The following is a 127,564-nucleotide window of genomic DNA, read 5'->3' as shown; positions in this document are numbered from 1 at the left end:
CAAACATAAAGATATAAAACTGTATTTTTTTGTGAAGAATCAACAACAAGTGGGCCACAATCATGAAGTGGAACGACATTTATTGGATATTTCAAACTTTTTTAACAAATCAAAAACTGAAAAATTGGGCGTGCAAAATTATTCAGCCCCTTTACTTTCAGTGCAGCAAACTCTCTCCAGAAGTTCAGTGAGGATCTCTGAATGATCCAATGTTGACCTAAATGACTAATGATGATAAATACAATCCACCTGTGTGTAATCAAGTCTCCGTATAAATGCACCTGCACTGTGATAGTCTCAGAGGTCCATTAAAAGCGCAGAGAGCATCATGAAGAACAAGGAATACACCAGGCAGGTCCGAGATACTGTTGTGAAGAAGTTTAAAGCCGGATTTGGATACAAAAATATTTCCCAAGCTTTAAACATCTCAAGGAGCACTGTGCAAGCGATAATATTGAAATGGAAGGAGTATCAGACCACTGCAAATCTACCAAGACCTGGCCGTCCCTCTAAACTTTCAGCTCATACAAGGAGAAGACTGATCAGAGATGCAGCCAAGAGGCCCATGATCACTCTGGATGAACTGCAGAGATCTACAGCTGAGGTGGGAGACTCTGTCCATAGGACAACAATCAGTGTTATATTGCACAAATCTGGCCTTTATGAAAGAGTGGCAAGAAGAAAGCCATTTCTTAAAGATATCCATAAAAAGTGTTGTTTAAAGTTTGCCACAAGCCACCTGGGAGACACACCAAACATGTGGAAGAAGGTGCTCTGGTCAGATGAAACCAAAATTGAACTTTTTGGCAACAATGCAAAACGTTATGTTTGGCGAAAAAGCAACACAGCTGAACACACCATCCCCACTGTCAAACATGGTGGTGGCAGCATCATGGTTTGGGCCTGCTTTTCTTCAGCAGGGACAGGGAAGATGGTTAAAATTGATGGGAAGATGGATGGAGCCAAATACAGGACCATTCTGGAAGAAAACCTGATGGAGTCTGCAAAAGACCTGAGACTGGGACGGAGATTTGTCTTCCAACAAGACAATGATCCAAAACATAAAGCAAAATCTACAATGGAATGGTTCAATAATAAACATATCCAGGTGTTAGAATGGCCAAGTCAAATTCCAGACCTGAATCCAATCGAGAATCTGTGGAAAGAACTGAAAACTGCTGTTCACAAATGCTCTCCATCCAACCTCACTGAGATCGAGCTGTTTTGCAAGGAGGAATGGGAAAAAATGTCAGTCTCTCGATGTGCAAAACTGATAGAGACATACCCCAAGCGACTTACAGCTGTAATCGCAGCAAAAGGTGGCGCTACAAAGTATTAACTTAAGGGGGCTGAATAATTTTGCACGCCCAATTTTTCAGTTTTTGATTTTTTTAAAAAAGTTTGAAATATCCAATAAATGTCGTTCCACTTCATGATTGTGTCCCACTTGTTGTTGATTCTTCACAAAAAAATACAGTTTTATATCTTTATGTTTGAAGCCTGAAATGTGGCAAAAGGTCGCAAAGTTCAAGGGGGCCGAATACTTTCGCAAGGCACTGTACATCTGACATGGATCATTTTGACCCCAGAGACATATCTTTTATCATAGCCAAAATATGGTTTGTTCAATTCTTCCAATTTTTCATTACTTTGTCAATCAACTTGTTATTAATATATCTAAATCATGGTTTAGTGTTTCTGTATCAATATGGACTTTTAACAAATTCAAATCCTATGGAGTCATTTTGACCCCAGCCAAAAACACCTTTGTTAAATAGGATGTTTTTTTGTTTTTAAATCAAAACAACATTTTATTGGTCACGTCCACATGTTTAGCAGATGTTATTGCGGGTGTTGTGAAATGCTTGTGGTTTTAGCTCCGACAGTGCAGTAGTATCTAACAAGTAATATCTAACAATTTCACAACATATACCCAATACACACAAATCTAAGTATTCAAATCTAGGTTTCTCTGTAGACATGATCCATCCCACCAGAGGGTGGAGGGGCTCCTGTATCAGTGGTTTTGACCAGATAGACACCTGCAGACACACAGTATAGTGCCTCCCATGTACTCTCCTAAGATTGGGTAGCGGTAGAAAACTCTACCAGGAGTATACAGTGCATTAGATGCTATAAGGTAGGGTGTTAGTATTAGCTATAGGGTGTAGGGTATTAGTATTAGTATTAGCTATAAGGTGTTTGGTATTAGTATTAGTATTATCTATAGGGTGTAGGGTATTAGTATTAGTATTAGCTATAAGGTGTTTGGTATTAGTATTAGTATTAGCTATAGGGGGTATTAGTATTAGCTATAGGGTTTAGGGTATTAGTATTAGCTATTGGGTGTAGGCTATTAGTATTAGTATTAGCTATAAGGTGTTTGGTATTAGTATTAGTATTAGCTATAGGGGGTATTAGTATTAGCTATAGGGTGTAGGGTATTAGTATTAGCTATAGGGTGTAGGGTATTAGTATTAGTATTAGTATTAGCTATAGGGGGTATTAGTATTAGCTATAGGGTGTAGGGTATTAGTATTAGCTATAAGGTGTAGGGTATTAGTATTAGCTATAGGGTGTAGGGTATTAGTATTAGCTATAAGGTGTAGGGTATTAGTATTAGTATTAGCTATAGGGTGTAGGGTATTAGTATTAGTATTAGCTATTGGGTGTAGGGTATTAGTATTAGCTATAGGGTGTAGGGTATTAGTATTAGCTATAAGGTGTAGGGTATTAGTATTAGTATTAGCTATAGGGTGCAGGGTATTAGTATTAGTATCAGCTATAGGGTATTAGTATTAGCTATAGGGTGTAGGCTATTAGGTATTAGTATTAGCTATAGGGTGTAGGGTATTAATATTAGCTATAGGGTGTAGGGTATTGGTATTAGTATTAGGTGTAGGGTATTAGTATTAGCTATAAGGTGTAGGGTATAAGTATTAGCTATAGGGTGTAGGGTATAAGTATTAGCTATAGGGTGTAGGCTATTAGGTATTAGTATTAGCTATAGGGTGTAGGGTATTAGTATTAGTATTAGTTATTGGGTGTAGGGTATTAGTATTAGCTATAAGGTGTAGGGCATTAGTATTAGTATTAGCTATAGGGTGCAGGGTATTAGTATTAGTATCAGCTATAGGGTATTAGTATTAGCTATAGGGTGTAGGGTATTAGTATTGGTATTAGCTATAAGGTGTAGGGTATTAGTATTAGTATTAGCTATAGGGTGTAGGGTATTAGTATTAGTATTAGCTATTGGGTGTAGGGTATTAGTATTAGCTATAAGGTGTAGGGTATTAGTATTAGTATTAGCTATAGGGTGCAGGGTATTAGTATTAGTATCAGCTATAGGGTATTAGTATTAGCTATAGGGTATAGGCTATTAGGTATTAGTATTAGCTATAGGGTGTAGGGTATTAATATTAGCTATAGGGTGTAGGGTATTGGTATTAGTATTAGGTGTAGGGTATTAGTATTAGCTATAAGGTGTAGGGTATAAGTATTAGCTATAGGGTGTAGGCTATTAGGTATTAGTATTAGCTATAGGGTGTAGGGTATTAGTATTAGTATTAGTTATTGGGTGTAGGGTTTTAGGTATTAGTATTAGCTACAGGGTGGGGGGTATTAGTATTAGTATTAGCTATAGGATGTAGGCTATTAGTATTAGCTATAGGGTGTATGGTATTAATATTGGTATTAGCTATAGGATGTAGGGTATTAGTATTAGTATTAGCTATAGGATGTAGGGTATTAGTATTAGTATTAGCTATAGGATGTAGGCTATTAGTATTAGCTATAGGGTGTATGGTATTAATATTGGTATTAGCTATAGGATGTAGGGTATTAGTATTAGTATTAGCTATAGGATGTAGGGTATTAGTATTAGTATTAGCTATAGGGTGTAGGGTATTAGTATTAGCTATAGGGTGTAGGGTATTAGTATTAGCTATAGGGTGTAGGGTATTAGTATTAGTATTAGCTATAGGGTGTAGGGTATTAGTATTAGTATTAGCTATAGGGTGTAGGGTATTAGCTATAGGGTGTAGGGTATTAGTATTAGCTATAGGGTGTAGGGTATTAGTATTAGTATTAGTATTAGCTATGGGGTGTAGGGTATTAGCTATAGGGTGTAGGGTATTAGTATTAGCTATAGGGTGTAGGGTATTAGTATTAGTATTAGCTATAAGGTGTATTGTATTAGTATTGGTATTAGCTATAGGGTGTAGGGTATTAGCTATAGGGTGTAGGGTATTAGTATTAGCTATAGGGTGTAGGGTATTAGTATTAGCTATAGGGTGTAGGGTATTAGTATTAGCTATAGGGTGTAGGGTATTAGTATTAGTATTAGCTATAGGGTGTAGGGTATTAGTATTAGTATTAGCTATAGGGTGTAGGGTATTAGCTATAGGGTGTAGGGTATTAGTATTAGCTATAGGGTGTAGGGTATTAGTATTAGTATTAGTATTAGCTATGGGGTGTAGGGTATTAGCTATAGGGTGTAGGGTATTAGTATTAGCTATAGGGTGTAGGGTATTAGTATTAGTATTAGCTATAGGTGTAGGGTATTAGTATTGGTATTAGCTATAGGGTGTAGGGTATTAGTATTGGTATTAGCTATAGGGTGTAGGGTATTAGTATTAGTATGAGCTATAGGATGTAGGGTATTAGTATTAGTATTAGCTATAGGGTGTAGGGTATTAGTATTAGCTATATGGTGTAGGGTATTAGTATTAGTATTAGCTATAGGGTGTAGGGTGTAGGGTATTAGCTATTGGGTGTAGGGTATTAGCTATAGGGTGTAGGGTATTAGTGTTAGTATTAGCTATAAGGTGTTGGGTATTAGTATTAGCTATAAGGTGTAGGGTATTAGTATTAGCTATAGGGTGTAGGGTATTAGGCATTAGTATTAGCTATCGGGTGTAGGGTATTAGCATTAGCTGTAGGGTGTAGGCTATTAGGTATTAATATTAGTTATAGGGTGTAGGGTATTAGGTATTAGTATTAGCTATAGGGTGTATGCTATTAGGTGTTAGTATTAGCTATAGGGTGTAGGCTATTAGGTATTAGTATTAGCTATAGGGTGTGTGGTATTAGCTATAGGGTGTGGGGTATTATATATTAGTATTAGCTATATGATAGTGCATTCATAATGTATTCAGACCCCTTCACTTTTTCCACATTTTGTTACATTACAGCCTTATCCTAAAATGGAAGATTTTTTTTACCCCTCATCAATCTACACACAATACCCCATAATGACACCACAATACCCCATAATGACAAACCCAAAAGTTTTTTTACATTGATTAACTTAAGTATTCAGACCCTTTTCAGAGTGAAAGAGGAGGAGGATGTTACAGTAAAAGAAGAGGAGGATGCAGTTTTTGGAGTGAAGAAGGAAGGGGAGAAGGGGATATTACTGTCACATTGGAAGAGGTAGAGGTGGAGATAGGGGATCTGATTAACACCAGTAAGTTCAGCATTAAATGTCTTTTTAACTTTGGATATTCGGAGTTGGCTCGTCAATACCTCTTCAACGGAGGGCCCTAGGATGATGACTGATATGTCTAGAATCAGACGACGTAGAGAGCAAGCTACCCCTTGTTTTCTCTGTTCCGTTTCCAAAAAGTGACTTAACATATATATTTGAGAAGGGTCTATCTGCTGACCGTAGACTGGGGGGCACGGCATGTTGTATGTCACGTGTCCACATAACAACTTAAGCATTACGAAACTTCTGTTGGATCAAGTAAACCTCACGTAGCAAATATGCCATTAATTTTGTTGTTGACCAAATTCAACATTTTCCACATTGGGTTGATCATTGTTTCCACTTGGATACAACCTACTGTAACCTACTGGCATGGCCTAGAGAGTTACAACCTACTGTAACCTACTGGCATGACCTAGAGAGATACAACCTACTGTAACCTACTGGCATGCCCTAGAGAGATACAACCTACTGTAACCTACTGGCATGACCTAGAGAGATACAACCACTGGTATGCAAGCATTTCAAAACTTTTTTTCTCACTTTTATGGGGTATTGTGATGTCATTATGAGGTATTGTCTGTAGATTGATCATTAATAAATGTATGTATATGTAATTAATCATCCATTTCAGAATAGAATGTAACGTAACAAAATGTGTCAAAAGGAAGGGGTCTGAATGCATTGTTTGTTCTAGGGTGTCCCAGATAACAAAAACATACTGTTCTCTTTCTACCAATTGATTGGTTGAAATGTTATGACATGTATTTTTCCATATAGACACACCCCCTGTGTTGAATCAAATCAACTGTATGTGTTTAATCAAATCCTCTGTATGTGTTTAATTAAATCATCTGTATGTGTTGAATCAAATCAACTGTATGTGTTGCATCAAATCAACTGTTTGTGCCGAACTTGAACTGAACTGAAGCATCAAGCGTTTGATTAAATAATTAACACAAATGACTTGAGGAAGCCAGAGATCAATTTAACCAGAAGAAAATAACCAACCGACCTGCTGCTGGCCTTCCTAAATTCTGACGTTATGCTCATGAAGTTTCCGGTAAAATCTGCAAACTATTTCCATTTAGAGAGCCAATTTATCTGATCATTTCTACCGATCTACGTGCCAGTTATGAACGAGTTACAACACCTGTTTGGCCCCGCCACTTCCTGGGTCGGTGAAGAGCGGTATTACATTTAAGGAATAAACCCGAGCCTCACGCTCATCACCTGTGGAAGGCAGGGCTTCCAGGGAGGCATGGATTTAATAGTATGTTGTACCTAATTTCCCTCCTTCAGGGAACAGTAGTTATAGTCATAACGTTACGCTTGTCATATGATGAACCTCAACTTAAATACTAGATCTTGCTGTCAGACAGTTTTTTTGTATTCAGATCTCTGAAATGCTCTCTAACTACGTAACATTTAGTGTCTCCTTATGTTGCGCTGGGAAAACAGTTTTCATGGACACAGAAATCCTAAATAATTTCAGAGTTTGCTAAATCCAATGGTTGTAACCGAGAGTCACCTTAACTTTATTGACAACACCCAAATGTATCCTTCCTGTTTGGCCCTGTCCGGGGGTGTCCTCGGAATGGGCCACAGTGTCTCTTGACCCCTCCTGTCTCAGCCTCCAGTATTTATGCTGCAGTAGTAGTTTATGTGTCGGGGGCTAGGGTCAGTTTGTTATATCTGGAGTACTTCTCCTGTCCTATTCGGTGTCCTGTGTGAATCTAGGTGTGCGTTCTCTAATTCTCTCCTTCTCTCTTTCTCTCTCTCGGAGGACCTGAGCCCTAGGACCATGCCCCAGGACTACCTGACATGATGACTCCTTGCTGTCCCCAGTCCACCTGGCTGTGCTGCTGCTCCAGTTTCAACTGTTCTGCCTTAATATTATTTGACCATGCTGGTCATTTATGAACATTTGAACATCTTGGCCATGTTCTGTTATAATCTCCACCCGGCACAGCCAGAAGAGGACTGGCCACCCCACATAGCCTGGTTCCTCTCTAGGTTTCTTCCTAGGTTTTGGCCTTTCTAGGGAGTTTTTCCTAGCCACCGTGCTTCTACACCTGCATTGCTTGCTGTTTGGGGTTTTAGGCTGGGTTTCTGTACAGCACTTTGAGATATCAGCTGATGTATGAAGGGCTATATAAATAAATTTGATTTGAAATGGATACTGTCATTAACGCGATTTTTCAATAATTACACATAATTCTTAATAGTGTAGCTGTTTTGTTACAGTCACATGTTTAACTATCATCAGCTGATCCAGGAAATCATTTTCTGAATGCCAGTCACATGACAAACATCACGACATGCAACAACAACCAAAGTGCTTCTTCATTCATTACTCTGGTAAAGACAGTTATGCTGTGCGCCACGTTGGATCCAACATGCTTAACACATTGATGTTTATAATGTTATTAACTGCTTTATTTACAGTAGGGTCTCGTTAGTCTGTTTGGAAATGGAGATACTTTGCTCATAATGTGTAGAGAACGGTTCCTTGATGGGTAGGCTATTGTACAACACACAGAGCTATTTTCCTCTATTCAGGACATTTAGAATGACAACCCCTTACGGAGTAGCCTACTGCGATTATTCACAAAATGATCAGGTTATGAAATGTCATGACAGACATTTTAGTTTCCATGTTTCACCTGAAATATTAAATGATTTATAATCCTAGGTCTATGTTATTGTTAGGTGACGTTATGGCTGATGTTAAAGCTAGCCAAAGAGCATTTTACTGGTTAAGTGTTTTTTAAGTATATAGCAGTTGATTTGCGACAAAAACACTAACATATTAGCCAGGACATTCAAGCGAGCCTTACAATTATAATCCAAACGTAGTGTGAAATGTACGAATTTTCAACCTGTAAATGGAGGCTATTTTCGCTGTCAGTCTATGAGAACTCCCCTGAGTTTTCCCCCACGGTGGTGAATAAGTGAATAGACACAGAGCTTAATGTGAGTTTCCTTGAGTAGCACTCCTGATCTTGTGCTGTAAGATTCAGAATACTTTGTGAAAAACTAAAATCTTTGCTCACCATTTTTGCTCCAGGCAGATATACAACATCCATAACTATCGGTTTCCTCATTAGCAGGGAGGTGTTTCTGCATTAAAATTGTTTGTGCATTGCCCTCGTGCTGCAATTTTAGCAAACACAGACAAGGGCCTACATTGGAGACCAATAGTCGTCTGGCACACTGCTTAGGATTTCAAAAACTTGAATAACTTATTTATAGTTACCAGTAATGTGAAAACAAGACGAAATATGACTTGTTGCTAACTTGACTGTCTTAATTGTCAAATAATTTAACAGACGTCAATTGTTGTACAACTCATGGGTATGCTCTGGGTATCATCTTTTACCTCAAATAAACAGTGGATTTCTGCTGTTGTGGGCCTTTAACCATCTGTCTGACTTTGTCATTCACACAGGAGAGAGACGGAACTAGCGTGGATCCTCTGAGGAGCCTCAACAACATCATGATGCTGACAAGACAGAGAAGAGTCTTTCCAGATCAGATCAACTCAAGAAACACCAGCAGATATCCACAGGGAAGAGAACTCACTGCTGCTCTGACTGTGGGGAAAAAAATCAACTCTTCATCAGACCTTAAAATACATCAAAGAATTCCCACTGGAGAGAAACCTTATGGCTTTGATCAATGTGGGAAGAGTTTTACTGAGTCAAACTTTCTCGCTATACATCAGAGAATACACAAAGGAGAGAAACCATATAGTTGTGATCAATGTGGAAAGGGTTTCGGTTCATCTGGCTGTCTGACAAAATAGAGAACACACACAGGAGAGAAACGTTATAGCTGTGATCAATGTGGGAAGAGTTTACTACATCTAGCTATCTAACTATACAACAGAGAACACACACAGGAGAGAAACCATGTAGCTGTGATCAATGTGGAAAGGGTTTTGGTACATCTGGCAACACACCAGAGAACACACACAGGAGAGAAATCATATAACTAATCAATGTGGGAAGAGTTTTACTACATCTAGCTATGTAACTATACACCAGAGAACACACACAGGAGAGAAATCATATAACTAATCAATGTGGGAAGAGTTTTGCTTCATCTGCCCTTCTGACTGTACGCCAGATAATACACACAGGAGAGAAATATTATTGCTGTGATCAATGTGGGAGAAGTTTTACTCAGCTCAGCAGCCTGGTATCTCACCAGAGAACACACACAGGAGAGAAACCATGTAGCTGTAATCAATGTGGGAAGAGATACTCTGATAAAAGATCTCTGATTAAACATCAGCAAATACATACATGAAGGAGTTGTTTCATGATATCAATGAAATAATGTCACAATGTAGAATGTTTTAACATTGTAGTAGCAGTATTTGAATGAATGTCAGAATGTTGAACCCTAAACGTTTGTCCCCTGTTCAGTTGATATTAGCCTCAGCGGAAAAATCCAGGCTCTGAATTGAAAGAGTACTATTTGTGTGATTTAACAAAAAGTGACAAAAAAAAACGTTCGTGACCCACTTGAATTAAAACGCAACACTTCAACATGTTTAGGTTTTCAATATATCGCAAACTTTTTCTGCATTTTGGTTATTGATTTGGACACGTTAAAACTGTGTTTTGACATTGCACTATTCCCATTTAGCAAAATGTAATTCCAAAGATGTTGAAAATAAGACTATGCCCGACGTCCAATATATGTTCGGTTGTAGCTGAAAGTGAAAGTTGAAAAGATGTATTTTCGGGTTGTTTTTTCAATTACTTGAAAACAACTTAATTTCAAGGTACTTACAACCTATACACCTTGTCGCAGTATAATGAATTGAGTCTATAATCAATTTTATTAACAATCCAACATCACTCCAGTATTTCTTTACATCATTCAAATGCTAATTGTCTTTATTCCATTACTGAAGAAGCATGACTCAAATCACCTCATATTTCAAACATTCAGCCTGACAAAAGATACATGTTTTATTATTCCATGCCTCACCATTCAGTTAATTATTGCCAATACATATTAACAAAGGGGTGTGTACATTTGGTTTTGATATTTCATATTTACAATTATGTAACATTTAGTAATAATTATTTATGCAACCAACTGACAATTTTTGGGTACAATTATATTGACATTGTTGCCCTGCTTTTAGAATATCAGGGTTCATTCTCAGATGTGCCAACCCAAATGTACTAGAGCACGACACTGGGGACTGGGCCCCGATCCAACAACAGGCCTATCGAGTGAACCCTGAAAAGAGAGAGAAGCTCCGCAGTGAGGTGGAAAGTTACTACTGATATCGCAGGAGTTTCCTCTTGATATCAGACATGTCTTTGGTAAGGACAACTTGGTCGCTGATTGTCTCCATTGTCGTGGCAGTCAAAAAGATTTGTGTTTTGCATTTAGCCCGTGTGTTATCATGGGTCACAATTTATTTTGACACGTTTTTCCGTGTTGGAGATTAGTTTTTTATTTTATTTTATGTATTTTTTTGAAACTGCACTGTTGGTTAGGGGCTCGTAAGTCAACATTTCACTGTTAGGTCTACACCTGTTGTATTCAGCATTTCACTGTTAGGTCTGTCTACCTGTTGTATTCGGCGCATGATTTGAGTTTTGTTCGTTCCAAGGGGACGAGAGTTCTAGAAGCTAGTGAGTTTTAGGATTCTATAAAAAGAAAAAAAGAATAATATGATTGTATATTATTATTTAGAAATGTGTTTTTTCTTGTTTTTAATTGTTGACAGCAAGTTGTTTTCTGTTCGTGGTAAGAAAACTTGTCCAACAAAAATATAGGATATATTTGTTGTCTTAAGCTGTTACAGGCTTTGGTTTTTCCATTTATGTTTTGAGGTTGGACTTTAGCACGTCGAACTCACTGACTGGTGTCACCTCGTTAGTCAGTATGTGTTACACCTGTGCTGGCTTGTCCATCTCGTTAGTGGGAACGTGTTTCACCTGAGCTGGTCCAGGTTCTATTTAACAGTGTCTGGCCCAATGCTCCAGTTGTCCTGATAGATGTGGAGAGTCAACACCTTTAGTTGCTCCATGATTGTAATGAATTATTTTAACCACCTTTTTGGTTTGCTTCCTGTCTAAGTTTGGTGTGGGTTTTTCTTTTGTTTTCCTCTTCTTGGGCAGATTTAGTGGGTCTCATGGTGGGTGTCTTTTAGGTCCCAGTTATTGTTACAAGTCAACTTTCAGTGGACACCCCCATAGTGTCTTTCAGAACCCAACCTAGAAAACAAGCTTATATTTTGGGTTGGATGTTGCATCCAATTTATAATGTAATCAATGGCATTTCCATAAATGCTCATTAGTCTTCTGTTTTTTATCCTCTTATGTTGTGTACTAAATATTTCTGTTTATTTTCATTGTTTTTTCCTGTGAAGCCATTGTGTTGCATCCATGTCTGAAATGCGCTGTATAAATAAAGCATGATTTGATTTCAACAAATGAACCCAATGACTGACCAATCATCAGACTATTGGTCCCTCTTAGTATGAAAATCAGTATCAATCCCATGTCAAAGAATTCAATTTCTGACAATTGAAACAAACAGATCAATCCCACTTTTCCAGCCTGCTGAAGGAGTGGTAAACACCACCCCCGGCTCTACCACAGCTCTGTTTATGTCATGTTCTGTGGCCTTGTCGTTCCATTTCTTGACTGCCCCTGCAACACAGAAATAAACACATTTAGTCATATTATATAAAACACTCAAAGTAATGATATGGAGCATCTATGGCCTCAGTTACACCTGGCACCTAAATTTGACTTCTGTCATTGATCACTCCAAGCTGCATTAGGTTCTGATCTACCAGGATGGGCCTTTGACATTGTCTGGATGCAGTCAGGCCACTGAATATAAATAAGCAATGTAAAGAGATCATAATAACAAAGAACAAATTAATGTGCCTGAGGGGAAATGAACTTTCATACAGCCAAAAGGGGTGAGAAATTACACCAATATCAGTGGACAATTTGCAATAATGTAAATAAACATAGATGGAACATATTCCCTTTTGCTTATGTAATGAACTGCTATGGGGACATACATATTTACCATCTAATTCATGTGTGACCTCTCACCTCTGGCTGTAGAAGTATTCTTCCTAACCAGTCCATCAACAGCTCTCTGACTAAGCTCCATCCTCACTGGTTCTTCAGAGGAGAGGAAGGCTGAGGAGGGATGGAAGGATGAATGGCTCAGTCAGTCAATAAAGTGTGGAGCTGCTGTCTGACAAAATCACTATTTTAGTAGTTAAAGGAAATAAGGCTTTATGACTGCTGAATACCAACTATCAATCACTTAGATCATGTATTTTCAGGTAGAGATACATCATTGGGATGTCCCTAGCCCATTTTAGTTGACATTTAACAGGGTTAAGGTTAGGGTAGGGATGTCACAAGGATCCCGGATAGAATTGACCATTGTGCATTCTTCTGTCTCTTTTACATAGCCGGTGATGGGATCTGACTTCTGACCTTGAAAATATTAAATATCTTTATTATGTGAAATCTAATGAAACTATAATGTATGTTGATGCTAATATGATGTACAATATTCCATGATGTTTCTATATGATAACAACAGCGTAATATATTTAATGTGCCATATACTATTTTTTAACAGTTTCACTAATTAACTTAATCATTATGATTCAACATCAGTTCACGTCTCACCTCATACTGTATTGGAACAGCAGCAGCTGACTGCCCAGTTCAACGTCTCACCTCATACTGTATTGGAGCAGCAGCAGCTGACTGCCCGATTCAACATCAGTTCACCGTCTCACCTCATACGGTTCAACATCAGTTCACCGTCTCACCTCATACTGTATTCACCGTCTCACCTCATACGGTTCAACATCAGTTCACCGTCTCACCTCATACTGTATTGGAGCAGCAGCAGCTGACTGCCCAGTTCAACGTCAGTTCACCGTCTCACCTCATACTGTATTGGAGCAGCAGCAGCTGACTGCCCAGTTCAACGTCAGTTCACCGTCTCACCTCATACTGTATTGGAGCAGCAGCAGCTGACTTGATCGATGATGCTAATCATCATGTTTTGAATCTGAGAGTAAATAGAGCCAACTACAACTCTGAAAATGAAGGGTTCAACTTGAGTTGTTCTCAGATCCCCTAAGAACCGTAGGGTTCTTGGTCAATGAAAAACAGCCCCAAAAGGTTCTTCACAGAACTTGTTAGAAGGTGGGTTCATCGAGGAACCTCCGTTGTTGCTGGACTTCTTCCGGAAACTTCCCAATTACAACTGAAAACGATGGTGACAAGTTTGGATGCGACAACAAGTAAAAAAAGGTTACGTTGGGTTGATGTTTGGCTCTGAATATGTATCGACATAATTTCTTATAATAATATAAGATACTAATGATGAATAACGAAGACAATTAATGTTTTCTGTGAATATCTTCCATAACGTTACTATAGTTAATTACCGTAAATATTAGAAATCCGGGTTTGACCGTTATCTAGCTAGATAACATTATGTCCTAACTAGGCAGAACTAGGTTTGGATTATTTCCCTGAACTATATTTTTTCCCATATATTGTATATTGTTTCCATAAAGCCAACATGGCTTTACACTCATTAACGTAAGTTTCCAATCTAGAGAAGTTCTCACTTTTATGATAATGAACTAACTAACGTAAACCGACTAACTAACTAACTAACTAACTAAGGACGGTGACCTGTCCAGACGAGATGTTACAACGAACTGAATCGTCAATGGAGGTCTTCCTCTTTATATAGCCTGCTACAGCATGCAATACTATTAAAGTGGAAATCTGCAATTGCTACATTCATATTGTAAATTGTAAATTATTTATTTTTGCCATTGATTCTTGAAGAATATAACACATACTTCATGAGCTTAGTTCTGTTGTACCGCATCAGAACCACAAATACGCTTATTTTACTCTGTTTAGAAACAATGTAAATCAACACTATAGCCTCAACATGGTTAAAACATGGTTAAAACTATAATGTTGATATCATGGATGGTCAGTCCTTGCATCCATAGGTCTGTCTGTCTGTAGTTACATTTCTCCAACCCCATAATCCTTTTATTACCAAAACACTGGAGGAATGACTGATTTGTTATTGTTTGAACTGCAGATTGCTGGGTTGTGTGGTTTTTTTAAACAGCAACCAAATATATAGTATATTCTAGAATTCATCCATGATGTCATAATGATAGTTTAACCAGGTTTCTAGGATATATAGTATATTCTAGAATTCATCCATGATGTCATAATGATAGTTTAACCAGGTTTCGAGGCAATATAGTATATTCTATAATTACCCGTGTAGATTTCCTGCGGAGGCAAATTTAGAGCTGTTGATAAGTCTTGTATAATATTCATTCAATTTATTTTCATGCCATTACTATAAAGGCAATACATAGATTCAATTACATTCATGAATTGGTTTGAAACCTTTGTTTTAAACCCTTCTCAAAGTTGGTGCCTTGACGTATTTGTAAAAAATGGTTTGTCACGAAACACTATTTTTTAAATGTATTTAAATGTAAGCTTTATTTAACTAGGCAAGTCAGTTAAGAACAAATTCTTATTTACAATGACTGCCTACACCGGACGACGCTGGGCCAATTGTGCGCTGCCCCATGGGACTCCCAATCACGGCCGGTTATGATACAGCCTGGATTTGATCTAGGGTGTCTGTAGTGGTGCCTTAAGCACTGAGATACAGTGTCTGCTGCGCCACCTGGGAGCCCAAAAATCATGTTCTAGTGCTGTCCCCAACTAAAATACATCTTGGTAAACCAAGAGTCATCTGTTCTTTCTATCAATCGCCCCATGTGTTTTTATAAAATCAAATACACGTACTGAACTTGTCTGATGCTTTAACCTGTCTGGCACCAGTGGAACGGTAGCGTCCCACCTCGACCAAAGCAAGTGAAATTGCAGGGCTCCAAATTCAAAACAACAGAAATCACATAATTAAAATTCCTTAAACATACAAGTATTATACACCATTTTAAAGATCAACTTTTTGTAAATCCAACCACAGTGGCCGATTTCAAAAAGGCTTTACGACGAAAGCACACCCTGCGATTATGTTAGGTCAGCGCCGAGCCACAGAAAACCATACAGCCATTTTCCAACCAAGTCGAGGTGTCACAAAAGTCAGAAATAGCGTTAAAATTAGTCACTTACCTTTGATGATCTTCATCTGGTGGCACCCCCAGGTCTTCATGTTAGACAATAAATGTTTGTTTTGTTCGATAATGTCCCTCTTTATGTCCAAAAACTCAGTTTTGTTGGTGCGTTTAGTTCAGTAATCAAAAGGCACAATGCGCGCTCTCAACATCAGATGAAAAGTCTAAAAAAGTACAATAAAAGTTTGTAGAAACATGTCAAACAATGTTTAAAATCAATCCTCAAGTTGTTTATGTCATAAATAATCAATAATATTTCAACCGGACAAAAGCTTCTTCAATAGAAAAGGTAAACAAGAAATACGCGTTCCTGATCACGCGCTGGGCTCATGGCTGGAAATTTCCACTGTCCACTGAAAGTGGTGTATCTCCCCCATTTTTCAGAGTAAAAGCCTGAAACAATGCCTAAAGACTGGCCACATGTAGAAGAAGCCATAGTGGTAGGAATTTTATGAATAATGACTAAACAATATCTACATTTAAATAGAACTATAACTAATTAAACTCTACCCTGTTTTATTATATCTGATTAATAAAGTTTGTTAATATTGAAGGGATTATGTAGCATGAACAAGGAGTAATTAAACATAATAAACACCATTCCAACTAGGTTGGGAGGAATGGTTTGTGGGTTTTTAAGTAAGCAAAAAGGATTGTTAACCTATGGTTGAGCCGACTCAACTTAGCTCTGGGATGTTTAGATAAGGCAGTGCGTGCCTCCCTAGGTTTTCCATTATCTGGAGCTGTCTGCTAAATAGTGATAGATGGTGGTGAGACTTCAGAAGTTAATCTTGATGTGTGTGTGCGCTAGGAGGTTGGAATAAACCTGCTTTGTCCTGGTCGATAGGAGAAAGGACATTTTATAAACTATGATGTCATATTTTGTATATACAGTATATCACAAAAGTGAGTACACCCCTCACATTTTTGTCAATATTTGAGTATATATTTTCATGTGACAACACTGAAGAAATGACACTTTGCTAAAATGTAAAGTAGTGAGTGTACAGCTTGTATAACAGTGTAAATTTGATGTCCCCTCAAAATAACTCAACACACACTCATTAATGTCTAAACCGCTGGCAACAAAAGTGAGTACACCCCTAAGTAAAAATGTCCAAATTGAGCCCAATTAGCCATTTCCCTCCCCGGTGTCATGTGACTCGTTAGTGTTACAAGGTCTCAGGTGTGAATGGGGAGCAGGTGTGTTAAATTTGGTGTCATCACTCTCACACTCCCTCATACTGACTGGTCACTAGAAGTTCAACATGGCACCTCATGGCAAAGAACTCTCTGAGGATCTGAAAAAAATAATTGTTGCTCTACATAAAGATGGCCTGGGCTATAAGAAGATTGCCAAGACCCTGAAACTGAGCTGCAGCACGGTGGCCAAGACCATACAGGGGTTTAACTGGACAGGTTCCGCTCAGAACAGGCCTCGCCATGGTCGACCAAAGAAGTTGAGTGCATCATATCCAGAGGTTGTCTTTGGGAAATAGACATATGAGTGCTGCCAGCATTGCTGCAGAGGTTGAAGGGGTGGGGGGTCAGCCAGTCAGTGCTCAGACCATACGCCGTACACTGCATCAAATTGGTCTGCATGGCTGTCGTCCCAGAAGGAAGCCTCTTCTAATGATGATGCACAAGAAAGCCCACAAACTGTTTGCTGAAGACAAGCAGACTAAGGACATTGATTACTGGAACCATGTCCTGTGGTCTGATGAGACCAAGATAAACTTATTTGGTTCAGATGGTGTCAAGCGTGTGTGGCGGCAACCAGGTGAGGAGTACAAAGACAAGTGTGTCTTGCCTACAGTCAAGCATGGTGGTGGGAGTGTCATGGTCTGGGGCTGCATGAGTGCTACCGGCACTGGGGAGCTACAGTTCATTGAGGGAACCATGAATGCCAACATGTACTGTGACATACTGAAGCAGAGCATGATCCCCTCCCTTCGGAGACTGGGCCGCAGGGCAGTATTCCAACATGATAACGACCCATAACACCTCCAAGACAACCACTGCCTTGCTAAAGAAGCTGAGGGTAAAGGTGATGGACTGGCCAAGCATGTCTCCAGACCTAAACCCTATTGAGCATCTGTGGGGCATCCTCAAACGGGTTGAGGAGTGCAAGGTCTCTAACATCCACCAGCTCTGTGATGTCGTCATGGAGGAGTGGAAGAGTACTCCAGTGGCAACCTGTGAAGCTCTGGTGAACTCCATGCCCAAGAGGGTTAAGGCAGTGCTGGAAAATGATGGAGGCCACACAAAATATTGACACTTTGGGCCCAATTTGGACATTTTCACTTAGGTGTGTACTCACTTTTGTTGCCAGCAGTTTAGACATTAATGGCTGTGTGTTGAGAAATAATTTTGAGGGGACAGCAAATTTACACAGTTATACAAGCTGTACACTCTCTACTGTTGTCACATGAAAAGATATACTCAAATATTTACAAAAATGTGAGGGGTGTACTCACTTTTGTGATATACTGTAAACTGTTGTTTGTGGTTCCATGGGAGCGCGCTCCGAGAATAAATACTATTATCTAATTTTGATAAGACTGGTCTCTGTCTATTTTATGCAAATAAGAATCTTACACATTCTTATAAAATAGACTGAGTGAATTTAATTAATGAACACATATAGGAATTATGAAATTCCGATGACACATAGAGATCCTGAACTGGGTCCTAAGTCTTTGTATGGTGGATAGGCTTTCAATGGAAAAACAGCCTTTCAAAATAATAGTACTTCCTGGATGGATTTTCCTCAGGTTTTTGCCTGCAACATTAGATCTGTTATACTTACAGACATTATTTTAACAGTTTTGGAAACCTCGGAGTGTTTTCTATCCAAATCTACTAATTATATGGACATCCTAGCTTCTCGGCCTGAGTAGCAGGCCGTTTAATTTGGGCATGGTTTTCATCCAAAATTCCCGAATGCTGCCCCCTGCACTAGTGAAGTTAAGCATTCTGTTTGATTAAATGATTAAGACACACAAATGACTCAAAGTCATAACTTCGGAGCCGGTCGTCACTATGACCCGACCAGAGGGAGCCGGTCGTCACTATGACCCGACCAGAGGGAGCCGGTCGTCAACATAACCCGACCAGAGGGAGCTGGTCGTCAACATAACCCGATCAGAGGGAGCCGGTCGTCAACATAACCCGATCAGAGGGAGCCGGTCGTCAACATAACCCGACCAGAGGGAGCCGGTCGTCAACATAACCCGATCAGAGGGAGCCGGTCGTCAACATAACCTAACCAGAGGGAGCCGGCCATCCGCTGCTGAAGTTTTCAGTAATAGACTACAGATAGATAGAGTAATAGACTAGTAATAGAATACACCAGCAGTCGGCAACCTTTTCCATTTGGAGTGCCAATTTATCTGACCATTTCTACCAATCTGTGTGCCAGTTATGATTTTCATATGCACATTTTTGTGGAACAGTTTCATTTAATTTATAATAGTATCTCAATCATTGTCTGTGATTAATCTACATTATATCTAAATGAAAATGATACAAATCTAAAAGTAACTTTTATTGCAATTACCAACATAAAGCCAACAAATAAAAACATTGCATTCTGCAGGTAGAAAATATCCTGATAAAAATAAATATCCTAGAAATTACATTGGCTGCACATGGCCGGTCTACAACAAACTTGAAACATTGTACCAACTATCAACTGTGTCAGGAAACTCGGATAGCAAGCTTGCAACATTGTATAAAATATTTGAGGCCCTCAGGTTCCTGCTCCAGTGAGTTCTGGGCAGACACAGCTGTAGGCTATTTGTTCAAAGGATAAGAAGTAATCAGGTATTTTATGACATTTCCACTTAATCAGAGCATTCCATTTTTCCCTTTTATGCTGAGTGGTTATCGAAAGGGTGAGAGCTGGAAATATTTTATGAAAATACTTTTTGTCAGCATTCGCAGCACTTTTTGTCATTCGCAATTGATTTTGATTGGACTTTGTTTACTTGCTGTTTGTAGGTGAAGAAAAAAATACTTTGAGAAGCTCCACAACTCATTAGTGGTGCAACGTTAAGAAAATCAGAAATACTATCAGACATCCCCAAATGGGCACATTTATAGGCCTACATTTGTTTGCAGGCCAGGTAGATTAATCCTACTTCTATATGGGTAATCAGGTGGGCGTCCTTACTCAACATTGACAGGAGTGTTTCAAACAAAAGACAATGAATAAATTGATAAAACTGACGCATCTTGTAGGGTCAGGTCTGGGAGGTCTGCCAGGGGCCGTTTCATTTAGTATCCATTGGGGAATGATTTTATTTCCCCATAGTATGTTGTACCGAAGTTGACTTACTGAAAGGGAGTGTAACTTTGATTATAATTACACTTCCCTGAAGGAGAGAAACGAGGTACAACGCCTGTTTGTTCCCGCCCTTTCCTGGGTGGGTGAAGAGCTGTATTAAATTTAAGGAATAAATCCAAGCCTCACGCACATCACCTGTGGAAGGCGGGTCTTCCAGCGAGGCGTGGATTTGATAGTATGTTGTACCTAGTTTCCCTCCTTCAGGGAACAGTAGTTATAGTCATAACATTACGCTTGTCATATGATGAACTTCAACTTAAATACGGGATTTTGCTTTCAGACAGTTTTTTTGTATTCTGAAATGCACTCGAACTATGTGTCATTTAGTGGCTCCTTATGTTACGCTGGGAAAACAGTTTTAATGGGCACAGAAATACTAAATAATTTCAGAGTTTGCTAAATCCAATGGTTTTAAACAGAGTCATCTTGTAATCCAAGATGGCGTAGCAGTAAGACGTGTTTGTTGTTGTAAATGTAATGTTTTTTTCATCTTTTTTTGTATATATTGCAATATATTTCAAACTTTTTCAATTTTTAAATGAAATATACCTTCCGGCAACCCCCCTCACCCAATGTGATACGGATCTGCTATTTTTTTTTAGACCTTATAGCTTGAACCTCCATCAGAAGCTAGCCATAGCTACTAGCTATTTAGTCATTGTTAGCCACTGCTAGTGGCCTTTACCTTTTTAGCTCAGACACCAGCCGCTTTTAGCCTGGATAATACCTGCCAGTCTGCACAGCGTGATATCAACCCTGAGCATATCGGAGCGTGATATCAACCCTGAGCATATTGGACTGTTTTTCTCCACTACATCACCGTATTCCTGCCGTAAGCTCTGGACCATTACACCAGATAATCGCAGCTAGCTAGCTGCCACCATGTGGCCCAGCCCCGAAGCTAGCCTTGAGCCAGGCCCATCTCCCGGCCTGCTTAGTGGACCCTATGATCACTCGGCTACACAGCTGATGCCTCCCAGACTCTTCACTACGACGACTACAAGACACTACATCACCGGATTCCTGCCGTAAGCTCTGGACCTTTGCACCGAATTGGCTATAGTGGCTAACGCCCTTGTCCCAAAGCTAGCACCAGTTAGCCTCGAGCCAAGTGCATCTCCCGGCTAGCAAACAAAATTACTCCAGCTACAATACCTCTTTTGCCAATTGGCCTGGACCCTTTGTCGACACAGAGCCCTGCCGATCCATCACAACTGGTCTGCCGACGCAATTCCGGCAGATTTGCTCTCAACCAGCCTTTGCCAGATCACGGTTCTTCATTTTGTTTATTTTGTTTATCTGTCGGCCCCAGCCTCAAACTCAGGCCCTGTGTGTAGTTAACTGACCCTCTCTGCCCATTCATAGCCATTTTACCTGTTGTTGTTGTCTTACCCATTGTTGTCTTAGCTAGCTCTCCCAATCAATAACTGTGATTGCTTTATGCCTCGCTTTATGTCTCTGTCTAATGTCAATATGCCTTGTATACTGTTGTTTAGGGTAGTTATCATTGTTTTTGTTTTACTGCGGAGCCCCTAGTCCCACTCAACATGCCTCAGAGAACTCTTTTGTCCCACCTCCCACACATGCAGTGACCTCACCTAGCATAACTGGTGCCTCCAGAGATGCAACCTCTCTTATCGTCACTCAATGCCTAGGTTTACCTCCACTGTACCCGCACCCTACCATACACCTGTCTGTACATTATGCTTTGAATCTATCCTACCACGCCCAGAAATCTGCTCCTTTTATTCTCTGTTCCCAACGCACTAGACGCCCAGTTATGATAGCCTTTAGACATACCCTCATCTTACTCCTCTGTTCCTTGGGTGATGTAGAGGTTAACCCAGGCCCTGTGTGTCCCCAGGCACTCTCATTTGTTGACTTCTGTAATCGAAAAAGCCTTGGTTTCATGCATGTTAACATCAGAAGCCTTCTCCCTAAGTTTGTTTTACTCACTGCTTTAGCACACTCCGCCAACCTTAATGTCCTTGCCATGTCTGAATCCTGGCTTAGGAAGGCAACCAAACATTCTGAAATGTCCATCCTCAACCACAACATTTTCCGTCAAGATAGAACTGTCAAAAAGAGAGAAGGTGCAATCTACTGCAGATATGGCCTGCAAAGTTCTGTCATACTTTCCAGGTCCATGCCCAAACAGTTCGAGCTTCTAATTAAAAAAATGAATCTCTCCAGAAATAAGTCTCTCACTGTTGCCGCCAGTTATTGACTTCAGCTCCCAGCTGTGCCCTGGACACCATATGTGAATTGATTGCCCCATATCTATCTTCAGAGTTCGTTCTATTAAGTGACCTAACCTGGGATATGCGTAACACCCTGGCCGTCCTACAATCCAAGCTAGATGCCCTCAATCTCACACAAATTATCAAGGAACCCACCAGGTACAACCCTAAATCCGTAAACATGGGCACCCTCATAGATATTATCCTGACCAACTTGCCCTCCAAATAAACCTCTGCTGTTTTCAGTCAGGATCTCAGCGATCACTGCCTCATTGCCTGCATCCGTTATGGGTCCGCGGTCAAACGACCACCCCTCATCACTGTCAAACGCTCCCAAAATCACTTCTGCAAGCAGGTGTTGGAGGAAATTATAGTTGAAATGATTAATTATGTATACATTTAGCTTAGAACCATTTATTTTAATACTATTATGTTATGGTATGAAATGTATGGGTTCTTGGTTAAGCTGTTACTGAACATGTAAGTAAAACAAATTAATTGTCTGGACCTTGGGTTTAAGGGAGAGGGATGGCATATCTCTTTAGACAGATTGGAATGTTTGTTTTATGAGGGGAGTAGAAGACAGTCTCCAGACCTGAAGACACTGCGCTACTGTGTGGATTGGAGAGAGTGTGAGAAACTGATGACTTCATTTTCAGTTTATAACCTGTGGAAAAATGTGTATGTAACCAGTACTCTCTTGAATTAAACGCTATAACCTGACCTTTAAGACTGGTCTCGATCTATTTCATGCATAATTAATGAATTTACAACTCATTAATGAAATAGAGAGAGTGCGAATTTGGTTTTGGCTACAAAACATATAGGAATTTAGAATTCCACTAACAGCAGGCCTTTCTAATCGACCTGGCCTGGGTATCCTGGAAGGATATTGACCTCATCCCATCAGTAGAGGATGCCTGGTTGTTCTTTAAAAGTAATTTCCTCACCACCTTAAATAAGCATGCCCCTTTCAGGAAATGTAGAACTAAGAACAGATATAGCCCTTGGTTCACTCCAGACCTGACTGCCCTCGACCAGCACAAAAACATCCTGTGGCGTACTACACTAACAGATCCTCACCCCACGCAGCTACTTGCCCAAGCCTCCCCAGCTTCTCCTTCACCCAAATCCAGATAGCTGATGTTCTGAACGAGTTGCAAAACCTGGACCAGTACAAATCAGCTGGGCTAGACATTCTGGACCCTCTCTTTGTAAAATTATCCGCCGCCATTGTGGCATCCCCTATTACTAGTCTGTTCAACCTTTCTTTCGTATCGTCCGAGATTCCTAAAGATTGGAACGATTCCTCGGTCATCCCCCTCTTCAAAGGGGGGATCTACTATTACAGACCTCTACTATTACAGACCTATATCCATCTCTAGACCCAAACTATTACAGACCTATATCCATCCTGCCCTGCCGTTCTAAAGTCTTTGAATGTCCCCAGTCCACCTGGCCGTGCTGCTGCTCCAGTTTCAACTGTTCTGCCTTATTATTATTGGACCATGCTGGTCATTTATGAACATTTGAACATCTTGGCCATGTTCTGTTATAATCTCCACCCGGCACAGACAGAAGAGGACTGGCCACCCCACATAGCCTGGTTCCTCTCTAGGTTTCTTCCTAGGTTTTGGCCTTTCTAGGGAGTTTTTCCTAGCCACCGTGCTTCTACACCTGCATTGCTTGCTGTTTGGGGTTTTAGGCTGGGTTTCTGTACAGCACTTTGAGATATCAGCTAATGTACGAAGGGCTATATAAATCAATTTGATTTGAAGTTAACAAACAGATCATTGACCATTTTGAATCCCACCTTACCTTCTCCGCTGTGCAATCCAGTTTCCGAGCTGGTCACGGGTGCACCTCAGCCACGCTCAAGGTACTAACGATATCATAACAGCCATCGATAAAAGACAGTACTGTGCAGCCATCTTCATCAACCTGGCCAAGGCTTTCGACTTTGTCAATCACCGTATTCTTATCGGCAGACTCAACAGCCTTCGTTTCTCAAATGACTGACTCGCCTAGTTCACCAACTACTTCTCAGACAGAGTTCAGTGTGCTAATCGGAGGACCTGTTGTCCTGACCTCTGGCGGTCTCTATGGAGGTACCAAAGGGTTCGATTCTCGGACCGACTCTTTTCTCTGTATATACCAACGATGTGGCTCTTGCTGCGGGTGATTCCTTGATCCACCTCTACGCAGACGACACCATTCTGTATACATCTGGCCCTTCTTTGGACACTGTGTTAACAAACCTCCAAACGCGCTTCAATGCCATACAACACTGGCCTCCAACTGCTCTTAAACACTAGCAAAACTAAATGTATGCTCTTCAACCGATCGCTTCCCGTACCCGCCTGTCCAGCATCACTACTCAGGACGGTTCCAACTATAAATACCTAGGTGTCTGGCTAGACTATAGACTCTCCTTCCAGACTAATATTAAGTATTTCCAATCCAAAATTAAATCTAGAATCGGCTTCCTATTTCGCATCAAAGCTCGTAAAACTGACTATCCTACCGATCCTTGACTTTGACGATGTCATTTTCAAAATAGCCTCCAACACTCTACTCAGCAAACCGGATGCAGTCTATCACAGTGCCATCCGTTTTGTTACCAAAGCCCCATATACCACCCACCACTAGGACCTGTATGCTCTCGTCGGCTGGCCCTCGCTACATATTCGTCGCCAAACCAACTGGCTCCAGGTCATCTATAAGGTCTTTGCTAGGCCGCCTTCACTCGGCTCACTGGTCACCATAGCAACACTCACCCATAGCACACGCTCCAGGAGGTATATCTCACTGGTCATCCCCAAAGCCAACACCTACTTTGGCCGCATATCCTTCCAGTTCTCTGCTGCCAGTGACTGGAACGAATTGCAAAAATTGCTGAAGTTGGAGACATATCTCCCTCACTAACTTTAAGCATCAGCTATCTGAGCAGCTTCCCGATCGCTGCAGCTGTACACAGCCCATCTGTAAATAGCCCATCCAACTGCCTACCTCATCCCCATATTTTTATTTACTTTTTTTGCTCTTTTGCACACCAGTATTTCTACTTGTACATCAACTTTATTGCCTTTCCTCCTTACTCCATTTGCACACACTGTATATAGATTTTTCTATTGTGTTATTGACTGTACTTCTGTTTATCCCACATGTAACTCTGTGTTGTTTTTGTCGCACTGCTTTGCTTTATCTTGGCCAGGTCGCAGTTGTAAATGAGAACTTGTTCTCGACTGGCCTACCTGGTTAAATAAAGGTGAAATAAAAAATAAAATCTTAACTTTATTGACAACACCCAAATGGATACTGTCATTAACGCGGTTCTTCAAAAATTACACATAATTCATACTGTAGCAAACATTATATTAAACAGGACATTCAAACGAGCCTTACAATTATAATCCAAAGTAGTGTGAAATGCACTCATAAGCAACCTGGAAATGGAGGTTACTCCCCTGAGTTTTCCCCCATTCACATTCAGAATACATTGTGAAAAACTAAAATCTTTGCTCACCATTTTTGCTCCAGGCAGATATAGTACATCCATAACTATCGGCTTCCTCATTAGCAGGTAGGAGTTTCTGTAATCAAATTGTCCTCGTGCCGCAATTTTATCAAACACAGAAGGGGGCCTTGGAGACCAAAGTTGTCTGGCACGCTGTTTAGAGTTTCAACAACATGAATATCCTATTTCTAGCCGACAATCATCGATGTTACTACTAATGTGAAAAAAAGACAAAATATGACTTTTCTTGCTCATTTTAAGACAATTGTCAAATAATGTTAACATTGATTACAGACGTCAATTGCTGTACAACTTCATGGCTACGCTGTTTGCATCACCTTTTACAATGGATTACCTCTGTTGTGGGCCTTTAGTCATCTGTCTGACTTTGTTGTTCACACAGGAGAGATACGGGACTATTGTGGGGAGCCTCAACAACCACATGATGCTGAAGAGGCAGAGAAGAGTCTCTCCAGATCAGAACACCTCAAACACCTGCAGAGATACACAGGGAAGAGAACTCACTGCTGCTCTGACTGTGGGAAGAGATTCACCTCATCAGGCATTACAATTCACCAGAGAACACACACAGGAGAGAAACCTTATAGCTGTGATCAGTACATGAAGGAGTTATTTCGTGATATCAATGAATTAGTGTCACAATGTAGAATGTTTTAACATTGAAGTAGGAGTATTTTAAGTAATTTCACAATGTAGAACCCTAAAGGTTTTCCCCATTCAATTGATTTCAGCGTGACATAAGCCTCAGGGGGAAAATCCAGGCTCTGAATTGAAAGAGTACTATTTATGAGATTTAGCAAAAAGTGACTAACACAAATAGAGTTGTGTTACACTTACCATGTTGGTGACCCACTTGAATCAAAATGCAACACTTCTAAATGTAGCTAGCTGTTTTCTTCAAGTTGTTCTCTAAACACCTAAAACTCTTTCCACAGTGGGAGCAGTGATAAGGCTTCTCTCCTGTGTGTGTTCTCTCATGCCCAACCAGGGCCCCAAACTGAGTAAAATTCTTTCCACAGTGGGAACAGTGGTAGGGCTTTTCTCCTGTATGTATTCTCTCGTGAATTTTCAGGCTCCCTAACCACCTAAAACTCTTTCCACAGTGGGACCAATGGTGTTGGTTAGGCGTCTCCGGGTCTGTTTCCTCTGAGGAACTCTTCCCGCTGTCAGAGTCTGGTCTCTCTCCTGCCAAAGACAAACATATTATTTAGTTAAACAGAGAGACCTGAATGAAACCAACATTAAATAAAATTGCCTTCCTATGAGGTTTAATCTAAACTAGATCCCTCAATAACCGGAGGTCAGTTTTCACAACATTACATCATTAAAAATACACTTGGTGACGGTGAGATTTAAAAACAAATGACGTAGAGCTCCAAATCTAATTTCTCAGGGAATATCTTGATGTCATAATAAGAGCTCTATAATACTAGATAATGTCATCTTTACAGGCTGAGCAGAGCTCTATAATAATAGATAATGTCATGTTTACAGACTGAGCAGAGCTCTATTATAATAGATAATGTCATGTTTATAGGCTGAGCAGAGCTCTATAATAACAGATAATGTCATGTTTATAGGCTGAGCAGAGCTCTAAAATAATAGATAATGTCTTGTTTTTAGGCTGAACAGAGCTCTATAATAATAGATAATGTCATGTTTATAGGCTGAGCTCTATCTGTCTATAGCTTGACAACATTCAGCTGTTTTCTTTAAATGTATTATCTAACACTTACAATTTATTTCCTTTTTGGTTACTAACCAGTTATATCAACTAAGTTAAACTAGCAACATTAGCAAACTTGTTAGCTATATTTCAGGGGTTAAAAATTCAATTAAATGTGTTACACAGTCAAATTTGACAATAAACAGAATGTCCCACAAAATGTGTACATATTACTTTTTTGAAATCTCTCATAACCTAACTTATATAAAACTTAACTTACATGAATTGCAATAAAAATCAGTGGTCAGCTAGCTAGAAGGGTGTATGTAGTCGTAGTTAATAGTTTTTTTGTTTCTTGTTGTCTATTTTAATTGAAATCATCCACAGTACGGTAGTTATGTTGGATAAATAAAATACATAAGAAGTATCTTACATTAAAGGGCCAACAGCAGCCGTTTTTAATCTCAACATCAAATCCTTTCTGGGTAACGATGAAGTTTCTTCCTGGTTTTGTTTTCGAAGATGTCCACTGTCTGGGTGTTCACTCCCCCCACAGGTTACTATAGCAACACACATCACCCCCCACGGGTTACTATAGCAACACGCATCATCCACCACGGGTTACTATAGCAACACACATCACCCACCACGGGTTACTATAGCAACACGCATCACCCCACACGGGTTACTATAGTAACACACATCCCCTGTCATTTCTATCTTGTTTGTCAATTCTGAGTGACATTAAAGTTGTGAATTTGCTAATCCATTGTTAAGATTTTGTTGGTGACACACTCTTTGGTGGTATTACACATCTTACAGTGTAGTTATCAATTCCTACATTAAATAATAACACATTCAAGCATAAACATTCAGTAGAATGCTGCTTTAAAACCATGCACCAGTTCAACAATAGTTTGTGCTCCTGTTTTTAAGACAGTACTTACTGGTCTTAATCAGATCGCATGTCTCCTCCTCCTGTTCTTGTTCTTCCTTCTCCTCCTTCAATGTGACAGTTATCTCCTTCACTCCAAAAACGGCATCCTCCTCCCTCTCTTCCTCATCTTCTTTTACTGTAACATCCTCCTCCTCTTTCACTCTGAACGAGTCTTCTTCTTCTGTCTCTCTGTAACAGCCTCACCCTCTACTTCTTCGTTTACTGTAACATCCTCCCCTTCATTCTCCTCTTTCACGACAATGTTCAGCCAAATACCTTCTTTCTCCGTCCAGCAGATCTCCTCTTCTTCAGCAGGAGAGTAGCTTGGTGAACTCATGGTCAATGATGTTAGCCTGCTAACCTAGCTAGTTAGCGACTAGCCTAGTGAAAGGCTAATTTATCAAGCCACCCTGACTAAACGGAAATATGACATTAAACGGGGAAACTAGTTATAATACATAATTATGTTTCAAATACAGAGGCAAATATACACCGAAGCAGTCTGAACAGCTTGAATGTTTCGGCTTGGATGCTACCGAGGTGTCTGACTAGCTGTTGTTGTTGAAGTAGCGTCCCGTCCACTAGATTATACGTCACACTGGCAGCGTCGCCGGAACCTAAAAGACGCACATCGCCATCTGTTGACTGGAGTGGGCAACGCAGATAAATTTGTATTATATTTCCAGACAAAAAAGTGCATTTTTACATTTATTTTATTAAATAATAATATAATAGTCAGACAACTGGAGATTTGTAATAAGTATGAATTTAAAACCTACTTCTACATTCTACCAACCCAACAGATGTTTCTACTACAGTGCATATTAACCAATGAGGTGGGTCTTTCCACATTCTACCAACCCAACAGATGTTTCTACTATGAAGCAACGCTTTCAGGTTAATTAAAGTTTAATTCCCAAATAGCCGATACAGGTTTGGTCATTATCAGGTATTGGAGCGTTGAAAGATGATGCACAACAACGGTTTCTTCCAGGAAACCACGACTCCAACAACCACCGCGGTCGAAATAACTGTAAAGTACCGTCGCCATCAAAACGACTACCGCTACAATCGACCTGTTCGCAATACATGGGTATTGGGATCTGACCTCATTGATCTGTCAGTAAGCTATATCTACATGGGAATTGGGATCTGACCTCATTGTTCTACCAGTAAGCTATGTCTACATGGGTATTTGGGATCTAACCTCATTGATCAGTCAGTAAGCTATGTCTACATGGGTATTGGGATCTCAGCTATAGTATAATCCATCAAAGCAGTCCTACCAGCTGCAGCGTAATGAACCTTTTCTGATAGCCAATCAACCGTGTCCTGAGCCTGTCGCCTGCAGTCCGTGAACAAAAGTTTTAAAAAATTATCGTAAAGTTACACTGGGTACATGGGCCACATAAATAATTACCGTCCAGCACATTGTCTAGAAAGGTACTGTTCCTAGGCGTCATTGCAAATAAGAGTTTGTTCTTAACTGACTTGTCAATTTAAATAAAGGAAGAAAAAAAAGGGAATATGTTCCATCAGCCATTGGTATAATTGAACTACAATGACCATAATGCATTGCACGCCTACTTGTCTTGTCTGTTTATTTTACACCTGCTATGTAAAAGTGGAAGAAGAATGCATGATGGTCAATGCAATCTGGGATCTGGGATCCTGCAATCTGGGATCCTTGACACCTTAACCATTTTAAATGTCAACTTCAACGGGCTAGGGACATCCCAAGGATGTATCTCTACCTGAAAATACATGATCTAAGTGATTTATAGTTGGTATTCTGCAGTCATAAAGCCCAATTTACTTTAACGAACTACTAAAATTGTGATTTTGTCAGACAGCAGCTCTACACTTTATTGACTGACTGATCCTTCCATCCCTCATCAGCCTTCCTCTCCTCTGAAGACCCAGTGAGGGTGGAGCTCAGTCAGAGAGCTGTTGAGGGACTGGTTAAGAAGAACACTTCTACAGCCAGAGACGTGAGGTCACACATGGTTTAGATAGTAAATATTTATGTCTCCTTAGCGGTTCATCACGTAAGCAAAAGGTAATATGATCCATCATCCATGTTAATTTACATTAGTGCAAATTGTCCACTGATATTGGTGTAATTTCTCACCCCTTTTGGCTGTATGAAAGTTAATTTCCTCTCAGGCACACACATTTGATATTATGAAGGTCATTTGTGTAAAATGTACTTTGCCCTACTCATTCACCCCATCTCTTTACATTGCTGATGCATATTCAGTGGCCTGACTTCATCCAGACTATGTCAAAAGCCCATCCTGGTAGATCTGAACCTAATGCAGCTTGGAGTGATCGGATGACAGATGTCACATTTAGGTGCCAGGTGTAACTGAAGTCATAGATGCTCCATATCCATTAGTTTGAATGTTTAATATGTGTTTCTGTGTTGCCGGGCAGTCAAGAAAAGCAGAGCTGTGCGAGACCACCTCAATCCCCTGGTAGAGCCGGGTAGTGGTGTTTGGTGTTTACCACTCCACCACACCTTCAGCAGGCTGGAAAAGTGGGATTGATACTGTTCTTCATACTAAGAGGGACCAAGAGTCTGTTGATTGGTCAGTCGTTGGGTTTATTTGTTGAAATCAAATCAAGCTTTATTTATACAGCACATTTCAGACATGGATGCAACACAATGGCTTCACAGGAAAAAAACTAAATGAAAATAAACAAAAATATTTAGTACACAACAGAAGATTAACAACTGAAAGACTAATGAACATTAAGGAAATTCCATTGATTAAAATATTAATTGGATGCAATATCCAACCCAAAATATTAGCTTGTTTTTTAGGAGGGGTGTCCACTGGGAGTTGACTAGTAACAACAACTGGGACCTAAAAGACACCCACCATGAGACCCACAAAATCTGCCCAAGAAGAGGGAAACAAAAGAAAAACCCACACCAAACTTAAAGACAGGAAGTAAATCAAAAAGGTGGTTAAAATAATTTATTACAATCAATACCATTCATACTATTACAAAATCATAATTCTCATTCATTCTTAATTAATTATATTTACAAAAACATCAAACAAAAACAAACCTCAGGGGAGCATCGTCCCTCCCCGTCATACCTAACCAATACCTAACCCTTTCCCTATCTCCCCTTCCCTAATCTATCCCCTTACCAAACTCACTCTAACACTCCCAGCCCTAAACCCCCTTTCCACCTCTCCCGTGCCGCATGCTTCCCCCACTTCCTCTCCTCCCTCTTCATCTTCCCCCTCAAATCACCTTCCACCCTTCTCACTATCCTTTCCACCCCCCAATCTCTCCCTGTCTTGACTAAATTCTGCCTGGCTTCCCACAGTCCCTTTTTAAAGAGACTCATGAGAAGCCACAGCAGAAACCTGTCCCTATCCGTTCCCTTTGCTCTCCCTACGCCTCTCTCTAGCCTAGCCCATGTCAAAACAAAATCACTCCTAACCACACCTAGCATTACCCGTGCCCTAGCCCAGACTAGTCCGGCAAAGGCACAGTCCCAGAAGGCATGGCGCACAGTCTCCTCCCTGCCACAAGAGGATCTTGGACAGGTGGGGGATTGCACCAAACTATACCGGTACAAGATGGCAAGTACCGGCAAGCACTTATGGAGGCCCAACCAATTCAGGTCCATGAGCCTGTTGTCCAGGCCCCGCGCCTGCACTCCCTCCCAGACCACCGACGAGATGCCCGCTACAGGCGCAGGACTCCCTGCCTGCCTGACCTCCTCGTACAGGTGCCTGTGGTCTAAACCTACTCGGGCAACTTCAACCTCGGGGTGCGCACGCAGCCGCATGGCCAAAATGCCACGGCAGCTGTTCCGCCCGAGGACCCGCGTTAGACCACACCATTACGCTTCTCGCCTTATACGAGAAGAACACCCGCAGGAGGTAACCGGACGGGTGTATAACCGGACGAGCAAGCTCCGTCAACAAGAAAGAAACAAAAATGGCGTCCAGCTTGAGGGGGAAATGTGGTACCCCCCTACCTCCCTCCCCGATGGGACAGATCATGCGTGCCCTGGCGACCCACTCGCACCTGCCACTCCACATAAACTGAAACACAAGCCTCACTAGAGGCCTCCTCAGACAAGCCGGCAATGGGTAGATGTATGCCACATACAAAAGAGACGGCAACACATCCACCTTTAGGACCAGGACTTTGCCCATAAAAGACAAATACCTAGCCTTCCACATTGCTAGCTTCCTCTGTACCACTGCGATACGCATGTTCCAGTTTAGCGTCGCTGAGCCGGAGGTCTCAAAATGAACCCCGAGAATCCTCAGGGCCCCTTCACAGAGAGATAGCCCCCCAGGCACATCCGTTCTACCGCGCAATCTTCCGAAAAACTTGACGGAAGACTTTGCATGGTTCAGAACCGCTCCCGACGCTCGGGTGAAATCCCCAAAGATGGCAAGAGACCTTGTCAGGCACGAGTCCTTGCACAACAGCAAGGAAGTGTCGTCGGCGTACTGCGTCATCTTAACACGCAGCCCACCGCTTCCAGGGATCAACAAGCCTTCCACCCCTGTGTCTGCCCTAATGGCAGCCCCCAGAGGCTCCATGTACAGAACGAAGAGGAGAGCCGAGAGTGGGCATCCCTGCCTGACCCCAGACGAGAGGTCAAAAACGTCACCTAAGTGACTATTTACACTAACTCGACACCCCGCTCCGACATATAAAGTACGGATCCATCCTATAAACTTCTCCCCAAATCCTAATCTACCTAACACCCTGAATAGAAAAGATCTATTCACGCGATCAAAAGCTTTCGCCTGATCTAGCGCTGCTACCATTAAAGGCAGCCCTCTATCTTCAACCCAAGCGATGGAATCCCTGATCAACTGTAGGTTCCATCTTATAGAGCGGCTCTCTACCCCGCACGTCTGATCCTCGTGGACGACGTAGGGAAGGGCTGTGCGCAACCGGTCTGCTAAAACCTTTGCAAGAATCTTGTAATCTACGCACAGCATGGTCAATGGCCGCCAGTTGCCAAGGTCAGTTGCTTCCCCCTTCTTATAAAGAAGTGACAGCACACCAACAGCCATTGATCCCCCCGGGACCCCCGTCTCAAGGATGGCCTTCAAGACTTCGAGAACCACTGGTCCAAGTATACCCCAAAACTTCAGGTAAAACTCAGCCGGCAGCCCATCCATCCCAGGCACCTTCCCTTTTCCCATCCTCCTAAGAGCGCTCTCAACCTCTTCTAGTGAGATCTGGGCCTCCATCACGTCTCTAATGTCCTCTGGCAACCGCCGGGACAAGTGTTCTAAAAACACGTTTCCCTGCTCTACATCTATTTCCCTTTCCTTAAATAAACCTTGGAAATGATCAGTTGTCACCCTGACCATTTCCTCTGGTTTACTTACTATACTACCATTTTCTTCCCTAACTCCCTGCATTACCTTCCTACTCTGTCTGGCCCTAACCGACTTAAAGAACATAGCGGAACAAGTCTCATTATGTTCTAGAAAGCCACTATGCGCACGCTCCAGGAAAGCTCGAGCCTTCTGCTCCTGCAGCTCCCTTAGCTGCGCCTTTAGGGCTGCGAATCTCTCCCAGTCAATCGACCCGCCGAGGTTGCCTGCCTCGTACTCGAGTTCAATTAACCTTTGGATACGATCCACCTCCCTCCTTTCCTCCCTTTTTTTCCTTCTACAATATCCTATTATAAAAGCCCTTATCCTCCCCTTGACTAAATCCCACCACTCTAACACCCCCTCGCACATGGACCGGAGGCCGTCAAGCCTCCGAAAGAAACAAAAAAATGCATCAACGAAAGCCTGCTCCTCCAGTATATCCCGATCTAACTTCCAGTACCCCCTACCGAAGAGGCAGACTGGCGACCCCACCTGCAGGAACACCCCGTCGTGATCCGTGAAGAAAACAGGCAACAGCCGCCCAGACAACTGACCCAAAGACCTGGATACAAAAATGTAGTCGAGCCTCCGCGCAACCCCCCTGGAGTTGCGCCATGTAGGACCGACCATTGCCGGAGTAGTGTGCAGGCCCCCATCAACCAGACCATGGCAAGCCATTAGCCCAGAGATGGCACCTGCACTGCTATCACCGCCTACCCCTAAATCTATATTAAAGTCTCCTCCTATCACCACGTGCCTGTTTGTAACACACAGGGGCGCCAGACAGTCCACCATCTCCCTCCTGTCTGCCGCCAACTGTGGCCCATACACCCCAATTAACCTATATCTAGCTTCTCTAAACTTAACATCTATCCCCAAAACTCTACCCTGCATTATTACAAAAGTGTTCTCCATTTTAACCTCTCTATGCCCACACAAAATCCCTACTCCTGTTGAGTGCACCCCTCCTATGCCCCAAAAAGATTCCCCCTTATCCCACTCCCTCTTAAATCTACACACATCCTCACCATCCCTCAGGTGAACCTCCTGTAAAAAACAGAAATCAAACCCCACACCCTCTAAATAACAAAAAGCCGCCCTCCTTTTAACATTATCCCTTAACCCCCTAACATTTAGACTAAAAAAAGAAACAGAACTATTCATTTAATTATTTACAACAAATAAAAAACCCAAAACCCAAAGAAAAACCAGGAGACTCACCCGATGCTCCCCTGGTCCATCTCCACCGGCGGGGACGTCCTCTCCTCTCCTGACGCCCCCCCGTCCTCCATCCCAACCCATGATCCAGGCAGTGTGTTGGGTCCTCCCTCCCCACCCACCATCCCCCCCTCCCTGTTTGCCTCGGGGCTGCATGTAGGGGACCCCATCTCCCCAAACAGGAGTTGGGATCCCTCTAGCAAACAACCCACCGACCCCTCACTGGAGTCATCCACTAAAATGCAAGGGGCTGAGGCAAACCGGGAGGACAAATTACCCTCCCCCGCCACTCTCTTAAACCCCCCCCCCCCCCTCCCCCTCCCTTCCTGCCAAGCTCCCCCTCTTTATCCCTTTCTTCTTTGGTGAAGGAGGTAGCGGGGAGACAACGTCCCATCCCCGCTAACTCCTCCACCAAATCCCTCATTTCGACCTCGAGGAAGCCTGGCAGGCTGTCCCCCCACTCCTTCCCCTCCCACCCCCTCCCCTCCCACCTCCACTCCTCCCTCCTTCTCCGTCACTGTCCCCGTTCCCTCTTCCACTCCTTCTCGTACCACTGTCCCCTTCTCCCTCTTCTCAGCTCCTCCACCTTCTTCCGTCCCCTTTTTCTTCTCTCCTTCTGTTCCATTATTTTCTTCTCCTCGCCTCTTTCTTCCCACCTCCTCCTTTTTTTGTTTGTCAATTTTTGTTAAATCACATAAACAGTACTCCTCCATTCCAGTGCCTGGATTTTTCCCCTGAGGCTAATATCCATATCATGTTGAAATCAATTCATAAGGGGGGGGGGGGGGCAAAGTTTAGGGTTCTACATTGTGACATCATTATAATACTCCAACTACAATGTTAAAACATTCTACATTGTGACATTAATTCATTGAAATCATGAAACAACTCCTTTATGTGTGTATTTTCTAATATTTGATCAGAGATCTTTTATAAGACTATCTCTGGTCACAGCTATAAGATTTATCTCCTGTGTGTTTTCTCTGGTGTACTGTCAGAGAGCTAGATGTAGTAAAACTCCTCCCACATTGAGCACAGCTATAAGGTTTCACTCCTGTGTGTGTTCTCTGGTGTAAGGTCAGCTGGTTAGATGTAACAAAACTCTTCCCACATTGATCACAGCTATAAGGTTTCTCTCCTGTGTGTTTTCTCTGGTGTACTGTCAGAGAGCTAGATGTCGTAAAACTCCTCCTACATTGAGCACAGCTATAAGGTTTCTCTCCTGTGTGTGTTCTCTGGTGTAAAGTCAGCTGGTCAGATCGAACAAAACTCTTCCCACATTGACCACAGATATAGGATTTCTCTCCTGTGTGTGTTCTCTGGTGTAACGTCAGCTGGTTAGATGTAACAAAGCTCTTCCCACATTGATCACAGCTATAAGGTTTCTCTCCTGTGTGTGTTCTCAGGTGTTGAGTCAGATGGCAAGATTGAACATAACTCTTCCCACATTGATCGCAGCTATAAGGTTTCTCTCCTGTGTGTGTTCTCTGGTGTAGAGTCAGATAGCCAGATGCAGCAAATCTCTTCCCACATTGATCACAGCTATAAGGTTTCTCTCCTGTGTGAATTCTCTGGTGTAGAGTCAGAGAGCCAGATGCAGCAAATCTCTTCCCACATTGATCACAGCTACAAGATTTATTTCCTGTGTGTATTCTCTGGTGCACTGTCAGATCTCCAGATTGACTAAAACTCTTCCCACATTGATCACAGCTATAAGGTTTCTCTCCTGTGTGTGTTCTATGGTGTATAGTCAGCGAGCCAGATGTAGCAAATCTCTTCCCACATTGACCACAGCTATAAGGTTTCTCTCCTGTGTGTGTTCTATGGTGTATAGTCAGAGAGCCAGATGCAGCAAATCTCTTCCCACATTGAGCACAGATATAAGGTTTCTCTCCTGTGTGAATTCTCTGGTGCAGAGTCAGATGGCTAGATTGAACATAACTCTTCCCACATTGACCACAGCTATAAGGTTTCTCTCCTGTGTGTATTCTCTGGTGCACTGTCAGATCTCCAGATTGACTAAAACTCTTCCCACATTGATCACAGCTATAAGGTTTCTCTCCTGTGTGTGTTCTATGGTGTATAGTCAGTGAGCCAGATGAAGCATATCTCTTCCCACATTGACCACAGCTATAAGATTTCTCTCCTGTGTGTGTTCTCTGGTGAATTTTAATGCACGATGAGGTGTATTTCTTCCCATAGTCAGAGCAGCAGTGAATTCCCTTCCCTGTGGATCTCTGCAGGTGTTTCTTGAGGTGTTCTGATCTGGAGAGACTCTTCTCTGCCTCTTCAGCATCATGTGGTTGTTGAGGCTCCCCAGAGGATCCACAATAGTCCCGTATCTCTCCTGTGTGAACAACAAAGTCAGACAGATGACTAAAGGCCCACAACAGAGGTAATCCATTGTAAAAGGTGATGCAAACAGCGTAGCCATGAAGTTGTACAATAACTGACGTCTGTAATCAATGTTAAAATTATTTGACATTTGTCTTAAAATGAGCAACAATAGTCGAATTTTGTCTTGTTTTCACATTAGTAGTAACATCGATGATTGTAGGCTAGAAATAAGTTATTTATGTTGTTGAAACTCTAAGCATTGTGCCAGACGACTTTTGGTCTCCAATATAGGCCCCTTTCTGTGTTTAGTAAAATTGCGGCATGAGGGCAATGCACATACAATTTGATTGCAGAAACTCCTCCCTGCTAATGAGGAAACCACTAGTTACGGAGTATGTAGTATATCTGCCTGGAGCAAAAATGGTGAGCAAAGATTTGAGTTTTTCACAGTGTATTCTGAATGTGAATATGGGAAAACTCAGGAGAGTAACCTCCATGTCCAGGTTGCTTATGAGTGCATTTCACAAGACTTTGGATTATAATTGTAAGGCTCGTTTGAATGTCCTGCTTAATATAATGTTTGTGTCATCGCAAATCAACCGCTTTGTATTTATAAAACACTTCAACCAGTAAAATGCTCTTTGTCTAGCTTTTCCATCAACCTGACAATGAGGGTTTGTACACTGTTAGCCAAATTGGCCAATAACTTCACCTAACAACAAGTATACCTATGTAATGAACGAAGAAGCACTTTGGTTGTTGTTGCATGACATACATAGTGTACTCTAGGACACATAACAACAACATAGACCTACTGTAGGACCCATAACAACAACACAGACCTACTGTAGGACCCATAACATCAACTAACAACAACATAGACCTACTGTAGGACCCATAACTTCACTTAACAACAACACAGACCTACTGTAGGACCCATAACTTCACCTAACAACAACATAGACCTACTGTAGGACCCATAACATCACCTAACATAGACCTACTGTAGGACCAATAACTTCACCGAACAACAAATATAGGAAAATAGCTCTGTGTGTTGTATAATAGCGTATCCATCAATGGATGTGCTGATGATGATGTGCAAGTAGAAATACTGGTGTGCAAAAGAGTAAAAAAAAAGTAAAAACATGGGATGAGGTAGGCAGTTGGATGGGCTATTTACAGATGGGCTGTGTACAGCTGCAGCGATCGGTAAGCTGCTCAGATAGCTAATGCTTAAAGTTAGTGAGGGAGATATAAGTCTCCAACTTCAGCTATTTTTGCAATTCGTTCCAGGCATTGGCAGCAGAGAACTGGAAGGAAAGGCAGCCAAAGTAGGTGTTGGCTTTGGGGATGACCAGTGAGATATACCTCCTGGAGCACATGCTATGGGTGAGTGTTGCTATGGTGACCAGTGAGCTGAGTTAAGGCAGCCTAGCAAAGACTTATAGATGACCTGGGGACAGTGGGTTTGGCGACGAATATGTAGCGAGGGCCAGCTGACGAGAGCATACAGGTCGCAGTGGTGGGTGGTATATGGGGCTTTGGTGACAAAACGGATGGCACTGTGATAGACTGCATCCGGTTTGCTGAGTAGAGTGTTGGAGGCTATTTTGAAAATGACATTACCGAAGTCAAGGATTGGTAGGATAGTCAGTTTTACGAGGGTATGTTTGGCAGCGTGAGTGAAGGAGGCTTCGCTGCGAAATAGAAAGCCGATTCTAGATTTAATTTTGGATTGGAGATGCTTAATGTGAGTCTGGAAGGAGAATGTACAGTCTAGCCAGACACCTAGGTATTTATAGTTGTCCACATATTTTAAGTCAGAACCATCCAGAGTAGTGGTGCTGGACGGGCGGGTGCGGGCAGCGATAGGTTGAAGAGCACACATGTAGTTTTACTAGCGTTTAAGAGCAGTTGGAGGTCACGGAAGGAGTGTTGTATGGCATTGAAGCTCGTTTGGGGGTTTGTTAACTTTTGGATAAATAGCGTGCCCAATTTCAACTTCCTGCTACTCATGCCAAGAATATAAGATATGCATATCATTAGTAGATTTGGATAGAAAACATGTCTGTGAGTATAACAGAATTGATGTAGCAGAACCCTGAGGACTAACCGTTCAGATTTTTTGGGAGGTCTCTGTCTGTTCAGTGAGTTGTCAATGGGAAACAATATTTCTTAGGAACTTGTTTTCAGTTCCTACCGCTTCCACTGGATGTCACCAGACTTTGGCATTTGGTTGAGGTTATTCCTTTGTGCAATGAAGAAGTACAGCCATCTTGGAATTGGGTAACACTGTTGAGAGTTGCGCAAGACTTGAAAAGTGGCATTGGTTTGTTGTCTTCCTGTATTGAACACAGACAGACCCGTCTTCAATTTCAAATAAATTGACATTTTGGATAAATATGGATGGAATTAATCGAAGAAAAGGACAAATTGTGATGTTTATGGGACATATTGGAGTGCCAACAAAAGAAGCTTGTCAAAGGTAAGGCATGTTTTATATTTTATTTATGCGTTTTTGTGTAGCGCCTGCAGGGTTGAAATATGCTACTCACTTTGTTTACTGTTGTGCTATCATCAGATAATAGCTTCTTATGCTTTCGCCGAAAAGCCTTTTTAAAATCTGACATGTTGGCTGGATTCACAATGAGTGTAGTTTTAATTGAGTATCTTACATGTGTGATTTAATGAAAGTTTGTTTTTTATTTATTTTATTTGAATTTGCCGCACTGCATTTCCCCTAACTTTTGGCCAAGTGGGACGCAAGCGTCCCCTATCCTACAAGAAGTTAACTTGGCTTCCGAAGACTTTTGAAAGACAGGGCAGGATGATTATAGGTCTGTAACAGTTTGGGTCTAGAGTGTCACCCCCTTTGAAGAGGGGGATGACCGCGGAAGCGTTCCAATCTTTAGGAATCTCGGACGATACGAAAGAGAGGTTGAACAGACTAGTAATGAGCGTTGCCACAATGGCGGCGGACAATTTAAGAAAGAGAGGGTCCAGATTGTCTAGCCCACCTGATTTGTAAAGGTCCAGGTTTTGCAACTCTTTCAGAACACCAGCTATCTGGATTTGTGTGAAGGAGACCTTTGTCATTGCCAACAAAGGGTACATAACAAAGTATTGAGATAAACTTTTGTTATTAACCAAATACTTATTTTCCACCATAATTTGCAAATAAATTCATAAAAAATCCTACAATGTGATTTTCTGATTTTTTTTTCTTCATTTTGTCTGTCATAGTTGAAGTACCTATGAAAATTACAGGCCTCTCTCATCTTTTTAAGTCGGAGAACTTGCACAATTGGTGGCTGACTAAATACTTATTTTTGCCCCACTGTATGTTTGAGGAATTTGAATTATGGGATTTCTGTTGTTTTGAATTTGGCGCCCTGCAATTTCACTTGCTGTTGTCGAGGTGGGACGCTACCGTCCCACTGGTGCCAGACAGGTTAAAGCCCCAGACAAGTTCAGTACGGATATTTGATTTTATAAAAACACACATGGGGCTATTGGTAGAAAGAACAGATTACTTTTGGTTGACCAAGATGTATTTTAGTTGGGGACAGCACTAGAACATGATTTTGGGGTCCCCAGGTGGTGCAGCGGACACTGCATCTCAGTACTTGAGGCATCAAATCCAGGCTGTTTCACAACCGGCCGTGATTGGGAGTCCCGTGGGGTGGCGCACAATTGGCCCAGCGCCGTCCGGGGTAGGCAGTCACTGTAAATAAGAATGTGTTCTTAACTGACTTGCCTAGTTAAATAAAGGTTACATTTAAATAAAATTTTAAAAAATGTGTTTCATGACAAACCATTTTTTACAAATCCGTCAAGGCACCAACTTTGAGAAGGGTTTAAAGCAAAGGTTTCAAACCAATTCATGACTGTAATTAAATCTAAGTATGTCTTGCCTTTAATGTAATTGCATGAACAAAAATTGGCTGAATATTATACAATGACTTATCAACAGCTCTAATAATTTGCCCCCACAGGAAATCTTCACTGGCAATTATAGAATATACTATACAGCCTCAAAATCAGTTTAAAACGATAATTTTTACCTCATGGATGGCCAGTCCTTGTATTCATAGTGTAGTGAATTCAGGGGGTAGCCCTGAGCTGCTCAAACCTGGGTCCAGCGACTGTCAAGTCAACACCTTATAACTGTTACGCCAAGATTTCTGAACTTCTTGACGAGGTGTTGGGTTACGGTTGCTACAATAGCTTTCTCTATGAATTTGAGTGGTTAAAAGCTTATTTGGGGTTCTAATGGGGTACAACAGTTGAAATAAGCTCATGAGGCATGTGTTATATTCTTCCAAGAATCAATGGCTATAAATAAATAATTTAAAAGTCACAATATGGATGTATCAATTGCAGATTTCCCCTTTAACACCAAACATCAGTTCAACAACTGCAGAGGTTGTGCCTCTGTTTGTAAGACAGTACTTACTAGTGTTAATCAGGGAACGGTTTCTCAAAACCATCTTATGGCTAAATGCATCTTTAGAACCATTGGATGCCTTAAGATGCGTTTGGGAAACCGGGACCAGATTCCCAGGTTCCTCCTCTTCTTCCTCCTCCTTTTTCGATGTAACAGTTATCTCTCCCTCTTCTTTCACTCCATAAACTGCATTCTCCTCTCCTTTTACTGTAACATCCTCCTCCTCTTTCACTCTGAACTCGTCTTCCTCTTCTTTCACAGTAACGGCCTCACCCTCTACTTCTTGTTTTACTGTGATATCCTCCTCTCCTTTAGCAGGGGAGTGGCTTAGTGACCGCATGGTCGGGGATGTTAGCTAGGCTAATGCTAACAACCAGCCCGCTAGCTGACTAATAACAACACCGTAAATATTAAATTAAATCGGTTAACTAACTAGACGATAGAAGTGGGTTTAAAACACAATGGCTAATATACACTAAAGCGTCTAAAGAGCTATATTGGTTCGGCTATTTTGTCTAGCAAGCTACGGAGGTGTCTGACTATCTGTTGTTGCTGCTGTTGAAAGAAGCGTTCCGTCCACTAGATTATACGTCACACTACCAGCATAACCTTAAATTCCCAGACCGTCATCTGCTGACTGGAAAGGGTAACGCAGTTGAGTAAAATGTATATTTTATCTTCAGACAACAAGTTAAAGTGTAGGGAGCATGAGTTTTTACTCACCAGTGTAACAATACAGTCTGGTTAAAGACTTAGTAAGCTAGTTGTAGTCGCGATATGGTTACCTATGAGTACAAACAGTTATGTTTTTGCGTTATTACATATTTTTTAACTGATTTCGGGAAATCTTATAAACTACCCACAATGCACTATTTCCGAAGGTCATATGGATGATCTACTCTGTGCTGCTGAGTTTGAATGCCAGTGTAACGGTGTAATGAAGCTACATGTTTTAAATATATTTAACCTTTATTTAACTAGGCAAGTCAGTTAAGAACAAATTCTTATTTACATTGACGCCCGACCCCGGCCAAACCCTAACCCAGACGATGCTGAGCCAATTGTGCCGTGCCCTATGGGACTCCCAATCACGGCCTGTTATGATACAGCCTGGATTTGAACCAGGGTCTGTAGCACCGAGATTCCATACTTTAGACCGCTGCGCTGCTCGTGTGTTTACATTACACTCGGTGTAATAGACTCAGCGATAAAGGTATGGGATTCTGGGTGATCCACAGCAGATTTTTGGAGAATTTGAAAATTGAGTGGTCCTGGGATAGAAATGTATAAAGTTGACATTACATCATAAAATCCACGTTTTAAATCATACATTAGCAATTTATGTTTTAGGAACTACTGTTGTTGGTTTGGTGTCAAGTAAAGCCTCTGTTATTTGCCAAATCTCAGTTTTCCATGTGGGTTTTATGCTAAATATCCCTCTTTCAAATTGGTATCTAACTGGAAAATGCATCTTCTTTAGCAGTGCTATTTTTACCCTGTTCACTACTGATCGTTCATCCACACTGTGTGTCTCATCAATGCAGGTCATTTCTGACAAATGTATAAAGTATATGTTTTATAAACTCATGAACACCAGCCAGTTTATCAGCCCGGTGTTGTAAGTTTTAGGTGTATTATACTTTTTCGCCACCAGAGGGGGGACATTGAGTAATTTTCCATGTTAATTTGATATATTTTGATACTTAAATGGATCACAGTTTATTCTGATGTCGTGAATATGAGACACATGGAAACAAGGAATTGTTAAATCCACTATACGATCACAATGACTTTGATAGACATTTCAATGGTTTTTTTGTTAGTATATTATAGGGCAGATTTATGTAGAATTGCCGTGGGAGTGCTATTTATATCCCGTCACTACTGATCATTCAGCCATACTGTGTGTGTCCCATCATTGCAGCTTTGGAAATAAATGAACTATCCATCCATTGCTCTGTGTTGACTCGCTGACTTGAGGGAAGGGACTAGGTACTTGCTCGATATCTAGGAAGGTCATGCAAGGTTGATATCTAGCTCAAGCTTCACCTCATGCTTTTCATGAACTGTGTGATTGTGTTATCTAGTGGGAGCCCGTTAGCACGGTAGGCTCTGGTGCCTTCTTGCTGTGGGCTCAAATCAAAAGGGAAAATCAACCTGCTTGCTCATTTTTGTTGCGTCAACTTTTCGATATGTTACGTTTGATACCGGAGCTACGAGACATGCGTCCAAATCACTAAACAATCATTCAAAGCAGTGTGCTGATGCCTGTATCACTTTATCAGCAGCACGTCATCAATGATGTCTGGAGCTTCATTTCGTCGAACAACCACCTGATTGGTTTGGTATTGGGCTTGTTCGACACTGCAGGCGACTGCCAACTGACTGATCGACAAATCACTACACATCATAAATAACTACTCATTATTATTTATAAATCAATCAGCCAGTCAATTTACCCACAATGCAGCATGGACTTGATGCAATCGATCAAGGCCAGTGGTTTAGTAGAAGACGTGAAGGCTACGGTGTGGGACGTCATCTATAATAATTTGGCTGTTCTAAATTCTGTGTCGCTCAAAGCCTTGAGTAATGAACCTATTTTTACACAATTGGATGGAAAGAGCCAATGCTTCAGGAAGCTTTGTTTCCCCATCACTACTTTTCAGCATGTTCTCTGTGAAGTAGACTATGGGTGTTTTGTAACTTTTACAACCTTGGCCTACTGCTAGCGCGCTAGCTGACTGACACCTGTAATCTTTATATTTTGGGGATTTTCCCAGCCATCATTCTGTTTGCCTCTTTTGATCTGCAGTTATGTTTTAGTTGGGTTTTGTTAGTTGGGTTCTAACTGGTCTACGGTATTTGGGCTCTAGCTCGCTGACCATAGCTAGTTGACTAATTAGCTACCGTTAGCTGGCTGGCTAAGATAACGCATATAGCTAACATTCTTTGATATTTGGTCAGATGGCGTTATGTATTTCCAAAACGTTGGTTTACTTTAATAACTCAAGTCATGAGTGGAAACGATTAGTTTAATATGAAGTTATACATTTGAAGTTATTTCTGTTGTAGTTTACATCATAGGGAATAGGCTGGTCCTCCATATTACTTCACACCTGACTTTGGCATTCTTTTGAATTCTGATTGGTTTGCATTGGGACTTCAAACATATATTTCATTTGATATTTTATAAACATACACATACAAATTACAACCTCATCTCCATTAACTACATCACACCTTCCCAGACCCACTAGAACACACCCCCATCGCCATTAACTACATCACACCTACCCAGACCCACTAGAACACACCTCCATCTCCATTAACTACATCACACCTGCCCAGACCCACTAGAACACACCCCCATCGCCATTAACTACATCACACCTACCCAGACCCACTAGAACACACCTCCATCTCCATTAACTACATCACACCTGCCCAGACCCACTAGAACACACCTCCATCTCCATTAACTACATCACACCTGCCCAGACCCACTAGAACACACCTCCATCTCCATTAACTACATCACACCTGCTCAGACCCACTAGAACACACCCCCATCACCATTAACTACATCACACCTGCCCAGACCCGCATCAGCACCATTTTATTTCTCTCTGTCACTTTAAACTTTTAGATAATAAAGCATTTGACCGTTCTATTGAATTAACAACAGAGGATTGGTTGATTTCCAGGTTTTAATTAAGTATAATATTTAAGATGATTGATGAGAAAAGTATCGTCCAGCTCTGGGGAATCTCACTGCACCCTCATATGCCATGTTTTGAAATATACAGATTAAAAGTAATGTTACATTGTATAATTGTACTTCTGACAGCCAACTTTCTAACGCCGCCCATAACTTTATGACGTCATAACATTCCCAGAAGGATTATTGAGTCATTGTTAGTTTTACACTTAAGACATGACTCTGTGGTTGTGCTGTAAAATCCATGAATTTTGTCTCTTGTATAATAAGGGACTATCATTTGTCCCAACATCACAGGCCACAGACTTTGATAAAGACTTCCAAAAGTTTTTCCGCAGTTTTGGATCGACTGAGTTAAAAAAAAAGAAGGGGTTTCTCCCTGTGCACCTGCCAATGTAAATCCATTGCTAATGCTCTCCCATTGATAACCTGAATGACAATTAACTTGTTGGCGGTGGTGGTGATGACGGCCTATTGGATGACGTCGTCCATCGGGATTCCCCCCGAAAAGAAGACGCTCTGGATTGATCACTGGAGTATGATGTGAAGGAGGAGGTTGATCATCAGGAGTCAGATGTGAAAGAGGAGGTTGATCATCAGGAGTCAGATGTGAAGGAGGAGGTTGAAAATCATGAGTCAGATGTGAAGGAGGAGGTTGATCATCAGTGAACCTCTAGGATTGTGGCTGGGCTGGCATTTCCACTTCATGAAGTGATGTCACAAAGTACTGCCTCTATATATACAGGGCAGTTGTGACAAGGTATGGGTGGCTCTCATGAGGATTGCCACAGGAAAGAAAGACCCAGAGTTACCTCTGCTACAGAAGATATGTTAATTAGAGTTAACTGCACCTCAGATTGCAGCCCAAATAAATGCTTCACAGGGTTCAAGTAACAGACACATGTCAACATCAACTGTTCAGAGGTGACTGTGTGAATAAGGCCTTCATGGTTGAATTGCTGCATGCAAAAACACTGTTTACAAAAGCTTTGTTAAAGAACAAGAAGGTCCACACACTGTTTACAAAAAAATAGCTTATTTTTTTTTAGGACATTTCTAAGTGACCCCAAACTTTTGAACGGTAGTGTATATCTATCTACATTATGTATTCTTACCATGTAGGATCAATATAGACCTAGTCTGTTCATTATATACATCAACATGATGTATTGTTACACCATGTAGGAGCAGTATAGACCTACAGTAGCTAGCTACCGTTCGCTTCCCACACCCGTTTTCGGTTTCGGTATTTCACATTACGTTTATTGTTTTTATATGTGTTTAAATAAACAACCATGGACACTTACCACGCCGCATATTGGTCCTCCGATCCTTCTCGCCTCTCCTCTTCAGACAAAGAGGAGGAAAGCCATTACAGAATCACCCACCAAGCAAGGACCAACAGCGGCCGAAGACACAAGACTCCTGGACGTGGGAGGAAATCCTTGACGGGAGAGGACCCTGGGCAAAACCAGGGGAGTGTCGCCGTCCCAAGGTGCAGCAGGAGAAGCAACAGCAGCAGCAGCAAAAGCAGCAGCAGGAGAAGCAACAGAAACAGCAGAGGAAGCGGCAGCAGCAGCAAAAGCAGCAGCAGGAGAAGCAACAGAAGCAGCAGAAGAAGCAACAGCAGCAGCAGAAATGTTAGGATTCCTGGACATGGGATGATGTGTTGGATGGCAAGGGTTGCTACACATGGGAGGAGGTCCAGGCTGGTAGGGATCGCCTACCATGGGAACAGGTGGAGGCATTGAGGAGAGCAGAGGCAGCCGGAGAGAGGAGCCATCGATACGAGGGAATGCGACTGGCAAGGAAGCCCGAGAGGCAGCCCCAAAAATGTATTGGGAGGGGCACTTGGAGCTGTCGGCGAAGCTGAGGGTTGAGTCTGAGAGGGTCGAGGAGTTATTGGACAGAATGGAGGAGAGTGAACGGATGGGAGATGAGGAGACACTCGAGGAGTTGTTAATGCAATTGGAGGAGAGTGAAGAGAGAGAGCTGTTGATTTGGCGTAGTATGCAAGGCATTCGCCCTGAGGTGCGCGTTCCCAGCCCGGTACCACCAGTGCCGGCACCCCGCACCAGGCTGTCTCTCCGTCCTATCAATACAGGTGCTCCCGCCTGTCCGGCGCTACCAGAGTTTCCGCCCCTCATTCCAGAGGCGCCAGAGCCCCTCATTCCAGAGGCGCCAGAGCCCCTCAGTCCAGAGGCGCCAGAGCCCCTCAGTTCAGAGGCGCCAGAGCTCCTCTGTCCAGCGCGGCCAGAGCCTTCCTCCTCTCCAGCGCTGCCGGAGTCTCCCGCTTGTCCAGCGCTGCCAGAGCCTTGCTCCTCTCCAGCGCCGCCGGAGTCTCCAGTCTGTCCAGAGCTACTGGAGTCTCCCGTCTGTCCAGAGCTGCTGGAGTCTCCCGTCTGTCCAGAGCTACTAGAGTCTCCCGTCTGTCCAGAGCTGCTAGAGTCTCCCATCTGTCCAGAGCTGCTAGAGTCTCCCGCCTGTCATGAGCCGCCAGAGCCGCCAGTCAGCATGGAGCCGCCAGAGCCGTCAGTCAGCGTGGAGCCGCCAGAGCCGGCAGTCAGCGTGGAGCCGCCAGAGCCGGCAGTCAGCGTGGAGCCGCCAGAGCCGCCCGTCAGCGTGGAGCCGCCAGTCAGCGTGGAGCCACCAGAGCCGCCAGTCAGCGTGGAGCTGCCAAAGCTGACCGGGCAGCGTGGAGCCGCCAGAGCCGCCAGTCTGCAAGGAGCCGCCAGTCTGCAAGGATCCGCCAGAGCCGCCAGTCTGCCAAGATCCGCCAGAGCCGCCAGTCAGCCAGGATCCGCCAGAGCCGCCATTCAGGCCAATTGCATTAACAACTCAGCATTGAAGGTCCCCAAGAACAAAGTGGCCTCCATAATTCTTAATTGGAAGAAGTTTGGAACCACCAAGACTCTTCCAAGAGCTGCCCACCCGAACTAACTGAGAAATCGGGGGAGAAGGGCCTTCATCAGGGAAGGGAACAAGAACCCGATGGTCACTCTGACAGAGCTACAGATTTCCTCTGTGGAGATGGGAGAACCTTCCGGAAGGACAACCATCTCGGCAGCACTCCACCATCAGGTCTTTATGGATGAGTGGGCAGACGGAATCCACTCCACAGTAAAAGGCACATGACAGCCAGGTTGTAGGTTGCCAAAAGGCATTCAGGCCAAAGAGTTCAATCTTGGTTTCATCAGACCAGAGAATCTTGTTTCTCAAGGTCTGAGAGTCTTCGGGTGCCTTTTGGCAAACTCTAAGTGGGCTGTAATGTGCCTTTTTACTGAGGAGTGGCCTCCTTCTGGCCACTCTACCACAAAGGCCTGAATGGTGGAGTGCTGCAGAGATGGTTGTCCTTCTGGAAGGTTCTCCTATCCCCACAGAGTAACTCTAAAGCTCTGTCAGAGTGACCATGGTTCTTGGTCACCTCCCTGACAAAGGCCCTTCTCCCCCGATTGCACAGTTTGGCCGGGTGGCCAGCTCTAGGAAGAGTCTTCCAAACGTCTTCCATTAAAAAAATGATGGTGGCCACTATGTTCTTGAGGACCAATGCTACAGACATTTTTTGGTACCATTCCCCAGATCTGTGCCTTGACACAATCCTGTCCCGGAGCTCTAAGGACAATTTATTCGACCTCATTGCTTGGTGTTTGATCTGACATGCATTGTCAACTGTGGGACCTTATATAGATAGGTGTAATCATACACAATATGATTTCATGTGGCCTAAACAAAAACACAAATTCTCAGTCAAACATAAGTCGGAATACAGCCTTTCTATTCTCTCATTTGATTTCAGGTTGTCTGAATGTCCTTCCACTCAGAGAGAGAGCAGTGGTTGGAATTGTATTGTGTTCAGCCTCTTATGCTCCTTCAGGCTACTTGACCAGGTAAAACCCTTTACAGACTGGGAGCATTGGAAAGGGTTTTCTCTTCTGTATCCTCTCATGAGCTTTAAGGTCTGCCATTCGTGAAAATCTATTTTTACCCTGGGAGCAGAAAATGCTTTTCTCCTGTGTGTATTCTCTCATGAGCTTTCAGGTGCCCTATCTGAGTAAAACTCTTTCCACACTGGGAACAGTGATAAGGCTTTTCTCCTGTGTGTGTATTCTCTCATGCCTTTTCAGGTTAGCTAACACTGCAAAACTCTTTCCACACTGGGAGCATTGGTAAGGCTTTTCTCCTGTGTGTAGTCTCGCATGCTTTTTTAGGTTTCCTATCCGAGTAAAACTCTTTTCCACAATGGGAACATTGGAAAGTCTTTTCTCCTTTGTGTATTCTCTCATGTTCTTTTAATTGCCCTATCTTAGTAAAACTCTTTCCACACTGGGAACATTGGAAAGGTTTTTCTCCTGTGTGTTTCCTCTTATGAGCTTTTAGGTCCCCATCCTGATTAAAACTCATTCCACATTGGGAACAGTGATAAGGCATTTCTCCTGTGTGTATTCTCTCGTGCCTTTTCAGGTTAGCTAACACAGCAAAACTCTTTCCACACTGGTAGCATTGGAAAGGCTTTTCTCCTGTGTATGTCCTCTCATGCAGTTTTAGGTTCCCGAACCAGCAAAAACTATTTTCACAGTGGGAGCAGTGGTGTTATCTTACTGGTTGAAGCATCTCTGGGTCTGGTTCCCCTGAAGGACTCTTCCCGCTGTCAGAGTGAGAGTCTAGTTTCTCTCCTGCCAAAGACAAACAGAGTTAAACAGAAACCTGAATGAAACCTTCACATGATAAAACTGTCTTCCTATGAGGTTTAATCTAGACTAGATCCCTCAATAAAAGAGCAGAACTGGTCATCACAGAGAGGCTGTAGTGCTTTGTAGGCTGGAAATCCATTTGAATGCAATACATTTTTGACAGCGTCCCTTTTGATAAAAAAAAAAGCTTTCCTTACATGTTTGACTATGGAAGAAGTGGTAAGAAAGTTACTTTTTGTAACTGAATGTAAAAACATTCATGAGATATACAGTACCAGTCAAAAGTTGACACACCTACTCATTCCAGGGGTTTTCTTTATATTTACTATTTTTTACATTGTAGAATAATAGTGAAAACATCAAAACTATGAAATAACACACATGGAATCATGTAGTAACCAAAAAAGTTGTAAACAAATCAAAATATATTTTAGATTCTTCAAAGTAGCCACCCTTTGCCTTCATGGCAGCTTTGCACACGCTTGGCATTCTCTCAACCAGCTTCACCTGGAATGCTTTTACAACAGTCTTGAAGGAGTTCCCACATATGCTGAGCAATTGTTGGCTGCTTTAACTTCACTCTGCGGTCCAACTCATCCCAAACCATCTCAATTGGGTTGAGGTCGGGTGATTGTGGTGGCCAGGTCATCTGATGCAGCACTCCATCACTCTCCTTCTTGGTCAAATAGCCCTTACACAGCCTGGAGGTGTGTTGGAACATTGTCCTGCTGAGAAACAAATGATAGTCCCACTAAGCGCAAAACAGATGGGAAAGTGTATCACTTCAGAATGCTGTGGTAGCCAGACAGGTGTGTGCCTTTCCAAATCATGTCCAATCAATTGAATTGAGCACAGGTGGACTCCAATCAAGTTGTAGAAACATCTCAACGATGATCAATGGAAACAGTATGCACCTGAGCTCAATTTAGAGTCTCATAGTAAAAGGTTTGAATACTTATGTACATAATAATATTAAATAATTAAATAATAAATCATGTTTTTTCTTATAATAAATGTAGCATTTTTTCTAAAAACCTATTTACGCTTTTTCATTATGGGGTATTGTGTGTAGATTGATGAGGATTTTTATTTATTGTAGAATAAGGCTGTAACATAACAAAATGTGGAAAGACTTTAGTGACATAAATAAGGGATTAAAGACATCCCCAAAAATTGTTTTATATATATAAATATATATATATATATATATATATATATATATATATATATATATATATATATATATATATATTTGTTATTATATCTCTCAGATACAGACACCTTTAAATTGTTACTATGGTTATTGTTGTTCCATGTTGTGAATGTTATCCAATGTGTTACTATGGTTACTTTTGTTCCATGTTGTGAATGTTATCCAATGTGTTACTATGGTTACTGTTGTTCCATGTTGTGAATGTTGTCGAATGTGTTACAGCAGTATGGACAAATAATGTTTTGACAAAATAATTTACAAATATTTTTTGTTGATAGTTCAAGGCGTCTTACAATTCAAAATTAAATAGCAAAATTATCCTTGGTATAACCTTAAAACATTTCTCATTCCGTTGTCGTTGGAGTGAGGCCTAGCCTACTGGTGAGGCCTAGCCTACTCATTCATATTGGGAAATTATTTGGCAATCCCTTTTTTGGGGTAATTATATCATTTGGGCAAATTTATTTCAGTTTATTTACCTGTCGTACCCACCACTATGTCATTTATCTCCTGTTCTATTAGATCCACCACTATGTAATTTCTCTCCTGTTCTATTAGATCCACCACTATGTCATTTCTCTCCTGTTCCATTAGATCCACCACTATGTCATTTATCTCCTGTTCTATTAGACCCAGCACTATGTAATTTCTCTCCTGTGCTATTAGATCCACCACTATGTAATTTCTCTCCTGTTCTATTAGACCCACCACTATGTCATTTCTCTCCTGTTCTATTGGATCCACCACTATGTCATTTCTCTCCTGTTCCATTAGACCCACCACTATGTAATTTCTCTCCTGTTCAATTGGATCCACCACTATGTCATTTATCTCCTGTTATATTGGACCCACCACTATGTCATTTCTCTCCTGTTCTTTTAGACCCACCACTATGTCATTTCCCTCCTATTCTATTAGACTCACCACTATGTCATTTATCTCCTGTTCTATTAGACTCACCACTATGTCATTTATCTCCTGTTCTATTAGATCCACCACTATGCCATTTCTCTCCTGTTCTATTAGACTCACCACTATGTCATTTATCTCCTGTTCTATTAGACCCACCACTATGTCATTTCTCTCCTGTTCTATTGGATCCACCACTATGCCATTTCTCTCCTGTTCTATTAGACCCACCACTATGTCATTTCTCTCCTGTTCTATTAGACTCACCACTATGCCATTTCTCTCCTGTTCTATTAGACCCACCACTGTCATTTCTCTCCTGTTCTGTTAGACTCACCACTATGTCATTTCTCTCCTGTTCTATTAGACTCACCACTATGCCATTTCTCTCCTGTTCTATTAATTTTCATATCAACATTATTTCGATCTCCAGAAGCCAAAAGGCACAATCCTAGTTGTTGCAGCTTTAGACACCCCCTCTTTCTAAGTTTATAAGAGAGATTTTCATCTCTGTCAGATAGGGCGCTGTACTGCAGCACCAGCTGTGCCATCAGAGTCCCTGGGTTCGCGCCCAGCCTCTGTCGTTACCGGCCGCGACCGAGAGGTCCGTGGGGCGACGCACAATTGGCCTAGCGTCGTCCGGGTTAGGGAGGGATTGGTCGGTAGGGATCTCCTTGTCTCATCGCGCACCAGCGACTCCTGTGGCGGCCAAGGTTGCCAGGTGCACGGTGTAGCCTCCGACACATTGATGCGGCTGGCTTCCGGGTTGGATGAGCGCTGTGTTAAGAAGCAGTATGGCTGGTTGGGTTGTGTATCAGAGGACGTATGACATTCAACCTTCGTCTCTCCCGAGCCCGTACGGGAGTTGTAGCAATGAGACAAGATAGTAGCTACTACAACAATTGGATACCACGAAATTGGGGAGAAAAAGAGGTAAAAAAAAATAAATAAAAAATAAATAAAAAAAGATATGTGGACTGTATAGAACGGTGTGTTCTAATAAAACACTATAGGAGTTGTCTTCAGATTGCTATGCATATTCATGCTAGTAGCTTAGCATATCTCTCCATTGAATACAGGCGGTTGAGGACAACAACCCTCACAGAATATAAACAATAGATTACAATAATAAGAAGTATCCACCAATCCAAAGAAAGGATAGGCGGGAGCTAGACAACTTGCAGTGCCGCTTTGTGGACAACGACTCCCCTTGTCAGGGCAGAGCTTGTTCTCTACGTCGTCTGAGTCTAGACATATCAGTCATCATCCCAGGGCCCTCCATTGAAGAGGTATTGACGAGCCAACTCCGAATATCCAAAGTTAAAAATAAATTTAAGGCGGAACTTACTGGTGTTAATCAGATCTCCTCCTTCCTCCTCTTCATCTTTCAATGTGACAGTAATCTCTCCTTCCTTATTCACTCCAAACACTACATCCTCCTCTTTCTCTTCCTCCTCTTCTTTTACTGTAACACCCTCTTCCTCTTTCACTCTATTCTTTCACTGTAACTTATTTCTCTTCTTCTTCCACTGTAACAGCCTCACCCTCTACTTCTTGTTTTACTGTAACATCCTCCTCTTCCTTCTCCTCTTTCACAACAATGCTCTGCCACAGACCCTCTTTCTCCGTCCAGCAGACCTCCTCTTCTTTAACAGGAGGGGAGTCGTTTAGGGAGCTCATGGTCGGGCATGTTGTTATGGGTGGAAGATGGCACAGTGATGCCATCTGTTGGTAAACGTTCATTACTGCAACTCTTGGGTTTTACCGGGGTGCTTGAGATACCCGGATGTGTTGTGATGTACTGAACAAGACTGGTTACTCGCATCAATGCCTCTGTCTCGTCATTTAGCATTCAAACATGGTGTCAGAAGTGGGACACTCCTAAGCAAGTACCATGATGTCTTCAACGCACCGGTCGAGTCAGTTCCTGGGGAAGTCCACTTTGAGTTGGACGCAGAAATCCAGCCTGTCCAGTGTGCACCCCGCAATGTACCAGTGGCCATGAAAGCAGCTACGAAGGCTCAGCTTGACAAATACGAAGCAGATGGCCACATCATATCCGTCACCGAGCCTACGGACTGGATAAGTAATATGGTTATCGTCAAGAAACCAGACAAGCTACGGATATGCATTGATCCTAAACACCTCAACCGGGCTCTGCGACGTTCACATTACATTATGCCCACGTTGGAGGATGTTCTTTACAAGCTCCCAAAGGCCAGAGTCTTCACGCTCGTGGATGCCAGAGATGCCTTTCTGCAGTGCAAGCTCGACGAGCCCAGCAGCTACATGACCACCTTTTGGACACCCTGGGGCAGGAAGAGGTGGTTGAAGCTTCCGTTTGGTGTCTCCGTGGCTCCAGAGGTGTATCAGCGGAAACAGCATGAGCTGTTGATGGGACTTAGTGGCGTGGAACCCATAGCAGATGACATTCTCGTAGTGGGCTGTGGGGACAGTGATGAGGAGGCAGAATGTGACCATGACGCCAAGCTGCTGGCCCTGATGGTCAGATGCAGACAGGTCAAGCTAAGGCTAAGCATAAAAAAGCTTCAGTTTAAAGTGCCAGAGGTCCGCTTTCATGGGCACATCTTGTCCTCCACCGGATTGAAGGCGGATCCTGAAAAAGTGAAGGCTGTCTTGGAAATGCCCCACCCATCTGACGTGAAGGGAGTGCAGCGCTTCGTCGGATTCGTCACCTACCTGGCCAAATTCCTACCGCGGCTCTCTGAAGTGTGTGAGCCACTGAGGAGGCTCATGGACAAGGACACCATCTGGCATTGGCTCCCAAAACATGACGCAGCGGTGAGGGAAATAAAACAACTGGTCACCCAGACACCTGTACTGCGATACTACAATGTGTCAAAACCTGTCACGACTCAGAGTGACTCAAGCCAGTATGGACTTGGCTGTTGCCTCATGCAGGAGGGCCAGCCTGTGGCATTCGCCTCCAGGGCACTCACCCCAACAGAGCAGAACTATGCCCAGATAGAGAAGGAGTGCCTCAGCATTGTGTTTGCATGCCAACGCTTCCACCACTACCTGTACGGGCGCGACAATATTACCGCAGAGACCGATCACAAGCCCCTTATTGCTATATTCAGCAAGCCTCTCCTGAATGCCCCAAAACGACTGCAGAGCATGCTACTGGCCCTACAAAACTACAACCTCAAGGTGGTGTATAAGCCAGGGCCAGAGATGTATGTGAGTGACACGCTCAGCAGGGCTACTGCATCAGGCACTCACACACGCTCCATGCATGAACAACACGCAGTGTGCAGCTTACAAACAGAGCAAGTGGATGTTGAACACATCAACCAGGCTGACTACCTTAATGTTACGGACCAGCGCCTTATACAAATCAGACAGCACACAGACAGGGACGGGCAACTCCAGGCATTGAGGTCTGTGATTCTGATGGGCTGGCCCGACTGCAGGGAAGAAACTGCTTTAGCCGTCAGAGAATATTGGCCAATCAAAGAGGAGCTCAGTGTTCAAAACGGAGTGATATTCAAGAGTCAGAGAGTCGTTATTCCCCGGTCTCTGCGCCCTGAGATGTTGGCACGTGTGCACTCAAGTCACATAGGAGGTGAGGCCTGTTACAGACAAGCACGTGACACACTGTATTGGCCAGGAATGCAGAGTGAAATTAAAGACTATGTCAGTAAATGCACAATCTGCAATGAATATGCCATTGAGCAACAGAGAGAGACGATGATGTCCCACGAGCTACCGATGCGCCCCTGGCAGATAGTAAGTCTAGATCTCTTCCAGCACAGTGGCAAAGACTTTCTGCTGGTAGTCGATCATTACTCAGACTTTTGGGAGATCGACCTCCTCCCCGACCTCTCAGCAGAGACAACGATCAAACGCTGCAAGGCTCAGTTTGCCCGCTATGGCCAGCCAGATAGGGTAATTTCAGACAATGGACCCCAATTCTCCGGAGTTGAGTTCCGAAAATTTGCTGCAGGATGGGAATTCGAGCACGTCACTTCATCACCACGACACCCAAAAGCTAATGGGAAGGCAGAGTCCGCAGTAAAAATCGCAAAGAACCTCTGCAAAAAGGCTCTGCGAGAGGGCAAAGATGCCTGGAAAGCAATCCTGCAGTGGCGCAATACCCCGACAGAAGGCATGGACAGCAGCCCGGCACAGCGCCTCATGGCACGGCGCTTAAAAGCAGCTCTGCCAGTAGCCAGCACTCTCCTGGAGCCATGTGTGGTGACAGACGTGCTGGTGAAGCTACGTCACAGAAGACAGGTCTCCAAGTTCATCTACGACAAATCAGCAAAAGACTTACCTGAGCTCAGGGTGGGTGAAACGGTGCGAATGAAGCCACTACCAGGGGACCGGACAGGCCTCTGGAGACTCGGATCCTGTGTACAGAAAGTGGCACCACGCTCCTACTTGGTCGAAGTGAATGGATCACTGTACCGTCGTAACAGGGTTGACCTTCGGATTGCTGAGCCAGCACCTACTCAGAACCCTGATGGTCAAAGGGGTCGCATGACAAAACCCCAGCAAGTCACATGGGGCCTGAGGCACTGGGCGAAGAGCCAGGGGATCACAGGTCGGCCGCTCCCTCGCCCATCAATTCTCCCCTTAGACATTCAGGTGACACGCCTGTGCGGGACCCGCAGTCCTCGCAGACAAGCCCCCTGTTTTTTCACGATGCGGGCGTCTGTCCCAGCCACCAAAAATACTTAATCTGTAGGTTTCCCATCAGGGATTGTTGACAGAGATAAAAGTGAAGAGAATATCAAAATGTGTTGTTGTTCTGGAAAAAAAAAAAAAAATACTAAACTGTTCATGTTGGAAATTGTTACTAGGTTTGTTTTGTTAGTGAATTGACACCTCCTGTCCTATTTTATTAAAGGGAAGATGTTATGGGTGGAAGATGGCACAGTTATGCCATCTGTTGGTAAATGTTCATTACTGCAACTCTTGGGTTTTACCGGGTTGCTTGAGATACCCGGATGTGTTGTGATGTACTGAACAAGACTGGTTACTCGCATCAATGCCTCTGTCTCGTCATTTAGCATTCAAACACATGTTAGCTAGCCAGCTATCATTAGCGACTAGGCTAGTGCTAACTTAACCGGCCAGCTACTATAGTTGACTAATACAAAATAACTTAACATTAAATTAAATAGGTTAACAAGTAGATACAACAGAAGTGTGTCTAAAAAACAGTAGCTAATATACACCGAAAGCGTATAAATAGCTTGAATCTGTCGGCTATGTTGGCTAGCAAGCTACCGAGGTGGTTGACGAGCTGTTTCTGAAGAACCGTCCACGCTGGCAGCGTCGCCTGAAAGACGCACATCGCCATCTGCTGACTGGAGGGGAAACGCAGTTGAAACGCAGTTGAGGATCATATTTTATTATCAGACAAAGATTATTTTAAATGGATTTAATTAAATAATACTATTATATTGAGACATACAAAGACAGAAATGTGTTGATTGATTAGTGCAAATTAAAAATGTTTACCACAGCATATTTAAGGCAGTTTCATTAAGTCATACTAAATCTAAATTAGCAGCTAGCTACTGTAGGTCTATACTGCTCCTACATGGTGTAACAATACATCATGTAGATGTATATAATGAACAGACTAGGTCTGTACTGCTCCTACATGGTGTAACAATACATCATGTAGATGTATATAATGAACAGACTAGGTCTGTACTGCTCCTACATGGTGTAACAATACATCATGTAGATGTATATAATGAACAGACTAGGTCTGTACTGCTCCTACATGGTGTAACAATACATCATGTAGATGTATATAATGAACAGACTAGGTCTGTACTGCTCCTACATGGTGTAACAATACATCATGTAGATGTATATAATGAACAGACTAGGTCCATACTGCTCCTAAATGGGGTAACAATACATCATGTAGATGTATATAATGAACAGACTAGGTCCATACTGCTCCTAAATGGGGTAACAATACATCATGTAGATGTATATAATGAACAGACTAGGTCCATACTGCTCCTAAATGGGGTAACAATACATCATGTAGATGTATATAATGAACAGACTAGGTCTGTACTGCTCCTACATGGTGTAACAATACATCATGTAGATGTAGATAATGAACAGACTAGGTCTATACTGCTCCTACATGGTGTAACAATACATAATGTAGATGTATATAATGAACAGACTAGGTCTATACTGCTCCTACATGGTGTAACAATACATCATGTAGATCAAAAATTCAAACATTTGGGGGTCACTTAGAAATGTCCTTGTTTTTGAAAGAAAATCATATTTTTTAATTTATCATTTATAAAAACCTGTTTTTGCTTTTTCATTATGGGATTTGTGATGTCATTATGGGGTATTGTGATGTCATTATGTGGTATTGTGATGTCATTTTGGGGTATTGTCATGTCATTATTGGGTATTATGTGTAAATTGATGAGGGGGGAAAAATTATTTAATCCATGTCAGAATAAGGCTGTAACGTAACAAAATGTAGAAAAAGTGAAGGGGTCTGAATACTTTCCGAATGCACTGTATATATAGGGGCAGTACTAAGTGACATCACTTCATGAAACCGGAGGTACAAATATATAACATAGGTTAAAAATATCAACATTCAATGTTTCAAAATATATGACCAAGCTGGAAGTGGAAACGCCAGCCCAGCCACAATCCTAGAGGTTCACTGATGATCAACCTCCTCCTTCACATCTGACTCCTGATGATCAACCTCCTCTTTCACATCTGACTCCTGATGATCAACCTCCTCCTTCACATCTGACTCCTGATGATCAACCTCCTCCTTCACATCTGACTCAAGTGATCAATCCAGAGCGTTCTCTTTATTGGGGGGAATCCCGATGGACGACGTCATCCAATAGGCCGTCATCACGACCACCGCCCACAAGTTAATTGTCGTTCAGTCATCTTAAATATTATACTTAAAACCCGGAAATCAACCAATCCTCTGTTGTTAATTCAATAGAATGGTAAAATGCTTTATTATCTAAAAGTTGAAAGTGAGTGGGCGGAGAGAAATAAAATGGTGCTGATGCGGGCGCTGGAGATGGAGGTGTGTTCTAGTGGGTCTTGGCAGGTTTGATGTAGTTAATGGAGATGGGGGTGTGGTCTAGTGGGTCTGGGCAGGTTTGATGTAGTTAATGGAGATGGGGGTGTGGTCTAGTGGGTCTGGGCAGGTGTGATGTAGTTAATGGAGATGGGGGTGTGTTCTAGTGGGTCTGGGCAGGTGTGATGTAGTTAATGGAAATTGAGGTGTGTTCTCGTGGGTCTGGGCAGATGTGATGTAATTAATGGAGATGGAGGTGTGTTCTCGTGGTTCTGGGCAGGTGTGATGAAGTTAATGGAGATGGAGGTGTGTTTAACTTTTGCAAGCTTGAGCTAGATATCGACCTAGTGTGACCTTCCTGGTCCCGTCTCTCAAGTCATTGAGTCAACACAGGAAGGTGCAATGAATGGATAGTTCATTTATTTCCAAAGCTGCAATGATTGGACACACACAGTATGGCTGAATGATCAGTAGTGACGGGATATAAATATCACTCCCACAGCAATTGTACATAAATCTGCTCTATACTATACTTACAAAAAAAAACAGTTGAAATGTCTATCAAAGTTATTGTGATCGTATTGTGGATTTAACAATTCCTATTAATTCCTAATTTACTATAATAAAAATAAATACATTATTTCCATGTGTCTCATATTCACTACATCAGAATAAACTGTCATCCATTTTAGTTTAAAAAATTATCAAATTAACCTGAAAGATTACTCAATGTCCCCCTCTGGTGGCGAATACCATCAGCTAAACTCTCAAAACCGGACTAATAAACTCGCTGGTGTTCATGAGTTTCTAAAACATGTACTTTATACATTTGTCATAAATTGCCTGCATTGATGAGACACACAGTGTGGATGAATGATCAATAGACGACAGGATAAAAATAGCAAACCTAAAGAAGATGCAATTTTCAGTTTGCTACCAATTTGAAAGTGGCAACTTTAGCATAAAACCCACATGGAAAACTGAGATTCGGCAAATAACATACAAAGAGAGGCTTATTTGACGCCAAACCAACAACAGTAGTTACTAAAACATAAATTGCTAATGTATGATTTAAAAGGTGGATTTTATGATGAAATGTCAACTTTATACATTTCTATCCCAGGACCACTCAATTTTCAAATTATCCAAAAATCTCCTGTGGATTACCCAGAATCCCATACCTGTATCACTGAGTGTATTACGCGGAGTGTAATGTAAACACACGAGCAGCGCAGCGGTCTAAGGTACAGCATCACAGTGCTAGGGGCGTCACTACAGCCCCTTGTTCAAAACCAGGCTGTATCATAACAAGCCGTGATTTAGAGTCGCATAGGGCAGCGCAAAATTGGCCCAGCATCGTCTGGGTTACGGTTTGACCATTGTCGGCCGTCAATGTAAATGACAATTTCTTCTTAACTGACTTGCCTAGTTAAATAAAGGTTAAATATATTTAAAACATGTAACTTCATTACACCGTTACACTGGCTCAGTAGCACAGAGTTGATCATCCATATGACGTTGAGAAATACTGCATTGTGGGTAGTTTGGGGGAGTTCACAAAATATGTTAATAAATATGTAAAAACATAAATTTGTACTTATAGGTAACCATATCGTGACTACAACTAGCTTACTATGTCTTTAACCACATGGTATTGTTACACTGGTGAGTAAAAACTCATGCTTCCTGCATTTAGATTTTACTCAACTGCGTTACCCACTCCAGTCAGCAGATGGCGGGAATTTAAGGCAATGCTGTTGGTGTGACGTATAATCTAGTGGACGGAACGCTTCTTTCAACAGCAGCAACAGTCAGTCAGACACCTCGGTAGCTTGCTAGACAAAATAGCCGAACCAATAAAGCTCTTTTGACGCTTTCATGTATATTTGCCACTGCGTTTTAAACCCTCTTCGGTCGTCTAGTTAGTTATCCGATTCAATTTCATATTTACGGTGTTGTTGTTATTATTTTGCCACCAAAGCCCCATACACTACTCACCACTGCGACCTGTACGCTCTCGTTGGCTGGCCCTCGCTTCATACTCGTCGCCAAACCCACTGGCTACAGGTTATCTACAAGTCTCTGCTAGGTAAAGCCCCGCCCTATCTCAGCTCGCTGGTCACCATAGCAGCACCCACTCGTAGCACGCGCTCCAGCAGTTATATCTCACTGGTCACCCCCAAAGCCAATTCCTCCTTTGGTCGCCTTTCCTTCCAGTTCTCTGCTGCCACTGACTGGAACAAACAGCAAAAATCACTGAAGCCGTCAACAAAACTAAGGAGATGATTGTGGACTTCAGGAAACAGCAGAGGGAACACCCCCCTATCCACATCGATGGAACAGTAGTGGAGAGGGTAGTAAGTTTTAAGTTCCTCGGCGTACACATCACAGACAAACTGAATTGGTCCACCCACACAGACAGCATCGTGAAGAAGGCGCAGCAGCGCCTCTTCAACCTCAGGAGGCTGAAGAAATTCGGCTTGTCACCAAAAGCACTCACAAACTTCTACAGATGCACAATCGAGAGCATCCTGTCGGGCTGTATCACCGCCTGGTACGGCAACTGCTCCGCCCACAACCGTAAGGCTCTCCAGAGGGTAGTGAGGTCTGCACAACGCATCACCGGGGGCAAACTACCTTCCCTCCAGGACACCTACACCACCCGATGTCACAGGAAGGCCATAAAGATCATCAAGGACAACAACCACCCGAGCCACTGCCTGTTCACCCCGCTATCATCCAGAAGGCGAGGTCAGTACAGGTGCATCAAAGCTGGGACCGAGAGACTGAAAAACAGCTTCTATCAAGGCCATCAGACTGTTAAACAGTCACCACTAACATTGAGTGGCTGCTGCCAACACACTGACTCAACTCCAGCCACTTTAATAATGGGAATTGATGGGAAATTATGTAAAATATACCACTAGCCACTTTAAACAATGCTACCTAATATAATGTTTACATACCCTACATTATTAATCTCATATGTATATGTATATACTGTACTCTATATCATCTACTGCATCTTTATGTAATACATGTATCACTAGCCACTTTAACTATGCCAGTTTGTTTACATACTCATCTCATATGTATATACTGTATACAGCCCATCTATCTACCTCCTCCCCATACTGTACTTATTTATTTATTTTGATCCTTTTGCACCACAGTATCTCTACTTGCACATCCATCTTTTGCACATCTACCATTCCAGTTTTTAATTGCCATATTGTAATTACTTCGCCACCATGGCCTATTTATTGCCTTAACTCCCTTATTTGACCTAATTTGCACTAACTGTATGTAGACTTTGTTTTCTTTTTATCTACTGTATTATTGATTGTATGTTTTGTTCATTCCATGTGTAACTCTGTGTTGTTGTATGTGTCGAACTGCTATGCTTTATCTTGGCCAGGTCGCAGTTCCAAATGAGAACTTGTTCTCAACTAGCCTACCTGGTTAAATAAAGGTGAACATTTAAAAAAAATAATAATAATAATTCAGCTAGCGGTCTGGTTAAGTTAGCATTAGCATAGCTAGCTAACATCCCCAACCATGAGTTCACTAAGCTACTCTCCTCCTGTTAAAGAAAAGGAGGTCTGCTGGACAGAGAAAGAAGCTCTGGTGAAAGAGGAGGAGGAAGAGAAGGATGTTACAATACAAAAACAAGTAGAGGGTGAGGCTGTTTTACCGTGAAAGAAGAAGAGAAAGATGTTTCAGTTAAAGAAGAGAAAGACCTGTTCAGAGTGAAAGAGGAGGAGGATGTTACAGTAAAAGAAGAGGAACAGAAAGAGGAGGATGTTACAGTAAAAGGAGAGGAGGATGCAGTTTTTGGAGTGAAAGAAGAGGGGGAGATGACTGTCACATCGAAGAGGAAACTGGATATCTGGGCCCGGTTTCCCAAATGCATCATAAGGCATCCAATGGTTCTAATGATGAACGTGCCCTGGTTAACACTAGTAAGTATTGTCTTAAAAACAGAGGCACAAACTCGACAGTTGTTGAACTGATGTGTGGTGTTAAAGGGGAAATATGCAATTGTTACATCCTTATATGGACTTTTAAATAATTTATTTATAGCCATTGATTCTTGAAGAATATAAAACATGCCTCATGAGCTTAGTTCAACTGTTGTACCCCATCAGAACCTCAAATAAGATTTTTTTGCTCCAATGTTTAGAAAATGTAAACCAACACTGTATAGCCTCAACATGGTTAAAACTATAATGTTGATATCATGGATGGTCAGTCCTTGCATACATAGGTCTGTCTATGAATTTGAGAGTAGTTACATTTCTCCATTTCTCTTATTAGCAAAACAGTGGAGGCATTACAACTTTGTTATTGTTTCAACTGCAAGTTGGTTGATTGATTTATGTGGCTTATTTAAAGGGACGACCTAGGTTTTAAATGGAAACAAAATATCTGCCCATAAACTTGGTTTGGTAAACAGCTGAGAGATGGGGGCTGGAGAAATGTAACCACTCTCATTACGAGTGGATTTCATTAAGACTTGCTGTTTGAGTTGAAGAAGAAAAAATACTTTGAGAAACTCCAGAACTCATTAGTGGTTCAGTGTTAAGACAATCAGAAATACTATCAGACATCCCCAAATGGGCACATTTATAGGCCTACATTTGCACACAGGCCAGGTAGACTAATCTTACTTCTATATGTGTAATTAGGTGTGCATCCTTACTCAACATTGACAGGAGTGTTTCAAACAAAAGACAATGAATAAATTGATAAAACTGACGCACCTTGTGGGGTCAGGTCTGGGTGGTCTGCCAGGGGCCGTTTCATTTAGTATCCCTCCTTCAGGGAACAGTAGTTATAGTCATAACGTTAAGCTCATCACATGATGAACTTAAATACTGGATCTTGCTGTCAGACAATTTTTTGGACAGTCAAATGACAAACATCACAACATGCAACAACAACCAAAGTGCTTATTCATTCATTACTCTGGTAAAGACAGTTATGCCGTGCTCCACGTTGGATCCAACATCCCTAACAAATTGGTGTTTATAATGTGCTATTGTCTGCTTGATTTACAGTAGGTTCTCGTTAGTCTGTTTGGACACAGAGATACTTTACTCATAATGTGTAGAGAACGGTTCCTTGATGGATAGGCTATTGTTCAACACACAGAGCTATTTTCCTTTATTCAGGACATTTAGACACATTACAGAGTAGCATAGTGGGATTATTCACAAAATTATCTGGTGATCAGGTTAGGAAATGTAATGACAAAGACATTTTAGTTTCCATGTTTCACCTGAAATATTAACTGATTTATAGTCCTCGGTATATATTGTTGTTAGGTGAATTTAGTAGGTCTATGTTATTCTTAGGTGAAGTTATGGGTCCTACAGTAGGTCTATGGTATTGTTAGGTGAAGTTATTCATCCTACAGTAGGTCTATGGTATTGTTAGGTAAAGTTATGGGTCCTACAGTAGGTCTATGTTATTGTTAGGTGAAGTTATGGGCCAATTTGACATACACTTAGTGTATAACCTCATTGTCAGTCTGATGTTAAAGCCAGAGCATTTTATTGGTTGACGTGTTTTTTAAGTATAAAGCAGTTGATTTGCGACAGTAACACAAACAGGAGATTCAAGCGAGCCTTACAATTATAATCTAAAAGTGGTGTGAAATGCAGTCAAAAGCAACCTGTAAATGGAGGTTATTTTTGCTGGCAGCCTATGAGAACCCCCCTGAGTTGTCCCCACGGTGGTCAATTAGTGAATAGACACAGAGCTTTAATGTGAGTTTCCTTGAGTAGCACTCCTGATCTTGCGCTGATAGTAATATTCAGAATAGATTGTTAAAAACTAAAATCTTTGCTCACCATTTTTGTTCCAGGCATACAGTGGGGCAAAAAAAGTATTTAGTCAGCCACCAATTGTGCAAGTTCTCCCACTTAAAAAGATGAGAGGTCTGTAATTTTCATCATAGGTACACTTCAACTATGACAGACAAAATGAGAAAAAAAATCCAGAAAATCACATTGTAGGATTTTTAATGAATTTATTTGCAAATTATGGTGGAAAATACCAGCAGGTTGCTGGCGTACTTCCTGGCCTCACGACGGTCAGTGAAGCCCTCCATGTGATGATAGAGCCAGTCCACCACATCCGATCCTGGGACGGAGACAGGCAGATGGAGAGGGTGAGAGAGACCTTAACAAGAGTCCCTATGAAAGCGAGACAATACAGACAGAGGAGAGAGTGAAGAGAGAAAGAATACCTATGAAGGCGGAGGGGATTGTGATCTTGAGCCTCATCCTGTATCTCACCTCCAGGCCAGACTCTGGATTGGCCATCACTTTGGCGATTGTTGCCATGTCGCTGTGAATGGATAGATGAAAGTCATCAAACCCTGGGAGGGAAAGAAGGAAAGAGAGCAACAGTCTGATAGCTGCAGTAGTGAAACAACCTAGCAGGCAAAAGTGAGCAAAACTGGTTGAAATTACATCATAACAACATTATTTCAACCAGTTTCGTCCACTGGAAAACACAAAGGGAGCCTTTCATTCATTCAGCAGCAGAAGCAAGCGGGAATTGAGGTAAGCAGAAGTGGCGATCGTGCAACAACCCAGCAGGTATTTATTTTATCATGTCATCATGGACAGGTTATACTGACTGGAATAGGACACGTTTCTCTACATGTCTTTTTAGAGACCAGAAAAATACATCTTGCCTGATTGTAATCTTGACGTTGCTTCGACCAAAAATCTATCAAAATGTGTTTTTTTTCCACCAGGGGTCGATGTCGTTGTGAAAATTACATTTTTAGCTGGTTGTAATCTGGTTATCTGACGTCACAACCACATTCCAACCACAACCTTTTGTCATTAGGTTGTCCCATGCCAACTTTTGCCCACTGGGGAGGGTGGAGAGGGAAAGGGAGGGGTGACTTACGCTCAGTCTCAGGGATGGAGCTTGTGATGGAGGAGCTGGTGGAGGTGATGGTGCTCATAGAAGGACTCATACTGTACACTGGGTACGCCCCTGTCATTGCTGCAGTGTGGGACACCCAGGCAGCAGGGTCTATGGGACGGATCGGCTCACCTACACAGAGAAAGGGGTGTATAGCCTCTGTGGAACATGATCTATCTTGAAGACTAAGTAATGCTGAAACACATTTACATCAATTTCCTCCCCAATGAAAGCAAATTAAAGAATGTCAAATCTTAGAGGTGACATTTGATCTTCCCAAGAGGAAAATATATCCATATATAATATACTCACTTCTCGGCAGTGTGAAGCATCCTCGAGGGTTAGGATCCCAGCACTTAGCCACAGTCAGAGTTATAGGACTGTCAACAATTACACACAGCAAACACAGTTTATAACACACACACAAACATACCAGAAGCAATGTATGATCCTCAGCACGTATCAGCATGTAGGTTTCAGTGTGTGAGAGACTGCTCCTTACCCTGGCTTATGCACAATCTCCCTCAGTACTCTTACTGCATCATCATTGCTCATGTTCTCAAAGTTGATGTCATTCACATGGAGAAGAGAGGGAATGAGAGATGGGGGATGTAGAAAAGGGAGGGAAAGAAAGCAGGCAATCCTACCAACCAAGTCCAATTAACCTCTTACAGCCACTGAGACGCCAGCGTCTCACCTAGCCAACAGGAAATGGAAGTGCGCAACGCCAAATGCTAATAGTACTCGATAAAACTCAAACTTTCATTAAAACACACATGCAGGGTACTGAATTAAAGCTACACTCGTTGTGAATCTAGCCAACATGTCAGATTTTTTAAATGTTTTTCGGCGAAAGCATGAGAAGCTATTATCTGATAGCATGCAACACCCCGAAATACCTGAAGGGGACGTAAACAAAATAATTAGCGTAGCCGGCGCTACACAAAACGCAGAAATAAAATATAAAACATTCATTACCTTTGACGAGCTTCTTTGTTGGCACTCCTATATGTCCCATAAACATCACAATTGGGTATTTTTTCCGATTAAATCCGTCCATGTATACCCAAAATGTCCATTTATATAGCCCGTCTGATCCAGGAAAAAGCATCTTTCGAAAACGCAACGTAATTTTTTAAATACATTTTTTAATAAAAATAAAAAAATGTATCCCTTTTTCTCCCCAATTTCGTGGTATCCAATTGTTGTAGTAGCTACTATCTTGTCTCATTGCTACAACTCCCGTACGGGCTCGGGAGAGACGAAGGCTGAATGTCATGCGTCCTCCGATACACAACCCAACCAGCCATACTGCTTCTTAACACAGCGCGCATCCAACCCGGAAGCCAGCCGCACCACTGTCGAAGGCTACACCGTGCACCTGGCAACCTTGGCTAGCGCGCACTGCGCCCGGCCCGCCACAGGAGTCGCTGGTGCGCGATGAGACAAGGAGATCCCTACCGACCAATCCCTCCCTAACCCGGACGACGCTAGGCCAATTGTGCGTCGCCCCACGGACCTCCCGGTCGCGGCCGGTTACGACAGAGCCCGGGCGCGAACCCAGGGACTCTGATGGCACAGCTGACGCTGCAGTACAGCGCCCTTAACCACTGCGCCACCCGGGAGGCCGCAACGTAATTTTTTTAAATTACAAAAAGTTGCCTATAAACTTTGACAAAACACTTCAAACTACTTTTGTAACCCAACTTTAGGTATTTGTAAACGTTAATAATCGATCAAATTGATCACGGGGCGATCTGTATTCAATAGCAGCTACTCTTGAAATCATCGTCCATTGTCTCTCTCCCATAAGCCTCTTCCTGTATACTGGATGACAGGAAGGGTCTATTTCTCAGGATTAAATCCAATGAAATTGACAGTACTGGTGACATCGTGTGGAAGCTGTAGGAACTGTCAACTGGTCGCCATCTATTTTCTCTTGCCATAGACAATTCAGAGACTGGCGGATGAATACTTTTTATTTTTTTGTGACCAGGTTTTTCTTGGGATTTTGCTTGCTGTTCACGTTCTGTTATAGTCACAGACATGATTTAACCAGTTTTAGAAACTTCAGAGTGTTTTCTATCCATACTATATTCCTGGCATGAGTAGCAGGACGTTGAAATGTTGCGCGATTTTTAACAAAATGTTGAAAAAATTCAAGAGAGCTCTAAGAGGTCAAACCATCCCTCTTATTCTCACTATCTTGTCACTTAAACACCAGTGGAATAAAGTACGTAAGTACAAATACTTTAAAGCACTACTTAAGTAGTTTCTGTACTTTACTATTTTTATTATTTAAAAAAACTTTTACTTTACTACATTTCTAAAGAAAATAATGTATTTTTTACTCCATGCATTTCCCCTGACACCCAAAATTACATTTTGAATGCTTAGCAGGACAGGGAAATGGTCCAATTCACACATGTATCAAGAGAACATCCCTGGTCATCCCTACTGCCTCTGATCTGGCAGACTCACTAAACACAAATTCTTTGTTTGTAAATTATATCTGAATGTTGTAGTGTTCCCCTGGCTATCTGTAAATTATGTCGGAATGTTGGTGTTTTCCCCTGGCTATCTGTAAATTATGTCTGAATGTTGGAGTGTTCCCCTGGCTATCTGTAAATGATGTCTGGGTGTTGGAGTGTTTTCCCTTGGCTATCTGTAAATTATGTTTGAGTGTTGGAGTGTACCCCTGGCTATCTGTAAATGATGTCTGAGTGTTGGAGTGTACCCCTGGCTATCTGTAAATTATGTCTGAGTGTACCCCTGGCTATTTGTAAATTATGTCTGAGTGTTGGATTGTACCCCTGGCCATCTGTAAATTATGTCTGAATGTTGGAGTGTTCCCTGGCTATCTGTAAATTATGTCTGTGTTGGAGTGTACCCCTGGCTATCTGTAAATTATGTCTGAATGTTGGAGTATTCCCTTGGCTATCTGTAAATTATGTCTGAATGTTGGAGTGTACCCCTGGCTATCTGTAAATGATGTCTGAGTGTTGGAGTGTACCCCTGGCTATCTGTAAATTATGTCTGAGTGTTGGAGTGTACCCCTGGCTATCTGTAAATTATGTCTGAATGTTGGAGTGTACCCCTGGCTATCTTTAAATTATGTCCGAGTGCTGGAGTGTTCCCCTGGCTATCTGTAAATTATGTCTGAGTGTTGGAGTGTACCCCTGGCTATCTGTAAATTATGTCTGTGTAGGAGTGTACCCCTGGCTATCTGTAAATGATGTCGGAGTGTTGGAGTGTGCCCCTGGCTATCTGTAAATGATGTCGGAGTGTTGGAGTGTACCCCTGGCTATCTGTAAATGATGTCGGAGTGTTGGAGTGTTCCCCTGGCTATCTGTAAATTATGTCTGAGTGTTGGAGTGCACTCCTGGCTTTCTGTAAATTATGTCTGAGTGTTAGAGTGTACCCCTGGCTATCTGTAAATTATGTCTGAGTGTTAGAGTGTTCCCTGGCTGTCCATAATTTAAAAAACAACATTGTGCCGTCTGGTTTGCATAATAAGGATTTTGAAATGATTTATATTTTGATACTTCAATATATTTGATCAATTGCATTTAGTTGTGATACTTAAGTAGTATTTTACTGGTTGACTTAATTTTACTTAAGTCATTTTCTGTTAAGGTGTCTTTTCTTTTACTCAAGTATGACAATTGGGTACTTTTTCCACCACTGTTAAACATACACACTCTTAACACACACCTGCAGCAGCAAGTCTCCAGGCTCGATGCATCCGTCGGCGGCCACTGCCCCTCCCTTCATGATAGAGCCAATGTAGATTCCTCCATCTCCTTTCTCGTTACTCTGACCCACAATACTGATGCCCAGGAAGTTATACTTCTCTGCATGGAGGGAGAAGGAGGAGAGGAGGAAGGAAAAGTAATGACAAGAGAAAGAAAGAGTGTTGAACAAAAAAAGGATACCTTCGCCAACAGAGTGAATGAGAAGTATGAATACCTCTTCAAAAAGGGAGTCTGGACTCTGGTCTCGTGTTCGCAAAGCTTCTCAGAGAAGGAGTTCTGATCTACTGCTGGAATCTACTTTGTTTTTTGGGGTTGAATGACGTGGAAACAATGTGATGACGTTGAAACAATGTGGGAAGGGCATTGTCTTTTTTCACCCAACTTTTAACCTAAATCCATGGTGAAATGTGTTGTTGATTTCAAGTTAAATTCATGGTAGTTGACAGCTCAACCAAATGTAAATCAAAATTAGACGTTAAGCTGACGTCTGTGCCCAGTGTGTGATCTCTGAATCTTTAAGTCAAGACATAAGTCACTAAATATATATAAAATATCATATGGACGTAAAGTTATATACATTACACAGATATAGGCTAACTGTACTACTCACCCATATTTAAAGTGACAGTGGTGATGTTCAGTGACATGGTGGAATCTGTGACGATGCTGAAAGAGGACGACTGGACAGGAGGAGAGGGAGGAGTAGAGGAATGACTGAAAGAGATAGAGGTGAGGACATGCACAAGGACCACTGAACACAAAGCAAACTGGCATCTGTGTGGTCTGTGTGTGTGTGTCTTACCCTCTCCATCCGTGGCGCTTTGGGTTTCCGCCGTCGCCGCCAATATCGTCTCACGAGCCTCGACGACGTGCTCTGCTCCGTGGAACCACTGAACCTGTGGGTGATGACATCACAAAGGTGACATGACACACAACGCACACTCATCTGCCAGTGGTTAAATGGCCACATGTGACTCTATACATTTGAGCCAAACATAAATGTGGCCATTGAGCTGAAAGAGAAAAGCAACAGTATTTAGTGTGGGTTTTCTAGAGCATATGATTTGTGGAAGCTTTAATAAGAATTGATAGCAATCACGTAGAGTGTATGCATCAAGTGGATGCGCAAGGTGGTCCATTTTGTCATGTGAGAGGACACATTTTTTTGTGTCTTGGGTACATGTATGTGAGTGTGAGTATGAATGAATGAGTAGTCAATCACCTCCCTACCACTTCCTCTTGGCTTTAACCCTTCAGGGCCCATTGCAACCAACATTGGCAGCAATGAACAACCTCGAGGTGATCTCTACGTGTTAAAGGGATGTTCCACTCCAAATACAACCCAACATGATTTTTGTCATTTATCGTGGATGTAGTTGATTTGCCAAGTTTGGGGAAATTGAGTCCCCTTACTGAGATAATTAAAAGCCACATTTTATCGATTCATCAGTGTTTGTGTGTGGTGCTCACCAACTGGATGCATCACCGTCTTCAGAGTCGAAGAAGCTTGTCGTCTCCAGCTCAGAACTCATCAGCGTTGACGAGCTCTCGTAGCTCGCCAGCTCCGGTCGCCGCGGCTCCCGCTCTGGACACATGTGACCATTCAACCTACCACCTGAGGAGGACGCCAGACAAGCAGAAGAGAGGAGAGGTCAACCGGGTAGTATTCAGTAGGCACCAAATGGAAGAAAACGGACTGAAATAGGAAGGGAGTACCTGGACCTGTCCAATAAGAAAGACAAATTATTTTTCAAAACACCGGTTTTTTGTAAGCAAAATGTTTTGCTATGGAGTGGAACATCCCTTTAACACGTAGAGATCACCTCGAGGTTGTTCATTGCTGCCAATGTTGGTTGCAATGGGCCCTGAAGGGTTAAAGCCAAGAGGAAGTGGTAGGGAGGTGATTGACTACTCATTCATTCATACTCACACTCACATACATGTACCCAATAACAACAATCCTAATAACAATATCAATACTAATCAATGAATATAATCAATGATGTCATACAGTACATAATTACCTTTTCACACAATGTGCCGACCTGAACCAAACTGTGCTGGGTCCGATATTTTCTTTCCAGCACGGTTCAACTATGGTGGTTGTGTAACCAGGCCACCTCAGTATGGCTTTGCTCAAGGTTCAGAATCACTTCTCTTTGATTTCTCACAACCTCTCTCTTCGCCTACTTCATAGTGTCAGAGTGACGTCTACAGAGCATTGGAGTAGAAGACCTCGCCTCCCTTTGACATTTTGATAAGGAGGCAAGGAGAGAGGATGCAAGGAATCAAGGAAAAGCCTTTGAGTTTCACCCATTGACTCTTTGGGGTCAGGTGCCCTAAAAATAGTGGACTGGACCTTCAACATCAAAATAACACGTATGGCCACCCATTATTCAAATCCTGCCCTTAGGCACAGATCTAGGATGAGCTTACTCTCCCAACATCCTTTAAAACTTCTTCAGGATTGGTGGGTCCCCTGCGGGATGGTTGAGCTAACGTAAGGTAATGCAATTAGCATGCATAATAAGTAATAAGTAACAAGAACATTTCCCAGAACAGACATATCTGATATTGGCAGAAAGCTTAAATTCGTATTAATCTAACTGTCCAATTTCCAGTAGCTATTACAGTGAAATAATACCATGCTATTGTTCGAGAAGAGTGCACAGTTTTGAACATGAAGTTACTAATAAACAAATTAGGCACATTTGGGCAGTCTTCATACAACATTTTGAACAGAAATGCAATGGTTCATTGGATCAGATTAAAACTTTGCACATACACTGCTTCCATCTAGTGGCCAATATCTAAATTGCAACTGCGCTGGAATAATACATGATGGCCTTTCTCTTGCATTTCAAAGATGGTACCAAAAAAATACAAAAAACGGTTGTTTTTTTCTTTGTATTATCTTTTATCAGATCTAATGTGTTATATTCTCCTACATTCCTTTCACATTTACATGGTACCAAGAAAATGCATATTCTTGCTTCAGAGAATGAGCTACAGGCAGTTAGATTTGGGTATGTCATTTTAGACAAAAAAAAATTAAAAAGTTGATCGTTAAGGGGAATGCAAAAAATGTACTAGATCAGCATCCATGAGCAACCTCCTCCTATTCCTCCGATAATAAATGGCAGTATCAAAAGTGCTCTGTGTCAACATATGCAGGGATACTGGATATGATATAAAATCTAGTAGTGAGAAAGGAATTCTATTTTTTGGTGGGCATAATAGTCCATGGGCCAGAGGCACACATTTGTCCACTTTGTGGCAGAAGGTAGCCCAGTGGTTAGAGCATTGGACTAGTAACCGAAAAGTTGCAAGATCGAATCCCCTAGCTGACAAGGTAAATCTCTGTCATTCCACACCTGAACAAGGCAGTTAACCCACTAGGGTCATTGAAAATTAAAATGTGTTATTAACTGACTTGCCTAGTTAAATAAAGGTAACATTTTAAAAAGTATAATGTTGATTTTTATTAAGGTCCATGTCTGTGAATTATATTTTGGTATCGAAGGTAGCTAAAATGTGGTTATCACTGTATTATATGTTATGACGCCTATACAATTAGTTGGGCCAACAGGATTGAGATGACATCTTCTCATACTAAGGTAATTTATATACAGTATTGTTAACTTCATAATACAACACCAATTAAGGTATGAATCCAATTAAATCGTAATGACATCTATGGGCTCACCTTGAGGGGTTCAAAGGTAATACATGTATGCATTTTGGGGTACATCGAGACAGAATGGGCAGTATTGGGGTGGACTCTATTATCACATGGTACCCTACATGATAACTACACCAAATTTCACACAGAACAAGAGAACCACTGGGAAAGTTTTATTTTTGCCATACAGTGATCGTAGATTTAGCCTATAACCAGTCCCCACAGCCTATTTTCAGGATGGCCGCCATTAACTTATTAAATGGGGATAAACTGCATTGATTTTGCATGACCATAACTGAATAAATAATTGGTGTAATAAGACCAACAATTGCTTAAAATGTGTGTTACAATGATAACTAAATTATGGCCCAAGTATGTCAGTTATATTTATTTAGCTAAATATTACCAGAATTGTGGTAAAAATAAGTTAAAAAACTGTCTGAATTGTGAAGTCGTTTGTGAAGTTGTTTCACATTACATTAAAACTCACATTCACAGATAAAAATGATATGATTCCATAAATTGTTAACATCAAGAAATGTGATGTGAAACCCGCCCCTTACATTGCATTCTATATGAAATCCCATAGGAATGGATAACATTGAGCAAAGAAGTACAGGTAACCCATTTTCGCAAAATCATAATCATAATGAGTGCAAACTTTACATAAAGCTGGGAAATGTCTAAACAATGATGCCTAGCTATTGCTGGTTTATCCATAAGGTACACATTTTCCAATATGGCCATCAACAGGCTCTATTGGATTGGTCTGACATTGCCTGAACTCTCAATAATATTTGTATTTATGATGTATCCGCATTAGCTGCTGCCTTGGCAGCTACTCTTCCTGGGGTCCAGCTAAACTAAGGCAGTTATACAATTTTAAAACATTACAATTCATTCATAACACATTAGGTGTATGCCCTCAGGCCTCTACTCTTACTACAGCATATCAACAATACAAAATCCATGTGTACGTGTGTGTATAGTGCGTATGTTATCGTGTGTTTGTTTGTGTTGCTTCACAGTCCCTGCTGTTCCAAAAAGGTGTTTCTGTTTTTTAAATCTAATTTTACTGCTTGCATGAGTTACTTGATGTGGAATAAAGTTCAATGTAGTCATGGCACTATGTAGTACTGTGCGCCTCCCATAGTCTGTTCTGACTGTGAAGAGACCTCTGGTGGCATGTCTTGTGTGTTATGTATGGGTGCCTGAGCTGTATGCCAGTAGTTCAGACAGACAGCTCAGTGCATTCAACATGTTGGCCTTTCAATTTATGTTGATATAGGACTGGTTTTACTGTGGATATAGATACTTTTGTACCTGTTTCCTCCAGCATCTTCACAAGGTCCTTTGCTGTTGTTCTGGGATTGATTTGCACTTTTCGCACCAAAGTACGTTCATCTCTAGGAGACAGAATGTGTCTCCTTCCTGAGTGGTATGACGGCTGCGTGGTCCCATGGTGTTTATACTTGCATACTATTGTTAGTACAGATGAATGTGGTACCTTCAGGCATTTGAAAATTGCTCCCAAGGATGATCCAGACTTGTGGAGGTCTACAATTTTTTTCTGAGGTCTTGGCTGATTTCTTTTGATTTTCCCATGATGTCAAGCAAAGAGGCACTGAGTTTGAAGGTAGGCCTTGAAATACATCCACAGGTACACCTCCAATTCACTAAAATTATGTCAGTTAGTCTATCAGAAGCTTCTAAAGCCATGACATCATTTTCTGGAATTTTCCAAGCTGTTTAAAAGGCACAGTCAACTTAGTGTATGTAAACTTCTGACCCACTGGAATTGAGATACAGTGAATTATAAGTGAAATAATCTGTCCGTAAACAATTGTTGGAAAAATTACTTGTGTCACGCACAAACTATAATTTGTTAACAAGAAATGTGTGGAGTGGTAGAAAAATAAGTTTTAATGACTCCAACCTAAGTGTATGTAAACTTACGACTTCAAATGTATTTATTATGGCCATTTAAATGCTAACTATTACAATTAGATCCAACAAGAACATCAAGGGGTTAGAAATCCTGGGGATAAAAAAAAGTGTCCATGTATGCTGATGATTCTAGTTTTTTCTTCAATCCGCAATCTGGATCCCTGCACAGTCTCATTGAAGATCTTGATCACTTTTCTAGCCTTTCTGGATTAAAACCTAATTATGACAAGTGTACCATGTTACGTATTGGATTGTTAAAAAAAATGTTTACACTACCTTGTAGTTTACCTATAAAATGGGTGGATGGTGAAGTAGAAATACACTACCGGTCAAAAGTTTTAGAACAACTACCCATTCAAGGATTTATTTTCAAGGGTTTTTCTTTTCTTTACAAAAATAATAGTGAAGACATCAAAACTGTGAAATAACACATTTAGAATAATGTAGTAATCAAAAGAAGTGTTAACAACAACATTCTTCAAATAGCCACCCTTTCCCTTGATGACTGCTTTGCACACTTCTCTCAATCATCAAAGATCTAATTCTAATAGCTAGCATTTCAAATGGCCATAGTAAATAGATATGGAGACAACGGATAGCCTTGTTTCACTCCTCTTAAAAGCTCAATACTTTCTAAGTAACCATTATTTACTATTTTACATCTGTGGTTTCTGTACATAACTTTAACCCATTGTATAAGCAGTTCACCAAAATTAAAGTAATCCAGTCATTTATATATAAATTCTAGTCGTACGTCAAACACCTTTTAAAAATCTGCTAAGACCAGGCCTGGTGTCTTCGATGTTTCATAATGTTCAATTGTTTCAAGTAATTGTCGTACATTATCTCCAATATATCGTCCATGTAAAAAACCTGTGTGATCAGGATGAACAATATCTGGTAAAACCTCGCCAGGATTTTCGCATCACAACATTGATGTGTTAGAGGCCTCCTGTTTTTTTTTTTAAATGGACTGGATCTTTATATTTACCCCGTGGACCCTGTTTTTGTAGTAATGAAATCAGACGACCTTGTTGCGTACCTGAATGTCTACCATTTGTATAAGAGTAATTGAAACATGCTAATAATGGATCTTTGAGTACATCAAAAAAGGTTGGATATACCTCTACTGGTATACCGTCAAGCCCTGGTGTTTTTCCAGGCGGAATAGATTTTATTGCCTCAAAGTTCCTCTTCTGTAAGTTGGCCTTCACACAGGTCTTTCTGTAAATGTGTTATTATTATTAGGAAAGAAATCCACACAGTTAACATCATTCAGTTGAAATGGAGACTGAAAAGAAAACATACGCTTAAAACTATTTTGCTTCCTCTTTCAAAATATAATTTGGTGAATCATGGATAACTCCATTTGTAACGAGTTTCTGAAAATTATTTTTGGTAGAATTTCGATGTTGAAGAATCAAGAAATGTTTTGTGCATTTTTCACCATTTTACATCCAATTCGCTTTATTTTTGTAATACATTACACTTGATCATTCTTGAATAAGTACCTCCAATTCTTTTAGTTTTCCTCTAACCTATTTTGTGTCTCTATAGTAGTTTCCATTACATCTACCTGTGCTGTTTCTTCCTCTTTCCTCTATTAGTCTAACCTCTTTTGACCTAAACTGATTTTGTTTTAATGATGAGTATTGCATTGAATGGCCTCTAAAAGTACATTTGAAAGTGTCCCATACAATAAGGGGATCTGCTGTACCTATGTTGTACAAAAAAAAGTCAATTATAAATTATTTTGTCTTAGTTAAGAACAAATTGTCATCCAATAGGCTTTTAAATTTCCAATAGCCACATCCACGTGGGAATTCTGTAAGCATTATATGGAGGCCAATTAGATTGTGGTCAGATCGCATTCGGTTTCCTACTGACTTGATGCCAGCAAGAACAAGACCAGGAAGTATTCAGGACGGCTAGCTTGATTAAGCCTTCTCCGTGTATATCTCACTAGGTCAGGATTTTTCAGCCTAAATATATCCACTAGTTCTAATGTATCCATGATCTTTGTGATCTCCTTCAGTGCTTGAGGGTGATAGTGTGTAGTGTGACTTCCTTTACGATCCATTGAGGTGCTTAAAACCGCATTATCATCTCCCACCATAATAATAGATTCATACGTTGCTTGTGAGCTCAATAGATTATTATATATATATTTTCAAAAAAGTGTGGATCATCATTATTTGACCCATATAGATGAATTAGCCAGATCTGTTTTTGGTCCAATAGCATATTTAAAATGATCCATCCTCCTTGTGAATCCGTTTCCACAGTTTGCACAATCGGATCAAAATTTGTATTAATTAGTATAAATCACCCCTTTTGAGTTTCTTTGCACATGACAAAAATATATTTCTCCCTCCGAGTCCTTTTTCCACCCAACCTCATCTATATTTGTAGAATGAGTTTCCTGTAAACAATAGACATTATATTCTTTCTCTTTTAGCCAGGTAAAAATGTATATCTTCTTTTTTTATGATTTGCTAAGCCATTAAATTATAACTTGCTATACTTATTTCCCCACTTACGATAACAATACCCAAGTGTCAATTATACTTACCACAACCAATGTTTGTAAACTTACCATTAAAAAGCACCATGATGATTACGTGTCCATATAGCTGTACCATAATCATTTGCACTGTTAAAGATACTGTAGCTGCAACTGTGTAAACCTCCAATTGTCCTAATATTCCACCCACTAAAACCTCCCCCATATCTAGGTCTATTGTCACTAAGACCATCAGACCATCTCCCTGACTATTGACGCACATTTGTGTCCTAAGGCAAACCCTTGGCCGACAATTGGCATTGGCCAGAGGGAAATATGAGCAGTCCCATGATAACATAAATATCCGAGGCTGCTTAAGACAACTAACCAAATAACATGGAAAACATTCAGAAAAAAATAAATGGTTCCACTGATTGATCCTATTAATATAAATAATAACAGTACAATATTATAAATGCATGCTCATATTTATAAAGTCCTAGCAAGGCTATAAGCATGTCAGCCCAGCCTGCTCAGTTCATTGGATCTGATTGGCTGTAAGCATGTCAGCCCAGCCTGCTCACTTCATTAGATTCAATTGTTTTAACATTTTTGGATAAAATGAAGACAAAATAACCTAAATATATCGCAAGACCTTTTAAAAAAAAATGTCCATTACATGCAAGATATATGTCATGTAGTCCTCATTATATCCTGTTGTAATTCCGACCAAAAAAAGGAAGAAGGAAAAAATATTCTAACGGCCGCTAATGACTGCAAGTAAAAATGTGTCTCAGGCATCACATTATATCCTATTGTATTCCTGTTGTATTGTGCCATGGCTGTGCCAGAGCCGACTGCAAGCCAAACCCGGGCACCCCTTCATGGAAGGGCATACCCAAGTTCAACTCACAATCGACTCCAACACAGTCATGGCACGACAACCAAGAACACCTGCAGTACTGACAATCCAGAGCGATTAAACCTGTAAAACCTCTGAGACTATCACAGTGCAGGTGCATTTATACGGAGACTTGATTACACACAGGTGGATTGTATTTATCATCATTAGTCATTTAGGTCAACATTGGATCAATGCAAAATTTTATGTTTGGCGTAAAAGCAACACAGCTCATCACCCTGAACACACCTTCCCCACTGTCAAACATGGTGGTGGCAGCATCATGGTTTGGGCCTACTTTTCTTCAGCAGGGACAGGGAAGATGGTTAAAATTGATGGGAAGATGGATGGAGCCAAATACAGGACCATTCTGGAAGAAAACCTGATGGAGTCTGCAAAAGACCTGAGACTGGGACGGAGATTTGTCTTCCAACAAGACAATGATCCAAAACATAAAGCAAAATCTACAATGGAATGGTTCAAAAATAAACATATCCAGGTGTTAGAATGGCCAAGTCAAAGTCCAGACCTGAATCCAATCGAGAATCTGTGGAAAGAACTGAAAACTGCTGTTCACAAATGCTCTCCATCCAACCTCACTGAGCTCGAGCTGTTTTGCAAGGAGGAATGGGAAAAAATGTCAGTCTCTCGATGTGCAAAACTGATAGAGACATACCCCAAGCGACTTACAGCTGTAATCGCAGCAAAAGGTGGCGCTACAAAGTATTAACTTAAGGGGGCTGAATAATTTTGCACGCCCAATTTTTCAGTTTTTGATTTGTTAAAAAAGTTTGAAATATCCCATAAATGTCGTTCCACTTCATGATTGTGTCCCACTTGTTGTTGATTCTTCACAAAAAAATACAGTTTTATATCTTTATGTTTGAAGCCTGAAATGTGGCGAAAGGTCGCAAAGTTCAAGGGGGCCGAATACTTTCGCAAGGCACTGTATGTATACTGTAGCTAAGAAAGTCATTCCAAGTGTATGTTGTGTAGTAAGCTGTTAGTAGCCCATGTGCCTCACCTTAATAATTTGGTATATTTACCCCTCTTAATTTAGCCTACTGTTCTGACTTGGTGGTGTACATGTAGCCTATAGCCTGTTTTAGAGAAATGTAATCATCAAATATTGTAAGAGCTTTCATTGTCTGCTTATATGCACCCTTTATTTAAGTGCAACTTTACTAACAACGGTTTTAGGAAACAGCTCGAAGATTTAACGATGCTCCTACGAAGGTTCTAACAATGAATTTAAGACTAAGATGCTTTTGGGAAACTGGGCCCAAGTGCCATACAGATGCCAACACGAGGCCTATAGGATAAAACCCCCTCAAGTAATAAAAACGCCCTCTTGTGGACTAACAGGCCTAAATAACCTGAGTCGACACCTTTTCCTTTTCACTCACAATATCAACGCAGTTGGTTTTAAAAACCACCAGTCTAGAGGCAAACGTCAATGTTGAGTCTCAAGGCTTTTTTATTACTTGTAAAACATTGGAGACAAACCTGCTAGTCTATCCCCTCTGTGTTGTACAGTAACAATACTGTACATTAAGTAAGGCATCGGAGGATAGCTGAAGACTGTCACCGTTTAACAATGTAATCTCATGTTATCATCAAAACAAACATTCTGCCCCTCACATTTCTATGCTGAGAGGTACAGCCCGTTCACAATTCATAAATAATCATGTTGGGAGGAAACGTTAAAACAAAACGTGTACAAAATCATGGTTAACATTTCAGCCCAGCTATTCATTAATAACAACACTGAAATACACACCCCACCCCTCTCTTTAGTCAATCACAGAATCAAAATGATCTGTAGCTTTGGAAATGGCAGTCAAGCCTGAACGAGAGAAGTCCAGAAGGCAGACACTGTTGACAAGGGTCGCATTCAGGAGGGTGCCACGTTCTATATAGCTGACAACGATTCCTTATTCTCCAGGACAAAGAAACATGTCTGTTCGATAAATTCCTATCTGAAGGTCCTGTAAAGTTGCACGCCACCTGGGTAAGTGGATGCACGTTACAGGACTGAACGTGACCCAGATGAATAGCAGAGCTCCAGTTTGAAGGCACATGTGGCCTTACCCTCTCCCTTCTCACGACAGCCCTATGGGAGAGGGTTTTGCACTGTGGGGGCTGCGTCTCAATAGTGTAAAGTAGTAGGCCTACCAACCTTCCCTACTTAAGGGAGTTGATGAGTAAAAGCAAAGTTGTCAAAGAAGCACACTCCATAATTTAGCCAACTGGACTTTCATTTCAGTAAATGTTCAATTCTTTCAGATAAGTGCAGATGAGGGTAAGGAGACGAGGAAGGCTGTTTAGACTACCGAGACACAGCCCAGGTGTAAAGGGAAGAGAGTGAGCAGGGGGAATTCCACATCTATTGCTGGATAAGCCTTCCTGTTGGATATTCCAAATGTGGAAATAAGCAATTGTAATTATTAAAGGTAGGGTTAAAGTGTGTAGTGTTGAACGTAGCAAACAGAGGCTTGCGTCCCAAATGCTATGGGCCCTGGGTTCGATAGTGTACTACTTTTGACCATAGCCCCATCTATGGTAGCGGTTCTCAAACCTCTCCGCAGGGACCCCCAGCCATTCTATGCATTTGATCTATTCCACACCTAGCTCACCTGACTCTTAGCTTGTCAACTAACCATCAAGCCCTTGACTATGTCAATCAGGTGAGCTAGTTCAGGGCCACAACAAATTTGTGAGATGTCTGGGGGTCCCCGAAGAGGTTTGAGAACCACTGCCCTATGTAGTCTGATCAAAAGGAGTGCAATATGTAGGGAATAGAGTGCCATTTGGGGACAGCAGGGCTCTCCTCTCTCAGACTACAGACTGGGCAGAGGGACATTTGGTGGCTCACTCTCCCTGTAAATTAGTCTAGGGCACAAGCTGCAGGCTCATGAAGCCATAATCCCAGCGCTAAGCAGGACACACAACATGTGTGCAAACAGTCAATAGATGGTTACCTCCATTCATGAAGTGCATGCGCACGCACGCACGCACGCACGCGCGCACACACACACACACACAACATTGTCCTTCCCAGAGAGGTTTCAAACGGTTAGCTTACAAAAATCAGACTCAACATATAAATACGCATATACAGTGCAATTAGAAAGTATTCAGACCCCTTGATTTTTCCACATTTTGTTACGTTACAGCCATAAATCTAAAATGTATAAAATGTTTTCTTCATCAATCTACACACAATAATGGGGGATTTTTTTGCAAACCCCCCCCAAAAAACATAAATACCTTATTCAGACCCTTTGCTATGAGACTCAAAATTGAGCTCAGGTGCATCCTGTTTACATTGATCATCCTTGAGATGTTTCTACAACTTGGAGTCCACCTGTTGTAAATTCAATTGATTGGAAAGGCACACCAATCTATATAAGGTCCCACAGGTGACAGTGCATGTCAGAGCAAAAACTAAGCCATGAAGTTGAAGGAATTGTCCGCAGAGCTCAGAGACAGGATTATGTCGATGCACAGATCTGGGGATGGGTACCAACAAATGTCTGCAGCATTGAAAGGTCTCCAAGAACACAGTGGACTCCATCATTCTTAAATGGAAGAATTTGGGAACCACTAAGAGTCTTTCTAGAGCTGGCTGCCCGGCCAAACTGAGCAATCGGGAGAGAAGGGCCTTGGTCAGGGAGGTGACCAAGAACCCAATGGCTACTCTGATAGAGCTCCAGAGTTCATCTGTGGAGATGGGAGAATCTTCCAGAAGGACAACCATATCTGCAGCACTCCACCAATCAGGCCTTTATGGTAGAGTGGCCAGACAAAAGCCACTCATTAAAAAGGCACATGACAGCCAGCTTGGGTTCTTTGGTCTGATGAAACCAAAATGTAACTATTTGCCTGAATGCCAAGCGACACATCTGGAGGAAACCTGGCATCATCCCTACGCTGAAGCACGGTGGTGGCAGCATCATGCTGTGTGTGATGTTTTTCAGTGGCAGGGACTGGGAGACTAGTCAGGATCAAGGGAAAGATGAACGGAGCCAAGTCCAGAGAGATTCTTAATGAAAACGTTCTCCAGAGAGCTCAGGACCTCAGACTGGGGCGACGGTTCACCTTCCAACAGGACAACAACACCAAGCACACAGCCAAAACAACACAGGAGTGGCTTCGGGGACAAGTGTCTGAATGTCCTTGAGTGGCCCATCCAGACCCCGGACTTGATCCCGATCTAACATCTCTGGAGAGATCTGAAAATAACTGTTCAGCAACGCTCCCCATCCAACATCACAGAGCTTGAAAGGATCTCCAGAGAAGAACGGGAGAAACTAGCCAAATACAGGCATCAAGCTTGTAGCGCCATACCCAAGAAGACTCGATGCTGTAATCATTGCCAACGGTGCTTCAACGAAGTACTGAGTAAAAGGGTCTGAATACTTATGTTTTTATATTTGTTTTTACATTTGCAAAAATGTCTAAACTGTTTTTGCTTTGTCATTATGGGGTATTGTGTGTAGATAGATGAGAGAAAAAAACAATTGAATGAATTTTGGAATAAGGCTGTAATGTAACAAAAGGTGGAAAAAGTCAAGTTGTCTGAATACTTTCCGAATGCACTGTACATACACAGTGTGCATTAGTGTGTAACTGTGTGTGCATGTGTATGAACCCGGTGGTCCTTCGTCACTCACTGTCAGTCTCAGTCAAACACAGATGATGTCTGGCTGAAACTGCAGTCATTTCAAGACTTACAGTTCTTCACCTTTTTCAACATGCCACCCCCCTCTCTCACAGTGTATGTATGTCTCTCATCTCTTCTACCGGCCACTCAGGCGGACACGTTGACGTCACGTAGTGCGATAGTACCAGTCGTGGGGGGGTCGGCGGGCCCCAGTTGGTCCCTGGGGGTGGGACTGGGTGACGAAGGGGTGGGATGTAGTAGGGAGGGGACAGAGCCTGTGGGAGTGGATAAGGCGCTGGTCTGGAACAGGATCTGCTGGAGTGTCCGTCGGAGGTTGGGGTGGAGGCGGGCCTGTGTCTGGTAGAACACCTCAGCTGCAAAGCACTTCATTACCCCGGAACAAAGGTCCTCGTACAACGGGACTGTGTACATCCTCGACGTCTGATGAGATAAAAAAAAATACCAGATAAGGTTTAAATTGTATTGCTGTGTGTTACATTTAAAACACAATGTCATTCGTCTTTGGCACTTACAGGTAGGTAAAAGGTAAAAAGTGACATAAAAGCTCTGCTGCCTAGAGGTCGACACGTAAGCTTGAAGACATATTTTTATAAGATGTTGGCAAGATTTATCAAATTATTCCCATGCACCTGCAAAAAGCTGACACAGATGTGCTTAAAGAAATAAATAATATTAGACATACAACAAATAAATACAATAAATAATAGCAATACACACAGTGTCATTATACACAGTCCAGCAAACTCGTTAACAGCTGAGGGAAGAATCCGGCCTGCTCCACGAGACTCCTAACTTTTACAGAGTGAGACGCCCCTATTAATTTCAATAATTCCTGCCCTGCCTTTCTAAAGTCTTCGAAAGCCAAGTGAACAAACAGATCACCGACCAATTCGAATCCCACTATACATTCTCCGCTATGCAATCTGGTTTCCGAGATGGTCATGGGTGCACCTCAGCCACGCCATCGATAAAAGACAGTACTGTGCAGCCGTATTCATCGACCTGGCTAAGGCTTTCGACTCTGTCAATCACCACATTCTTATTGGCAGTCTCAACAGCCTTGGTTTCTCTAATGACTGCCTCGCCTGGTTCACCAACTAGTTGTCTGATAGAGTTCAGTGTGTCAAATCAGAGGGCCTGTTGTCCGAACCCCCGGCAGTCTCTATGGGGGTGCCACAGGGTTCAATTCTCGGGCCGACTCGTTTCTCTGTATACATCAATGATGTCGCTCTTGCTGCGGGTGATTATTTGATCCACCTCTATGCAGATGACACCCTTCTGTATACCTCTGGCCCTTCTTTGGACACTGTGTTAGCTAACCTCCAGACGGGCTTCAACGCCATACAACACTCCTTTAGTGGCCTCCAACTGCTCTTAAATGCTAGTCAAACTAAATGCATGCTCTTTAACCATTTGCTGCCCGCACCCGCTTGCCCAAAAAGCATCACTACTCTGGATGGTTCTGACTAAGAATATGTGGACAACTATAAATACCTAGGTGTCTGGTTAGACTGTAAACTCTCCTTCCAGACTCACATTAAGCATCTCCAATCCAAAGTTAAATCTAGAATCGGACTCCTATTTCAAAACAAAGCCTCCTTCACTCATGCTGCCAAACATACCCTCGTAAAACTGACTGACAATCCTACCGATCTACACAGTCTATCACAGTGCCATCCATTTTGACACCAAAGTCCCATATACTACCCACCACTGTGACTTGTATGCTCTCGTTGGCTGATCCTCATCACATATTCGTCGCCAAACTCACTGGCTCCAGGTCATCTATAAGTCTTTGCTAGGTAAAGCTCCGCCTTATCTCAGCTCACTGGTCTCCAGAGCAACACCCACCCATAGCACGCGCTCCAGCAGGTATATTTCACAGGTCATCCCCTAAGTCAACGCCGCCTTTCCTTCCAGTTGCCAATGACTGGAACGAATTGCAAAAATCACTGAAGTTGAAGACTTACACCTCCCTCACTAACTTTAAGCGTCAGCTGTCAGAGCAGCTTACCGATCACTGCAGCTGTACATAGTCCAACTGTAAATCTCCCAACTACCTACAGTTGAAGTCGGAAGTTTACATACACTTAGGTTGGAGTAATTCAAACTCGTTTTCAAACACTCCACAAATTTCTTGTTAACAAACTATAGTTTTGGCAAGTCGGTTAGGACAGATTATTTCACTTAAAATTGAATGTATCACAATTCCAGTGGGTCAGAAGTTTACATACACTAAGTTGACTGTGCCTTTAAACAGCTTGGAAAAATTCCAGATAATGATGTCATGGCTTTAGAAGCTTCTGAAACAACTGAAGGTGCCACATTCATCTGTAAAAACAATACGCAAGTATAAACACCATGGGACCACTCAGCCGTCATACCACTCAGGAAGGAGACGCGTTCTGTCTCCTAGAGATGAACGTACTTTGGTGCGAAAAGTGCAAATCAATCCCAGAACAACAGCAAAGGACCTTGTGAAGATGCTGGAGGAAACAGGTACAAAAGTATCTATATCCACAGTAAAACGAGTCCTATAATCGACATAACCTGAAAGGCCACTCAGCAAGGAAGAAGCCACTACTCCAAAACCGGCATAAAAAAGCCAGACTACGGTTTGCAACTTCACATGGGAAAAAATATTGTACTTATTGTACTTAAAATATTGTACAAAAATAGAACTGTTTGGCCATCGTTTGGCCATCGTTATGTTTGGAGGAAAAAGGTGGAGGGCTTGCAAGCCGAAGAACATCACCCCAACCGTGAAGCACGGGGGTGGCAGTATCATGTTGTGGGGGTGCTTTGCTACAGGAGGGACTGGTGCACTTCACAAAATAGATGGCATCATGAGGAGAAAAATTAAGTGGATATATTGAAGCAACATCTCAAGACATCAGTCAGGAAGTTAAAGCTTGTTGCAAATGGGTCTTCCAAATGGACAATGACCCCGAGCATACTTCCAAAGTTGTGGCAAAATGGCTTTAAGGACAACAAAGTCAAGGTATTGGAGTGGCCATCACAAAGCCCTGACCTTAATCCCATAGAAAATGTGGGCAGAAAGAACTGAAAAAGCGTGTGCGAGCAAGGAGGCCGACAAACCTGACTCAGTTACACCAGCTCTGTCAGGAGGAATGGGCCAAAATTCACCTAACTTATTGTGGGAAGCTTGTGGAAGGCTACCCTAAACGTTTGACTCAAGTTAAACAATTTAAAGGCAATGCTACCAAATACTAATTGAGTGGATGTAAACTTCTGACCGACTGGGAATGTGATGAAAGAAATAAAGGCTGAAATAAAGCATTCTCTCTACTATTATTCTGACATTTCACATTCTTAAAATAAAGAGGTGATTCTAACTGACCTAAGACAGGGAATTTTCACTAGAATTAAATGTCAGGAAATGTGAAAACTGAGTTTAAATGTATTTGGCTAAGGTGTATGTAACCTGCCGACTTCAACTGTAACTCATCCCCATATTTGTTTTTCGTCTCTTTTGCACACCAATATTTCTACTTGCACATCCTCATCTGCACATCTATCACTCCAGTGTAAATTGCTAAATTGTAATTACTTCGCCACTATTGGCCTATTTATTGCTTTACCTCCTTACTTAATTTGCACACACTGTATACATATTTTCTATTGTGTTATTGACTGTACGTTTGTTTATTCCATTTGTAACTCTGTGTCTTTGTTTTTGTCGCACTGCTTTGCTTTATCTTGGCCAGGTCGCAGTTGTAAATGAGAACTTGTTCTCAACTGGCTTACCTGGTTAAATAAAAGGTGAAATAATAACACAAAATAAATACAAATAATTCCCTGGGCGTAAGCATGCTGGCTCCATGAGAGCCTCACGCTGCTCAGTTCAGAATTACACTCTTGTTCTATTTTAAATATTGAGGTGCAGCTCGAGAACAATCGTCTTGCGTTAGCCAAAAGTTACATGTCCAGTGTAGCAGGTAAAACCCCCACTGTTTTCCTGATGCCTCTGTGTAGCTCTTTTGTAATGCGCAACTGAGAAATCACCACTGTTTTTTTGTCACCCGTTAACACTCATACAAATAAATACTTTTAAAAATGTATTTTGTATTTATCCATTATTTTACCAGGTAAGTTGACTGAGAACACGTTTTCATTTGCAGCAACGACCTGGGGAATAGTTACAGGGGAGAGGAGGGGGATGTAAATTGTAAACTGGGGATTATTAGGTGACCGTGATGGTTTGAGGGCCAGATTGGGAATTTAGCCAGGACACCGGGGTTAACACCCCTACTCTTACAATAAGTGCCATGGGATCTTTAATGACCTCAGAGAGTCAGGACACCCATTTAACGTCCTATCCGAAAGACAGCACCCTACACAGGGCAGTGTCCCCAATCACTGCCCTGGGGCATTGGGATATTTTTTTAGACCAGAGGAAAGAGTGCCTCCTACTGGCCCTCCAACACCACTTCCAGCAGCACCTGGTCTCTCATCCAGGAACTGACCAGGACCAACCCTGCTTAGCTTCAGAAGCAAGCCAGCAGTGGTATGCAGGGTGGTATGCTGCATATGCTCCACAGCCTGCATGATGGTGGTAATTTCACTGCTTTGACTTCCTAGAACTGAATGGCCTAGGTTACTCAGCTTGCAATTTTTAAGAAAAGGCTCAAATGAAAATGAAGGGCCTTCTATGTGTGTTGTTGTAATACATTTAAGTTACATTTTAATAAATAAATGCTACATTTACTCCAAAAGGTATTTCTGAATGGAGACTAGTGGAATCTAAGTCAATCTATCTTCTAGAAAACATTAGTTTACATGTTCCCTCAATCCCCATCCCTCCCCTTTAATACTCTCATTACATTTATTTAATTTGGGGCGGCAGGTAGCCTAGAGGTTAAGAGGGTTGGACAAGGACCAGTAACCGAAGGGTCGTTGGTTCGAATCCCCGAGATGACTAGGTGAAAAATATGTGTAGTCACTATTGTATTAACATGTTGTTACATAGTAAATCAGTAATTGCACAATAATAGAGTGAGTGGAAAAATAAATGCATGTAAGGCAGGACCAAGCTCGGTCCTGGGGCCTCCCAGGGATGCATGTTTTGGTTTTTGCACTACACAGCTGATTCAAATAATCAACATATCAAGCTTTGATTATTTGAATCAGCTGTGCTTGTGCATAAACTATAACGTGCACCCCTAGGAGGCCCCAGGACCGAGCTTGGTCCTGCCTTACATGCATTTATTTACCCTGTTTTTTTTATTTAACTAGGCAAATCAGTTAAAAACAAATTCTTATTTTACAGTGATGGCCTACCCCGGCCAAACCCTCCCCTAACCCAGACGACATTGGGCCAATTGTGCGCTGCCCTATGGGATTCCTGATCGCGTCCGGTTGTGATTGCGCCCGGGAACGAACCAGGGTCTGTAGTGACATCTCTAGCACTGAGATGCAGTGCCTTAGACTGCTGCACCACTCGGGAGCCCTATTAGTTGACTGACAGAAATCTAGCTGCAGATTCTACCTTATTGAATGAATTACAGATCTTGAATGGATTATGGTCATTGTAGTTAATTACATTTACTGTGCTAAACTGTAGACACCCCTTCAAATGAGTGGATTTGGCTATTTCAGCCAGACCCGTTGCTGATAGGCAGGGGCGCAACTTTCACTGGCGCAGCTTAAACATTCTGAAATATAATTTTTGTCCCCCCCGGTTTTATCATCGGAATGTGATACAAAACTAGGCAACGGTGTGCTTTAGGACCATGCGGATGGCTTCGATTGGTCGGGAAGGATGTTTGGAGTGTTGATCCTACTGGACACACCTACTTATTCAAGGGTTTTCCTTATTTTTACAATTTTCTACATTGTAGAATAATAGTGAAGACATCAAAACTAATGAAATAACACATATGGAATCATGTAGTAACCAAAAAAGTGTTAAACAAGTCTAAATATATTTAATATATGCTGAGCACTATTTTGGCTGCTTTTCCTTCACTCTGCAGTCCAACTCATCCCAAACCATCTCAATTGGGTTGAGGTTGGGGGATTGGAGGCCAGGTCATCTGATGCATCACTTGCCTTCTTGGTCAAATAGCTCTTACACAACCTGGAGGTGTGTTGAGTCATTCTCCTGTTGAAAAACAAATGATAGTGGCACTAAGCGCAAACCAGATGTGATGGCGTATTGCTGCAGAATGCTGTGGTAGTCATGCTGGTTAAGTGTACCTTGAATTCTAAATAGATCACTGACAGTGTCACCAGCAAAGCACCCCACACAATCACACCTCCATGCTTCATGGTAGGAACCACACATGTGGAGATCATCCATTCACCTACTCTGGGTCTCACAAAGACGCGGCAGTTGAAACCAAAAAAGATCACATTTGGACTCATCAGACTAAAGGACAGATTTCCACCGGTCTAATGTCCATTACTCGTGTTTCTTAGCCCAAGCAAGTCTCTTCTTATTATTGGTGTCCTTTTGAAGTGGTTTCTTTGCAGCAATTCAACCATGAAGGCCTGATTCATGCAGTCTCCTCTGAACAGATGATGTTGACATGTGTCTGTTACTTGAGCATTTATTTGGGCTGCAATCAACTCTAATGAACTTATCGTCTGCAGCAGAGGTAACCCTGGGTCTTCCTTTCCAGAGGCGGTCCTCATGAGAGCCAGTTTTTTCATAGCGCTTGATGGTTTTTGCAACTGTACTTGAAGAAATTTTCAAAGTTCTTGAAATTTTCCGCATCGACTGACCTTCATGTCTTAAAGTAATGATGGTTTCTATTTGCTTATTTGAGCTGTTCTTGCCATAATATGGACTTGGTATTTTACCAAATAGGGCTATCTTCTGTATACCACCCCTATCTTGTACACAACACAACTGTATGGCTCAAAACGGATTAAGGAAATAAACTCCACTTCTTTAACAAGGCACACCTGTTAATTGAAATGCATTCCAGGTGACAACCTCATGAAGCTGGTTGAGAAAAAGACAAGAGTGTACAAAGCTGTCATCAAGGCAAAGGGTGGCTACTTTGAATAATCTAAAATATGATTTCGATTTGTTTAACACTTTTTTGGTTACTACATGATTTCATAGTTTTGATGTCTTCACTATTATTCTACAATGTAAAAAATAGTAAAAGTACAGAAAAACCCTTGAATGAGTAGGTCTGTTCAAACTTTCGAATGGTACTGTATATTTATTTATTTATTATGTCTCCCCCACGTCTGAAACCAAAGTTGCACCTCTGGTGACAGGTGTATAAAATTGAGGACACAGCCATCACATCTCCATAGATGAATATTGGCAGCAGAGTGGCCTTACTGAAGAGCTAAGTGACTTCAACGTGGCACCGTCATAGGATGCCACCTTTCCAACAAGTCAGTTCGAGCTGCCCCAGTCAACTGTAAGTGCTGTTACGTGAAGTGGTAGGCCACACAAGCTCACAGAACAGGATCACCAAGTGAATAAAAATCGTCTGTCCTCAGTTGCAACACTCACTACCGAGTTCCAAAGTTGCCTCTGGAAGCAACGTCAACACAACAACTGTTCGACGGGAGCTTCATGAAATGGGTTTCCATGGCGGGGCAACCGCACACAAGCCTAAGATCACCATGTGCAATGCCAAGCGTTGGCTGGAGTGGTGTAAAGCTCGCTGCCAATAGACTCTGGAAACGCATTCGGGAGTGATAAATCATGCTTCAAAATCTGACAGTCCGACAGACGAATCTGTGTTTGGCGGATGAACGCTACCTGCCCGAATGCATAGTGCCAACTGTAAAGGTTGGTGCAGGAGAAATAATGTTTTTATGGTTCTGGCTAAGCCCCTTAGTTCCAGTGAAGGGAAATCTTAACACTACAGCATACAATGACATTCTAGAAGATTATTTCCTTCCAACTTTGTGGCAATAGTTTGGGGAAGTCCCTTACCTGTTTCTGCATGACAATGCCCCTGTGCACAAAGCGAGGTCTATACAGAAATGGTCTGTCGAGATTGGTGTAGAAGAACTTGACTGGCCTACAAAGAGCCCTGACCTCAACTCCATTGAACACCTTTGGGGTGAATTGGAACGCCGAATGCGAACCAGGCACTAATTGTGTATAGTGTATGTAGAATATTGGCTGTTGGAAACTACAACTCCCTACTACTTTACTGACTTTATTGTCCCTATGGGGAAATTTTGTTGCAGTGTCATGTACACATTTAAAGTGGCGTTTAAATACAAAACAAAATGGACAATACAACTTTCATAACAGTTACATACCAAAATGTTTTTTTAATAATAATTATAATAAAGAAATATAACTTTTAAAGGGACTAGCCTCCTGGTCTTACGGAGTCGATAGGAACATTAGCCCAAGCTATTGATGAGGGATATCAGACCTGGCACCAATGGTTGTCTAGTTCTGTTTTTCCTGCTGAGGGGTGCCCTATACCTGTGCCCAGAGGGGAGTAGTTTAAAGTCCAGCTACAGGGGGTGGCTTGGGTCTAAAATTATTTTATGAGCCTTACGAAGGGCCCTGACCTTAAAGATCTCATCCAGGCCTGTCCGTTTGACTCAAAGTACTTTGCTTGCTGTGGTAATAATCCTTCATATTTATCTAGCTGACAGTGGCATTGCCAAACCAACAAACAATACAAAAAGTGAAAATAATCTCAATGAAAGATTTGTAAAAACAGAGCCAGTATAGTACAGTCTACATTAAAAGATCCCAGCTTTTTGAGTCCAACAGCCACAAAACCAGCCCCCCATCTAAGGAGAAGTCCCGAATGAGTCTCTGTGCCAGAATGTAAGGCTGGATTGTGTTGAAGGCAGAAGAAAAGTCAACAAACAGAACCCAGACATGGGATTTGGCTCTAGATGTCTATAGACCATGTTAAGGAGTGTAAGAATGGCATCACCAACTCCTCTGCTAGGCTGATAGGCAAACTGAAATGGGTTGAGAAGCTTCTGGGTGATGCTGAGAATTACTTTTCATAAGTTTCTCAAGGCATTACATTACTAAGGATGTCAAGGCGACAAGGCGGTAGTCATTCAGCACAGAGGGATTAGGTGCTTTAGGAATGGGTATAATTGAGTTTTTCCACAATACTGGCACGTGTTGCTGGTCAAGTGAGGATTGGAAAATGTCTGTAAAAACACCAGCCAGTTGTTCAGCACAATGCTTTAACATGTCCACTTATTTTATCTGGGCCGAGGCTTTTGTATGTGTTACATCCCCTGAACAACTTTAAAACATCAGACTGTTTAACAACAACTCTCTCAAACATGTATCTCTGACACAAAGTTGTCTGATTCAAATCTTGAGGAGAAAACATTCAGTTGATAAAGAAGCTTACAGCTACAGGGGTAAAAGCCCCCACAGTACATCATGTTCTAGCCCTCATATCCCCCAAGGTCAGCACTGGTTTTTCCCCTGCCTATATGGGGGGCACTATAGCCATGGATTTAATCCCTTGCCAGGCCACCCTTGCGTTTCCTGAGGAGAGGGTCCTCTCCACCCTTTGCTTGTATGCCTCCTTGTCCGCCATCTGTCTTTTGATCTCACGTTGTACATCTCTTAAAGCATGTCTATCACCCCCAGCATAAACTGATCTCACCTTGTACGTCTCTTAAAGCCTGTCTATCACCCTCAGCATAAACTGCCTTCTTCCTATTAAGTAGTGATTTTAGATGTTTTGATACCCAAGGCTTATTGTTAAGGAAGATTTTACAGGTTCTAGGAGGCACAACTGACTCAACACAGAAGTTCACATAGTCTGAAACAACACCTGTGAGTTCATCAAGATCAGAGCTGCTGTCCTCAAATACCTCTCACATAGTACAGTCCAAACACCCCTGGAGACCAAATACCTCCCACATAGTACAGTCAAAACACCCCTGGAGACCAAATACCTCCCACATAGTACAGTCAAATCACCCCTGGAGACCAGATACCTCCCACATAATACAGTCAAAACACCCCTGGAGACCAAATACCTCCCACATAGTACAGTCAAAACACCCCTGGAGACCAAATACCTCCCACATAGTACAGTGAAAACACCACTGGAGACCAGATACCTCCCACATAGTACAGTCAAAACACCCCTGGAGACCAAATACCTCCCACATAGTACAGTCCAAACACCCCTGGAGACCAGATACCTCCCACATAGTACAGTCAAAACACCCCTGGAGACAAGTGATACTGTTGTCATTCCAGATCTGGACAGTTTTAACTGTGGGTTTCTCCCTCTCCAGGAGCCGACGGTAGGTTGGCCTGAGGTAGACCACATTGTGGTCTGATGTCCCCAGGGGAGGTCTAGTGGTGGCAGAGAACGCATATGGTATTGTCCCATGGCACAAATCAAGAGTACTATTTTTCCCAGTGTGACATTTCATATACTGGTGGTATTTGCGCAGGACTTTGTGCAAGGTACAGTTGTTAAAATCCCCTAAAATAAATTTGGGTGCGTCGGGGGAGATGGATTCCAGTTTCTGTGACAGATTATAAATAATCTCTGATGCCTTTGTTATATTATCTTTAGATTGAATGTACACAACGGTAACAAACAATTGGGGGAACTCATGGGTGCAGAGAGCAAGGTCGCAGTGACACAGACAGCAGTTCAATGTCGGGGGTACAGAGTGTCTCTCTTACCAGGATCCATTTACACCACTGGTCCCTGACAAGCAGGCAGATGCCCCTGTCGTGAAGTTTCCCTGTGACTGTCAGATCACGGTCCGCTCTGACCAGAGTGAACCCGGCCGGCTCCTCTTCTCTGTACGGGACTCTGTCATCCAGCCAAGTCTCAGTAAACGCCAGCAAACAGGCCTCCCGATATTCGTGTTGGAAGTGCAAATTCGCTGACAGCTCATCCGCTTTCCCCCTCAGTGACTGAGCATTAATCAGCAAGGTGGTGGGTAAGGGAAGTTTGTTCTTCCATTTTTTTAAGTCTTTGTCTGATTCCCCCGCGTTTTCCACATTTGCATTTGGGTTTGTAATCCATTCGCAGACAATCAGGGATTAGATGGGCCATTGGGATATCCACGGCGTTTGTGTTTGAGTTGCATTGTAGTAAGAACCCCCTGCTGTATTGGATTCCGCTGCCAGCAGCATCGCTCAGTTTGGAATTTGTTCAGATTTCTCTCTACAGAAACTGCACATTGAGCTCACAGGAAAAAAACAGAATGAAATAGAATTCAAATAATTGAACCGACGTCGGTCAATTTGTAATAATTGGAATAGGGTGCCATTTGGGGCGTGCCCCCTCCGCCTGGTTCAGTCACCACTCACGTGTTTGTGCAGGAAGCCGCGGATGCGGGGCAGGTCCGGGTAGAAGCTGTTCCGCACCACGATCTGCAGCCAGCGGATCCGCACCTCAGCATTCATCTCATCCAGCTGGGCCGAGTAGCAGCGTGACAACTGACCCATAACCTCTGACACACACAAACAAGCATCCCATCACTCTCTGGGGTAGCTTGATTTACGCAACATTTCACTTGGTACAACGGAACCAATGGAATAGTCCCAAAAGATGCAGAAATACACAGCGCTCATGTGTTTGAAGCCAGGGCCCGTATAAATAAAGCGTCTCAGAGTAGGAGTGCTGATCTAGGATCAGGTCCCCCCGTCCATCTGAAAGGAAAAGCATATCCTAAATCACTCCTACAGCAACACGCTGGTCTGGTACCTACCGTGTGGGAGGGGCGAGCGGTCCTACAGTAGCACGCTGGCCTGGTACCTACCGTGTGAGAGGGGCGAGCGATCCTACAGTAACACGATGGTCTGGTACCTACAGTGTGAGAGGGGCGAGCGGTCCTACAGTAACACAATGGCCTAGTACCTACCGTGTGGGGGGGTGGCGAGCGGTCCTACAGTAATACGCTGGTCTGGTACCTACCGTGTGAGAGGGGCGAGCGGTCCAACAGTAACACGATGGTCTGGTACCTACCGTGTGAGAGGGGCGAGCGGTCCAACAGTCTGTCCAGGAAGAGAACGGTCTGGAAGGTGCTCCAAGAGGAGAGGTTAAAGTTTGCGATGGCCTCAGGGTCCGGGGGTTCGCTGGCCCACAGGTCACACAGACTCTGGACGGGACCGGTCAGAACCCCCCCGGCCGAGAGGTCCGGTTCGCACAGAGGGGGGCCACAAGCGTTCAGCCACCGCTCAAACTCCAACCCTGAGAGGGAGAAGAGAGAGGAACAAGTATATACATTTTCAGTTCTGTGGGTTCACACGAAAACAGAGAATAATTTGACAATGCTATCCAGCACTTGAACAAGTTTGGTGGAAGAAAATGTCCTTTTCCCATGAACTGGTAATGTGAGTGACAGACTCACCCTCTCTCTGTGCCACACAGCTCTCCTTCAGCTCCGGGAAGAAGCACAAGAAGAAATCGAGCAGGTCCTGGGCCACAACACTGCTGAACTTAAACTGCTCTATGTAGGCCTGAGAGAACATGACACACTTTCAAGTGATGTGGTGTGTCTGTGTGTGTGTGTGTGTGTGTGTGTGTGTGTGTGTGTGTGTGTGTATGCGCTTACCCTCAGGAAGCTGTCGAAGCGCTTGACATTGCCACAGAGTTGAGAGAGGTACGAGACGAAGCAAAAGCCTTTCTCATAAGTGAACAAGTTCATCAGACTACTGGGATTAATACCTAAGGGAAGACAAGAAACAGACGAGGGAGAGAAAATGGAAGAGTTGTCCTCATTTAAAAAATAACATTTTATTTGTGAAGCACAATTACACAGACTATATGTGTGTGTGCGTGCATTTATCCACCAACAGTGAGGAGAACAAGTATTTGATAACCTGCAAAATCGGCAGTGTTACCTACTTACAAAGCATGTAGAGGTCTGTAATTTTTATCATAGGTACACTTCAACTGTGGGAGACGGAATCTAAAACAAAAATCCAGAAAATAACATTGTACGATTTTTAAGTAATTCATTTGCATTTTATTGCATGACATAAGTATTTGATACATCAGAAAAGCAGAACTTAATATTTGGTACAGAAACCTTTGTTTGCAATTACAGAGATCATTAGTTTCCTGTAGTTCTTGACCAGGTTTGCACACACTGCAGCAGGGATTTTGGCCCACTCCTCCATACAGACCTTCTCCAGATCCTTCAGGTTTCGGGGCTTACACGGGGCAATACGGACTTTCAGCTCCCTCCAAAGATTTTCTATTGGGTTCAGGTCTGGATGGTGTTCTTGGGGTTGTACTCATCCTTCTGCTTCCTCCAAACACGGCGAGTGGTGTTTAGACCAAAAAGCTCTATTTTTGTCTCATCAGACCACATGACCTTCTCCCACTCCTCCTCTGGATCATCCAGATGGTCATTGGCAAACTTCAGACGGGCCTGGACATGCGCTGGCTTGAGCAGGGGGACCTTGCGTGCGCTGCAGGATTTTAATCCATGACGGCGTAGTGTGTTACTAATTGGTTTTCTTTGAGACTGTGGTCCCAGCTCTCTTCAGGTCATTGACCAGGTCATGCTGTGTAGTTCTGGGCGGATCCCTCACCTTCCTCATGATCATTGATGCCCCACGAGGTGAGATCTTGCATGGAGCCCCAGACCGAGGGTGATTGACAGATTGATCTTGAACTTCTACCATTTTCTAATAATTGCGCCAACAGTTGTTGCCTTCTCACCAAGCTGCTTACCTATTGTCCTGTAGCCCATCCCAGTCTTGTGCAGGTCTACAATTGTATCCCTGATGTCCTTACACAGCTCTCTGGTCTTGGCCATTGTGGAGAGGTTGGATTCTGTTTGATTGAGTGTGTGGACAGGTGTCTTTTATACAGGTAACGAGTTCAAACAGGTGCAGTTAATACAGGTAATGAGTGGAGAACGGGGGGCTTCTTAAAGAAAAATGAACAGGTCTGTGAGAGCCGGAATTCTTACTGGTTGGTAGGTGATCAAATACTTATGTCATGCAATAAAATGCAAATTAATTACTTAAAAATCATACAATGTGTTTTTCTGGATTTGTGTTTTAGATTCCGTCTCTCACAGTCGAAGTGTACCTATGATACAAATTACAGACCTCTACATGCTTTGTAAGTAGGAAAACCTGCAAAATTGGCAGTGTATCAAATACTTGTTCTCCCCACTGTATCACCCCTACCTGGCTCAAATTTGACCTGCAGCTTGCTGACAGGGTTGTTGTCTCCTAGGAGACGCATCTGTCTATGCAGGGCGTCTAGACGGAACACCGTCTCCAGACAGGTGAAGGCCTCACCTTGGGAAACACAGGGATGAGGGATTAGCTGTTGGCATGTTTGTTTGTGTGTGTGTCTGTCTGTAGTGATACACCTCTGTACTTAGGTGTGTATGCTGTATATACACACCATATGCACCATGGGGGTGGCAGGTAGCCTAGTGGTTAGAACGTTGGGCCAGTAACTGAAAGGTTGCTGGATCGAATCCCCAAGATGACAAGGGAAACATCTGTCGTTCTGCGCCTGAACAAGGCAGTTAACCCACTGTTCCCCGGTAGGCCATCATTTTAAATAAGAATTTGTTCTTAACTTTTTTTTATATATATATGCCTTTGTGCCTAGGTGTGTGTGTGAGCGTGCGTATGTATACACACCGTAGGCCTCGGTAGTGATGCGTCTCTGTGCGTAGGTGGCCAGTCCCTCGCTCAGCCACATCTCTTCCCAGGTGGCGTTGGTGACCGCGTTGCCGAACCAGCCATGGGCAATCTCGTGGATGACGTCGATCAGCAGGAACTCCCGGCTCTCCAGGATGGAGGAGATGATGAAGGTGAGGCAGGGGTTCTCCATGGCCACGATGGGGAACGACGGAGGCAGGAACACTATGTCGTACCTGTGTGTGACCAGGGTGGCGGAATGATACGAGGCTTGTCGTGTGGTTAATTCAGGACTGCTTCCAATATTACACACTATTCCTTATATAGTGCAATACTATTGATGTCAAACGAAGTGCACTATATAAGAATTAGGGTGAAAGTAGTGCACCAGATAGGGAACACGGTGCCATTTGGGACACAGGCCGGGAAGTGCATTGAAATTCAATTAATGAATTATACAACTCTCATTTGGACATAACAGAACTTTTTCAATGTATGAGTAGACATGAAGTGTACCTCCTCAATTGACTGAGTGGGACAGTTTTCTGGTTTGTTCTCTTTTATAGCATGTTTTGTATGGTTTCAGCTCCATCTTCCATCTCCCTAGCATGACTTAAAAGCCCTGTAAAGTTAACAATTCATGTAAACTTGTAGATATGGAGAATTTGTATCTGTAACTGCAAACACTGTACAATTTAAATCTGAAGACTGTCTAGCCATGTGAATTTGGCACTTACTGTAAGTGTATTTTGGGGATTGTGTGTGTTCTGTCTGTACTCTATATTATTAATTGGTATGGCTAGCTAAACCAAATCGACCAAAATACTACAGAGGCCATGGACAAACATAGACACTCCAACTTACCCAGACCTAAGGGATAGAGTAGCTGAAGTGTGTGTTATGCATAAGTATGTCACAAAAACTTGACCTGTACCCTTCATGCATTGTTCTATATTTGATGTTGAGATTATTTGTGTGAGGCAAAAATAAATGTATTGCTCTAACCTTCCCCACACATAGGGTCCGAAGAGGTCCTCGGCCACATTCAGCCAACGCTCCACGCTACCCCCTAGCTTGCTCACAGCACAGGTCAGTACACACGGCTCTGCCCACACCCGGCTCCTGCCAGAGGAAGATAGCCGGGATGTATTCATTAGTGCAAACCATAGCAAAAACATTTACAACAAAAATGTTTCTTATAGGTAGTCCCCTCCCAGTTTCGGGTCATTTGCTTCCATTTGGTTCCTAGTGAGGTGAAACATTTCCCCTATAGATAGATAATACAAATGACATGCTATTTGGGTGATTCCACGCCAGCCCACTCTGGAAATGTGATGTACTTGTAGAGTTCATGGTTTTAAACAATATGTCTAAAAATGAACAAGATCAAAACGGGTAATTGAGATATTCCTATTTTTTTAAAGTTGAATACATTTGTGACATTTCAGGATCTAGACATACTCCATATTTTAGAGCACACTATAAGCAGCATAATGACTCCAAGATGTTGTCTGTATCATGTACGGTTCACACATCATAGGGTCTTACAGTATAATGACACCAAGATGTTGTCTGTATCATGTAAGGTTCACACATCATAGGGTCTTACAGGATAATGACTAGATGTTGTCTGTATCATGTACGATTCACACAATAGGGTCTTACAGTATAATGACTCCAAGATGTTGTCTGTATCATGTACGGTTCACACATCATAGGGTCTTACAGTATAATGACTCCAAGATGTTGTCTGTATCATGTACGGTTCACACATCATAGGGTCTTACAGTATAATGACTCCAAGATGTTGTCTGTATCATGTACGGTTCACACATCATAGGGTCTTACAGGATAATGACTAGATTTTGTCTGTATCATGTACGATTCACACATCATATAAGGTCTTACAGTATAATGACTCCAAGATGTTGTCTGTATCATGTACGGTTCACACATCATAGGGTCTTACAGTATAATGACTCCAAGATGTTGTCTGTATCATGTACGGTTCACACATCATAGGGTCTTACAGTATAATGACTCCAAGATGTTGTCTGTATCATGTACGGTTCACACATCATAGGGTCTTACAGTATAATGACTTCAAGATGTTGTCTGTATCATGTACGGTTCAGACATCATAGGATCTTACAGGATAATGACTAGATGTTGTCTGTATCATGTACGGTTCACACATCATAGGATCTTACAGTATAATGACTAGATGTTGTCTGTATCATGTACGGTTCACACATCATAGGATCTTACAGTATAATGACTAGATGTTGTCTGTACGGTTCACACATCATAGGGTCTTACAGTATAATGACTCCAAGATGTTGTCTGTATCATGTACGATTCACACATCATAGGGTCTTACAGGAGGGCATGTATAGGTCTAAAATGCCACTTACATCGTGATTTTTGAAAAATAGTTTGTGATACAGATGTAAAAAGCACATTGAACATCCTTCCTCCCAATTAAGTTTTTATGTGAGAATTGCCAGAACAATCTGAGACACCAAAAATATTTACTGTCCACGATGGCGTGGAATCGGCCCCTTACATGTGAAAATCTCATGTGATGCTGCTGATTTGGTCACTATTGCAAATATGTGAAGGTCTGGACATTGACACATGATAATATGCAGAAGCATAGCACCAGTATAGGGGCATGAAACTCAAGTCCTAGAGTGCCACAGTGTCAGCTGGATGTTGTTCTTTCCTTTATATTGGTGTCCGATTTACACCTAGGAAACAATGGTGTGTGGACTTCCTTGCTAATCAATGACTTAATTTATCAATTAAAAGGTAAGGGAGGAATGACAACCAACAGTAACTGCAGGCCTCAAGGTCTGGAGTTTGACACATTCATGACAAAAGGTTGCATCACAATAATATCTCTACTACAGTATCTTTCTCCTGAAGTCGACACTCCTCATTCACTACTTCTCACAAATCTTAAAGCTTTGGATTGGTGGAGGCATTGGCTAGTTGGAGTGTCCACGATATATGCCAGTCATTTCCATTCAAATCAGTGAAGGGATGGGAAATACTGCTTAATATTCATGTACTGGACCTCGGTCAGGTCACTCCCACTGACCTGGGGCCGATGTCGACGTGCTGCAGGTCTCCTGCCACCAGTGCCACCAGGTAGGCTGGGACGGGGTACTCCATGGAGAACTGGAACACCCTGTCCTGCTTGGAGTAGGCACTACGGGAGGCACTCATCAACACCGTCACACCTTCCGGCACCTGCACACACACAAACAGGCTCACAGACATGTACGTACACACACAGACATGAACGTACACACGCTCGCACAGAAACATATTATGAAACTCATTTTGACAAAGGGAGATCATGTTAAAGCAGGAGTTTCACAGGAAAATGGGTGCTAACGAGACAACAGAAGGGAAAGTGAGATGTAGATTGTGAAAAGCAGGATGAGATTAAAGAAACAGTGGTGTAATTCTATAAAAGCCATTTTATTTAGACAAAACAGATTAAAACGGAGAGAAACCAAGACAGAGGGTGGGAGCAAATAAACCAGATTAAGATTACAACAAAGTGAGATTAACGGGGTGAAAGGGAGATTATAACAAGAGATTAGCATTGGGAATTATATTAAAACGCCAAGTGAGATTTACAGTGTGTTTTTTTTCTTAATTTAACTTTTACTTATTTCGGGAAACCCATTGAGACCAGTGTCTCAATTCTCATGAGGACAACAATACAACAAATACAAAATTATCAGCAAAAATGTAATAAACTACAAATTACAGAATTAACACTACAGTTTGAAACACCACAAATACAATTATTTACATTCAATCAAAAACAGTGGGGTGAATGAGAATGAAAAACGTAGAGAAAGACAGGTAGACAGAGACAGATCAACAGAGCAATGCAAAGCTGATATCACCGAGCCAGGGTTTTCTTACCAGTGATGTTGTGGTAAAAGAAAAAGGTGATTTGACCACCCCAGTGGGTGGCCAACCACTTATATCTGATAAGTCGTCTCTGAATATACAGTGAGGAAAAAAAGTATTTGATCCCCTGCTGATTTTGTACGTTTGCCCACTGACAAAGAAATTATCAGTCTATAATTTTAATGGTAGGTTTATTTGAACAGTGAGAGACAGAATAACAACAAAAAAATCCAGAAAAACGCATGTCAAAAATGTTATAAATTGATTTACATTTTAATGAGGGAAATAAGTATTTGACCCCTACTGCAAAACATGACTTAGTACTTGGTGGCAAAACCCTTGTTGGCAATCACAATCAATATTTATGCAACCCCCATAAATATTTGTCTAGTGGAGTATTTTCATATAATCTCAGTGATCATTGTCCCATAGTATGGTATTAGATACGAAACAGCAACATACTAATCCTCATTTAATTAAGAAGAGACATTTTTAAAAGATTTTACATGTTCTACTCTGATTTAGTCACGGTCTCCTGTATTCCTGACACTGAGTTGGGTCTAGAAAATATATCCTCCATATTTATTCCTCTGGAAGATAAACATGCCCCTTTTAAACAATTCAGAGTCAAAGATAGATTGAACCTTTGGTTTTCTTTGGAATTACCTGTGCTCATTCAGAGGAGAAATCAGGCCTGGGCCAAAGCAAAGAAAACTGACTGTAATCTTTCAGACAATTGACAAAAAGATGTACCATCTGAATTAACAATGCTAAATCAAGCTACTTTTTAAGCTCTGTCTCTCTGACTCTGCTGGTGATCCTTCTAAATGTTGGAAAACAGTAAATGTACTGAAGAGTACAAATTCCTCTTCGTACCTGCATAAGTTCTGTCTGACTCTGGCATCATAACTGAGAAGAGATAAGTTATGCTTTGCTATGCTTTTAAATCATCATTTTATCTCTGCAGGCTTTCTATTTGAGAGAAACGATGGTGTAGTTGACTCTAGGTCAGTTAATCGACTGCTCTACCCTCTGCCAGCCTCTACTAAACTTCCAGTAAATCTTTGTTTTTTATTTAAACAATTTACTATCTGTGATGTGCTAGATGCCTTGCGTAAGATTAATGTAAAAAAAATCCACTGAAGCTGATATGCTTGATCCATTTTTGCTGCAACTCTGCCCCCAATTGATGAATCATTAACCAATGTTTTTTACCTGACGATTATATCTGGTACTATCCCCAAGGTTTGGAAGGCGGCCTATGTACTCCCCCTTCACAAAAGGTGCTGACCCCTGTGACCTAATAATTATCGACCTATTTCTAAACTTTCTTGCCCCGCTAAAATATTAGAATCTTTGATTAATTCTCAGCTAAGATCTTTCTTATCTTTATTCTAAATGTACATCAGTTGGGTTTTAGACCAGATCATAGCACTATCTCTGTTGCATCCCTAGTTTTAAATGTGGTTTTAGTTTTAACTGTATGGATAAAATAAACATTGTGCTGCCCTCGATACTGTTGATCCCTCACCGCTAATTGAGACTTTCCTTAAATGGCCTAGAACAGACTGCATGTAACTGGTTTAAAAATTATTTGACAGATAGAAATTAATGTATATCTACTTACGGCATTAAATCAGGTTTCCTGGATATCACAAAAGGTGTCCCGCAGGGGTCCATTCTGGGTCCTGTACTTTTTACATTAACAATATCAACTTGTCTGTAAAAAAAAACAATGTACCTGCACTTGTATGCCGATTCCATTCCTTTACTTTAGCTTTGTGTGTATTGTTGTGGAAAAGTTAGATATTACTTGTTAGATATTACTGCAGTACTTTGCTTCACATAACATCTGCTAAACACGTGTATGTGACCAACACAATTTGATGCCAATGATACTGTTGTATATGCTATTGCCCCCACGGTTTACCAGGCTCTATCTGAACTACAGTCTGCCTTCATTGTATTACAGAAATGACCGTAAATTAGTACTGACTACAGGTAAAACTAAGTATATGTTGTTCTCTACAGCGCATACAAATAATTCTGATGATTGAAGCATATGTACTTTGGATGGTGTCCATATTGACCATCTCCCTGCTTACAAATATCTGTGCCTCTGGATAGATGAAAAGCTATCTTTTAAAAAGCATATTGATGAGTTAGTTAAGAAGCTGAGAATAAAAATGTGCTTCTTCTATAGAAACAGACCCTGCCTCTCGCTAAATAATAGAAAGCAGATTATTCAGTCGACGTTCCCATCGGTCCTAGAGTATTGCGACGTCATCTACATGAACTCAACTGCCACTTCATTAAAACCGTTAGATGCAGTTTATCATAGAGCACTGTGCTGTATTACAGGTGACAGTTTAAGTACTCATCACTGCATTCTCTCCCAGAAAGTTGGTTGGCCCTCTTTGATATCACGTAGATAAATACATTGCTATGTTTTCATGTATAAAGCCCTTTTACAAATAGTCCCACTGTTCCTAGCATCATTACTAAACTTTAGACATAAGGAGTTACCACACCTGGTCTCAGGGATGAGACCTTTTGGTCTCTACGGAGGTGGTAAATCAGCTTTTAGTTTTCGTGCACCTTACTTTTGGGACAATCCTCAAAATGTTTTTAAATGTGATATTCCGGTGCCTCTAGGGCAATTCAGAAAGCTAATTGAGGACCTTATGATGAATGTGTTTTATGACTGTTGTTTTCTTTCTGCTTGCATTTTGTATTTATATTTTGATGTGTGTATTTTCAGTCATTTCAGTTATTCAGGGCTCATCTGTAAAAGAGACCTTGGTTCAGCTCCTGATAAAATAAAGGTTAAATAAACAATATCTACATCAACACAACCCAGGTTTGAGAGGTGACTTGCCCTGACAGTAGCGGTGTAGGTGCTCTTGACGGCCGAGGTGTATTACATTAACATTTTCAACACAAAGGTTTATGTTATGTCAATATCAAAACAATAGGGTCAGGTTTCTCTGGAAACCAGCACTAGAGGTGTGACAGTTGACACTCACCCTGACAGTAGCGGTGTAGGTGCTCTTGACGGCGGGTGTGTCAAAGCAGGGAAAGAAGGATCGGTTGCAGACAGAGTGGCCCTGAGTGAAGACTAGCGGGCGAGTCTGACCACACGTCAGCTCTGCGTCCAGCCACCAGATCTAGAGGGCCCAGGAACCAATCAGAAACATACATTTGTTAAACTTAAAGTGATAGTACACTCTCAAAGTCAATGTTTGGTCGAACGTTGAGATGTCCAAATTACAAGCTTTGTGTATTCTCCAAATTAAATCAGGAAATTAGACTACAAGCCTATCTTTCCATTTAATTTGGCATATAGCTCAGATGCCATGCAACATTGACATGTATCAACATTAGACCACTTCTGATTTTAGAGTGAACTGTCCCTTTAAAAAGAGGCATTGCACACGACATTAAGAAAATGGTAAATGATGGGTTCTAGGCTGACTACACTGCAGAAGCATGCAAGATCTCACAATCGTTGATAGGTGTTTAACATGATAGACATGGCGCACAACCATTCTGGCGGCGAAGGCAAGGGTGGCCAGTTTCCCCACACTCATTCACAACAAACAAACCTCCTGCACGTTGAGTTCAACAACTACAGACTGATGTATGGTGTGATGCTGGAGGAACCATTGAATATGAGTAGCCAACAGACTAATATGAGAATGTGATTGCTGAATTTATGTAGTGATTCGAAACTAAGTGTTTTGATAACTTTCAAATGTCGTAACAGGTCCCTGTAGAATTAACAACCCTTTACATAATACCATAGAATCAGTGTTCTACTAATATAACAATGTGCACCTTTCATATTTCAATGTCATTCCCAGCAGATACAGATACTGTGCCTATCTGCATTTTGTCAGGTGGTAATGGGGCTACCTTGGCAAACATGTCAGAGTGGTCATACCTTCCTGTATGGTGTCCCATATACAACCGGAGTTCCCTGATCCTAGTGCACAATACACAAGGTTTCTCCCTCCACATAGACTGATATCAACCAATTCAATCATAAAAAAAGACAATGCAAGTTAAAGTTGTGTCTAGTAAAATGTTTATGCCGAGTGCCAGTTCTCTCTCCGTTCATACACATCAGGATCAAGCCCGTCTGGACTTCATCGCATCATCTTGCAAGTCTCCATGTGCTGGCTCCATACATGTTTCTGTGAACACACACACTGTTCTATTACCAATGGCAGTAAGGGATAGGTGATATCTGACACACAAACAGGTACTATGTTGGAGTTTGAACAGGTCAGACTAAACCTTCCTAATTCTGTTCTCCCCATTGAGGTGAGGCTGGAGGTGAGGTCTTTGACAGAGCCCTATTGATGGGCATAGCAGCAAAGATCAGCTCCTAGTCCCTCAAAGATACTGGTCGGTCACACACACAAACACACACAGAGCACCGATTACATTATAAGTGGTGGTTATGAGTAGCCTGGGGGAACCAACCTGATGGCTGCGTTCACCTTTCTATTTCACTTCAGATATTATAAAATGTGAAGTGAGTGAATGAACACAGCGATCAGGCTGGTTCCATCAGGCTAGGTTATACCCTGGACATTATATGGTGATCAGGCTGGTTACATCAGGCTAGGTTATACCCTGGATATTATATGGTGATCAGGCTGGCTCCACCAGGCTAGGTTATACCATGGACATTATATGGTGATCAGGCTGGTTCCATCAGGCTAGGTTATACCCTGGACATTATATGGTGATCAGGCTGGTTCCATCAGGCTAGGTTATACCCTGGATATTATATGGTGAACACAGTGATCAGGCTGGTTCCATCAGGCTAGGTTATACCCTGGATATTATATGGTGAACACAGCGATCAGGCTGGTTCCATCAGGCTAGGTTATACCCTGGACATTATATGGTGATCAGGCTGGTTACATCAGGCTAGGTTATACCCTGGATATTATATGGTGATCAGGCTGGCTCCACCAGGCTAGGTTATACCATGGACATTATATGGTGATCAGGCTGGTTCCATCAGGCTAGGTTATACCCTGGACATTATATGGAGATCAGGCTGGTTCCGCCAGGCTAGGTTATACCCTGGACATTATATGGTGAACACAGTGATCAGGCTGGTTCCCACCAGGCTAGGTTAGACCCTGGTCATTCATTATATGATGAACACAGTGATCAGGCTGGTTCCCAACAGGCTAGGTTATACCCTGGACATTATATGGTGAACACAGTGATCAGACTGGTTCCACCAGGCTAGGTTATGCACTGGACATTATATGGTGATCAGGCTGGTTACACCAGGCTAGGTTATACCCTGGACATTATATGGTGAACACAGTGATCAGGCTGGTTATACCAGGCTAGGTTATAGCCTGGAGATTATATGGTGAACACAGTGATCAGGCTGGTTCCCAACAGGCTAGGTTATACCCTGGACATTATATGGTGAACACAGTGATCAGGCTGGTTCCCAACAGGCTAGGTTATACCCTGGACATTATATGGTGAACACAGCTAGGATCAGGACTGGTGATATACCAGGCTAGGTTATAGCCTGGACATTATATGGTGAACACAGTGATCAGGCTGGTTCCACCAGGCTAGGTTATGCCCTGGACATTATATGGTGAACACAGTGATCAGGCTGGTTCCACCAGGCTAGGTTATACCCTGGACATTATATGGTGAACACAGTGATCAGGCTGGTTCCCAACAGGCTAGGTTATACCCTGGACATTATATGGTGATCAGGCTGGTTCCATCAGGCTAGGTTATACCCTGGACAATATATGGTGATCAGGCTGGTTCCATCAGGCTAGGTTATACCTTGGACATGATATGGTGAACACAGTGATCAGGCTGGTTATACCAGGCTAGGTTATACCCTGGACATTATATGGTGAACACAGTGATCAGACTGGTTCCACCAGGCTAGGTTATGCACTGGACATTATATGGTGATCAGGCTGGTTACACTAGGCTAGGTTATACCCTGGACATTATAAGGTGAACACAGTGATCAGGCTGGTTATACCAGGCTAGGTTATAGCCTGGAGATTATACGGTGAACACAGTGATCAGGCTGATTCCCAACAGGCTAGGTTATACCCTGGACATTATATGGTGAACACAGTGATCAGGCTGGTTCCCAACAGGCTAGTTTATACCCTGGACATTATATGGTGAACACAGCGATCAGGCTGGTTATACCAGGCTAGGTTATAGCCTGGAGATTATATGGTGAACACAGTGATCAGGCTGGTTCCACCAGGCTAGGTTATACCCTGGACATTATATGGTGAACACAGTGATCAGGCTGGTTCCCAACAGGCTAGGTTATACCCTGGACATTATATGGTGAACACAGTGATCAGGCTGGTTCCCAACAGGCTAGGTTATACCCTGGACATTATATGGTGATCAGGCTGGTTCCATCAGGCTAGGTTATACCCTGGACAATATATGGTGATCAGGCTGGTTCCATCAGGCTAGGTTATACCTTGGACATTATATGGTGAACACAGTGATCAGGCTGGTTATACCAGGCTAGGTTATACCCTGGACATTATATGGTGAACACAGTGATCAGACTGGTTATACCAGGCTAGGTTATACCCTGGACATTATATGAACACAGTGATCAGGCTGGTTCCCACCAGGCTAGGTTATACCCTGGACATTATATGGTGAACACAGTGATCAGGCTGGTTCCACCAGGCTAGGTTATACCCTGGACATTATATGGTGAACACAGCGATCAGGCTGGTTATACCAGGCTAGGTTATAGCCTGGAGATTATATGGTGAACACAGTGATCAGGCTGGTTCCACCAGGCTAGGTTATACCCTGGACATTATATGGTGAACACAGTGATCAGGCTGGTTCCCAACAGGCTAGGTTATACCCTGGACATTATATGGTGAACACAGTGATCAGGCTGGTTCCCAACAGGCTAGGTTATACCCTGGACATTATATGGTGATCAGGCTGGTTCCATCAGGCTAGGTTATACCCTGGACATTATAAGGTGAACACAGTGATCAGGCTGGTTCCACCAGGCTAGGTTATACCCTGGACATTATATGGTGAACACAGTGATCAGGCTGGTTCCCACCAGGCTAGGTTATACCCTGGACATTATATGGTGATCAGGCTGGTTCCACCAGGCTAGGTTATACCCTGGACATTATATGGTGATCAGGCTGGTTCCACCAGGCTAGGTTATACCCTGGACATTATATGGTGAACACAGTGATCAGGCTGGTTCCATCAGGCTAGGTTATACCCTGGACATTATATGGTGATCAGGCTGGTTCCACCAGGCTAGGTTATACCCTGGACATTATATGGTGATCAGGCTGGTTCCACCAGGCTAGGTTATACCCTGGACATTATATGGAGATCAGGCTGGTTCCGCCAGGCTAGGTTATACCCTGGACATTATATGGTGAACACAGTGATCAGGTTGGTTCCCACCAGGCTAGGTTATACCCTGGACATTATATGATGAACACAGTGATCAGGCTGGTTCCCACAAGGCTAGGTTATACCCTGGACATTATATGGTGAACACAGTGATCAGGCTGGTTCCACCAGGCTAGGTTATGCACTGGACATTATATGGTGATCAGGCTGGTTACACTAGGCTAGGTTATACCCTGGACATTATATGGTGAACACAGTGATCAGGCTGGTTATACCAGGCTAGGTTATAGCCTGGAGATTATATGGTGAACACAGTGATCAGGCTGGTTCCCAACAGGCTAGGTTATACCCTGGACATTATATGGTGAACACAGTGATCAGGCTGGTTCCATCAGGCTAGGTTATACCCTGGACATTATATGGTGATCAGGCTGGTTCCACCAGGCTAGGTTATACCCTGGACATTATATGGTGATCAGGCTGGTTCCACCAGGCTAGGTTATACCCTGGACATTATATGGTGAACACAGTGATCAGGCTGGTTCCATCAGGCTAGGATATACCCTGGACATTATATGGTGAACACTGTGATCAGGCTGGTTCCATCAGGCTAGGTTATACCCTGGACATGGTGATATAACAGGCTAGGTTATACCCTGGACAATATATGGTGATCAGGCTGGTTCCATCAGGCTAGGTTATACCCTGGACATTATATGGAGATCAGGCTGGTTCCGCCAGGCTAGGTTATACCCTGGACATTATATGGTGAACACAGTGATCAGGCTGGTTCCCACCAGGCTAGGTTATACCCTGGACATTATATGATGAACACAGTGATCAGGCTGGTTCCACCAGGCTAGGTTATACCCTGGACATTATATGGTGAACACAGTGATCAGGCTGGTTCCACCAGGCTAGGTTATGCACTGGACATTATATGGTGATCAGGCTGGTTACACTAGGCTAGGTTATACCCTGGACATTATATGGTGAACACAGTGATCAGGCTGGTTATACCAGGCTAGGTTATAGCCTGGAGATTATATGGTGAACACAGTGATCAGGCTGGTTCCACCAGGCTAGGTTATACCCTGGACATTATATGGTGAACACAGTGATCAGGCTGGTTCCCAACAGGCTAGGTTATACCCTGGACATTATATGGTGAACACAGTGATCAGGCTGGTTCCACCAGGCTAGGTTATACCCTGGACATTATATGGTGAACACAGTGATCAGGCTGGTTCCACCAGGCTAGGTTATACCCTGGACATTATATGGTGAACACAGTGATCAGGCTGGTTCCATCAGGCTAGGTTATACCCTGGACATTATATGGTGAACACAGTGATCAGGCTGGTTCCATCAGGCTAGGTTATACCCTGGACATTATATGGTGATCAGGCTGGTTCCACCAGGCTAGGTTATACCCTGGACATTATATGGAACACAGTGATCAGGCTGGTTCCACCAGGCTAGGTTATACCCTGGACATTATATGGTGAACACAGTGATCAGGCTGGTTCCCACCAGGCTAGGTTATACCCTGGACATTATATGGTGAACACAGTGATCAGGCTGGTTCCCAACAGGCTAGGTTATACCCTGGACATTATATGGTGATCAGGCTGGTTCCATCAGGCTAGGTTATACCCTGGACAATATATGGTGATCAGGCTGGTTCCATCAGGCTAGGTTATACCTTGGACATTATATGGTGAACACAGTGATCAGGCTGGTTCCACCAGGCTAGGTTATGCCCTGGACATTATATGGTGAACACAGTGATCAGGCTGGTTCCACCAGGCTAGGTTATACCCTGGACATTATATGGTGAACATAGTGATCAGGCTGGTTCCCAACAGGCTAGGTTATACCCTGGACATTATATGGTGATCAGGCTGGTTCCATCAGGCTAGGTTATACCCTGGACAATATATGGTGATCAGGCTGGTTCCATCAGGCTAGGTTATACCTTGGACATTATATGGTGAACACAGTGATCAGGCTGGTTATACCAGGCTAGGTTATAGCCTGGATATTATATGGTGAACACAGTGATCAGGCTGGTTCCATCAGGCTAGGTTATACCCTGGACATTATATGGAGATCAGGCTGGTTCCGCCAGGCTAGGTTATACCCTGGACATTATATGGTGAACACAGTGATCAGGCTGGTTCCACCAGGCTAGGTTATGCACTGGACATTATATGGTGATCAGGCTGGTTACACTAGGCTAGGTTATACCCTGGACATTATAAGGTGAACACAGTGATCAGGCTGGTTATACCAGGCTAGGTTATAGCCTGGAGATTATATGGTGAACACAGTGATCAGGCTGGTTCCCAACAGGCTAGGTTATACCCTGGACATTATATGGTGAACACAGTGATCAGGCTGGTTCCCAACAGGCTAGGTTATACCCTGGACATTATATGGTGAACACAGCGATCAGGCTGGTTATACCAGGCTAGGTTATAGCCTGGAGATTATATGGTGAACACAGTGATCAGGCTGGTTCCACCAGGCTAGGTTATACCCTGGACATTATATGGTGAACACAGTGATCAGGCTGGTTCCCAACAGGCTAGGTTATACCCTGGACATTATATGGTGATCAGGCTGGTTCCATCAGGCTAGGTTATACCCTGGACAATATATGGTGATCAGGCTGGTTCCATCAGGCTAGGTTATACCTTGGACATTATATGGTGAACACAGTGATCAAGCTGGTTCCACCAGGCTAGGTTATGCCCTGGACATTATATGGTGAACACAGTGATCAGGCTGGTTCCACCAGGCTAGGTTATACCCTGGACATTATATGGTGAACATAGTGATCAGGCTGGTTCCCAACAGGCTAGGTTATACCCTGGACATTATATGGTGATCAGGCTGGTTCCATCAGGCTAGGTTATACCCTGGACAATATATGGTGATCAGGCTGGTTCCATCAGGCTAGGTTATACCTTGGACATTATATGGTGAACACAGTGATCAGGCTGGTTCCACTAGGCTAGGTTATACCCTGGACATTATATGGTGAACACAGTGATCAGGCTGGTTCCATCAGGCTAGGTTATACCCTGGACATTATATGGTGATCAGGCTGGTTCCACCAGGCTAGGTTATACCCTGGACATTATATGGTGATCAGGCTGGTTCCACCAGGCTAGGTTATACCCTGGACATTATATGGTGAACACAGTGATCAGGCTGGTTCCCAACAGGCTAGGTTATACCCTGGACATTATATGATGATCAGGCTGGTTCCACCAGGCTAGGTTATACCCTGGACAATATATGGTGATCAGGCTGGTTCCACCAGGCTAGGTTATGCCCTGGACATTATATGCATCTAAGTCAGTTTACATAAATGACATTTCACAATTGCTTTATCAAATGTATCAAAGTAATTTAGTGGGTTACTTTGTGTATTTGTACAAATAATGAGCCTATAAAAGCTGTTGCCGCTGAAAGGTGAAGGGTGCTGTTGCAAACATGGGTCTGACTGTTCCATTCATAAGAAAGCTCCCAGCGAGGGCATGGCAGCATGATGCTGATGAGGGACCACTTGCTTGTCTTCAGCTGTAACTGGAAATCTCTCGAACCACTGCAGCAGGCAATCTCATGAGGTGGTGTTGACTGCAAGGGCCTGTTACGGGGTGATGTAATAGACAGCCAAGTGATGAATTGTATTTTGTTCTAAAGAAAGGATAGCACCTTTTGCTAATGCACTCCACAACCAAAATGACTCGACTGGTTGTTTCTTCTTGGCTGGGGAACTAGCTTACTAGTTTATCAAGCTAGGAATGTTCACATAACACACATTACCTGTTGTTGTTTATGAAGCCACCTGTGACATCAGGGCAGTATCTCCTGTCACTTTTAGAGGCCTCATGATGGCATGTCCTTTTCATAAGAGTCAAGGGAGACTGGCAACAACAGAGGTGTCACAAGGGTACTTGTGTCACATGACACACTTTTATTCTGAGGTCTTGCCTGACAAGCTGTGAAAATAGCAAGTGAACAGTGGATGAAATATTTTTTTTGGAGGTCCCTAAACCATTCCAATCACATTGCTGGACATGTTATGATACCCAACTTTGCTCCTTTTGGTAGGTCCCGGCATCCATTCATGACCAGGGGATCAGTTTGGCACCCAACTGTGCACTTGGTCTAACAGAAAAACAGGGTCAAAGATGGTTATTGTCTCTCAATTATAAACATGATTACGTTATTTCTTGAGCTGCGTTTGGAAGCTAATTCTATGCTTCACAGATGGAGACAGACTGGCTCCAGATTGGATTAGATTGAGGCCGGTGACGGTGCTAGCGATGATAGTGATAATAATTCTCAAAATATGCATAACCAGATACATAACCAGCAGTCTATGGTCTAGCTACCGGTATACTCACTTTTCAGTCTCAAACGGCTGTGATCCTTTGATTTGAACGGTCTGGTGGCGATGAAATAACAGCGCCCCATCCGATGAGGAGATTCATTTATCTGGCCCAGGTTAACACGGTGGGAGGAGTTTGACCCGGGTGAAAAGTGATTGCATTCATTTCAGAACCGGGCTGCCTCCCGGGCGCTAGAATAAATGTCTGACTCATATCGATGCCACATAGGCTGTTTCAAAAGGGATTAGTTGCTTTTTAGGGGCAACTTTTTTGTGATGGTGGTTAGCGTTCTTGTCTGGCATTGGGCCAATTAATGTAGCCATGGCATGACTAAACCAGTATTGTGTTTGTACAGACAACAGAGCAATAAAAGGGAAGGGGGGAGTCAGGCAGGAAAAAGGAGAGGGATGTGCGAGAAAAGATCGACATTTAGAACAAAAACTAACAAACAAGACAAAAGCAAATGGATTAGACTGCTAATTTTTTATTACAAATATTTGGTGACCAATCACAAGTGGGGCACCGCCCCTAATGGGTGGCCCGCCTGTGGAGCATACACCCAAAACCTTTGCCTCCTGTTACATTGATTTCAATATGATATCCATGGAAGAGATTACCACTCATTAACACTCATTTTTACATCACTGGTTAGAAGAGAATTTGTTGAACAGTCATCTAGATGGAGATTCTGGGAGGCTGCCGAAACGGGCCAGAAACAAGTCAGTTGCTTTGTTACTTAACTTCAACGAATTACGACCTGGCACAGGATATCAACACTGACTAGGGCTGGCTGTTATTCAGGTGATAGTTTGACCCTCAAATCTGTGTATTGGCGTGCGGCTATCGGCTTTTATACAGAGAGTGCCCCAAGTTTTCTGTGCCATTTCAAGCATTCAAATTACAACAGCGTTCATAGTCCTGCGACGGACAGATGCATACAAAATCAACAGTACCAAGCCAAATATACAGTTGAAGTCAGAAGTTTACATACACTTAGGTTGGAGTCATTAAAACTCATTTTTCAACCACTCCACACATTTCTTGTTAACAAACAATAGTTTTGGCAAGTCGGTTAGGACATCTACTTCGTGCATGACAAGTCATTTTTCCAACAATTGTTTACAGACATATTATTTCACTGTATCACAATTCCAGTGGGTCAGAAAGTTACATACACTAAGTTGACTGTGCTTTTCGACCTGCAAATCAATCCCAGAACAACAGCAAAGGACCTTGTGAAGATTCTGGAGGAAACAGGTACAAAAGTATCTATATCCACAGTAAAACGAGTCCTATATCAACATAACCTGAAAGGCCGCTCAGCAAGGAAGAAGCCACTGCTCCAAAACCACCATAAAAAAGCCAGACTACGGTTTGCAACTGCACTGCAACTCATACTTTTTGGAGAAATCTTGCAACCTCACAGTTAACTAGTCCAATGCAATAACGACCTGGCTCTCTCTCATTGCACTCCACAAGGAGGACTGCCTGTTATGCGAATGCAGTAAGCCAAGGTAAGTTGCTAGCTAGCATTAAACTTATCTTATAAAAAACAATCAATCATAATCACTAGTTAACTACACATGGTTGATGATATTACTAGATATTATCTAGCGTGTCCTGCGTTGCAGGGTAGCCTAGTGGTTAGAGCGTTGGACTAGTAACCGGAAGGTTGCGAGTTCAAACCCCCGAGCTGACAAGGTACAAATCTGTCGTTCTGCCCCTGAACAGGCAGTTAACCCACTGTTCCCAGGCCGTCATTGAAAATAAGAATTTGTTCTTAACTGACTTGCCTGGTTAAATAAAGGTAAAATAAAAATAAAAAAAAATAAATATAATCTGACTGAGCATACGAGCATACAAGTATCTGACTGAGCGGTGGTAGGCAGAAGCAGGCGCGTAAACATTCATTCAAACAGCACTTTCGTGCGTTTTGCCAGCAGCTCTTCGATGTGCGTCAAGCATTGCGCTGTTTATGACTTCAAGCCTATCAACTCCCGAGATGAGGCTGGTGTAACCGAAGTGAAATGGCTAGCTAGTTAGCGCGCGCTAATAGCGTTTCAAACATCGCTCGCTCTGAGCCTTCTAGTTGTTGTTCGTCTTGCTCTGCATGGGTAACGCTGCATCGAGGGTAGCTGTTGTCGTTTTGTTGCTGGTTCGAGCCAGGAGAGGGACGGAAGCTATACTGTTACACTGGCAATACTAACGTGCCTATAAGAACATCAAATAGTCAAAGGTTAATGAAATACAAATGGGGAAGGGAAGAGGGAAATAGTCCTAGAATTCCAATAATAACTACAACCTAAAACTTCTTACCTGGGAATATTGAAGACTCATGTTAAAAGGAACCACCAGCTTTCATATGTTCTCATGTTCTGAGCAATGAACTGAAACGTTAGCTTTCTTACATAGCACATATTGCACTTTTACTTTCTTCTCCAACACTTTGTTTTGCATTATTTAAACCAAATTGAACATGTTTCATTATTTACTTGAGGCTAAGTTGATTTTATTGATGTATTATATTAAGTTAAAATAAGTGCTAATTTAGTATTGTTGTAATTGTCATTATTACAAATGTAAAAATAATAATAATAATAATAAAAAGAAAAAGAATTGGCCGATTAATCAATATCTGCTTTTTTGGTCCTCCAATAATCGGTATCGGTGTTGAAAAATCATAATCGGTCGACCTCTAGTCAGGAAGTTAAAGCTTGGTCGCAAATGGGTCTTCCAAATGGACAATGACCCCAAGCATACTTCCAAAGTTGTGGCAAAATTGCTTAATGACAACAAAGTCAAGATATTGGAGTGGCCATCACAAAGCCCTGACCTCAATCCCATATAACATTTGTGGGCAGAACTGACAAAGCGTGTGTGAGCAAGAAGGCCAACAAACCTGATTCAGTTACACCAGCTCTGTCAGGAGGAATGGGCCAAAATTCCCCCAACTTGTTGTGGGAAGCTTCTGGAAGGCTACCCTAAACGTTTGACCCAAGTTAAACAATTTAAAGGCAATCCTACCAAATACTAATTGAGTGGATGTAAACTTCTGACCCACTGGGAATGTGATGAAAGAAAATAAACTGAAATAAATCAATTCTCCCTACTATTATTCAGACATTTCACATTATTAAAATAAAGTGGTGATCCTATCTGACCTAAGAAAGGGAATTTTTACTAGGATTAAATGTCAGGAATTGTGAAAAACTGAGTTTAAATGTATTTGGCTAAGATGTATGTAAACTACCCGACTTCAACTGTATGAATCTGTTTAAAGCAATCAATTCAATATACTTGTGATGACTATAAACTTTTATAAAGAAGCAAAATATTCTGTGTAATTCCGCAACATTTTATGTGGTAAAAATGTGAGCTTGTGTAATGTAGTAACTGTCCACATTGGGCAAATTGGTGTAATATAAAATAATGAATGTACCACAAGCAGACATTCACAATTTTTACTGAAAGACGATCCCCAGTGATTAACCACAATGTTGCATAACAATTGAATTCAATAATTAATTGTTTGAGAGAACTGTACAACCATCAAGATTAGGGATGCACGATATATCGGTAAGCATATCAGAATCGGCCGATATTAGCTGAAAATGCCAACATCAGCATGGGCCCAATGTCTAGTTTAACGCCGATGTCAAAGGTGACGTGCATACCTAGGTAGATGACGTAATGACGCCACGAAAAAATATAGCTCTACACGTGCAACACAGCATTCCTAACCTAGCCCACAATTTCTGCTGTGTGGATCGAGCAGTTAACAAGTCGAACAGTCATTTGAAAGAGTAAGAAAAAATTTCAGCGAGACAACTCAAAGTTGAAATCCATTATCGCCAAGACAATAGAATTCATTGCCCTTCACAATCAGCCATTCTCTGACGTGGATGATGTTGGCTTTCGCTGACTGTCGAGCACCTCGAGCCCCGGTACACACTACCAAGTAGGCGCTATTTTTCAGATGTTGCCCTACCGGAGTTACAATAGTATTGTTGAAACACACATCCGTGAGCTACTTGCTATGGGCGTCACTGCTATTAGCGTCACTGCTATTAGCTTCACGACTGACATTTGGACCAGTGATGTCAGCCCCATGAGCATGCTGACAACTGGCTCGAGAAATAAGCTCATCAACTGCATCTGCAGCAGACGTGATACCCTCTGTCATGGCATTGAAACACCTGCTCAACAAAACCCCACTCTCCATGTCGGAAGTTAACTTGGAAAAGTACTCTACTAGAGGCTGTGAACAAGCAATTCAGTGGCATTATCTCTGAGCTTCTACTGTGTCGCCACCATGCTTGATGCTAGGTACAAGGACCGCTACTTTGATCCAGACAAGAAACAGGGTTTACGTGAACTGTTACCTACACAGCTGGACAAGATGGAAATGGACACAGTGAGGAAGAGAGACTACAGACAGACAGAGCTGAAACTTCCCTGCTTGATATGTATGATGAAATCCTGGTTGAGAATGAACAAATGAACAGCGAAACAGCAAGTAAGTACAGTAAATAGGTTTCGATTATGTTTTACTGGTAATGGGGACATACGTAAATTCCAACAAAATAACTGTTTGGTCAGTGTGTGTGTGTGTGTGTATATGTTTCAACTATTTAACTGTACTCGAATGCTTAAAAGGCTGCTAAAACTGTAAACATCGGTATGTGTTTTTTTGGCAAGGAAAATATTGGATATATCGGTTTAAGCCAAAAATGTCATATCGGTGCATCCCTAATCAAGATTAATTGTCAGATCCAACAGCAGATCTCTTTGTTTCGTGGGACCTGGAACTAGTATCTGTTTTGTCCGAGTTTCAACAGAGATGCTAGTTCTAGGTCCCAAGAAACAAAAGAGATCTGCTGTTGGATCTGACAATTAATCTTGATGGTTGTACAGTCATCTAAAAAAAAACTGTGAAGGCCCTCGGTGTTACTCTGGACAATGATTTCTCTATTGACGAACATTTCAATATTTAATTGACAGCTTTTTCAAATTTCGTAACATTGCAAAAAATTCGAAACTTTTCATCCAAAAATTATGCAGAAAAGCAAATCCATGCTTTTGTCACTTCTAGATTAGACTACTGCAATGCTCTACTCTTCGGCTACCCAGATAAAGCACAAAAAAAAATTCAGTTAGTGCTAAACACGGCTGCTAGAATCCTGACCTGAAGCAAAACATTTCTAAGCAAACAGCTGGATGCAGGGCTTTCTCCTATAGAGCTCCATATTTCTGGAATGGTCTGCCTATCCATGTGAAAGACGCAGACTCGGTCTCAACCATTAAGTCTTTACTGAAGACTCATCTCTTCGGTAGGTCCTATGATTGAGTGTAGTCTGGCCCAGGGGTGCAAGGTGAACAGCAAGGCACTGGAGCGACGAACTACCCTTGCGGTCTAAGCCTGGCCTGCTGAGTCACTCACTGGCTTACTAGTGCTCTTCCATGCCGTCCCTAGGAGGGGTGCGTCACTTGAGTGGGCTGAGTCACAGACATGATCTTCCTGTCCGGTTTTGCCCCCCCCCCCCCTCCCTTGGGCTCGTGCAGTGGAGGAGATCAGGGTGGTCTTTACTCAGCCTTGTCTCAGGGTAGTAAGTTTGTGGTCTGTTGATATCCCTCTAGTGCTAGTGGTGTGGGGGCTTGTGCTTTGGCAAAGTGGGTGGGGTTATATCCTGCCTGGTTGGCCCTGTCCGGGGGTATCGTCGGACGGGGCCAGTGTCCCCCGACCCACCCCTGGTTCCAGTCTCCAGTATCTATGCTGCAATAGTCTATTTGCCGGAGGGCTAGGGTCAGTCTGTTATAACTGGTGTAATTCTCCTGTCTTATCAGGTGTCCTGTGTGAATTTAAGTATGCTCCCTCTAATTCTCTCTCTCTCCTCCAGGAGGACCTGAGCCCTAGGATCATGCCTCAGGACTACCTGGCCTGATGACTCCTGGCTGTCCCCAGTCCACCTGGGTGTGCTGCTGCTCCAGTTTCAACTGTTCTGCCTGCAGCTAGGGAACCCCGACTTTGACCTGTTCACCGGACGTGCTAGGCTGGGTTTCTGTATAGCACTTTGACCTCTGCTGATGTAAAAAGGGCTTTATAAATAAATTATTAAAATTGATGGATTGTGTTAGTCAAGGTATGACACTATATTTGGGCTTGAAGTGGGAAATCCAAAGTCGGGACCTGGAAATGTTTTTTGTGTCAATGTCGTGGCATTTTACTTGAAAATGTACATAATCCATTGGATATTTTTTAAATTTTACTTATTGTTTAGCTAGTCTAGTCTGTACACAATTATGACCCTTTTATAGTGGTTTAATTGCGTGATATGATTGCATTTTGTAACCATGCTCCCCCTGTCGCCCCAAGATGAATGGTTTTGACCACTAAAGTCATGCCTCACTGCTCTGATTGGTGCAACTAAACCAAAGTGTGAAATGATAGGCCTCTCTTCTATAATGAACAGGTACCCACAGAAAAAAAATATTAAAAGGAACCTCTTTATTTATTTTGTTTTGCTGTTACATTTGGGTTTGGTGAACGATGCGCTCAGGGTGTTTTCACGTCATTTGCAAAGTGTATCATGAGAAAAGTTATTGTTTGCCTATCATTTCACTTCCCATTTGAGAACCCTGGACAGGGGCTGACTTTGCTGTACTGCAGAAAAGCCTGCCAGCAGCCTACCTACCAAAAGTTGCGCCTTGTCCATTACAATGTCGATACTTTGGAGATAACAATAAATGGAAAAGCTAAATATACTGGTTTGGTTTCCATCTATGGCAAAGTTTTCCCTAAATGCTTATGACAAATCCAGCTCCAGAACCAGCCTAGCCAGATGGCTAATCTTTTTAATATGGTGTAGTAAAAAAATAAAAAATAAACAATAGACAATATTGGCTAGCTAGATAAGTTTAGGAAGATTGCTAGCTAAGCTGTCAGTTCCCTATTTGTTGACGTTTCTCCACTCCACGTGGAAATCACCATGATGTTCTTCCCCCACCCCAATTCGTGAATATGTATAAGTAGCCTACGTCATTCTTTGGAAGTCGAACCTAAACAAGCATTTCCGTTCTAGGGCAAACATGACGTTGAAATAGGGGCGGCATTGCCCTCTGGTGGGCGCCTTTAACGTATGACAATGAAGCACAGTAAATGAAGCATACTCATTAAATTGTTTTAGAAAATACAATGACATCTATTGCTTACTTAGTACGCCTTACTACGTTAACAATGGAGATTTTAAAAATGCTCCTAAGTTAATTTGAACTGTGCGCTCTAGACTGTGCAGTAGCCTGAACCTTTAAAGTGACCTTACCGCAGGACCGTCTGTTGTTGTGTAGCGAACGGTGATCTGGAAAGCACGATGCGGCCGTATCACGTAGGCTGGGAGGCTGATATTCAGCGAAGATCCATAGTCTGTGAATGGGTCTACCCGGTAGATGAGCGACGGGGAAATGTCCTGGGCACCGGTGGTGCCAGGCACCTTGCAGTCTATGGACTGAATTAGCAAGGATGGGTGAGTGTCCAGAACCAAAGTCTGCACTCCTGGTTGGATAGCCACAAGTTCCAGGACTTGCCACCCAGTGATCTCCTTTACGGCAAAGTTGAGGCGGAGGTCGAGATGGAAGTGGCGAAGCTTGAAGCAGTGGAAGTTGGACGCAGAGGCGATGTCGACGAGGCGACACTGACCCAGACCTTGGCCGCCCTCACACGACTTGCTAGGCACTGTGAGCACTTTGCGGCAGCAACACAGTGTCGGACGCTGGAATTGGGCCATTATAACTTCCCGGGGGGAATAAATGAACGCGCAAAAAGGAACAACAACCGTAGTTGAAGCGTATAAAATGTGCAAATTAGCTGGATATGTCAGCTCCAGAGTAGCTGCCACATAGCTAATGAGCTAGCTGCCGACATGTTACTTTGTAGAAAAGTGGCTTTGGATGGGCAACTACTTCCAGAGTGACATTACCAACAAAAAAACAGTAGAGAAAAGGTGTTTTAGAAAAAAAATATGTCAAATCCATCGGGACCGAAGTTGAACGAGTTGTGCATTTCCAAGTCTTCGACTTACGCAAAGAGAGAAGAATCTGGGAGCCGGTTAGACAGACTTGTGAGAAACAATGTAGCGCGAATAAAGAAAAAGGGTGAACATACAGTTGAAATGAAAGGAGCTTGGGCTATGTGACTCCCGTAGAAAACAGGAAGTAAAAAAAAAAAGAGGGAGGAAATATTTGAGACAGGAAAGTTTTAGAGCTGTAGAATGTAGGGGGGCGCTACAGAGACGAGAGTGCACTCAGCAAGGTAGCCTAAACATAGCCTATAGCAACATGTAGCCTAATTAGCCTTAGCATGAGCTCTAACTCGACGTTAACTAAACGCATATTCCACGGAGCGAATAGTCATTGAATGGAAAACAAATTGGCGTTGCACCAGTGACATGCATTATGCAGGAAACTGATACATATTTCACACTCATGGCAGAGAAAGGTAGACGGCCATAGTGTAAATGTGATACTTTGTATCAATGGGTATCCGTTTGCAAAGCCGGAAACTACCATCCCCTGAGAGTAGTTACAATGGATAACCTTTATTCGTAATTGTTTCCTCGTTGCCCTGGATATGTTGTTGGTGTCCTTGGCTTGCGCTCAGCGGTTTGCAGGGGGCACGCGGGGGGAGGGGTGTTCCCGACCGGAATTCTACAGGAGGACGATGGAGGGGTTGCCGCGGTGCGCATGACGACGAAACGTCAACCAGATGATGCCCCAGTTTCTCCACGATCCACATTCAAGCCCATCTTTCAACATTTTCAGGGCAAACAACATATGGAGGTTGTTGTATCGACATTGCAACTGTAGCTGTGATGAAATGTGAGACCCCGTTCGGGCGTCCCAACTAATTACAATAGCTAAAATGTCACATGAACCCTATTAATAAATTACACTGAACAAAAATATAAACGCAACATGGAAAGTTTGGTCCCAATTTTTCATGAGCTGAAAAAAAGATCCCAGACATTTTCCATACGCACAAAAAGCGTATTCTACTTTTAAACGGAGATGCTAGTTCTTGGTCCCAAGAAACAAAGAGTTATTCTGTTGAATCTGACAATCAATCTTGATGGTTGAACAGTCGTCTCAAATACAACTGTGAAGGACCTCGGCGTTACTCTGGACCCTGATCTCTCTTTTGACGAACATATCAAGACTATTTCAAGGACAGCTTTTTTTCCATCTACATAACATTGCAAAAAATCAGAAACTTTTTTGGACAAAACTTATGCAGAAAAAATCATCCATGCTTTTGTCACTTCTTTGTTAGACTACTGCAATGCTCTACTTTCCGGCTACCCTGATAAAGCACTAAATAAACTTCATTTAGTGCTAAACACGGCTGCTAGAATCTTGACTAGAGACAAATAATTTGATTATTCCAGTGCTAGCCTCCCTACACTGGCTTCCTGTTAAGGCAAGGGCTGATTTCAAAGTTTTACTGCAAACCTACAAAGCATTACATGGGCTTGCTCTTACCCATCTTTCCGATTTGGTCCTGCCGTACATACCTACACGTACGCTACGGTCACAAGATGCAGGCCTCCTTATTGTCCCTAGAATTTCTAAGCAAACAGCTGGAGGCAGGGCTTTCTCCTATAGAGCTACATTTTTATGGAATGGTCTGCCTATCCATGTGAGAGACGCAGACTCGGCCTCAACCGGTACCAGTCTTTACTGAAGACTCATCTCTTCAGTAGGTCCTATGATTGAGTGTAGTCTGGCCCAGGAGTGTGAAGGTGAACGGAAAGGCACTGGAGCAACGAACCACCCTTGCTGTCTCTGCCTGGCTGGTTCTCCACTGGGATTCTCTGCCTCTGACCCTATTACAGCGGCTGAGTCACTGTCTAACTGGTGCTCTTCCACGCCGTCCCTAGGAGGGGTGCGTCACTTGAGTGGGTTGAGTCACTGAAGTGATCTTCCTGTCTGGGTTGGCGCCACCCCTTGGGTTCGTGCCATGGGGGAGATCTTCGTGGGCTATACTCGGCCTTGTCTCAGGATGGTAAGTTGGTGGTTGAAGATATCCCTCTAGTGGTGTGGGGACTGTGCATTGGCAAAGTGGGTGGGGTTATATCCTGCCTGTTTGGCTTTGTCCGGGGGTATTGTCAATTGGGGCCACAGTGTCTCCTGACCCCTCCTGTCTCAGCCTCCAGTATTTATGCTGCAATAGTTTGTGTCGGGGGGCTAGGGTCAGTCTGTTATATCTGGAGAATTTATCCTCTTATCCGGTGTCCTGTGTGAATTTAAGTATGCTCTCTCTCACTTTCTTTCTCTCTCTCGGAGGACCTGAGCCCTAGGACCATGCCTCAGGACTATCTGGCGTGATGACTCCTTGCTGTCCCCAGTCCACCTGGCCGTGCTGCTGCTCCAGTTTCAACTCTCAACTCTCTAGAGACAGCAGAAGCGGTAGAGATACTCTGAATGATCGGCTATGAAAAGCCAACTGACATTTAATCCTGAAGCACTGACCTGTTGCACCCTCTACAACCACTGTGATTATTATTATTTGACACTGCTGGTCATCTATGAACATTTGAACATCTTGGCCATGTTCTGTTATAATCTCCACCCGGCACTGGCCACCCCTCATAGCCTGGTTCCTCTCTAGGTTTCTTCCTAGGTTCTGACCTTTCTAGGGAGATTTTCCAATTTTCCAAGCCACCATGCTTCTATATCTGCATTGGTTGCTGTTTGGGATTTTAGGCTTGGTTTCTATAAAGCACTTAGTGACATTCGCTGATGTAAGAAGGGCTATAAAAATACATTTGCTTGATATTTATCTCAAGTTTTGTGCACAAATTCTTTTGCATCCCTATTTGTGAGCATTTCTCATTTTCCAAGATCTAGCCACCTGACAGGTGTGGCAATCAACTCTCCTTCCGTGGCCTCCAATTGCTCTTAAATACAAGTAAAACTAAATGCATGCTTTTCAACCGATCGCTGCCTGCACCTGCCCGCCCGTCCAACATCACTACTCTGGAAGGTTCTGTCTTAGAATATGTGGACAACTACAAATACCTAGGTGTCTGGTTAGACTGTAAACTCTCCTTCCAGACTCATGTGTAACTCTGTGTTGTTGTTAGTGTCGAACTGCTTTGCTTTATCTTGGCCAGGTCGCAATTGTAAATGAGAACTTGTTCTCAACTTGCCTACCTGGTTAAATAAAGCTGAAATAAATAAATACAATTAAATCTCAAGAAGCTGATTAAACGGCATGTGTATCTTGTGCTTGGGACAATAAAAGGCCACTTAAGCAGTTTTGTCACACAACACAATGCCAACACAGTTGGCAGTACATCCAACTGGCCTCAACACCGCAGATCATGTGTAACCACGCCAGCCAAGGACCTCCCAAGTGGGTGGGCCTACCTATACCCATCCATGGCTGCACCCCTGCACGGTCATGTGAAATCCATAGATTAGGGCCTAATGAATTTATTTCAATTGACTGATGTCCTCATATGAACTCAGTTCAATTGTTGAAATTGTTGCATGTTGCGTTTATATTTTTGTTCAGTATATATCAAACCTGGATACAGGCACAACTGTCTTCGCCGGCATTATGAATGAGGCACCAAATATTCTGGACATTCCTCGCAAAATATTTCTTCCAGCACTTGGGCTTTTGTTGCATTGCGTGCACTATCACAACAGCTGTTCATCACTTGATTTAGGAAAATTCCTCGATGGATCAGATGATGATGTGTGAAAATATGGCGTAACTAATCAGCTGGACACCAAATGTGCATCGTTATTGAAGAACCACATAAATGACAGTATCATTTTATATTTTAAGCATCACGGTAAGGTGAGTGGGGCCAAGCTTCCTGCCATTCAGGACCTCTATACCAGACGGTGTCAGAGGAAGGCCCAAAAAATTGCCAAAGACTCCAGCCACCCTAGTTATAGACTGTTATCTCTGCTACCGCACGGCAAGCAGTACCGGAGCGTCCAAAAGGCTTCTTAACAGCTTCTACACCCAAGCCATAAGACTCCCGAACAGCTAATCAAATGGCTACCTGGATTATTAGCATTGTCCCACACCCCCCATTTCTACTCTGCTGCTACTTTCTGTGCATAGTCACTTTACCTATGCATAGTCACTTAACCTATCCATAGTCACTTTACCTATCCATAGTCACTTTACCTATGCATAGTCACTTTACCTATCCATAGTCACTTTACCTATGCATAGTCACTTTACCTCTACCTACATGTACATATTACCTCAATTACCTCGACTAACCAGTGCCTCCATACATTGACTCTGTACCGGTACCCCCTGTAGATAGCCTCACTACTGTTATTTTGTTGTTGCTCCTTAATTATTTGTTATTTTTGTTATTTTTAATTTGATTTATTTTTTACTTCAGTTTATTTTAGTAAATACTTTAAAAAAAAATCTTAACTGTATTGTTGGTTAAGGACTTGTAAGCATTTCACTGTAAGCTTGTATTCGGCACATGTGACAAATACGATTTGATTTGACTCTTTCGGTTAGAAGCATTCAATTTTGAAATCGCATTTATTATTTTGGATTTGTGTGCCCATGAACTTTTTTTCACCCTGTAACATGAGACACAATGTTATCTAGTTACACTGCATTTCTGAGATCTCTAAACAAAAACCTGTCCGTCAGCTAGATCCAGGATCCTTACAGGGTTCAAGTTCAATGTCTTATTTAACTGATTAATGCTTGATATATGATATGACATCTTACACTGACATAAATGCAAGGACAGAGAAGGAATGTTTTATGTCACATGATTTTGGAGAAATCCCTCAAGACACCAACCATCATAATGGGATAAACATAGGTTTCAAATCAACTCGGGAATTTGATTGAATATAGCTATTGATTGTGTGTGTGCATTTGTGTTGTCAGTAGTTATGTGTGTGTGTGTGTGAGAAAATGTCTGTGTATTGGAGTGTCTGTGTGAGTGTGCATCACCACCCTCTGTAGTGTTATACGATCGAGGACGGGGCAGTTGCCATACCAAGTAGTGATGCAGCCAGTCAAGATGCTAACAATGGTGCAGCAGTAGAATGTTTTGAGGAGAAAGAGGCGCTGTCGCGCCTTCATGACTGTGTGCGTGTGGACCATTTTAAGCCCTTCGAGAAACTTGAAGCTCTCGCCCTGCTCCACTGCAGCCCCGTCGATGTGGATGGGGCATGCTCGTTTCCTGGAGTCCACGATCAGCTCCTTGCTCTTACTGACGTTGAGGGAGAGGTTTTTGTGCTGGCACCACACTACCAGGTCACTGACCTGTCTGTAAACAGCGGCATAGGCAGAAATTGCTGTATGTCTGGGCA

The 127,564-nt window shown here is 42.4% G+C and overlaps 3 protein-coding genes and 1 long non-coding RNA gene across 4 annotated transcripts; all 4 read right to left on the bottom strand.

Annotated features, from left to right (window-relative positions):
* Window positions 1–11,610: 11,610 nt before the first annotated feature.
* LOC139386218 (uncharacterized) lies at window positions 11,611–13,839 on the bottom strand. Its single transcript, XR_011629017.1, has 3 exons — window positions 13,389–13,839; window positions 12,592–13,331; window positions 11,611–12,174 (listed from the first exon to the last, which is right to left on the bottom strand). It is a non-coding gene; the product is annotated as an uncharacterized lncRNA (long non-coding RNA).
* Window positions 13,840–35,930: 22,091 nt separating this feature from the next.
* Window positions 35,931–42,389, bottom strand: LOC139386216 (zinc finger protein 431-like). Its single transcript, XM_071131698.1, has 2 exons — window positions 41,823–42,389; window positions 35,931–37,373 (listed from the first exon to the last, which is right to left on the bottom strand). Exons 1-2 carry the CDS (start codon window positions 42,151–42,153, stop codon window positions 35,965–35,967), a joined length of 1,740 nt encoding a protein of 579 aa, XP_070987799.1. The 5' UTR covers window positions 42,154–42,389; the 3' UTR covers window positions 35,931–35,964.
* A 23,050-nt stretch (window positions 42,390–65,439) lies between these two features.
* Window positions 65,440–75,137, bottom strand: LOC139386428 (segment polarity protein dishevelled homolog DVL-3). The gene is made up of 10 exons (XM_071132019.1): window positions 75,122–75,137; window positions 71,587–71,731; window positions 70,919–71,012; window positions 70,727–70,796; window positions 70,076–70,215; window positions 66,864–66,940; window positions 66,674–66,741; window positions 66,344–66,493; window positions 65,670–65,801; window positions 65,440–65,563 (listed from the first exon to the last, which is right to left on the bottom strand). Exons 1-10 carry the CDS (start codon window positions 75,135–75,137, stop codon window positions 65,451–65,453), a joined length of 1,005 nt encoding a protein of 334 aa, XP_070988120.1. The 3' UTR covers window positions 65,440–65,450.
* Window positions 75,138–80,602: 5,465 nt separating this feature from the next.
* On the bottom strand, window positions 80,603–122,409 carry LOC139385631 (arginyl aminopeptidase like 1). Its single transcript, XM_071130861.1, has 11 exons — window positions 121,519–122,409; window positions 105,380–105,520; window positions 101,524–101,675; window positions 99,426–99,542; window positions 98,421–98,656; window positions 97,953–98,066; window positions 96,362–96,474; window positions 96,158–96,266; window positions 95,773–95,997; window positions 95,115–95,257; window positions 80,603–84,256 (listed from the first exon to the last, which is right to left on the bottom strand). The coding sequence occupies exons 1-11, from the start codon at window positions 121,978–121,980 to the stop codon at window positions 83,963–83,965; spliced, it is 2,106 nt and encodes a 701-aa protein (XP_070986962.1). The 5' UTR covers window positions 121,981–122,409; the 3' UTR covers window positions 80,603–83,962.
* Between the last annotated feature and the right edge of the window lie 5,155 nt (window positions 122,410–127,564).

Source organism: Oncorhynchus clarkii, chromosome 27 (assembly GCF_045791955.1).
Source record: "Oncorhynchus clarkii lewisi isolate Uvic-CL-2024 chromosome 27, UVic_Ocla_1.0, whole genome shotgun sequence".
Lineage (NCBI taxonomy): Eukaryota > Metazoa > Chordata > Actinopteri > Salmoniformes > Salmonidae > Oncorhynchus > Oncorhynchus clarkii.
Note: the sequence above shows the minus strand (reverse complement) of the source record. Positions and strands in the feature narration are given on the sequence as shown.

What these genes read in the sequence shown, in the direction of transcription:
- LOC139386216 (XM_071131698.1), bottom strand. Translation starts at nt 42,153, where the DNA reads ATGCGGTCACTAAGCCACTCCCCTGCTAAAGGAGAGGAGGATATCACA. An exon ending in CCGTTCCCTGATTAACACTA is followed by an intron (nt 37,374 to 41,822) that starts GTAAGTACTGTC and finishes TTGTTCACACAG; the next exon opens with GAGAGATACGGGACTATTGT.
- LOC139386428 (XM_071132019.1), bottom strand. An exon ending in CACTGTCACTTTAAATATGG is followed by an intron (nt 70,216 to 70,726) that starts GTGAGTAGTACA and finishes CCCTCCATGCAG; the next exon opens with AGAAGTATAACTTCCTGGGC. An exon ending in ATGCTTCACACTGCCGAGAA is followed by an intron (nt 66,494 to 66,673) that starts GTGAGTATATTA and finishes TTCTCTGTGTAG; the next exon opens with GTGAGCCGATCCGTCCCATA.
- LOC139385631 (XM_071130861.1), bottom strand. Translation starts at nt 121,980, where the DNA reads ATGGCCCAATTCCAGCGTCCGACACTGTGTTGCTGCCGCAAAGTGCTC. An exon ending in CACGTCGACATCGGCCCCAG is followed by an intron (nt 99,543 to 101,523) that starts GTCAGTGGGAGT and finishes TTCCTCTGGCAG; the next exon opens with GAGCCGGGTGTGGGCAGAGC. An exon ending in GCTTCGACAGCTTCCTGAGG is followed by an intron (nt 96,267 to 96,361) that starts GTAAGCGCATAC and finishes ATGTTCTCTCAG; the next exon opens with GCCTACATAGAGCAGTTTAA.